This window comes from Phaenicophaeus curvirostris, chromosome 29, assembly GCF_032191515.1.
Source record: "Phaenicophaeus curvirostris isolate KB17595 chromosome 29, BPBGC_Pcur_1.0, whole genome shotgun sequence".
Lineage (NCBI taxonomy): Eukaryota > Metazoa > Chordata > Aves > Cuculiformes > Cuculidae > Phaenicophaeus > Phaenicophaeus curvirostris.
In genome coordinates, this window is record NC_091420.1 from 1,192,755 (window position 1) to 1,317,292 (window position 124,538).

The window sequence follows — 124,538 nt, forward strand, 5'->3', positions numbered from 1 at the left end:
ATTCCCAAAACATTGGGCCAATGGGGGATGAATGCTGGGGTTGTCCTGTGTAAGGACGGGAGCTGGACTCTATAATCCTTGAGGATCCCTTCCAACTCAGGATATTCGTTGTTTCTGTGATCTTTATTGCAGGCCCCAAGACATCATCGTCTTCATCATTGGAGGGGCGACATACGAAGAGGCACTGGCCGTCTACAACCTGAACCGCGCTAACCCCGGCGTCCGGATTGTCCTGGGTGGCACCACCATCCACAACACCAAAAGGTAACGACTGGATTCTTTACTGCAGATGCTGTGTGGATGGAACCACTGATGGGAACGTGGATTTGCGACGCCTGAGGGACCTTTATTGTGCAGTAAAACACAGAGCTGTGTGTAAATGGCCCGAGCCCAGCTCTGCTTGTGGTAACTGAGGGACTTATTGCCAAGCTGAGGGTCTTTTCCTGAATTCAAGGACAGGGAGTAGATATGTAGAGTTTTTCCTGCTTATAATTCACCACACGCTCTAAGATGAATATCCAGCTGTATCCTGGGCTGCATCCAAAGCCGTGGGACCAGCAGGTGAGGGAGGAGATTGTGCCCCTCTGCTCTTTTGGGACCTCACCTGGTATTCTGTGTCCAGTTCTGGAGTCCTCAAGGATTGGAATGGGTCCAGAGGAGGCCAGGAGGATGAACTGAGGGGAAACCTCTGGGCACTGAGCATTCCTTCGGTTGGATCTCAGTCCTGCACTGGAATCGGGGCGATCCCAGCACAAATCCAGGCTGGGCAGAGGATGGGAGCAGCCCTGAGGAGAAGGGCTTGAGGTGATGGGGGAGGAGAAGCTCCACAGGAGCCAGCAAAGCTGGCAGGACCTGGAGCTGTTGGAGCGAGGCCAGAGGAGGCCACGGAGATGATGTGAGAGCTGGAGAACCTCCTGGTGCTGCACGTGGGCTTGAGTGCAGCGAGCAGGGTAGAACACAGCTTGGTTTTCAGCTCATCCCCAGGCACGGCCGCTGCACCATCATCCAGTGTGGTAGTTATAAAAACCCCTGTGCTTTTCCTCTTCCTTTCCCTGCCTCTAAGGGATCTTCAGGTTTCAAAGCTGCCGGCACAGAAGCAGTGAGAATTCCCTCACATGGAAATCCAGTGGCTCCAAGCATCCCTTGCGTGGAAAAAATGCCCAAAGCCTCCAAATCCACAGTGCCCGCGTTGGAATTTGGCCCCTATTTAATGTCAGATGGTTGGAAAGCTCCTGAGCTGCTGCCAGCCCAGTAGTAAATTGCTTTTACGAACTGGGTTACGAAGGCAAGTCTGTATTAGCCCACATATCAACCAATTCCTGCCCAAATTACCCGGCTTCCCCAACCTTCTGCTTCACCAAGTGGCCTTTGAACTAAATCCTGTTTCAGCAAAGCCTGAAAACAGTAGGAAAAGGGGATCAGTGGACACACGAGCTGCTTTTGACTGATAAAAAGAGAAAAGTTAAGTAAATTGTCATCTCGAAGGATGCAAAAACCTCCGTTCATAACCAGCAGTGGTGGCTGCCCCATCCCTGGAGGGCTTCGAGGTTGGATGGGGCTTGGAGCCCCTGATGTGGTGGGAGATGTTCCAAGGGGTAGAATTGGATGGACTTTGTCCCTTCCAACCCAGCCCATTCCTTTATTTTATGAAGAAACACTATTTCTCTCACACCTTGTTAAACCTCTGGGTTTGTTCTGACCAGGGGAACCAACTCCACCAGTGCAGCCTGTTGATTCTTTACAGGGAATCCCTTAGATCCATGCCTCCTCCTGTATTTTCATACAATTCCTAGGATGGGAAAGGCCTTTGAGATCATCAACTCCAACCATCGCCCCTGTCCACTACAAAATCACATCCCCAAACTCTTCATCTCCCCATCTTTTAAAACCCTCTGGGAACAAGGACTCAACCACCTCCCTGGGCGGCCGTTCCAGTGCTTGAGAACCTTTCTGTGAAGTTTTTCCTAATGTCCGAGTCACTATCATTAGATGTTTGCCCCTATTTTCCATTCCTAATGTATAGAAATATGTAAGGATTCCCCAGGGAGCCCCAGCTCCAGCAGAGCGCGTGGGATCTCGGGTCTTCCAGCCAACACTTGGAGGTGTGTGATGGGAAGGAACCCAGATTTGATGGTGTTTAACCCCTCCACTAATCCACCAGCCTTCCCTTAATGAACCATCGCGTATTCCTGCGGGATTAGGGCTGATAGATCACAATAAACAAGGCGATTGTTGCATTAATGCGCCGAGCGGCCCCTGTAAGCGCACTAATCCCACGCTTTCATTGTTCATAGCAGCCCAACTTAATTTGTGACCAACATCTGTGTTCCTCGGAGCGGCTTAAGGGAAATCCATCCTGGTTTGTTTAGAAAGCAGGAGCCAAACGAGGCTTGGGGGCTGGTTGTGTCGTTAGAGGAAGCGGGTGCTCTTTTGGGGGGTGAAAAATCCCAACTTTCTGTGTTTTCAAAGAGGGTCTCAAAGTGGACACAGTAGGAACCGATTTAAACCATGGGAGCAGGCTGCTCAGGGAAGAGGTTGAGTCACCACCTGTGGAGGTGACTAAAAGACCAGGAGATGCCCAGAAACCAACCACATCTTGGGCTGCGTCAAAAGAATCATGGCTAGCAGGGCAAGGGAGGGGATTCTTCCCATCTGCTCCACTCTAAGGAGACCCCACCTGGAATTCTGTGTCCAGTTCTGGAGCCCCCAAGATAAGAACAATATCGAACTGTTGGGATGGGTCTAGGTGAGGCCACGGAGATGATGGGAAAGCTGGAGCACCTCTGCTCCTCAACTGGAGCCCAGCATCCAGTTCTGGAGTCCTCAGCCCAGGAAGGACCTGGAGCTGTTGGAGTGAGGCCAGAGGAGGCCACGGAGATGATGCGAGAGCTGGAGAACATCATGTAGGAGAACAAGCTGGGAGAGTTGAGGTTGTTAACCATGGAGAAGAGAAGGCTGTGGGGAGACCTTAGAGCCTCATCAGTCAGCCCTGAAACAGCAACAGCTTTGATTTTGTTTTCTTTTGCATTTTTACCCCCCCATCCCCTCATTCTTTGAAATGCAAATTTTGGTATGAAATCCCAGTTTTTCTGCAAATAATTTAAAGGCTGCATCAAGCATCGTGGTTGATGCCCGAACCAGGTGATGGCACCCAGTGCAGCACAAATCAAATCATAGAATCATAGAATCACCAGCTTGGAAAAGACCCATCAGATCATCGAGTCCAGCCATTCAAAGCTGTAGCTGCAAATCTTGTACTTATAAAGCAGAAGAAAGAGACACTCGGAGAACTCTGCTGCATGTAGACAGAGAGGAACGGTTCCCAGTGTCACCTGAGAGGTCACAGCAGAGCTGGGATGGGAACAAGAACTCAAACCACCTTCTCACACCACATTAATGCAAACACAGAATGATTTGGGTTGGAAGGGACCTCAAAGCCCATCCAGTCCCACCCCTGCCATGGGCAGGGACACCTCCCACTGGATCAGGGGCTCCAAGCCCCATCCAACCTGGCCTTGAACCCCTCCAGGGATGGAGCAACCTGGGCCAGGGCCTCCCCACCCTCCCAGCAAAACATTTCTCCCCAAGATCTCATCTCAGTCTCCCCTCTTGCAGCTCAAAACCATTCTCCGTCATCCCATCCCTGATCCAGAGCCCCTCCCCAGCTTTCCTGGAGCCCCTTTCAGCACTGGAAGCTGCTCTAAGGTCTCCCCACAGCCTTCTCTTCTCCAGGCTGAACAACCCCAACTCTCCCAGCCTGTCTTGTCCAGGAGGTTCTTCAGCTCTCGCATCATCTCTGTGGCCTCTCCTGGCCTCGCTCAAACAGCTCCAGGTCCTTCCCGTGCTGAGGACTCCAGAACTGGACACCGGGCTCCAGGTGGGGTCTCGGAGCGGAGCAGAGGGACAGAATCCCCTCTCTGGCCCTGCTGGCCCCACAGCTTTGGATGCAGCCCAGGACACGGGTGGTTTCTGGGCTCCAAGCACACGTTGCCGGCTCCTGTGGAGCTTCTCCTCTCCCAGCACCCCAAACCCTTCTCCTCAGGGCTGCTCCCAATCCATCCCCCACCCAGCCTGGGTTTGTGCTGGGATTGCTCTGACCCTGGTGCAGGACTGGGATGCAGCTGAATGAATTCTCCGTGCCCTGATGTTTCCCCACAGCTCATTTAGATCCCAGTGGGCTCTGAGCAGGTTGGCGCTAGGAGCGAGGTCTCAGCGTGGTCGGGAGCCCCGGGATGAGGCTGGGAAGCGAGACACAAGCCGTGCCCCCGTCTGCTCGAGGGGCTGCGTTCCAGCCAGCCCTGGCTGTGAAATGTCAAGGATGCCTCGGCAGAAGGTTTCCACCCTGCCTCTTCCTGCCTTATCAGCTGCACAGGAAGGCTGGGAGCGAGCAGAAAAACAACCCCCAACGCCGGCCTTCCTGGCTTTGTTAGTGGGAGCGAGCGGGGCTGCTCCGGCTCTGGGTGCCCGAGGAGCTACCACGGCTTTTTAGAAGGAACGGGGAGCAAGCGGAGACCTCTCGGGTGGGACAGAGCCTTTGGGGATGGGTGGCTGAGGTCTGTGCAGAGCTGTGACCTGGCAATCCATGCTGGCAGGTCCAGGTTTTGGTGCCTAGGGCAGGAAAATGCAATTCCAAAGCTTCAGCGCGTGCTCCCTGACTGAATTCACCCTGGCAGGTGGGAGGATCTGTTGCTGGGAAATTGGGGAGCGTTCTCCAAGGCTGCCAGCTGCTCTTTTCATCGCGGATTGCTGTCTCCTAACCGCAGCTGTCCCGCTCTGAGGTGATTCCCATTTCCCTGGGGAGGCAGGAATGTTGGTTCGTCCTCCTCGGCTGCGTGGGGAAGCGTTTCTCTCCAGTGCCAGCTCTCAGGATGCTTCTTTTACCCTGGAGACCGTCGTGATCCAAACATCTCAGGTTCAGGCTGGACATTAGGAAAAAAATTTTCACGGAAAGGGTCATTGTGCAGTGTCCAAGGCTGCCCAGGGAGGGGGTTGAGTCCCCTTCCCTGGAGGGGTTTAAGGGACGGGTGGACGAGGTGCTGAGGGACATGGGTTAGTGATTGATGGGAATGGTTGGACTCGATGATCCGGTGGGTCTCTTCCAACCTGGTGATTCCATGATTCTATGATCTCTGTCCTGTGCTCCTACATGGACCGTCAGGCCCCGACACTTCTCCCGCTCAGGGAGGGAGAAACTGGCTTTGGGCTGAGCCCGAGGATGGGAAGGAGCATCCTCATAGGGACTGGGATCCCTGCTCTCCGAGGGGATTGGGTTGGATCACAGCCTTGAATCCTGGGTTCCGTTCTGGGCCCCTCACTCCAAGGAAGACTTTGAGGGGCTGGAGCGCGTCCAGAGAAGGGAACAGAGCTGGGAAGGGGCTGGAGAACAGGGTTTGTGGGAGCAGTGAGGGACCTGGGGCTGTTTAGTCTGGAGAAGAGGAGGCTGAGGGGAGACCTCGTCACTCTGTGCAGCTCCTGGAAAGGAGGTTGGAACCAGGCAGGGGTCGGGCTCTTTTCCCAAGGAACAAGTGATGGGATGAGAAGAACCAGCCTCAAGTTGTGCCTGGAAGGTTTAAATTGGATCTTGGGAAAGATTCTTTCACTGACAGGATGGTGAAGCCCTGGCAGAGGCTGCCCAGGCCTTTGAGGTCGTCCCCATCCCTGGAGAGGTTCACAAACCATGTGGCTGTGGCACTTGGGGACAGAGTTCGCTCCCACGGTGGGTTGGACTGACAGGCTGGATGAGCTCAAAGGGCTTTTCCAACCTCAATGACTCCGTGATTCCATTTTTCTAACCTCTTGCGGGGAGGTCTTCTCCTCTTTGCCACCATCACCACGAGAGCGTCTCTGTGCTGAAATCCCGGTGACAGCACAGGAGAAAAACCTCTTTAGAGAGCGCTGAGGGCACGGAGCGCTCGCTGGCTTTGTTCGAAGACTCGAGGCCAGGCCCTGGGGTTCCTTTCTCTCCGTGTGAGTGAGAAATCATCTTGTGTCTCCGCTAACCTAAGTTTTGCTTGGCAGCTTCCTCGAGGAAGTCACAGCGTCAGGGTTCCGTGGCCGGAGCACCGAGAGCTCCCACGTCGCTCCGAGGTCAAGCAGCAGGCGGTGAATCGGGGAGAAAATCACCCATCTGGAGCTTTCCCAAACGGACTGTGCAGCTTCGGAGCAGAACTGGCCTTTCCCTCTTCCCCATCCGTGCCAGGAACCTTGAGGAGCAGCGATCGCTGGAGTTAACGCCTGCTCCGATGGACCAGGACGTGCCCTGAATGCACCTTCACACCCCCAGCTCGGATCTGCGATTGTCACCTGGAGGAGAGCGAGGAAAAAGGTCCCTGCGGCCCCGGAAAGCTCCGCTCTGAGCTGATTTGTCAGTGTGAGTCCCCTAACGAACACCTAACGATGCCAGGCGTCTGCGCGCATCCCTGAAAGGTGAAGCTGGGGGGTTCTAGAAACCCTTCGCTCTTCTCTGTATATTTGGAGTCCCATTAAATAACCCGTTTTGACCAAATCTCTCATCTAGTGAATGATTCCTGATAGCACTTTGCGATGCCGCTGAGGTATAATTACAGTCTGAATCTTCTTTATTAGCTCCTATTTACCCTAACGAGCAAACCCAGCTCCCTGCCTCTGCGTTTCCTCCCGTGTGGTGAGCTAGAAAAGCCATGTGGTTTCTTTTTAACATTCCAAATCAATCTAGCAGCAATAAAACGTGCGGAATTCAAAATGAAACGAGAGAACTGGGATGGGGAAGTGGACCTGGGAGCAGAGGAGGGGGGTTGCTGTTCTCGTGGGTGTGGGAACTCGCTCTTCTTCTCAAACCCTGGGACCTGGAGGCCGGCAGGGCGAGCGCGGTGATGCCTCCACGAAGCCAGGAGGGAAACGCTGGCTCCTACACCTCCAAGAGGAGGTTTTTTTTCCTGCTTTCCTTATATTTTAGGTATGAGAGCTGTGAAAAGCAGCACAAGTTGAGTCCAAACAGTCTTCAGCAGACTGGAGGCCTGGCCGATGTGCGTGTCCACCACCAAGGAGCAGGTTTTTCCTTTAGATCTTGCTTTCCCATAATTAAACAGGACTGGAGCCGCGGCTCCGCAGAGCTGCTGTGCGCGGAAAGTGCTTGGATTCACACTCACTTCTCTGGCTTAATTCCCTGAAGCAAGGTCACTCGGAGCCTGGGCGCCTGCCCATCCGCAGATCTCCTGGCGGTGCTGAAGGATTGATGGTCCGTGCGCTGCGGAGCTGCCTTCTCCTGCAGAAAAACAATGGGGTCAGGCTGTGGGGCAGAGTTCCCACGCCACATCCTTAGGGAGCGTTTCCCGTCGCACTCGGGAGCGTCAGGCATTGTTTTAGAAGAGATGGGGACTGGCAGGGGTTCCAGTCCATCGCCTTCATCCCAGGAAGGTGAGAACCTTGGCTCCTCTGCTCCCTCGGGGCTGGATCCATGGATGAAGGGCAGGAGGATCTGCAGAGGGATCCAGGCTGGATCCGTGGCTGGAGGGCAGGAGGATCTGCAGAGGGATCCAGGCTGGATCCGTGGCTGGAGGGCAGGAGGATCTGCAGGGGGATCCAGGCTGGATCCATGGCTGGAGGGCAGGAGGATCTGCAGGGGGATCCAGGCTGGATCCATGGCTGGAGGGCAGGAGGATCTGCAGAGGGATCCAGGCTGGATCCATGGCTGGAGGGTAGGAGGATCTGCAGAGGGATCCAGGCTGGATCCATGGCTGAAGGGCAGGAGGATCTGCAGAGGGATCCAGGCTGGATCCATGGCTGAAGGGCAGGAGGATCTGCAGGGGGATCCAGGCTGGATCCATGGCTGAAGGGCAGGAGGATCTGCAGGGGAGGACCAGGTTGGATGGGGCTTGGAGCCCCTGACGCAGTGGGAGGTGTCCCTGCCCATAGCAGAGGTGGGACTGGATGGGCTTTGAGGTCCCTTCCCACCCAAACAATCCCACAGTTCCATCCTAATATCACAGCTTTGGATTTTGTTACATGGGGCACAGAAATGTCAGTGTGTTTTTAAGAGGTTGAGGGTGCAAGGGCAGCCAGGACCTTGAAAATATTGGTGAACCAAGGAGAAAATCTCTCTCAGAAGTGATGCTGCTGCCCTTGCCCACCCCTCCACTCGGCCCCGATGCTGCGGTTTCGCTCCCTCCTCAGGGGCTGATTCCTAATCAGTTCCCAAACCCTCTCCCTGCTGCAGAATAAAACTCACGGTTTATTTATGTATTTAACACCCCCTCCCTGTGCAATTTCGCCTCTGGATACCAAGTGTGAAGCTGCTGAGGAGCTGAGTTGAGTCTCACTGGGACGTGCGCTCTGAGCCCAGAAACCACCCGCGTCCTGGGCTGCAACCAGAGTGGTGGGAGCAGCAGGTGAGGGAGGGGATTCTGCCCCTCTGCTCCGCTCTGGGAGACCCACCTGGAGTCCTGGGTCCAGTTCTGGAGTCCTCAGCACAGAAAGGACCTGGAGCTGTTGGAGCGAGGCCAGAGGGGGCCACGGAGATGATCCAAGAGCTGGAGAAACTCCTGTACGAGGCCAGGCTGGGAGAGTTGGGGTTGTTCAGCCTGCAGAAGAGAAGGCTGTGGGGAGACCTTAGAGCAGCTTCCAGTGCTGAAAGGGGCTCCAGGAAAGCTGGGGAGGGGCTCTGGATCAGGGAGAGGACGAGGGGAACGGTTTTGAGCTGGAAGAGGGGAGATTGAGATGAGATCTTGGGGCGAAATATTTTTCTGTGAGGGTGGGGAAGCCCTGAATCAGGCTGCCCCATCCCTGGAGGGGTTCAAGGCCAGGTTGGATGGGGCTTGGAGCCCCTGATCCCGTAGGAGGTGTCCCTGCCCGTGGTTGTAACTTGATGGACTTTGAGGTCCCTTCCAACCCAACCCATCCCGTGATTCCAGGAACACAAGGAGGGGGATGAAGCTGCAGCAGCAGCAGCGCGACGGTGACTCAGTCTGCGAAGGATGTGACCAGTGACTCAGAGCTGGAAACATCAACAATTGATGGGGAGGAAGGGAGATGGGGGGGGGGGTGTCCAGCTCTGGTTCCCGTGGGTGAAGCAGCCCTAGTTCCAGTGGTGGAACTGGCTCCAGGAGGTTGATCCCATGGAATTCATGGGGCTGGAGCCTCCCTGAGTCCCATTTGCGGCCGTCCGGCATGGGAAGGTGTCTGTCCGGCTGTGAGCTCCCTGATCCCGTCCTGATGCCATCCACATCCACAGCGCTGTTCTCAGCTCTGTCCCCATCCCAGTCCCAGTTCCATCCCAATCCTCATCTCCATTCCTGTATTTGTCCCCATCCCAGGCCATCCCTGCTCCCAGCCCTCTCCCCAGCCCTGGCTCCATCCCCATCTGCGTCCTGATCTCAAATCCCATCCCATCTCCATCCCATCCCATCCCATCTCCATCCCATCCCATCCCAATTCCATCCCAGGACACAGGCCAGGACAGTGGGAATGGGCTGCCCCACACACCTCCAGCCCCACTCTCCCGGCCCCACAGATCCAGCCCCGCATCCCCATCCCCACACCCCCATTCCCACATCCCCAGCCCCACTCTCCCATCCCCACACCCCTATCCGCACACCCCCAGCCCCGCATCCCCTGCCCCACAGCTCCAGCCCCACACATCCATCCTCACACCCCCAGCCCCACTCTCCCAGCCCCATATCCCCAGCCTCACGTCCCCATCCCTTCTCCCCCAGCCCCACATCCCCACAACCCCAGCCCCACAGCTCCATTCCCCCAGCTCCATCCCCACTCTCCCATCCCCACATCCCCAGCCCCACTCTCCCAGCCCCACATCCCCATCCCTTCTCCCCCAGCCCCACATCCCCATCCCCACATCCCCATCCCCTCTCCCCCAGCCCCACATCCCCATCCCCACATCCCATCCCCATCCCCACACCCCCATCCCCACATCCCCATCCCCACAGCCCCATCCCCTCACCCCCATCCCCACATCCCCATCCCCACTCTCCCATCCCCTCATCCCCATTCCCACTCTCCTCCAGCCCCACATCCCCATCCCCACAACCCCAGCCCCACATCCCCATCCCTTCTCCCCCATCCCCATCCCCACAACCCCAGCCCCACATCCCCATCTCTTCTCCCCCATCCTCTCTCCCCCATCCTCACTCTCCCATCCCCACATCCCCATCCCCACATCCCCATCCCCTCTCCCCCAGCCCCACATCCCCATCCCCACAACCCCATCCTCATAGCTCCATTCCCCCAGCTCCATCCCCTCTCCCCCAGCCCCACATCCCCTGCCCCACAGCTCCAGCCCCACACCCCCATTCCCACTCTCTCCCTCCCCGACTCTCCCATCCCCTCACCCCCATCCCCACACCCCCATCCCCACTCTCCCATCCCCACTTTCCCATCCCCTCACCCCCATCCCCACTTTCCCCCAGCCCCACATCCCCAGCCCCACTCTCCCATCTCCTCATCCCCATCCCCACATCCCCATCCCCTCACCCCCATCCCCATCCCCTCACCCCCATCCCCGCTCTCCCCCAGCCCCACATCCCCATCGGCCGGCGTCGCAGCGCGGCAGAGACAAAGCCGAACGCCCCTCGTGGGCCGCGCTTGGCCTCCGCCGTGCGCCCCACGTCATCGCGCCGCTATAGATGGAGCTGGGGCGCCCGGGGCCGCGCAGAGCGAGCCCCGCGATGCTGGGGGCTGCCGGGGGGCACCCGGGGGCCCCACAGCCCCACGGCCCGGGCTCCGCGTGACCCGCCGGCATCCTCGGGCTCCCAAGGGCCAAGCCAGCGCCAAGCGCCGGAGCATCCTTCTTCCTTGCCGAGCGGAGGCCGCCGGAGCCCCTTTCTCTCCCCCCCGCAACCCCCAGCCCCTCCGGAATGATGAAGAAAACCAACCCTGCCAAGAGGGTGAGCGGGACGGGGCGAGGGATTCGGGATGCTCAGGGCTGGGGGCTCGGCTCTCCATCCCCCCCTTCATCCCTTTCCCTTCGCTTCTCTCCCCCGGCCGGGTCAAAACAAACGCGACGCGGGCAGCGGGTTCACCCCCCGGCTGCTCCTTCCCTCCCACCGCCCCGAATCCACTGGGAATTCTGCTGGGAGCGCCGCGGGCAGCGGTTTTCATCCCCGAGCAAGAGGAAGCGATGAAACGGCGAGTCCCCATCGCTCCATCGCCGGAATCCCATCCCTGAGGAGCTGGAGCTGGAAACCCACCCGGCGATTCCACCTCTGGGATTCGCTGCGCATAAAAGACTCCAAAAAAAAGCAATTTTTTTACCTTTTTCTGCTTTAAATCCCCCCCCTTGCTCCTTTTCCCACGAGCGAATCCGCGTTGCGCGGGGCGAGCGGAGCGGAACCGCTTTATATAACGCCCGGGGTGAAACCCAACCGGCGATCCCGGCCTCGTCCCCAAGGTTTTATTGTTGTTCTTTCCCATCCACAGCAGGAAAACCCACGGCGAGCGACCGGAGCGAATCCCGGCGAGGGGGGCCGGAGGCGGGGAGGCGAAAGTTGAGCGAAGAGGGAGGAGAAGGAGAGGAAAACCGGGAATAATGTTGTTTCCCCACCCTGTTTTCTCCCCTCTCGCTTTGTGCCAGGGGCCGCAGGATGGGACCCAGCAGCCGGCGCAGCCGGAGAAGGTCGGTTGGGTGCGGAAATATTGCGGGAAAGGCATTTTCCGGGAGATCTGGAAGAACCGTTATGTGGTTTTGAAGGGAGACCAGCTCTACGTCTCGGAGAAGGAGGTAGGGTCGGGTTCCTTGCCCTCTCCCACCCCCTTTTCCTTCCCCCCAACGCACCCGCAGGATCCTGGGTTTCGAGCCCGGCTCTCCCAGACAATGCCGGGAGATGTTTTCCCAGCACTGGACGCACGGAAATATTCGCTTAGCGGGGGCTAAAGCCTCATCCTGCCCCGGTGCTGAGCTCCTGCTCCTTCCCAGGGGGTTGCTGCTCCGGTGGGGAATAACCGAGCTCTCCCAGCTGGGACTGAGCCATTTAGGGATCTTTTTCTTGTCCTTTATTCCTCCTGAGCCGAGGGGCAGTGGGGCAAGAGAACCACGGATCCAGCACCACGTTGGAATCCGTGTCCCGTCTCCTCCTGCTGGGGCTCGGAGGGGTGTTTATAGCAGAGCTGATGGGATGCGATGTTGAGGCTGGGGTCCGGCTTCCTTCCAAAACCTTCCCCTTTTGCTTTTTGTGTCTGGATAAATCCATCAGGAAGGAATCCCCAGCAGCAGCTCCTCCCTCGGAGCCTTTTAAACTCAAGAGGCAGCACTGGGAGGGGGGTTGGAGCTGGATTGGTGTCGGGATGGAGTGTTTGGGGTGAGAAACGTGGGTCTGGGTTGTTTCCTCCCCTGAGTGGAGGTTGGTCCGTGCCGGCATCGCGTGCCGCTCGGATGTGTGGTTACCTGCCCGGCTTGATCCGTTTAGAACCCGGAGAGACGATAATTTGATTGTGATGGTGACGGAGTCGCGGGGCAAAGGGCGGCTGGATCAGGGGGGTTAGGACGCAGAAATAGCCGAGAGCCCAGGTGACGCTGAGCTCCCACCAAGCTCCTGCTGGCTCCGAACCGGGGAGAGACGCAGGGGAGTGAATGTCGGCTGCGGGTTTGGGGAAGGAGTGAGGTTAGAGACGACAAACACCAAAACTCTGATGGGTCTGTGGATGCATCTGTAGAATCCTGGAGTGGTTTGGGTTGGAAGGGACCTCAAAGCCCATCCAGTCCCACCCCGGGACACCTCCCGCTGCATCAGGGGCTCCAAGCCCCATCCAACCTGGCCTGGAACCCCTCCAGGGTTGGGATAAATGATGATGGATGAGGAAAGTGAGACAGATATGTCTCACTTTGGTGGGAAGCCCTCTGGATCTTGCCTGGGAAAACAAAAGTTTTCCAGACTCCAGGTCACTCTGAAGTCCCCAGCTGGGTTGCCGATGGCCGCGGCACCACTGGGATGTCCCGGCTACCCGGATGCCTCTCCGGTACTTTTGAACTCCAGGGAATTAACTGAGAGCAAAGGCTTGGCCAAGAAGCAGGGAGTTCCACGCAGGAAAGGTTGGATTCATGCAGGAATCAGCCTCAGTGATGGTGTGGGGGGTGTCTGTCTGTCCCTCCCTCCCAATACATCCAGGTAGCTGGAATCTCTGTGTGTTTGGAGCCTGGGAGCCGGACAGGAGGCGATGGTGTTAGCTTCGGGGAGCACTCTTGTGTTTTTTCAGCTGGGAAAACCCCCGTGCGTGTGCGGCCGAGGCAGCGCTGGGGCTCTGGTGAGTGAAGGGCCAGAAATAACCCACGACGGCGGCTGCCGGTGTCTTTATATGGAAGAATCTGGGGCTGTGCAGAGCTGCGGCTGCAGAGCGAACATCTGGCCGCACGCGTGTGTGTGCGCTGGGGTGGCTCGATGCCCGCGGGAAGGAAGGATCCGGGGCCACCATCCCTGGGAATTGCAAAGCAGGAGGTGCCTGCACCCACTGGATCCTTCTTCCTCAGCAAAGCCAGGCTGCCCACGGGAGCTGGGATCTGCCCCGGGGGAATCTGGAGTCTGGATGCGTGTTTGAGCTCTGCTCCTGCGGTGTGAGCATCTCACAGGATGGGGATCCCGCAGGGTTGGGATCCCACAGCATCAGGATCGTGTAGTGCGAGCATCCCCCTGCACGAGGATCCCTCAGGATGAGGATCATGAAACATGAGCCTCCCTCAGCGCGAGGATCCCGCAGGATGAGCATCCCTCAGCACGAGGATCTCGTAGTATGGGGATCCTACAGTGTGAGCGTCCCACAGTGTGGGGATCCTTCAGGACAAGCATCCCTCAGCACGAGGATCTCGTAGTGTGAGGATCCTGCAGGACGAGAATCCCTCAGCACCAGGACCCTGCGAGATGAGCATCCCTCAGCACCAGGACCCTGCAGATGAGCATCTCTCAGCGTGAAGATCCCGCAGGATGAGCATCCCTCAGCACAAGGATCCCACAGGATGAGCATCTCTCAGCACGAGGATCCCACAGGATGAGCATCTCTCAGCATGAGGATCCCACAGGATGAGCATCTCCCAGCATGAGGATCCTACAGGATGAGCATCTCTCAGCACGAGGATCCCACAGGATGAGCATCTCTCAGCACGAGGATCCCACAGGATGAGCATCTCTCAGCGTGAAGATCCCGCAGGATGAGCATCCCTCAGCACGAGGATCCCACAGGATGAGCATCTCTCAGCACGAGGATCCTACAGGATGAGCATCTCTCAGCACGAGGATCCCACAGGATGAGCATCTCTCAGCGTGAAGATCCCGCAGGATGAGCATCCCTCAGCACGAGGATCCCACAGGATGAGCATCTCTCAGCACGAGGATCCCACAGGATGAGCATCTCCCAGCATGAGGATCCTACAGGATGAGCATCCCTCAGCATGAGGATCTCACAGGATGAGCATCTCTCAGTGTGAAGATTCCACAGGATGAGCATCCCTCAGCGTGAGGATCCCACAGGATGAGCATCCCTCAGCAGGAGGATCCTGCAGGATGAGAGGCTCCTCATGGCTCCGTATCTGAGCCGCTTCCGTGGGGCTGGTGGGAGAGGACACATGGTGGGGTGAGAGGAGATGGCCTCAGGTTGTGCCAGGGGAGGTTTAGAGCGGATATTGGGAAAAATTCACAGAAAAAGCGGCTGCTCAGGGCAGCGGGGGCATCCCCAGCCCTGGAGAGGTTCACAAACCGTGTGGCCGTGGCACTTGGGGACAGGGTTTGGCCACGTGCTGAGGTTGGGCTGGATAAGCTCGAGGGGCTTTTCCAACCTCAATAATTCCATGATGCTGTGATTCTGCGGATGCAGATTCAATAGTAGAGAGCCTGGGGACACGTGAATAGAAAACTCTGGTGGAAACGGCCACTGGAGAGGCTGCACCTCAACCCGGTTTCTGCAGCGATGGGAGAGGAGGCTCGGCTGCTCCAGCAAAGATCAAACCCCTCCTCTGCTATGAATTATTTTTGCTCCATCAAAGCTACTGGAGCAGCGTGGATTTGGAGGATGGAGCTCGGGAGGTAACTCTCGTATTAACCTCCGTGTTCCCTGTCAGCTCCTCTCAAGCTCAGTGGCTGCTCCAGGTTAGCAGGGACAGCCGGGCTCCTGGCTTCTCCCTGTCACCCCAGAGCGTGGCGGGGAAGGGGTTAATCCCCAGGGCTCCTGGACGCTCTCCTCAGTTCCTCCCTGTGAATTCAAACCAGGCTTTTCTTTACTTCTGCTTGAATTCCTCCATCTGGGGCTGATAAATCCCCGTCTTCCCTAAGGAGTCAGGGAAGGGGCAGCCTGGGCCAGAAACCAAGGAGAGAAAATGGATTTTATCCCATGAGCTGATGCACCTGGAAAAGAAAACCAGAGCTCAAGGGATGCTCCTTTATTGGGGCATCAACCCCACAGCCTTTTGCGCTGCCAGCCGGCACCAGACTGGTCGATGGGGCTCAGAGCTTGGGTCTGTCCTCCTGCTGCGAGCCCAGCTCCATGAGCTCCAGAGGGACCCAGCCAGGCTGGAGAAGGAGCTGTGTGACCCTCGAGAGGTTCAACAGAGCTGAGGGCAAAGTCCTGCACGGGGATCAGAGCAAACCCTGGCCCAGGTTGCCCAGGGAAGTGGTGGCTGCCCCATCCCTGGAGGGGTTCAAGGCCAGGTTGGATGGGGCTTGGAGCCCCTGATGCAGTGGGAGGTGTCCCTGCCTGTGGCAGGGGTGGAACTGATGGACTTCGAGGTCCCTTCCAACCCAAAACCATCTCAGGATTCTATGATCCTATGAACTAATGCAACTCCCCCTCTTATTTCGCCCTTGGTCATCAGCCAAACAAATCTTTCAGAGCAGGAACATGCGAGGCGAGAGGTGCTGAAGGGAGCTGATTTCAACACCTCCTGCTGAGGATCAGTTTTGCCCCCTCTCCCTGGCTCTCCTCACCGCTCCCCTCCTCCCCTGTGCAGTTTCTGGTCGTTGTTCTCTGGTTTCTCGCCCAGCGTTGTCGTTGCTTTGCTCAGGAACCGCAGTCGGAGAGCGCGGACGCAGCTGGGCTCCCACTACTTCCCTTCAGGAAGCTCAGGGCCGTCCAGAAAGCACGCACGGCGCTGCGATGACGAGATATTAATGAGGAAACGCTTCTCGGGGGCTTCCTTCAGCCCGATCTTGTTTGCTGCCAAAAGCATCAGCACAATTAGCTCAAGAGCACTTGACAAGCAGGCAGCGCTCGCTCCGTGTTGGTTCTGGCGCCATCAGACGCGGCGCAGAGCTCAGCCGGGAAGGTGGGGTGGGGGTGAGTGGGGGTGCAGAGGGTGTTTTGGGGTGTGATCCAATGCAGCATCCAGAGGGACATGGGGTGGCCAGCAGGAGCTGGGACGGCATCGTCCCCCTGCACTCGGTGAGGCTGCACCTCGAATCCTGGGGTCAGTTCTGGGCTCCTCACCACGAGAAGGATGTTGAGGCTCTGGAGCGAGTCCAGAGAAGAGCAACGAAGCTGGGGAGGGGGCTGGAGAAGAAGAGGAGCGGCTGAGAGAGCTGGGGGGGTTTAGCCTGGAGAAGGGGAGGCTGAGGGGAGACCTCATTGCTCTCTGCAACTCCCTGAGAGGAGGTTGTGGAGAGGAGGGAGCTGGGCTCTTCTCCCAAGGGCCAGGGGACAGGACGAGAGGGAATGGCCTCAAGCTCCACCAGGGGAGGGTCAGGATGGACATCAGGAAAATATTTTCCATGGCAAGGGTGATTGGGCAGTGTCCGAGGCTGCCCAGGGAGGGGGTTGAGTCCCCTTCCCTGGAGGGGTTTAAGGGCCGGGTGGACGAGGTGCTGAGGGACATGGGTTAGTGATTGATGGGGATGGTTGGACTCATGATCCAGTGGGTCCTTTCCAACCTGGTGATTCTGAGATTCTATGAGCTCCTGTTGTCGCAGCAGCCGGGTTTAGCTCAGCTCTGCAGAAGTTCCTGTCCCTCCTGGGCTCGTCGAACCACTCAGCTTGGGGAAGTGAAACTTCCCTCTTGTCTTGCGAGGGGAACACGGTGGCTGCTTCGAGCCGTGTGCTGCCCCTACTCAGATATTCAGCTTCCCCAAGAACCCAGCGGTGTCTGGTTACACCCCAAACCATGTCGTGACCTCTTGAACGTCTCGTGGATACGTTACACTCGGTGTCTTGTGATTTCTTCTACCTTCCGTGTTGGCTTGGAGCTTGGAACATCCCAGCAGGGAACTGCTGGGGCGAATCATCACCAAAACAGCTGGAGGAAAACCACAGGGCTTTGCAAACAGAGCAACCGCGCTTCTGCTTCGCTCCTAGTTCTGCCTTGAACACAGCCCTGGTCGGAACCAGGGAGGTTCGGAGCTGTTGCAGGCGATGTCTTGATGAGGGGGGATATTTTAACCCTCTGTCAGCAAGAGACCTGAGGGATGGTTAATTAAAACCAGAGAGAGATCCTCCCGTTGGCGGATGCTTCCAAGGAGCATTCGCACAGGAGAAATCGTCCTTCTGCTCCGCTTTGTGAGACCCACCTGGAGCCTGCGTCCAGCTCTGGAGTCCTCAGCACAGGGAGGACCTGGAGCTGGTGGAGCAAGCCCAGAGGAGGCCACGGGGATGATGTGAGGGCTGGAGAACCTCCTGTAGGAGAATGAGCTGGGAGAGTTGGGGTTGTTCAGCCTGGAGAAGAGAAGGCTGTGGGGAGACCTTAGAGCAGCTTCCAGTGCTGAAAGAGGCTCCAGGAGAGCTGGGGAGGGGCTCTGGGTGAGAGACTGCAGGGACAGGATGATGGAGAACGATTTTGAGCTGCAAGAGGGGCGATTGAGATGAGATCTTGGTTAGAAATGTTTTGCTGTGAGAGTGGGGAGGCCCTGGCTCAGGTTGCTCCATCCCTGGAGGGGTTCAAGGCCAGGCTGGATGGGGCTTGGAGCCCCTGATGCAGCGGGAGGTGTTCCAAAGGGTGGGACTGGATGGGCTTGGAGGTCCCTTCCGACCCAAACCCTTCCAGGATTCTATGATTCTACGAACTTAACGTTTCTACGATCCCGTGGTGAGAACGTCTCTCCAGGCACGCACGTTGGAGGACGTGATGTGCCATCCCCGCGCGGTGTCGTCGATCCGAGTGGGAAGGACCAGCTACCCCCATAGGGGTTTCTCTGACCCAGTTCCACCCACCCTCTCTGCATCCTCCTGCAGATGTTCCTCCAGGCGGGGTGTCCAAATCCTGGCTCCCAGGAGCTCGGAGCGCAGGCTCCGCGTGCCTCAGGGAGGAGGGAAGGGCTGGGGAAGCCCCAGTGACCTACATGAGCAAACATCTGGAGCAAGGACAGGAGCGGCTGCGTCACCGCTGGGGCTCGCGGGGTTCGGCTTTTCCTGCTGCAAATGAAAGGGCTGAGCTCAGCCAAGATTCCTGGAAAGAGGTGGGATTGCAGGATGGTGCTGGGAAGAGATCAAAGCCAATTAGAAATGCCCCGGGAGGGTACGGAGAGAGAGAATTTCTGTGCAAGACACCTCTGTGGCTGCTGTTAGGAGCAGAAATAAGCCATCAATTCCGGGGCTGCAAGAGTCGCTGTGCACAGCGTCCGCCTCTGGTTCCTCCAGAGAAACTCGGGGCAGGGAAGGGAAAAGGGAAGAGGGGGAACCGCAGCCGTTGCTCAAGGCCAACAGGTTGGTTTGTCCGTGTCTCTGGGTAGATTCGTGCTGTGGTTTGGCTGGGAAGGGACCTCCAAGTCCATCAGTCCCACCCCTTGGAACACCTCCCACGGGATCAGGGGCTCCAAGCCCCATCCAACCTGCCCTTGGACACCTCCAGGGATGGAGCAACCTGGGCCAAGGTCTCTCCGCCCTCCCAGCAAGACATTTCTCCCCAAGATCTCATCTCAATCTCCCCTCTTCCAGCTCAAAACCGCTCCCCTCGTCCTGTCCCTGCACTCCCTGTCAGGAGCGGTGCTTTCATCAGCATCTTTATGTAACCTCCGGTGCAGAAATCTAATGGAATGGAGGCCCTTCAAGAAATTCAGGAGCTAAGATTCCAGCACCATCTGCCTTTCCGGCACCTGGGGCACTCAGACTGCAGATCCCAGCCTGTAATGACCCCAACTGGAGTCGGATTAAGCGGATTGACGCGGATTTGAGTCTGCGGCAGCTCTGTCCTGAGCAGACGTGCAAAACCCAGGGCTCTGACACCCCAGTCACGTCCAGTCCTTGTGTTTAGTGTGGAAATAGAGCTGCCCTGCTGGAGGAGTGAGCTGGGAAGGTCACACGGAACCAAAGGGGCCAGGCAGGAGATGGGATGGGATCGTCCCCCTAGACTCAAATCCTTGAATCCTGGGTTCAGTTCTGGGCCCCTCACTCCAAGAAAGAACTTGAGGGGCTGGAGCGTGTCCAGAGAAGGGAACAGAGCTGGGAAGGGGCTGGAGAACAGGGGATGGAGGAGCAGTGAGGGACCTGGGGGTGTTTAGCCTAGAGAAGAGGAGGCTGAGGGGAGACCTCATTGCTCTCTGCAACTCCCTGAGAGGAGGTTGTGGAGAGGAGGGAGCTGGGCTCTTCTCCCAAGGGACAGGGGACAGGATGAAAGGGAATGGCCTCAAGTTGTGCCAGGGGAAGGTTCAAATTGGATCTTGGGAAAGATTCCCTCACTGACAGGGTGGGGAAGCCCTGGCAGAGGCTGCCCAGGGCTTTGGGAGCATCCTCATCCCTGGAGAGGTTCACAAACCTTGTGGCCGTGGCACTTGGGGACAGGGTTTGGTCCCACAGTGGGTTGGGCTGGTGGTTGGACTGGATGAGCCCGGAGGACTTTTCCAACCTCAGTGATTCCACAGTTCCCTAATTTGTATTTCTCTGTAGCTGTGTGCCTGTCGCAGAAAGTGTTGGGGAACAGACCTGGGAAAAGCAAGGTCTTGTAGAAGCTTCAGCCAAGAAGTTCTTCTACCCAATGAACTGCTGAAACGAACCCCACGATCGCGATGGGGGAGAGCAGCACACGCGTCGTGTCAGGAATCTGGGACGGGCTGTGCTCCATCCACCCCCCGGATCAGCTGCCAGCGCAGGCTGCGGCGATACCGACCGGGTTAAAAATAGGGAGGGCTAAGCTTTATCCCTCAAACTTTTGTTGGGCTCCAGAAAAGCAACAAGCGGTGATGCCTCTCCCAAGCAGCAGATTTTGCTGGGAGGGTGGGGAGCCCAGGTTGCTCCATCCCTGGAGGGGTTCAAGGCCAGGTTGGATGGGGCTTGGAGCCCCTGATGCAGTGGGAGGTGTCCCTGCCCATGGCTGGAATTTGATGGGCTTTGAGGTTGCTTCCAACCCAACCCATTCCATTATTCTACGATTCTCTGAGCAACCTGGGCAAGTGCCTCACCCCGTGGTCCAGAATACATCCCACCTCTTTCCAGTAGATGCTCCAGTCAAAACTGTCAAATTGAAAACCTCCCTGACATCTGCAAGGCTGCAATTTTACTTTTTGGTTTTTGGTTTTTTTTGGTTTTTTTTTTGCAGGTAAAAGATGAAAAAACCCTACAGGAAGCGTTTGACCTGAGCGATTATGAGAAATGCGAAGAGCTCAGGAAGTCTAAAAGCAGAAGCAAAAAGAACCACAGCAAATTCACCCTCGCCCACTCCAGGCAGCCAGGAAACACGGTACGTTCCACTCTCTGGTCATCCCAGAGAGCCACGAGCTTCTGTCTCATGGTTTGAAATGTGTTCAGTCTTGGGCCCCTCACTCCAAGAAACACCTTGAGGTCCTGGAGAACATCCAGAGGAGGGAACGGAGCTGGGAAGGGGCTGGAGAACAGGGGTTGTGGGAGCAGTGAGGGACCTGGGGTTGTTCAGCCTGGAGAAGAGGAGGCTGAGGGGAGACCTCATTGCTCTCCAGAACCACCTAAAAGGAGGTTGCAGAGAGGTGGGTGTTGGTCTCTTCTCCCAAGTGAGAGGTGATGGGATGAGTGGGAACAACCTCAAGCTGCATCAGGGGAGGTTTAGATTGGACATCAGGAAAAACTTCTTCACTGAAAGGGTTCTCAAGCCCTGGAACGGCTGCCAGGGAGGTGGTTGAGTCCCCATCCCTGGAGGAGATTAAAAGGCAGGGAGATGAGGTGCTTGGGAATATGACTTAGTAGTGGACAGGGATGGCTGGAGCAGATGGTCTCAAAGGTCTTTTCCAAGCTAATGATTCTATAAAGTGGCCCAGGACGACACAACCCACCGGAGGCTCCATCCAGCACATCCTGGACCTCCCAAGCCCTCGTGCCAACAGCGCTAAAGCTGCTTGTGCACGTGCGAATGGTCCAGGTGTGGCAGCATCAGCAGAACCATGAGGAGATTTGCCCCTCGAGTGCTTCATGGCCCAGGGAAAGCTAAAAGGCTCTAGATGGAGGCAGCGGTGGCTCGGAGGACGCCTTCCCACAGGGGCTCGGTTGGCATCGCAGACTGGGAGCTGCTCTCTGCCCGCAGGCTGGCGCGGGGGCAGTTGCTGCCACCCACGAGCTGGGTTTGCACCGTTCCTCTGCCTTGGTTCAGTAAATCGAGCTCGCCTGCGATTCCATAATGATTGTGTAACACCATGAAATGCAAAAAGGGGAGAGAAAGGGAGAACGGAAAGCGGCTGCGCTGTCCCCAGGCACCCGGAGTAAAATGCTGGGGAGGCTCAAACCCGTTTCTATTGAGCATCCGAACTTAGCCCCCACTCAAGGGTCCAGGATTCCCTGTCCAGGCTGTATTTTCAGACCCCTCCTGCCCTCAGGGTGCATCTGAGATATCGAAGTGTGGCAAATTCAGCTCCTTCCATGGGTACCAGACTCTGTCAAAGCCCAAGGTGATGATGGTAGGATGGTCCTACACCTGGGTCGGGGCAATCCCTGGTGTCAATCCAGGCTGGGGAGGATGTGATGTGAGCAGCCCCGAGGAGAAGGACTTGGGGGGGGTTGATGAGAAGCTCGACAGGAGCCGGCAACGTGCGCTCACAGCCCAGAAACCACCCGTGTCCTGGGCTGCACCAAGAGCAGCGTGAACAGCAGGGAGGGAGGGGATTCTGCCCCTCTGCTCCTCTCTGCTGAGACCTCGTCTGGAGGATTGTGTCCAGTTCTGTAATCCTCAACATGAGAAGGAGATGGAGCTGTTGGAATGGGTCCAGAGGAGGCTACAAGGATGATGCGAGGGCTGGAGAACCTCCCGTATGAGGACAGGCTGAGAGTTGGGGTTGTTCAGCCTGGAGAGGAAAAGGCTCCGGGGAGACCTTAGAGCAGCTTCCAGTGCTGAAAGGGGCTCCAGGAAAGCTGGGGAGGGGCTGTTTCCAAAGGTCTGGAGTGATAGGACCAGGGGCAATGGGTGTAAACTGGAGAGGGGCAGGTTTAGACTGGAAATAAGGAGAAAATTCTTCATGCTGAGGGTAAGGAGGTGTTTCTCTGGCCGCCCCATCCCTGGAGGGGTTCAAGGTCTGGTTGGATGGGGCTTGGGGCTCCCAATCCAGTGGGAAGTGCCCCTTGGAATTAGATGATCTTTAAGGTCCCTTCCAACCCAAACCATTCCATGACTCTGGATTATTTGCACGTGAGCGGCTGGTGCCCAGAACGGCTGCATCATCGCTCCAGGAGGGCAAAATCCAGGCTGGGGGTGGGAGGGCGGAGAGGGGGAAGGAGAAGCTGCAGCCACGAGGGACATAAATGTGGAACAAACTCAGCTTTGGGGTGAAAAGTTGGGTTCTGGGAGGACCCAGAGGCAGAGAGGATGGGAGGATCAGCTCTGCAGGGTGGCTGGAAGGGCCGTGCAGGATTTCCGCAGGCAAGGAACGCGTGAAAGCATCTCTGTGTGAGTTGAGTCCCTGGCACTGACCTGAATTCCCTCTTTTGTAGGCACCAAACCTGATCTTCCTGGCTGTGAGTCCAGAAGAGAAAGAGTCCTGGATTAACGCCCTCAACTCTGCCATCACCCGTGCTAAAAACCGCATCCTCGATGAGGTGAGCAGGACCGAGGGCAGGAGCTCAGCTCTGTCGTCTCAGATTTAACCTTGGGTGAAGGACTGGGGCTGCAGCCACCCCTCCTGCCTCTGCAGTTCAAAGGAGAGCGAAGACATCGGTGTTTTTAGGGGCTGCACTCAAAGCCGGCCACCAACGCCTACGGAGTGGGCTCTCTCGAGATCTGGGATAGTCGGATCCTCTCAGCCTTGGGATTAAGCGGTGGGAAGGGGTGGCAGCTCCCCTGTCCCACCCAGCCCTAGTGAGATGCCTTCCCAGCCTGTGCTCATGCAGGGATGGTGGGACCAGATGGTGGAATTCCAGCCTGGGAAGGACCTGGAGCTGTTGGAGTGAGGACAGAGCAGACCACGGAGATGATCCGAGGGCTGGAGCACCTGTAGGAGAACAGGCTGGGAGAGTTGGGGTTGTTCAGCCTGGAGAAGAGAAGGCTCCAGGGAGACCTTAGAGCAGCTTCCAGTGCTGAAAGGGGCTCCAGGAAAGCTGGGGAGGGGCTCTGGATCAGGGACAGGACTAGGGGAACGGTTTTGAGCTGCAAGAGGGGAGATTGAGATGAGATCTTGGGGAGAAATTCCTCATTGTGAGGGTGGGGAGTCCCTGGTTGCCCAGAGCAGGGGTGGCTGCCCCATCCCTGGAGGGGTTCAAGGCCAGGTTGGATGGGGCTTGGAGCCTCTGATGCAGTGGGAGGTGTCCCTGCCCATGGCAGGGGTGGCACTGGATGGGCTTTGAGGTCCCTTCTAATCCAACCCACTCCATGATTCTATGTTTCTACGACCATAGAGTGGTCTCCCAGGGCTCTGGAGAGCCTTGCCTCCCATCCACTGCTCCTGGGTGACCGAGCCCTGTGCTTCTGTTTGCTCCTGTTTGCAAAGGAGCTTTAAGCAGTGGAACTGAATTAAGGAATTAACTGAAAACCAATCTAGGCCCACGCTGTCTTCTGAGCACCCTAATAGCACGGCACCATCTGTCAGCCCTGCCCAGTCCCTCCTCATCCCACCCACCCCTCCCCTGAGCCACCATCTCCCAGAGACAGGCTCCTTCTTGCTGCTTCGCCTTGGAGGAAGGGGACTTAGCGGCATTTAAACCCTGCAGATCCTTTCCTGCTCTTCAGGGGTCAACCCAGGAGTGCCTAATCCCACCTTCTCAGCGCTGGGTGGGATATTTCTCTCTGTCAAGGTGAGCCAGGCTCTCTGTTTAGTGAAAAAAAGAAGGGATAATTGGAGAGATGCGGCATCATGTGGTGGGAGGACCCTGGGACGGTACCTGTTGACTGTTGGTCGTGTCCACACCACCAGCGCAGCTCCTGCCACTTCCAAAGTGCTGCAGGAAACTCCCAAACTAACTAGAATTACGGAATCACAAAGGTTGGAAAAGCCCTTCAAGCTCATCCAGTCCAACCATCCACCAACCCCACATGGGACTCACCCCTGTCCCCAAGTGCCACACGGTTTGTGAACCTCTCCAGGGATGGGGACGCCCCCCCTGGTCTGGGTGGTCTCTGCCAGGGCTTCACCACTCTTGTGGTCAAAAAAACCCACCACAATTGGGCAAAGCAGCTTCTACCAGGAAAAAAGAGCAAAGCAGCCTAAGTTCAGCCTCCTCCTGGAGACAAAGCACACGTAGAACCGTGGCTGAGCTGACAGAGACCGCGTTTAGATCCATCCGAGCGTTCCCACGTGGTTTATTCCCGCGTGGATGATGATCACCCTGAGCAGGCTGTGCCCCTCATCTCCAGAGCCGCGGTTAGAAGGAGCGTTTCATCGCTGTCTCACGTTAATGCTTCATGACAAGGGTTCTCCAGCTGAGATCCGTCTCCGCTCCATCTCATCCACGTCCAGCCCAGCACGGCACCCGCTGTTTGTGCTCTGGGGTGAACACAGAACCCTGGAGGGAAGGGAAGCGAAGGTCAGAGCAGAGGAAGAGCTGCAGAGCAGCAAGCAGCCCAGTAAATAACACTGCGGGTTGCTTCAAGGAGAGGAGGTCACTGGAACCTTCACAGACCCAACGGGTGATTGTCAGGAACGACTTAATCGGGTCTGATCTCATCACGGCACAGAGGGCAGAGACGTGGGACACGCTCTAAGACTCTTCTAAGGCTGGATTCCCACACCCCACTCCCTGCAAATCCCCTTCCAGGTGAAGGTCACCCTCTTGTGCATCTTCGTAAGCTCAGCTCAGCCAGTCCCACCCCCAGCCCCGCTCCGGCGATGGCCCTCGGTGGCTCAGGTGGGGATTGTGGTTCTTCTCCTGTTGAGCCCAGCAAAGATTTGCACTCCAGGACCACAAACTCTGTTTTGAGTTCATAGAATCATAGGATAGTTGGAAGGGACCTTAAAGATCATCTAATTCCACACCTCCTGCCATGGGCAGGGACACCTCCCACTGCATCAGGGGCTCCAAGCCCCATCCAACCTGGCCTTGAACCCCTCCAGGGATGGAGCAACCTGGGCCAGGGCCTCCCAACCCTCATCGTGAAGTTCAGGATCCACTGTTTGCCACCAAGGTTTCTGCCACTGAGCAGGACAGTTTTAAGCTGAAAGAGGGGAGATTTAGTGAGATCTTCTTCATTGGGAGGGTGGGGAGGCACTGGCACAGGCTGTCCAGAGAAGTGATGGCTGCCCCATCCCTGCAAGTATCATAATCATAGAATCTCTAGGTTGGAAAAGACCTTTGAGATCATCAAGTCCAACCGTACGAGGTGTTCAAGGCCAGGTTGGATGGGGCTTGGAGCCCCTGATGCAGCGGGAGGTGTCCCTGCCCATGGCAGGGGTGGGACTGGATGGGCTTTGAGGTCCCTTCCAACACAAACCGTTCCATGATTCTATCTGGCCGCTGGCAACTCCAGAAATTGGGAATGGCTCGTGTCTCCTAGGCTTCCAGCTGCTCACTGGCCTTCTTCCACCCCTTAGGTCACTGTCGAAGAGGACAGCTACCTCGCCCACCCAACGCGCGACAGGGCAAAGATACAGCACTCCCGACGCCCTCCAACACGGGGACACTTGATGGCTGTGGTAGGTGCAACCAACCCTAAACTCCTCCGGAGGTAAAATTCCCTTCTGACCATTCCATTTATAAGTAAAGGTGAGAGAACCTGGCGTCTGAGCTCCAGCCTGGCCTGAAAACGTTGAGAAGGCGAGAGCTGCCCTGGGCCATCAGACCCAGCCGTCTGTTCTTGTAAACCATTGCACTGGACAACCTCTTCTGCAGAGCGATGGCTTGCCCTCACTGACAGGCCTTCTCCTGATGCTGAGAGGGAAACGTTCCCTCAAGTTCCTGATGGGAATGGTCGTATGGCTGGGAAACTCAGCCCTGGGATAGCACGATGGCTTGTCCAAGGCTGCTCAGCTTATCTGCAGCTCAGCTAGAACCAGGAGCCCAGCGCACCTGGGCTCTGCTGCTTGCTCACAGTTGTAGAATCACAGAATCACCAGGTTGGAAATGACCCACCGGATCATCGAGTCCCACCATTCCCATCAATCACTAACCCATGGCCCTCAGCACCTCGTTCACCCGGCCCTTAAACCCCTCCAGGGAAGGGGACTCAACCCCCTCCCTGGGCAGCCTCGGACACTGCCCAATCACCCTTTCCATGAAATATTTTTTCCTGATGTCCAGCCTGACCCTCCCCTGGTGGAGCTTGAGGCCATTCCCTCTCGTCCTGTCCCCTGGCCCTTGGGAGAAGAGCCCAGCTCCCTCCTCTCCACAACCTCCTCTCAGGGAGTTGCAGAGAGCAATGAGGTCTCCCCTCAGCCTCCTCTTCTCCAGGCTAAACCCCCCCAGCTCTCTCAGCCGCTCCTCTTCTTCTCCAGCCCCCTCCCCAGCTTCGTTGCTCTTCTCTGGACTCGCTCCAGAGCCTCAACATCCTTCTTGTGGGGAGGGGCCCAGCACTGACCCCAGGATTCGAGGAGCGGTCTCCCCAGGGCCGAGGCCAGAGGGAGAAGAACCTCCCTGGCCCTGCTGGCCACGCCGTGTCTGATCCAAGCCAAGATGCCCTTGGCCTTCTTGGCCCCCTGGGCCCCTGCTGGCTCCTGTTCAACCAACCCCCCCAGGTCCTTCTCCTCCAGGCAGTTTCCAGCCAGGCTTCTCCTAGGCTGGAGCTGCTCAGGGTTGTTGTGCCCCAAGGGCAGGACCCGCCATTTGGCCTCGTTAACCCTCCTGCCGTTGGTCTCAGCCCAGCAGTTCCCTGGTCCCTCTTTGTGTCCTGGTGCAGGAGATGCACCGGGTGCTGTTGATTCCCAGTGTAAGAGACACTCAGAAGTGGAAGCCGTACCTGTTCCTCCGAGGACTCAGCTCTTCTTTGTCCTTCAGGCATCTACCTCAACCTCTGACGGCATGCTGACGCTCGACCTGATCCAGGAGGAGGACGCCTCTCCAGAGGATCACAGCACCTGCGAAGAGAGCTTCCGCGTGGACCTCGATAAGTCGGTGGCACATCTCGCTGCTGCTCGGCGCCGGTCGGACTCCGAGAACGTCAAGTCCACGGAGAAAGGCCGGACGGGGAGTCTCCCCCGGCGGGAGGTGACTTCATGGGACAGATCCGGGCAGCGCAATGACTCCTTTGATAAAGGGACCATGTACACCCCACAGGTTCCCAAAAAGCTCTCGCACTCGGAAAAGAACAAATGTGCCTCCATGGAAGAAATCCTGTCGCGCCGGGACTCTTCCGCGCACCGGGCGGTGCTGAGGAGGGGGCTGGAGACTCAGTTCGCCTCGGCGGAGCCGGAGCAGCTCTCCCGGCTACAAGAACTGGTTGCACTGAAACTGGAAAAAACTCAGGAACTGCTGACGGAGGTGAAGGGCTACGGGGAAGGCAAGAGGAAGGTCAAGGATTCCACCACCAGCACCACCACCACCACCTCTTCTTCCTCCTCATCGTCATCTTCCAAGTCGGACTCTGAAAGGATCCTGCAGGAATCGGAGAGGCTGCTGGGGGAGGCTTCCTCCACCTGGAGCCAAGCCAAGAGGGTGCTGCAGGAGATCAAGGAGTTGAGGGACCTGTACAAACAGTTGGAACTGCAGCAGTCGGACTCCAAACCCAGACAGAGCTCACAGTCCCAGTACAGGAAGAGCATGATGTGAAGGCAAGCTCGGGACGGGGAGGGAGGGGCAGGGGAGGCCGTTTGGGCTCGGCTTTTTTTTTAATTATTATTATTTCCAGTTTTCAAAAGAGTGAAAAGGTGCCTGTTCTCACCCAAGATTTCTTTCTCCAAGCTTGAACTTTTCCTTTTCTCCATCCCCTGATGAAACAACCCTGTGTTCCAATAAATCCTGTTCCGGTCGATACCTCCTTTTTTTTTAAAAGAGCCCCCTTTGCACCACAGGCCCCGGCTTCTGTCACGCTTGGAGGACAGAAGGAAGAGCCAGTTCCCAGCAAACGCCCCTGCATGCCCGGAGCAGCACGCGCACCACGGCGCCGACGGATGCTCTCGTGCTGTTCGAGCCCTGGCTTTGCTGCTCTCGCCTCCGAGCTCTGCCCTGCGTCGCAGCTCCTCAACTGAGCATCTCGCCTCGTTCCCTCTTGGAAATAAACCACAAAGGGAGGTGTGATGCCTGCAAGTCCCGGGATCCAGCAACTGCCTGGAAGATGCTTGGAAGCTGAGGTTGACCTCGAGCTTTAGGAGAGTCAACAGAGGCGCTCACTGGGCTGCATCTTGGGGGGTCTCTCCTGTGGCTCACAAAGCTCTCCTGTGGCTCACAAGGTTCTTCTGTGACTCATGGAGCTCTCCTGTGGCTCACAAGGCTCTCGTGGGGCTCACAAAGCTCTCCTGTGGCTCGTGGGGCTCTCCTATGGCTTGTGGGGCTCTCCTATGGCTCATGGGGCTCTCCTGTGGCTCACAAGGCTCTCCTGTGGCTTGGAGGGTCTCTCCTGTGGCTCGTGGGGCTCTCCTGTGGCTTGGAGGGTCTCTCCTGTGGCTTGGAGGGTCTCTCCTATGGCTCACAAGGTTCTCCTGTGGCTCACAAGGCTCTCCTGTGGCTCACAGGTCTCTCCTGTGGCTTGGAGGGGCTCTCCTGTGGCTCGTGGGGCTCTCCTGTGGCCGGTGGGGGCTGTCCTGGCTCGGGTCCCTCTCTGAACTCTGGGGTGGGCAGCTCTCCCTCTCAGAGCCCTCCAGGAGGGCAGCAGCGACACAATCCACACCCAAGCTCCTCTCGTCCATTCAACGATGCTTTACAAACCCCCTTGGCCCCGCGCGATGGGAGTTAGCAGCTCGATGTCTTCCTTCCGTGCAAACAGAGGAGCAAAGCCTTGAATCAAACAGTTATTTGTTTGGAGGGGGTTGGTTTCTGGCTTTTCCATTGTCATTTCATTATATTTTTTTTCCCCTTCCTCTTTTCTTTGAGCTGAGGGGAAATGGAAAAAGGGTTGGGTACAGGCGGCAGTGGGGAAGTCGGAGCCAAAAATCACTTTGGTGGGTTTGATTCTGCTTTCTCGTGCGTAGAATCGTGGAATGGGTTGGGTTGGAAGGGACTTCAAAGCCCATCCACTTCCAACCATGGGCAGGGACACCTCCCACGGGATCAGGGGGCTTCAAGCTCCATCCAACCCCACCTTGAACATCTCCAGGGTTGGAGCCCCCAAGCACAGGCTCGGTCTCTACTAGCCGGGCTGCAACACTTGCTGCTCCCCAAAGATCAGAATCAGGCCCTCCGAGATGAAAGCTGAGCCGGTGGGGAGCTCAGATGCCCTCGTCCCGGTGATGCCAAGCACTTTGCTAAATAGGAGGCTCAGTTTTCATGCCTTTGAGCAGAAAGACAAGACAGGAGGGCGCTGAGATGCCTCCCGGGGTTAAAGTGCACCAGGGCGGCAGCACCCAACCGTTACTGATTTTTGAAAAGGAAACCCAGTTCCCTTTCCTACGTTGCAAATAGTCCATGAAAACATTAAAACCAACAGAGTTTTCTCTCCTGGTTGCGGCTGGTGTGTCTGTTTTCTTGGAGCCCAAACCCTGGAGGCCGTTTCCCCGTTGGATGAGGTGGATGCGGCTCACGCTGTGCTGGGTTGGAGAAGCAGCTTTTCCACTCCCAGTGCTGCATCCTTGTCCTAGGAGATGCTCAGCTCTCCCGCTGCCACCCCAGACTCATCCCCTCTGCAAGGAACAGGCTGGCACAAGCGCCACGTGGGATCTGGGGCAATTTTCCAATCGAACGCCACCAGATCCCAGCACCGATCCGTACGTCGGCTTCTTCTGACCTTCTCCCCACCCGAGCTCCTCAGGATCCAGTGAGATTTGCTCTTTCCAAAACGGATTGGAAGCTTTCTTTCCGAATATGTTCTGAAATGTCATTTCTGATGGGAAAGGGATCGCTTAGGAACAAAAAACCAGGAGTTTTCAGAGTAGAAAAGGTATATTTTTCACTTGGGAATATTTTTGTATTACACAAAGTGAGCATTTTTCCTCTCCAAGCCACAATAACTCATCCTGGCTCACCAGCTGCCCCCCTTCAGGATGCCTGACGCTTTGTTCCACAGGGGATTTTTACCTTGTTTTCATTCAAAACCAACATTAAACTCGACTTGGGGAATTCTTCCTGAGGCAGAGATGCTGGGATCCAACCAGGTCTGGTTCCCAGGCTGGGAGAACCTCATGCTCCGTGCTGGGTGGTGGGGAACAGACCTGGTTGTGTCTGAGAGCTGGAGCGGAGGGGTCTGCGTTTCATCAGATGCTTCCCAAGAGCGTATCCATCAACCCTTCCAGAGCCTCTGACTCTGCCGCGACGCAAACCAAAAGGATTGAACTCTCCAACAGACAATTCCACGCTCTTTTTACTCTGGTTTTCTGGTTTTTTTTAAATGTATTTTGGATTTTGCAGAGTTCTTCCCACTCCCACCAGCCCCAGCGCTGGGACTGGAGACACAAACCCCATTAGGAGCGAGAATGACGTGTGTACGGAAAACGTGCCACTCACAGCAGCTCCGCGGCTCCTTCCCTCCCGCTTCCAGGGGGGAACGCGGGGACACAGCGGCGGGAACCCATCCCCGGGGCAAGGAGGGGTGGGATAAGCCTCTTTCCTCCCACCCAGCTCAAGAACAGCTCACAATTATCAATCATTTCTCCTCTGTTCAGCCATAGAAATGGATCAGGAGGGCACAGAACGCGCCACGATCCCCCCTCGGTTTTCTCCGACTGAGCCACATCCAAAGGACTGCGCACAAATTGTGCTTTTATATTTTTTTTCTTCCCCCCCCTTCCAAAAAAAAGCCCTGCAAACTGCAATAATAAAAACAATTCAGCTGCAATCGCAGTCATTCTCTCCTGTCTCTTCCCTCAACGCCTACGCCGAGGGAGCCGTGCACACCGGGAGGGTGGGATGCAGCAGGAACCTCCTCCATCCCAGTTCCCGGGGCGCCGTGCACCAGGGATGGGGAGGAATTCACGGTGCTGCCATCAAGAGGGCTCTTCCTTGGGGATGGGTTTGGTTTGTGGCACTGCTAGGAAGGGAATTGTCCTTGGAAGATGTCATCCAGGAGCTGGGCAACCTGGAGAAGTGGGGCTGTGGGAATCTCATGAGGTTCTACAAGGCCAAGGGCAAGGTCCTACACCTGGGTCGGGGCAATCCCTGGTGTCAATCCAGGCTGGGGAGGATGTGATGAGAGCAGCCCCGAGGAGAAGTTCTTGGGGGTGATTGATGAGAAGCTCGACAGGAGCCGGCAACGTGCACTCACAGCCCAGAAACCACCCGTGTCCTGGGCTGCATCAAGAGCAGCGTGAACAGCAGGGAGGGAGGGGATTCTGCCCCTCTGCTCCTCTCTGCTGAGACCTCATCTGGAGGATTGTGTCCAGTTCTGTAATCCTCAACATGAGAAGGAGATGGAGCTGTTGGAACGGGTCCAGAGGAGGCTACAAGGATGATGTGAGGGCTGGAGAACCTCCCATACGATGACAGGATAAGAGTTGGGGTTGTTCAGCCTGGAGAGGAGAAGGCTCCAAGGAGACCTTAGAGAGAGCTGGGGAGGGACTGTTTGTAAAGGTATGGAGCGATAGGATGAGGGGGAATGGCTTTAAATTAGAGAGGGGAAGATTTAGACTGGACATAAGGAGGAAATTCTTCATTGTGAGGGTGGGGAGGCCCTGGCCCTGGTTGCCCAGAGAAGCTGTGGCTGCCCCATCCCTGGAGGGGTTCAAGGCCAGGTTGGATGGGGCTTGGAGCCCCTGATGCAGTGGGAGGTGTCCCTGCCCATGGCAGGGGTGGGACTGGATGGCCTCTGAGGTCCTTTCCAACCAAAACCATTCTACGACTCTTAAAGCCCTTGGGACCTTTGGGAAGGCTTCCAGCAGATGTCATGAAAGGTTGTGAGGCCTCAGGAGCCTCCTTGAGCTTTAAAGAATCAAGGAATTAAAGGAAAAAAAACAAACCAGAAACTTGGGTTCAAAAAATCACTCTCCTAAAAATCAGATGGGAAACACAAACATTCCACAGATGGAAGAGGTGACCTGTAGGATTCCCACCCGACTGCTGCCTTTGTAAACCCTGCTCTTGATGGGTAAATCCGAGCCTGGTTTCTTCACCTCGCTGTGGATTTACAGATCCTTGCAGAGATTCACACATCTACCTGAAAGGAAAAGCCCCAATTTACAAACCTGCAGGTCCTGCGTGGGCACCAAGGCCGCATCGCGATAAATAACCTCCCTATAAACCCATCCCCACATGTTTTGTTCTCTCAGACCCGCTCACTCTGAGCCATCATGGTGATGCAGACCCTGAGGAAGAAGGAGGTCACCACAGGGAATTCTTCTGTCCAGATTAGTCCAGATACTGCAAAAATATTAGAATCATGGAAGCATGAAGGTTGCAAAAGCCCTGCAAGCTCATCCAGTCCAACTGTCAGACCGACCCCACTGTGGGATTAAACCCCGTCGCCAGGTGCCACATCCACATGGTTTGAACCTCTCCAGGGATGGGGACTCCCCCACTGCCCTGGGCAGCCTCGGCCAGCGCCGAACAACCCATTCCATGAAGAAACATGTTCCTATATCCAATCTAACCCCCTGCTGGTGTAACTTGAGGTCATTCCCTCTCGTCCCATCACTCGTTCTTTGGGAGCAGAGCCCTGCCTGGCTCTTCTTTGACAGGACAAGAGGGAATGGCCTCAAGCTCCACCAGGGGAGGGTCAGGCTGGACAGCAGGAAAAATATTTCATGGAAAGGGTCACTGGGCAGTGTCAGAGGCTGCCCAGGGAGGGGGTTGAGTCCCCTTCCCTGGAGGGGTTTAAGGGCCGGGTGGATGAGGTGCTGAGGGACATGGGTTAGTGATTGATGGGAATGGTTGGACTCGATGATCCAGTGGGTCCTTTCCAACCTGGTGATTCTGCGATTCTATGATTCCAATACTGGAAGGTATCTGGTCTTTCCTTCCAAGACAATCCCACCATTCCCATATCCGCTGCAGCTCCCCTCCATGCCCTCGTTCTTCCATCCCATCTTCTCTCCTCACCCCTCGCAAGCTTGTCATAGAATCACAGGATCATGGAATGGGTTGGGTGGGAAGAGACCCCAAAGCCCGAGTTCCAACCACGGGCAGGGACACCTCCCACTGGACCAGGGGCTCCAAGCCCCATCCAACCTGCCCTTGGACACCTCCAGGGAGGGGACATTTCCCATCTTTCTTTCTCTGCCCCCTCTCTGCCAGCTCTTTGGAGGGTCCCTCCCTATGCCGGCGTTGCCAAAGACGCTGGCACATCACAACGAGCCTTGCAGGAGCTCCAAAGCCAAAGAGAGCACAGAGAGAGCTTTGTGCACCGCACCGATTCTGTGGGAATCCATCCGGGAATCAGCCTGCACAAAGAGGGAACGCTTGGCCGACGGAGGAGGAACACGTCTGCCATGCCCAGAAAGAGCTGCCTCTATTGTCCAGCGCGGCAATTATGTCAGCTCTGGAGACAAAAACTGGGGTCATTATGGGAATAAAGAGCAGAGCAGCGCAGAAAAGAACAATTTTAAAGCTGCTAACGGCCAAGGAATCTTGTTCATGCACAACGACGCCTTGGAAACACGTGTGAGATGGGCAGAAGAGGGGTCGAGAAGAGGGATTTCTCTCGGGGAGATTGCATCGGGCCCCGGATTCTTCGTTAAGATGGAGTCAAAGCCTCTCCTGTAAAAAATAACTGCGACTCGCTTGGCAGCTGCCGCGGAGCGTGAGCGTTGTTTGGCTTTGTCAGCTGCCGCTCGGCAGGCAGCGAGCTCCTTCCCTTCGCCCTCCCTGCCTGCTTCTCCTTCTCCGGCTCCGCCGCCTGCTCACTCTCCACAGCCAATCCGGGGTCCGATCCTGCTCCCAGCCAAATAAGGAGACGCCGTGCGAGGAGCTCCTGCAGGAACCCAGCACCCACCTGGCCGAGCAGCCTTTCTGGGGTTATTTTAGGGAGGGCAGGGACGGGGCGAGGGGAATGGGTTTTGAGCTGGAAGAGTAGAGATTGAGATGAGATCTTAGGTGGAAATTCTTCAGGATGAGCGTGGGGAAGCCCTGGAACAGTGGTGGCTGCCCCATCTTGGACTTAAAGGTCCGGTGGGTCTCTTCCAACCTGGTTGTTCTATGATTCTATGATCTTGGTGTGGATCAGAAACGGCGTGGCCAGCAGGGCCAGGGAGGTTCTTCTCCCTCTGGACTCAGCCCTGGGGAGACCGCTCCTCGAATCCTGGGGTCAGTTGTGGGCCCCTCCCCACAAGAAGGATGTTGAGGCTCTGGACCGAGTGCAGAGAAGAGCAACAAAGCTGGGGAGGGGGCTGGAGAAGAAGAGGAGCGGCTGAGAGAGCTGGGAGGTTCAGCCTGGAGAAGAGGAGGCTGAGGGGAGACCTCATTGCTCTCTGCAACTCCCTGAGAGGAGGTTGTGGAGAGGAGGGAGCTGGGCTCTTCTCCCAAGGGACAGGGGACAGGACGAGAGGGAATGGCCTCAAGCTCCACCAGGGGAGGGTCAGGCTGGACATCAGGAAAAAAGTTATCATGGAAAGGGTGATTGGGCAGTGTCCGAGGCTGCCCAGGGAGGGGGTTGAGTCCCCTTCCCTGGAGGGGTTTAAGGGCCGGGTGGATGAGGTGCTGAGGGACATGGGTTAGTGATTGATGGGAATGGTTGGACACGATGATCTGGCGGGTCTCTTCCAACCTGGTTGTTCTATGATTCTATTCTATGATCCCTGGAGGTGTTCAAGGCCAGGTTGGATGGGGCTTGGAGCCCCTGATCCCGTGGAGGTTGTCCCTGCCCATGGTTGGAACTCGATGGGCTTTGAGGTCCCGTCCAACCCAACCCATTCCATGTTGGCAATCCCTGGCCACCGTCCTGATGACTCCGCTTTGTTTGACACTGATGATCAAACACGATCTCCACATGGAACAGCCCCTGTGGAGCCTGTGCTGCTCGGCTGGTGCTGTCCCAACCTCCACCTTGTGCAGAATCATCTCTCTCGGGTCAGTTTTCATCGGTGGTGAACGCCCTTCCAAGCACGTAACTTGAAGCGAGCGTAACAGCCTGGATAAAGAGCAGCTGCAACATTGCTGAGCTCCTTCAAGGCCTCTTTAGAGCAGAAGATGACCCTTAAGTGGCTTTTAGTAGCTTTAAATAGAATTTACACACACTTGGAGGCAACTTTTACACTGTTGGAGTGAGGCGAAGGTCTTTGGTATCACGAAATAGCCCTGTGGTGTTTAAATAGCTATGGTCTACAGCCTGAAAGCACATCTTACAAAGGCAGATTGCATTTATAAAATTTTAGTGGGTAAAATCACATTTTTCCAGTAGTTTTGAACCTTAGAGCATTAAAGGGAGGAAAAGGGGAAAGCTCCAGACCCCAGAGCAGAGCATAAACGATTGTGAGTGATGCCAGCAGGTTCTCAGCCCAGGGAGGTGGGTGGATAAATGCAGTTTTCTGCTACAGCCAATGGTTCCTGCTGCGCAGCAGGGTTTCTTGGAGTTGCTAATGAAGGAAACGGTAGAAGTTGGTGCTTTATTTTCTCTAATAAGGCAAATGCCTTAAAAAAGATGCCGTGAGCTCATTTCTAGGCATCTGCAGAGGGCGGAAAGCCAAACGCCTGCTGAAAGCCCAACTGCGAGGGTAAAATATAGTTGGGTAGCATGGTCAGGAGATGCTAAGAATGAAACCAATGGGATTCCGATGGATCCATGGTGTTATTGGAGCTGGGTGGATTATTCTCCAGACACTTGCAGCAGCAGCTGGAGATGAACGCCCGCTCCTTCAGGGCTAGGTCACTAACTTCAAGAGCCTTGCGAAGGTGTCCCTGAGTCGGAGTCCTCAGCACACAGAGGACCTGGAGCTGCTGGAGTGAGACCAGAGGAGATCACAGAGATGATGTGAGGGCTGGAGAACCTCCTGTACAAGGCCAGGCTGGGAGAGTTGGGTTTGTTCAGCCTGCAGAAGAGAAGGCTCTGAGGAGACCTTAATCTTTAATTTTTTAACAACACTTTTGCTCTGGTTTGAGCAGAAGGGAGGCAGTTCTTTACAAGGAACTGTGCAGCTGTTCTGAATGTTTGGGAGAGGTCAGGGAAGCCGGAGTTCAAAGCGCTGGAGACCAGCCCTTCACGACACCCATGGCTTGGGAGTTATGCATATCAATGATCACGGCTTCTTCCACAGCCCTTCCCTTCGGGTTGGCAGAAAGGAGACGTTTCATAGCTCCGTGGTGGGAATAAAGGGTCCATACATGCGAGAGGCAGACAGAGGGCATTATTCAGAGCTCTAAGAATCGGCGTGATAAGCAAAGGGCTGGCATTAATTGGAGCGACCCAGGGCTGCGGACATCATTATGTAAAGGACTGGCTCTCAACAGATGGACTCAGTCATGGCAAACGCGTGGCAGAACCATCTGAAGAGGAGAAATGCAAATTTCCTAGGAGGGAATCCTTACGCGGAAGGATGCAGGCAGCTTTGGGCTGTGCAGTGGCAGGATTTGCTTTCCCTCCAGTGCTGAAAGGGGCTCCAGGAAAGCTGGGGAGGGGTTCTGGATCAGGGAATGCAGGGACAGGATGAGGGGAATGGTTTTGAGCTGCAAGAGGGGAGATTGAGATGAGATCCTGGGGAGAAATTCCTCATTGTGAGGGTGGGGAGTTCCTGGTTGCCCAGAGCAGTGGCGGCTGCCCCATCCCTGGAGGGGTTCAAGGCCAGGCTGGATGGGGCTTGGAGCCCCTGATCCCATGGGAGGTGTCCCTGCCCTTGGCAGGGGTGGGACTGGATGGGCTTTGAGGTCCCTTCCAACACAACTCATTCCATGATTCTATGATAATGGTCCTCCTCTCCTTGAGAGCCACGTGATCATATGGCATCGCCCTAAAGAAATTCCCCTTGGCCATCAGATCAGACATCCTCCATCCAGTGGGATGGGAACATGCTGGGGGAAGAGAAACAGCAGAGAGACAGAGAATCCCTCAGCTGAGAGGTGCTTCAGGGGAAGGTGGTGGTCCAAGTTTCCCCAACCAGGAGTTCCAATCCATGAGCAGATGGTGTTGCTGGATCCTTCTGTGTTCCCAGTATTCATAAACGGGCTGAGGAAGTCACGATTTTAATTCAAAAGCTTTTCACCACCAGCTGAAGTCCTGGAGCTGGCGAGAAAAAGGAAGGACAGTTTCATAACCCAAGAATATCTTCCCTTCCTCATTAAGCTGCTGATCTTTGCACACACGCCTAGTTTTGTTTGCATCTAGTTCCCTAGCTCCATAATTTCTAGTGTTGAAGTGGGACACTCATGGCAAGACATTACTGCATGCTTAGAGGAGCTGCCTCTGGGCAGACCACGTGCCTCAGGATGGCTCCAGCCCTCCAGAACATGCAGGATCTTCCAATCATGGAATCACTGAGGTTGGAAAAGCCCTCTAAGCTCACCCAGTTCAACCCCACCGTGTCAACTGAACCATGTCCTGAAGTGCCACAGCCACACAGTTTTTGAAGCCCTCCAAGGACGAGGACTCTGCTCATCTTGGTGTGTTTGGAGAGTCGACTCGCTCCCTGAGGGTGGGATCTCTGTGTACGTGCAGGGAAGAAGGTGGAGCAGGGAGCCAGGGATCGGGAGGAGGTCATCAAACCCAACCCCAGGCCATGGCAGGGGATTCCCTTCATCTCCATCAGGTTCTCACCAGCGCTTCCTCAGTGCCTGTTGTTGTGAAACCCAAACCGTGAGGCTGGCAGGGAGGAAAACACCGACGGTGCTGTGTGTGGGGAGCCTGAACGCTGGGGATGGAGAAGCAGCATTGCCTAAAGGTTAGCTCCTGGTTTCATCGCTGTTTCTGCTGCAACCAAAGTCACTTGATTTCTCCAGAACAGCCTCCCACTTCCCGTGAGCCGAGTGCTGTTCCCCCCAGCCCACTCGCAGCTATAAATAATATCCTTGCACTGTCTGCCTTCTCTTGCAGCCCAGCCGGGGAGTCAGGCTTCCCAGAAATCAGGAGGTGGCATTCAGAACCACGGAGGTTCTTGGAGAAGCACGGTTTGAGTGCCGGCTCTGGGCCACCTGCTTTCCAAACCTCTGCAGCTCGCAGGGTGTGGAGATAGTGGGATTTTGGGTTTTTGAGGTTTGTGTCCATTGGCACGGCAGGGACAGGACAAGAGGGATGGTTCTGAGCTGGAAAAGTACAGATTGAGATGAGATCTTGAGAAGAAATGTTCTGTGGTGAGGGCGGGGAGGCCCTGGCCCAGGTTGCTCCATCCCTGGAGGGGTTCAAGGCCAGGTTGGATGGGGCTTGGAGCCCCTGATGCACTGGGAGGTGTCCCTGCCCATGGCAGGAGTGGGATTGGATGGGCTGTGAGGTCCCTTCCAACCCAAACCATCCCACAATCTAATGATAATGGTCCTCCTTGAGAGCCACGCGGTCATGTGGCATCGTCCTAAATAAACTCCCCTTGGCCATCAGATCACACATCCTAGATCCAGCAGGATGGGAACATGCCAGGAGGGAGGGAAAAATTCCTTTATTCCATGATCCTGTTCTACAATTCCAAGGAAGCCGAAGTGGCAGCCGTAAAACACAGGCGCTGGCTGCCTCGCACCTCATTCTGCCTCAGCCTACTAGAGATTTATATATAATTTATGATCTATTTATTAGGGTTCAGCTGAAGTGGCAAGAATTTCTGGATGATGAGAGTTTCATGTGACCAAATACCTTCTTTTCTTTGCCTCTGAATTCGTGACGATTGTTCTTAAAACCACACGATATTGTATTTAAAGCAGGCAATTTGCAATGGAATCTTTTCTGAATTGCTAAGCAGCAAGAAAAGGGCAGGAACCTGTGCGAAAGGGGAAGTTGTTTTTAAGGCGTTTTAAAATACAGAGTGACGTCTCTAACACTAAAGAACAAACAAGGTCACGAGTTGTCTGAGAGACTGAGGGAAGCTGCAGCAGCACAAAATTTGGGTCACTAAGAGGGTGACTGGGTTGTCAGGGGAAAAACGCTGAGCGATGGATGATTCTGATTTTTTTTTAGATTTTTAAATGCATCTGCCTGAGCTTTCCTTCATGTTTTGTGGAACAAGGTGTTACCAGCTCTGGTCCATGCAGGAGATGCTCCACGGTTTCAATCCAGGCTGGGGAGGATGTGATGAGAGCAGCCCAGAGGAGAAGGACTTGGGGGGAGTTGATGAGAAGCTCGACAGGAGCCGACGACGTGCGCTCACAGCCCAGAAACCCCCCGTGTCCTGGGCTGCATCAAGAGCAGCGTGAACAGCAGGGAGGGAGGGGATTCTGCCCCTCTGCTCCTCTCTGCTGAGACCTCATCTGGAGGATTGTGTCCAGTTCTGGAATCCTCAACATGAGAAGGAGATGGAGCTGTTGGAACGGGTCCAGAGGAGGCCACAGAGATGATGTGAGGGCTGGGGAACCTCCTGTACGAGGACAGGCTGAGAGTTGGGGTTGTTCAGCCTGGAGAGGAGAAGGCTCCGAGGAGACTTTAGAGCAGCTTCCAGTACCTGAAAGAGCTACAGGAGAACTGTGGAGGGGCAGTCTCTGAAGGCCTGGAGTGACAGGGCTACGGGCAAGGGCTTTGAACTGGGGAGGGGCAGGTTTAGACTGGACAAAGGAGGAATTTCTTCACTATGAGAGTGGGAAGGCCCTGGCCCAGGTTGCCCAGAGCAGGGGTGGCTGCCCTATCCCTGGAGGGGTTCAAGGCCAGGCTGGATGGGGCTTGGAGCCCCTGATGCAGTGGGAGGTGACCCTGCCCATGGCATGGGTGGGACTGGATGATCATTAAGGGCCCTTCCAACCCAAACCATTCCATGATTCAGTTTGCTGTGGGATGCTCTGGTTCTTGCTCTCCAATCCATTTGATTCCACCTCGTGTGTCCTGGAGTTCCTTTGGTTGTTTGAAAGAGCCCGGCTCTAATCCCTCCAGCAGGAGGAAGGATCAGGGCACCTTCAACACAAAGGTGAGTCGCAGCGAGGAGCCAAGGCAGGGAGAAAGGGGCCGGAATCATTCAAACACGGACTCTGCCAGTTCCCCGCGCGTGACTTGGGATGAGTCACCTCGTCCCGTGTGCCGTTTATGCCCATACAAAGGGCAAGCAAGAGATCTCCGTTCCCAGAACAGGAAGGAGCTGCTACACCCCTGTGATTCACCGCAGGTGATCTGGAGCTTCATATGCTCCAAGACAGCAATTCCCGGACAACGGGAGCTGATGTTTACACACAGGAATCGCTACAGGACAGGAGAGCACGTTATTAATGAATTGATGGTGGAAAGGATTATGAGGAAACTTTATCTGGCATATAATAGTCCCAAAGATCTTCCTATTTCACTTAAAGGGAAAATAAAAAACTAGAGGAGTTGGTTTAGATCCGGAGAGAAGGGAAACTCTGAATGGGAATGGACCAGGTGCTGGCTACGGGGTAGAGCAGTGAGGGGGCCAGATCGGAGGGAGCTGGATAAGAAGGATTGTGAACATATTTACAGCCATCTGGCACCTTCTAATTATCCAAAGGAGGAGGCTGCCTGAGCCCTCCCCAAAACGCAGAGAGGGAGGAAAGAAGGGATTTGTTTGGGTAGAGGAGCCAAAGCGCTTCCCAATTCCAACGTATGGTTCTTGGAAATGTTTTACTTCACTTACGGGATTGTTTCTGTTGCTGAAGATGAAGGGAAATGGTTCCAGAAGGAAAGGGAAGGGCTGGATCTTTCCTTCCAGGTTTCGAAAAATCAAGTCGTAGGAAAGAGTTTCTTGGGAGGCAGTGGCAGGGATGAGGAATGGCTCAGGAAAGCTGGGTTCCATCCCATCTGTGCCATGGAGATGGTGGTGGCCCTGGGAGTCCTGCAGGTTTAATGTGAAATCTGCTGGGATCACAGAATCACAGAATGGTTTGGATTGAAGAGACCTCAAAGCCCATCCAGTTCCACCCCTGGGCAGGGACACCTTCCACTGCATCAGGGGCTCCAAGATCCATCCAGCCTGGTCTTGAACACCTGCAGGGATGGGGCAGCCACCCCTGCTCTGGCCAACCTGGGCCAGGGCCTCCCCACCCTCACATCTGCCTAAGATCTCATCGCAATCTCCCCTCTTGCAGCTCAAAACCATTCCCCTCATCCTGTCCCTGCACCCCCTGATCCCTTTCAGCACTGGAATGGTTTGGGTTGGAAGAAAGCTTAAAGCCCACCCAGTTCCAACCCCCTGCCATGGGCAGAGGCGCCTTCCAGCAAAGCCAATGGTGCCTCCAGAACAAATGGACCAGCTAGGAAGAGAAGCTGGGAGATGCCCCGGAAGGGTAGGTAGAATCCTTCCAGCAGCAGCGCACACCCCATCATTTGTGACCAAACGAGCAGGAGCGAGGTGCCTGGAGAGTGTTCTGCAAGATAACAGAGAGATGAAGGCGAACCGACCTCCCTGTCAGTTCTGCCCTGCAGCGTGACCAAGTACGGAGTGCTCCCACCCGGCAGAGACACCGGAACGTTGGGATTGCTTTATTAGCCTAGGGCTCATCTGGTAGCCACAGCTTGGCCGGGTCAGGACCAGAGCTGAATCAACTTCCCATGTTGGATCATAGAATCACAGAATCACCAGGTTGGAAAAGACCCATCAAAAGATCATTGAGTCCAACCATTCCCATCAATCACTAACCCACGTCCCTCAGCACCTCGTCCACCCGGCCCTTAAACATCTCCAGGGAAGGGGACTCAACCCCCTCCCTGGGCAGCCTCGGACACTGCCCAATGATCCTTTATGTGAAAAGTTTTTTCCTGCTGTCCAGCCTGACCCTCCCCTGGTGGAGCTTGAGGCCATTCCCTCTCGTCCTGTCCCCTGTCCCTTGGGAGAAGAGCCCAGCTCCCTCCTCTCCACAACCTCCTCTCAGGGAGTTGCAGAGAGCAATGAGGTCTCCCCTCAGCCTCCTCTTCTCCAGGCTAAACTCCCCCAGCTCTCTCAGCCGCTCCTCTTCTTCTCCAGCCCCCTCCCCAGCTTTGTTGCTCTTCTCTGGACTCGCTCCAGAGCCTCAACATCCTTCTTGTGGTGAGGGGCTCAGAACTGAACACAGTATTCAAGGAGCGGTCTCATCCCAGCTCCTGGGTCCCACCACGTGTCCTCACCCTCCAAGAGATGCAGGATCAACAAAGGCAGCGTTTCATCCAGCTGGAAGCCCAAACTGCCCTGAGGAACCACATCCCTGGTGTGAGACACTTGGGGCTCTGGTGCTGAGTGACCTTTCTTTGGTCCTGCTGCTTGTGGAGCACATCGAGCAAACTCATTTCAGGCACAAATCCTGCTCCTCCTTCGCCTGCTGGGGGAGGCACACGCACATATTTCAGTGTGGAAACCAGCTTGACTTTCCTCCTTTCCTTCCCCACGTGGTTTGTTGGAAGGTGAATGAAATGTTGTCTTGCTCTGCCCTCTTATGATGGCAGCATGTTTTCAGCTGGTTTTATTAGGTTTCCCCTCTCTGCAGCACCGAGACAGGTTTTGAAGCTAAAACACATGACAGGAACACGGACTCCAGGGCCTAAGGGACCATATTTAACAGGATTTAATTCAATGATTAACACATGCATTTCTGTATCACTCATTTTTTTCTTCTTCTTTTTCAAATTCTATTTTTAATGAAGTTTTTCAATGTTTTACAACCATTCATTTATACCATAAAAACTGGGGTAAAACCATTCCTCTCATCCTCTCCCTGCAGTCCCTGATCCAGAGCCCCTCCCCAGCTTTCCTGGAGCCCCTTTCAGCACTGGAAGCTGCTTTAAGGTCTCCCCACAGCCTTCTTTTCTCCAGGATGAACAACTCCAACTCTCTCAGCCTGTCCTCGTACAGGAGGTTCTCCAGCTCTCTCATCATCTCCGTGGCCTCCTCTGGGCTCACTCCAACAGCTCCAGGTCCTCCCTGGGCTGAGGACTCCAGAACTGGACCCAGGGCTCCAGGTGAGTCTCCCAGAGCGGAGCACAGGGACAGAATCCCCTCCCTTCTTGCTGGTCCCACGGCTTTGGATGCAGCCCAGGACACGGGTGGTTTCTGGGCTCCAAGCACATGTTGCCAGCTCCTGTGGAGTTTCTCCTCTCCCAGCACCCCAAGTCCTTCTCCTCAGAGCTGCTCCCAATCCATTCTCTGCCCAGCCCAGGTTTGTGCTTGGGATTGCCCTGATCCCTGTGCAGGACCTTGCCCTTGGCATTGTTGACCTTCACGAGATTTGTACATGCCCACCCCTCAAGTCTGTCAAGATCCTTCTAGATGCCATCCCTCCCCTCTGGATGTCAACCCTCCCCTCTGGATACCATCCTTTCCCTCTGGATACCATCCCTTTCCCTCTGGATACCATCTCTTTCCCTCTGGATGCATCCTTTTCCCTCTGGATGAATCCCTTCCCTTTGGATGCCAACCCACAAGAAGGATGTTGAGGCTCTGGAGAGAGTCCAGAGAAGAGCAATGAAGCTGGGGAGGGGGCTGGAGAACAGGCCTTATGAGGAACATCTGAGAGAGCTGGGGGTGTTCAGCCTGGAGAAGAGGAGGCTGAGGGGAGACCTCATTGCTCTCTCCAGCTACCTGAAAGGAGGTTGTAGAGAGGAGGGTGATGGCCTCTTCTCCCAAGTGACAGGGGACAGGACAAGAGGGAATGGCCTCAAGCTCCGCCAGGGGAGATTTAGGCTGGACATTAGGAAAAAAATTTTCACAGAAAGGGTCATTGGGCAGTGGAACAGACTACCCAGGGAGTGGGTTGAGTCACCTTCCCTGGAGGGGTGTAAGGGACGGGTGGACGAGGTGCTAAGGGGCATGGATTAGTGTTTGATAGGAACAGTTGGACTCGATGATCCGTTGGGTCTCTTCCAACCTGGTTATTCTATGGTTATTCTATGATTCCTTCCCTCTGGATGCCATCCCTTCCCTCTGGATGCCATCCCTTCCCTCTGGATGCCATCCCCTCCAGCATGTCAACTGCACCACACTTTCTAATATTTACTGGGCTATCAAGAACGTGCTCCCCAATATACTGCGCCAGTGGCCTCAGTGCCGTGCGGGTCCTCAACACGACAGACCACAACCGACTCCTCTGGAATTCATCCAGACAAAAAGGCAAATTCACTTTCTGTTTTTGGTCAGAAATTTGGAGCACTCATGTCCCAAAGCAGCTGCACAGCAGACAATGCCGGACAGGCTCCTCCGGGCTGCTGGGTGAATAAGGGCTTTGAGGCGCCACACACTGCCCTGCTTGTTTCCAGAAGTGGAGAATTCTGGTGGCGAATCTCCTGGCCGGGGAGAGCAGAGGACACCGGACCAAGTGCTGTTTGTCTGCCGGATTGAAAAACACGGAATCATCTTTAGAGCTGTCTGGTTCCACACTTCAAGCACCTCTGTTGTATCTGACGCTGTAGATGAAGACAAACAGAGCGAAAGAATCTTGGAATCCCGGAATCATTTATGTTACAAGAGGTCTTTAAACTCATTTTGTCCAACCATAAACCCTATGTTGCCAACTCCATCCCAACCCTGCAGGTGTCCAAGGCCAGGTTGGATGGGGCTTGGAGTCCCTGATCCAGTGGGAGGTGTCCCTGCCCATGGCAGGGGTGGAACTGGCTGGGCTTTGTGGTCCCTTCCAACCCAAACCATTCCATGGTTCTATAGGATATTCTTTACAATTTAAAGCTCTCGACTCCAATGAGCTCAACTACCAGAACCCAGTCAGCCCTAACCAGCTCAGTATTCAAACCCATCTCACCCAATCTTTGTGAGCTAAAAATCACAAAGTGCTAAGAAGTCTCTGTAACTTCTCATCCCAAGCAAACACTCCTGAAATGGATCGGGAAGCAATAACTATTTTGAGAGGCAGCCTTCTGTCACGGTTCTCTAACGAAGTGAGTACAGAGGAGGCCACGGAGATGATGCAAGGGCTGGAGAACCTCCTGCATGAGGCCAGGCTGGGAGAGATGGAGTGTTCAGCCTGGAGAAGAGAAGGCTGCAGGGAGACCTTAAAGCAGCTTCCAGTGCTGAAAGGGGCTCCAGGAAAGCTGGGGAGGGGCTCTGGATGAGGGACTGCAGGGAGAGGACGAGGGGAACGGTTTTGAGCTGCAAGAGGAGAGATTGAGATGAGATCTTGGGAAGAAATGTTTTGCTGAATTTGGGAATTCTTTGATCACTGTTCCTCAGGCGCCGTCACACACAGAGGCTCAGGCTGCGAGCTTTGCTCTGTTCCCATCCTAACGATGTCAAGTTTAATGAAATGTGTGCACCTAAAGCATCCAGAGCCTCCCAGCTCCACCGGTTTGGGGCTATTTTGGCTCAGAGGGAGTGAAATTCCCACCTCCCCATCCTAGGTCCCTCCCTAGTGACGATCCAGGCAGGGACTGGTGAAGGATCCACAGGATCGTGGAGCCATGGAATGGTTTTGGTGAGAAGGGACCTCAAAGTCCATCAGTCCCACTTCAGCCTAAGTAGTGGATAGATGTATACAGTACAACTGAGCCATGTTGAGCCCCATCCTGTTCATCTGAACCTTGTCCTGATCCCCCTGCAGATCCTCCTGCCCTCCATCCACGGATCCAGCCTGGATCCCTCTGCAGATCCTCCTGCCCTCCATCCACGGATCCAGCCTGGATCCCTCTGCAGATCCTCCTGCCCTTCATCCATAGATCCAGCCTGGATCCCTCTGCAGATCCTCCTGCCCTCCATCCATGGATCCAGCCTGGATCCCTTTGCAGATCCTCCTGCCCTTCATCCATGGAACAGGCACAGGGTAAGGATGCTGTGCTGAGCAGGTCCAGGTAAAATCAGCCTGTGTACCTTCCACAATTCCAAATAACCCATCCAGAGACCTCACAGAAGCTGCTTGTGCGGCTTGGTTTTAACAGAGAGAACCACTGATGCTTCAGCCAGGAGGAGCTGAGGAACCTTCGCTGCTCCTCAGTCACCAGCGTGATAATTTTATTTGAATTAACTTTGTTGCAGAAGGAAACACATATCAAACAAACCATTTTCATATTATACTAATACAGGAAAAACATCTCTTTTTTTTTTCACAACAGAAAACCAAATAAGCAGTCTGCGGTCATTTTCTTCCTAGAACAGAATCCTTTTCCTCAGTGCCAAGGGTTCCCAACCTCTCCATACACCGTGGTTTTCTTTTGGTTTGTTGTGGCTCTACATTTATTTTTGGATTCTCCCTCGATTTTTGGTCATTAAATGAGGTAAAGGGTTTCCTCAGACACTTCTGGGACTGCGGGATTTTTTATGGTTTTGGGGCTTTTTAATGAGACACACTCAAAGCAGAAAGTGAAGCACACAATGAGCTCTGATTTTCAAGAGCAGAAGAGTGTTCCCCAGAAGATAAAGCTGTAACTCCTGTGAAAAAAACCTCCCAGCAGGAGCAGCACAGGACATTTCTCAGCCCCGGGTTGTGCTCTGAAGGACAAATTTTCTGCTATCCTGCTCAAAGCAATTGCTGTCACCGACTTCTCCTGCTCCCACCCTGTGGATTTTGCTCCCCCGGGGCCAGCTGCTCACCCTGCCTTGTTCGTTGTGCCGGGATGGACCTGGGGTTCTTCAGCCTGGAAAAGAGGAGGCTGAGGGGAGACCTTCTTGCTTTCCAGAACCACCTAAAAGGAGGTTGTAGAGAGGTGGGTGTTGGCCTCTTCTCCCAAGTGAGAGGTGATGGGATGAGTGGGAACGGCCTCAAGCTGCATCAGGAGAAGTTTAGACCGGACATCAGGAAAAATTTCTTCACTGAAGGGTTCTGAAGCCCTGGAATGGCCACTAGGGAGGTGGTTGAGTCTCCATCCCTGGAGGGGTTTAAAAGGCGGGGAGATGAGGTGCTTGGGGACGTGGTTGGATGGTTGTATTCAGAGAGTAGTTGTCAATGTCTTCAAGTCCAGATGGAGATCGGTGACAAGTGGTGTCCCTCAGGGGTCTATATTGGGACTAGTGCTGTTTAATATCTTCATTAGTGATATAGACACCGAGAGCAAGTGCACCCTCAGCAAGTTTGCAGATGACACCAAGTTGAGAGGTGCAGCTGCCATTCCAGAAGGACGGGGTGTCATCCAGAGGGACCTGACTGGCCAGAGAAGTGGGGCTGTGGGAATCTCATGAGGTTCTAAAAGGACAAGGGCAAGGTCCTACACCTGGATCGGGGCAATCCCTGGGGCTTGGGATGATGTGATGAGAGCAGCCCCGAGGAGAAGGACTTGGGGGTGACTGATGAGAAGCTCGACAGGAGCCGGCAACGTGCGCTCACAGCCCCGAAACCACCTGTGTCCTGGGCTGCATCAAGAGCAGCGTGAACAGCAGGGAGGGAGGGGATTCTGCCCCTCCGCTCCTCTCTGCTGAGACCTCATCTGGAGGATTGCGTCCAGTTCTGGAATCCTCCAAGTTAGAAAGATGAGCTGTTGGAACTGGTCCAGAGGAGGCTACAAGGATGATGTGAGGGCTGGAGAACCTCCCGTACGAGGACAGGCTGAGAGTTGGGGTTGTTCAACCTGGAGAAGAGAAAGCTCTGAGGAGACCTTAGAGCAGTTTCCAGTACCTGAAGGGGCTACAAGAAAGCTAGGGAGGGGCTGTTTCCAAAGGCTTGGAGTGATAGGACAAGGAGCAGTCTGGAGAGGGGCAGGTTTAGACTGGACATAAGGAGGAAATTCTTCATAATGAGGGTGGGGAGGCCCTGGCCCAGGTTGCCCAGAGCAGGGGTGGCTGCCCCATCCCTGGAGGGGTTCAAGGCCAGGTTGGATGGGGCTTGGAGCCCCTGATGCAGTGGGAGGTGTCCCTGCCCATGGCAGGGGCTTGTGGATGGGCTTTGAGGTCCCTTCCAATCTAAACCATTCCATGGTTCTGTGATTTAATAGTGGACGGGGTGGTTGGAGCTGATGATCTCATAGAATCATGGAATCATAGAATATTTTGGTTTGGAAGGGACCTTAAACATCATCCAGTTCCAATCCTTGTCAAAGGTCTTTTCCAACCTAATGATTCTGTCGTTCTAACAGAAACTATTTCTTGTATCCAGGGTGGGAAGGGGACACTGTGGGGACAGTGAGAGGACACTGAGGAGGGAATGAGAGGAAAATGAGGGGGAGTGAGGAGGAATGAGGGGAGACTGAGGGCGATTGAGAGGGGAATGAGGGGGGAATGGGGGGGAGACAGAGGGGAACTGAGGGGGGAATGAGGGGGGAATAAGTGGGGACTGAGGTGGGAATGAGGGGGGACTAACGGGGGAATGAGAAGGGAATGAGGGGGACTGAGGGGGGTAAGAGAAGGGAGTGAGGGGGGACTGAGGAAGGAATGAGGGGGGAGTGAGGGGGGACTGAAGGGAGAATGAAGGGAGGAGTGAGGGGACACTAAGAGGGAACTGAGGGGTCACTGAGGAGGGACTGAGAAGGGAGTGAGGGGAACTGAGGGGGCATGAGAAGGGAGTGAGGGGGGACTGAGGAAGGAATGAGGGGGGAGTGAGGGGGCACCGAGGATGGAAAGGGGGGACACTGAGGGGGGACTGAAGGGAGAATGAAGGGAGAAGTGAGGGGACACTGAGAGGGGACTGAGGGGTCACTGAGGGGGGACTGAGCAAGGAGTGAGGGGAACTGAGGGGGCATGAGAAGGGAGTGAGGGGGCACTGAGGGCAGAAAGGGGGGACACTGAGGGGACACTGAAGGGAGAATGAAGGGAGAAGTGAGGGGACACTGAGAGGGGACTGAGGGGTCACTGAGGGGGGACTGAGAAGGGAGTGAGGGGAACTGAGGGGGCATGAGAAGGGAGTGAGGGGGCACTGAGGGCAGAAAGGGGGGACACTGAGGGGGGACTGAAGGGAGAAGTGAGGGGACACTGAGAGGGGACTGAGGGGTCACTGAGGGGAGACTGAGCAAGGAGTGAGGGGAACTGAGGGGGCATGAGGGGGGATTGAAGAAGGAATGAGGGGGGAGTGAGGGGGCACCGAGGGTGGAAAGGGGGGACACTGAGGAGGGACTGAAGGGAGAAGTGAGGGGACACTGAGAGGGGACTGAGGGGGGACTGAGAAAAGGAGTGAGGTGAACTGAGGGGGCATGAGGGGGGACTGAGGAAGGAATGAGGGGGGAGTGAGGGGGCACCAAGGGCGGAAAGGGGGGACACTGAGGGGGGACTGAAGGGAGAAGTGAGGGGACACTGAGGGGGCACTGACGGGACACTGAACGAGGCGCTAGGAGACACTGAGGGGGCGCTGACGGCCACTCTCCTCTCCCCTCCCCGCCCGTGAGGGTCGAATGGCGGCGGGCGGGGCGGAGCGCGGGAAGCGCGTGAGAACTGCGGCAAATCGCAGCCAATCAGCGCGCGGGGCCGGGCAGCCCCCGCCCCTGCCGCGCGGGGCCGGGAAACCCCGTGGAGGGGGGGGGGGCGGTTTTCCCGCGCTCGGCGCCCCCTCAGTGTTGGAAGTGGAGGGGGGGGAGGAGGAGGTGCCTCGTGAGGCGACCCTGAGGCTGAGGAAGGAAAGGGAGGGGAGGCTGGGAGCGGGGAGATAAGGGCCCAGAGGGGGAGGAAAGGAGGCAATGAAAGACCAAAGCTCCGAGGAGGGGCGGCAGGGAGGAAGCTGCTCTCCAACTGGGCTTCCTTCAGTGCGACAAAATGGAGGAGAGCCGGGCCCCTGGCGCTCTGAGGGAGACGGCAGCCTGGGGTGCTCTTAGCCAGGCTTCCCTCTGATTGGGCTGGAGACAGCACTCTAGGGTGATTTTAGGCATTTTGGGGCACCTTTAGGCTTCAGCTTCCCTCTGCCTGGTCTGGAGGCAGCCTTCTGGGCTGCTTTTAGGCAGTTTGGGGTGCTTTTAGGCATTCTGGCTTGCTTTTAACCTTCAGCTTCCCTCTGCCTGGGCTGGAGACAGCAGTTTGGGGTGCTTTTAGCCTTCAGCTTTGCTCTGCTTGGGCTAGAGACAGCACTGTGGGCCACTTCTAGGCATCTTGGGGTGCCTAAAGGCTTCAGCTTCCCTCTGCCTGGTCTGGAGACAGCAGTTTGGGGTGCTTTTAGCCTTCAGCTTTGCTCTGCTTGGGCTAGAGACAGCACTGTGGGCCACTTCTAGGCATCTTGGGGTGCCTAAAGGCTTCAGCTTTGCTCTGCCTGGGCTGGAGACAGCAACGTGGGGCACTTTTAGGCATCCCGGGGTGCAATTAGGCTTTGGCTTCACTCTGCTTGGGCTGGAGACAACAGTTGGGGTGCTTTTAACCTTCAGCTTCCCTCTGTCTGGACTGGAGACAGCAGTCTGGGGTGATTTTAGGCAGTTTGGGGTGCTTTTAGCCTTCAGCTTCCCTCTGCCTGGGCTGGTGAGAGCAGTCTGAGGTGCCTTTAGGAAGTTTGGAGTGCTTTTAGGCACTCTGGGTTGCTTTTAACCTTCAGCTTCCCTCTGCCTGGGCTGGAGACAGCAGCCTGGGGTGATTTTAGGTAGTTTGGGGTGGTTTTAACCCTCAGCTTCCCTCTGGCTGGGCTAGAGACAGCAGTGTGGGGTGCTTTTAGGCTTCAGCTTCCCTCTAGTTGGGCTAGAGGCAGCACTCTGGGGCACTTCTAGGTATCCTGAGGTGCTTTGAGGCAGGCTCCTCCCCACCTAGGCTGGGGAAAGCAGTCTGGGACACTTCTAGGCACTGGGGTGGTTTTAGGGTTCAGCATCCCTCTGCCTGGGCTGGAGAAAGCAGTCTGTGGTGCTTTATAGGCTGCAGCTTCTCTCCATCCAGGCAGGGAGCAAGCACATTTTGCAGCCCCGTGGAGCATTTTTGAGAAGGCTTCAGCGGCAGAGCTGTGTGATAAAGCTTCCGCAGGGGCAGAGCTAAGCAATAAAACCCAGAGACTACCAGGCTGGGGCAGGAAGAGCGGTGGTTTATGGCAGGTCACGACAAGCCACGTTCCTCCAACAGAAAAAGCTCCAGCTCACCAGCCCACACCTCAGTTTTTTCCTGATTTTTGAAGCCGTGCCTACAGAGACATGCACTAAATTTCCTCTCTCCTTTGCCATGCATGCACTAGAATGGAACAGTTGGATTTTAAGCAAATATAAACCTACCAGGATCCCCCAAAAAGTAGCCTAAACTGCTGTTAAAAACAATCCTAAAGCTTGGGTTCCCCTCAGGGCTCACTCCAGTGGGCAAATAGGTGTCTGGGGAGCGAGGCTGCAGATGGAAAGGCAATTTCTCCCCACCCATTTCTTAGCTAATTACTGATCTAGTGGAAGAAAAGTCTGTTTAGTTACTGGCTTTCTCAAGTGCATCCAGGGAATTTTTGCCAGGAATGCTGAACTAATCCCAAAGTAAGAACAAGGCTTTTTCTGGCTGGTAGGAGAAGCAGGGGGTTAAAACGCTGTTGGTGAACATGGAGTTGTTACAGCTACTTTGAAGAGGCAACACCAGACTTGCAGTTCGGCTTACCAGGCACACCACGTCAGCATTTATGTACAGCAAAACAGAACCAAGCTCTTGCTTTTCATTTCTGTTTCTTAAGACTCAGCCAGACTTGCATAGCTCAGCGACACTCGAATAATATTTATTCATACAGTATGCTCCAACTCCTCTGGGAATTCTCTAAAGGAACAACCCAGACATCCCTGTGGGTTTTAGGATTACAGAAACACAGACTGGTTTGAGTTGGAAGGTTCCTCAAAGCCCATCCAGTCCCACCCCTGCCCTGGGCAGGGGCACCTCCCACTGCATCAGGGGCTCCAAGCCCCATCCAACCTGGCCTTGAACCCTCCAGGGATGGAGCAACCTGGGCCAGGGTCTGCCCACCCTCACAGCAAAACATTTCTCCCCAAGATCTCATCTCAATCTCCCCTCTTTCAGCTCAAAATTGTTCCCTTGGCCTCTCCCTGCTCCATCCCCGCCTCCCCAGCTTTCCAGGAGCCCCTTTCAGCACTGGAAGCTGCTCTAAGGTCTCCCTGGAGCCTTCTCTTCTCCAGGCTGAACAACCCCAATGCTCCCAGCCTGACCTCATACGGGAGGAGCTCCCGCCCTCGTATCATCTCCATGGCCTCTGGACTCGCCCCAACAGCTCTGTAACAGATTTTCCATAGCATCCTTCCTTGACCGTGACAATGTTACCACAAAATTTGAGTTCTGGTCTCCAAAATGATGCATAATTCCACACGAATCCCAGTAACAAGAAGACAACAGGCAAGAACAATCCCCTCCGACTCCATTCCTCAGGAAACATCGCATTCTCCGCAGCTGTACAAACCAAGCAAAGTAATCCAATACAATAGTCTCAATTTATTTGAAATAATTCGGTTTGAAAACTTTTTAATTTAAAATTTACAGCACACATGGGGAGGAAACAACGTTTTGTTACAACTAAAAATTATCCAAAGAGTGCTGCAGGGTTGTTTTCTTTAATTTAACACTGTCATGGCTTTATTCAAAACACAGTTGCACAAAATCAGTTACTCCAAAGTTGAAGGAAAGAGGTTGAGAAGGAACCAAAACCACACTATATACAGACTGCCATACAAAGAGCATTAAAATAGGACAAAACCTCTACAAAATATAAAACCCACCCTTACGTATTTGCATGAAAAGACCACCCACCAAGCAAAAAAGTTTCAAAAGTTCTCTTTTGGAGGCTCTGGTTTTAAAAAATGCGGTGCTGTTTACTTGCATGCCAAGCTGACAGATCTGAAACTCTTACCGAGGAGAAGACAGAGCTACTCAGGAAGGTTAAGTTCTGCGTGAGGCTCAGGTTTTTCGATGTAGTGGCGGATGCGCGACACTGCGAGGTGTTTTGGGAAGCGTGAAGCCTGCCTGGCCGAGGGAAAGGCTGCTGAGCCCTCCCCAGATTATCCTGCTTTGTCCAACAAGCTCATCCAACGTCAACGTTGGACGCGCTCACTGAAACAAGACCGGTATTCCATTATTTTTAATTCATCAAAATAGATTTTTTTTTTTGTTCCATTTAAAACTAATCTTAAATGCATCAGTAGAAGAGGGAAAACCCTGATGTGAGGTACCTGAAAGTACACATGTATAAATAATAGTTTTGAATCATTCACGGAGACTAAAAAAATAAGGGAATGGATGGGAAAAGACACTTTTCTATCTCGAAGCTGAGCACAAAGCAACTGCCTGGAACACAGAGCCTCCACGACAAGATGGGATGTGCACTTATCTAGGGCTTCAATTCGTTCTGTATCCGTAAACACGGGAACTCGGCTGTGGTTGTGAATGCCATTTCACCACTCCTGTTCTAGTGTCTTTACAGGTATTCGTTAAGAAACACAAACCCCATTCAGTCCGTTCATTTCCACCTCCCTGGATCCATTCCGATGCCTTTAACACCTGGTTGTGCTTCACCACTGCAGCAGAAACTATGATTTAAGGCTCTATCCAGGGGGGGAACCCGCACACGCGAGACTGGGCTTCACAAAATTTCAGCCCTGCAGTATCCAAACCTGATTTAAGAGTTAGAAGTTGTGTTAAAAGTCCGTGAGCGTGTGAAAAACTAGTAAGTACTCACTGCCTGACTCTTCCTCAGGTCCAGGGCATCTCCCTGCTCCCCACCCGCGCTGTCTCCCCGTTTAACGCCAGCCAGGACAGATACAAAAATAAGTCTCTTGAATAAAACTGCGTATGATATTTGGTTCAGTACCTACGTGAAACCATGGAAATTAGTTTTATAGCAACGCTATGGTTTTAAATGGAAGGAATGCTGTACGACTGAACTTGTTTTGCAGCGGCTCAAACAGAAAATATGAACTGGGGCAGAATTAAAGACCTGTTGGTGATATCGGGCTGCTAGAAAAAAACTCGTCTGCTGTGCTTGCCACCAAACAAGTTCAATATAAAACCCTCCCTAATAACGAGTATCATACAGGAACATGAGTTTCGCCTACAACCAGGTCTAAAAAGTTAAAAGGTAACCTGTAAAGAAAGATTTAATTGACATTTGTTTTTCTCCCTTCAATGATTGTAGGAAAGTGTTGGGGGGGGGGGAGGTTGCCTGAAAAACGTGTGCTTGAAGTAGTTACCCGTTAACTTCTGCATCAGGAACGCAGATATTTTATAGCCAAACACCCCGACTGCTGCAGAATTCCTGAAACAACGATGCAAGAGCAGAGGGAATCAAAGTTTAACAGAGATTTCTAGTGGAACGGTTTAAAACTACTCGTTATTTGCTATCGTTAATACCTGCGCTGGGGAGAATGGAAGGATTTAGAACCCTTTCAGTCTGCCAGGATGTGTTCCTGAAGGTATCCAGTGAACACTCCAGCAAACACCAAGTATTGGGACAAAAGATCATCTGAAACCCACTCCAGTTTCACAACGAAACACACAAAACAGGCAGAAGAATTCAAAATTGAATACTATGGGAGTCACCTTTTAAAAAGCTGCGATGAAGGTGTGATCTGGCTGTCGATTCAAACAGAATCCCTCGTCAACTCACACTACAGCCAACATCTCATTTCCAAAGCTGGGATTTGCCAAACAGCATTTCCGAGTTCAGCTTTTTAGGTATAAAAACTTTAAAATCTTGAAGGAAACACACAATATTAAACCCGGGTGAGAGGAGGGGTTTGAACTCCGGGCTAACGATGACCAACACAGCAAGCGTGTACGAAATTAAAGAGCTCCAAATCAAAGTCTAAGGGGGGGAAACTTGACAATGGCTTCAGTGATTATAGGGCTGGCAATTGTTTTCTACATAGAGGCTCACTACCAGGCTATTATATCTTATTTGGAATGATAAAAAGGGCAAGAATAGTAAAACCACACTTCTCCTATAAAAAGTTAACATATCTTCTGTAGGGACATCTATGGTACATGGAGACATACAGGTCTGCATAATCACTATTGCGTGTTCTGTTGCTGAAGAGTCTGGTCCTACTGTGTCTGTAACACGTTAATCATCCTCTTCCTCGCCTTCATCTTCAGGGTCTCGTTTCCTCTTCTCCCCTCGAACGCCCTCTGCTAAGGAAGAGAGGAACGCAGACATGTTATGCTCTGCTCGGGCATCACACGCCCAATGGTGCTTTTAGAAGAGGTGATCTCAGCAGATCGCTGTGTTTGTAGTTAATGCATCCCCCCAAGAACATCCGTGCTGCTTATGGCTCTCAAAAATGATCCATTTACATCACTGAATAATTCACGTGGGACGTATTGATCTAAGTTCAAACTGAGCATACAATGTTCCATACAGGAATGACCGATATAGAATCATAGAACAACCAGGTTGGAAGAGACCCACTGGATCCTAGTCCAACCATTCCTATCAATCACTAACCCATGTCCCTCAGCACCACATCCACCTGTCCCTTAAACCCCTCCAGGGAAGGGGACTCAATCCCCTCCCTGGGCAGCCTCGGACACTGCCCAATCACCCTTTCTGTGAAATATTTTTTCCTAATGCTCAGCCTGAACCTCCCCTGGTGAAGCTTGAGGCCATTCCCTCTCGTCCTGTCCCCTGGCCCTTGGGAGAAGAGCCCAGCTCCCTCCTCTCCACAACCTCCTCTCAGGGAGTTGCAGAGAGCAATGAGGTCTCCCCTCAGCCTCCTCTTCTCCAGGCTAAACCCCCCCAGCTCTCTCAGCCGCTCCTCTTCTTCTCCAGCCCCCTCCCCAGCTTCGTTGCTCTTCTCTGCACTCGCTCCAGAGCCTCAACATCCTTCTTGTGGTGAGGGGCCAGAACTGACCCCAGGATTCGAGGAGCGCTCTCCCCAGGGCCAAGGCCAGAGGGAGAAGAACCTCCCTGGCCCTGCTGGCCACGCCGGGTCTGATCCAAGCCAAGATGCCCTTGGCCTTCTTGGCCACCTGGGCCACTGCTGGCTCATGTTCAGTCGGCTGTCAACCACTGCTCTATGGAGCAGATGTATAGAAAAGCGGTTTAGTTCTCAAATGTATGCAAACAGAAATGGAAATGTTGTTTCTGAACCTCCCTGATTCCAGTTCCAGAAGTCACACACTCCCTGCCTGAACCGTGCAGACGCCAGGTGAACCACGCTCCATTCCCTCTCCAGTGACAACCTGATGCAAGCCTCTCACACAAACACCAGAGCGCTTATTCACAGAAATCCACTTCATTCAGCCAGGGGACTCCGCGCTCTTGTGGCGAAATCCAGAAATGCAATTTTGCCCGGTCTAAGAGACCGATTTTTCCAGCAGGCATTTCCCAGATAATTGGCCGCCCTGCCCACCCACTTTGCTGTCTCCGTAGACTCGGAGGCTGCGTTCGCAGAGAGGGAAGAAGGAACAGGACCGAGTTGGAATTCCACTTTTTCCACAAGTGCAGGGTGAGTCGAGCGCAAGGACAAGCCGGGGGGCACCGGCCGGGTGAGAACGCCTACAGTTTGTCTACAGTTTCTGCAGACTTCAGGCCTAACCCCAAGCCCTCGCTGCTGGGGACGGTTTAAAGGTTAGGACACATTCCCTAACCCTTAGAAAAGCAAAGTTCTAGAAGAGCCTCGTAGCAAGAAAAGCACAAAGTGGGGTAATTTTAACTCCAGCAGCCTGGAAATAATAGGAGACTCCTCATCTTCCTACTTGAAGGCAGAGGTGTCTACAGCCACATCACCCACCCACGAGTCAGAGCGCAGCGATAACTGCGAGAGTGAAGAAGACGCCTCCTGCCTGTACAGCGACCTCCCCTCTGGTGCCCCAGGACGGAGCAGGAGCATCGAACGTGAGGCTGGTCCCTACCCTGCACTCCTGGAAACCTCCAACGTGGGGCAAAAAGAAAGTAACTGATTGCGTTTGTGGTGTTTAAGTCCTCGCAGGTCCTTTTTAAAACAATAAAAAAAGTTATTTTATGAAAAAATACTCCGATGACCACTTCTTGCAAAGAGATCTTTACATTCTGCAAAAGGCCAAAGGTGGAGTTTCAAACTTTCCCCCATCTCGACAGGCGGCACCTTCTAAAGCTGCACGAACTACACGCAGGGGCGTTGTTTTTTGCAAGCTTTTGACCATTACACACGTGTCTCACATCAAAACTCTACGGAATTAAGAAGTTTCAACCTTTCCTAAAAAGACAAGATAGGAAAAAATACAACGAGGCTCCCTAGCGAAGCCGTTACAGGGCACAGGGCCGGGTTCGCTCCCAGCGGCTGCCTCCAAAGCAGAAAGGTTTTACTGGAAAAGCCGCTTTGAGCTCAATAAAGGGAAAGATCTGGCCACAACTGCTGCTTCCAGGGCATCCCCAGGGGAGCCTCCAAGGCATGAAACACTTCACATATATGTAAACATCACTGGCACATCCTACAGAACAACCCCTCTCCTCTCCAAGCTGGAAAACTGGAATTTCTGACTGCGTAGGGGATGCAGAACCTTACATTTTGGAAATTACTTCAACCAGAGACGCTGAAAACCATTGAGTCTTCCTTATCTTTATTGTACGAGCAAACAAAAAGGCAAATGCTGCCCAGCGAAGTCCCACTGCCTGCCTGAGCTCCTGCTTAAAACCATCCTAAAGCACTTCACACCTTCAGAAACAGACCCATCAAACAGTGATCTGTGCCGTTAAAGTGCATGTCCCAAATTTGCTAAGTTACAGAATTATAAAGAATTAATTGCCTAAGTCACAATTTAACAACTTGAGGACTTACCTTCTTCCTCCTCATCACCTCCTTCTTCAACGTAGTCGTCGTCGTCGTCTTCATCCTTTCCAAAAATTGAGATATTTTTAAAATCAGGGGTTATTTGGGTTTTACTCGCACACTGATCTGAGCAGAAGCTCACAAAACCCCACTCGCTCTGTTCGGAGGCTGCATTCCACGTGGACTTTGCAGCCCCTAGACACCAGCACGAGGACAGGCAACCCACAACAGCAAACAGACAAACAGCTTTAGGTTTCCTTTTACCCACTGCCAGTAAAGAACAAGGGAGAGGAGAGAGCACCACAGCTCATATCTTAAAGCGATTATTATTTCTATGTCAGAGTAATTCAGTTGTGGGTTTTTTTCCTTGTTTTTTTAGAGCCGATAGCTCAAAAATGTAAACTAATTAACAACCAGCAGCACCTGAAAATTAAACAGTGGTGCAAGATCCCTGCCCCATTGGCACCACGTCAGGCCTTGAGGACAAAGTCAGTCGTATTTTCATATCTAGCAGCTTTATCAGACTTTACACGCAGGGTAACGTAACAAGTACAGATGTGCAAACATCACAGAGCGTCTGCATCTGCCCTTAGACACGGGAATTAAAACCACTCTGCATTAATTCATCGCAATGAGATCGGTGCACGATTCTGCTGGAGAAGATAAAGGGAAAAGCAACCAGAACTCCTTCAAAAGCTCACATACCCCACCCTGACCCCTGCCTGCTCCCCACCCAAACGACCGCGAAACACCTCAGCGCCTGGTTTTGTGGCACCATCACCAGAAGCGCCGCGGTTCTCAACTCCTAACACCCTCACGGCTCCGCGTGGCAATTCCTGTTCACCTAACACACTGGGAATACACTAACGACCACACACCATTAATTCCCAATATCCTTCCTAGCCACATGCTGTTCACTTCCCAGAGAACTAGCCCTAAGGCTTCAGCACTGATTCACTTAAGAGTTTTGTTAACTTTAACAGCCACCACTTCAGAGCATCAAGGCAGGAGCCAGGTTACATCCACAAGCAAACCAGGTTGGAAAAGACCCACCGGATCATCGAGTCCAACCATTCCCATCGATCACTAACCCATGTCCCTCAGCACCTCGTCCACCCGGCCCTTAAACCCCTCCAGGGAAGGGGACTCAATCCCCTCCCTGGGCAGCCTCGGACACTGCCCAATCACCCTTGCCGTGAAAAACTTTTTCCTGATGTCCATCCTGACCCTCCCCTGGTGGAGCTTGAGGCCATTCCCTCTCGTCCTGTCCCCTGTCCCTTGGGAGAAGAGCCCAGCTCCCTCCTCTCCACAACCTCCTCTCAGGGAGTTGCAGAGAGCAATGAGGTCTCCCCTCAGCCTCCTCTTCTCCAGGCTAAACCCCCCCAGCTCTCTCAGCCGCTCCTCTTCTTCTCCAGCCCCATCCCCAGCTTCGTTGCTCTTCTCTGGACTCGCTCCAGAGCCTCAACATCCTTCTTGTGGGGAGGGGCCCACAACTGACCCCAGGATTCGAGGAGCGGTCTCCCCAGGGCCAAGGCCAGAGGGAGAAGAACCTCCCTGGCCCTGCTGGCCACGCCGGGTCTGATCCAAGCCAAGATGCCCTTGGCCTTCTTGGCCACCTGGGCCCCTGCTGGCTCCTGTTCAACCACCACCCCCAGGTCCTTCTCCTCCAGGCAGTTTCCAGCCAGACTTCTCCTAGGCTGGAGCTGCTCATGGTGGTTGCTCCCCAAAAATCACATGAGCATCAGGGACAAGAGCAAAATGACAAACAACAAAGAGCCGAGGTTGAGATTTTATGCACATCCATGTGAAATGCTGCCAAGAGGAAATTCTTAGTGAAAGTCACAGTCATGGAAGTGACGGCCACAGTGAGGGTTTGGTCCAAAAGGTGTGAACTGCTTGCAAAACCCATGCCAGACATTCTCCCTCCAAAACCCCAGTGGCTGCCAAAGGAGAGCACTACATGGAATCCTGGAATGGTTTGTGTTGGAAGGGACCTCAAAGCACACCCAGTCCCACCCCTGCCACAGGCAGGGACACCTCCCACTGCACCAGGGGCTGAAGCCCCATCCAACCTGACCTTGAACACCTTGAACACATCAGAACTCAGGGCTTTTACTTCTATCCAATAACCATCTGGGCATGACGTGTTCGTATTTACAAGAATCTATTCAGAACCTTGTAAAACAGGTTTATTTTCCTATCCTTACACTCCTCCAGTTGCTTTCTAGCGCCATAATCCTCAGAAGATCCTCTGAGCCATTTTTCCATAACCACTAAAACCATTTTCAAGTGAGCACATGGTACAAAACCAGCATTACAGCAAAAACCAGACTCTTTCTTTGTTTCATTCTACCTCAAGCTCTGGTTACTTGCTGCTACTTCATTCCCTTCTCTCAAGTCCAAGGTATTTGGTTTGTTTTTTCAAAAGATATTAATTTATTCTCCTCAACAAGCACTTCTGTCCCAACAGTTTACCTGGTAGCAGCGCACAGTTGGGAGAGAGCGGCTTCCTTAGCTCAGAGAACAGAGGCTCTGCCATCCCACAGCGCCGAGGGGGGGCATAAGAGCGATCCAACTACAACCCTGGCTCTTGAATTAACACCGACACTTGCCAGCAGCGTTGCCACATTTCTTTGACACAGCAGGTTTTACAAACCTTACCTGGATCTCTTCTTTCATCAGGTACGACAGACCCACTTCCTCCTCCTCTTCGCCTTCCCCCAAATCGGAGCCTCCGTCGTCTTCATCATCTTCCTCCTCGTATTCTCCTGGAGGACCAGCTTCACCCTCATCTTCATCATCGTCGTCTTCATCACCTTCTGAAATGAAGGTTGCACTTATATGATAAAAGTTAAGGTCCGTTAACTCGTCTCTAAGCCGGTTTGGCTACATCAGTCCAAGCCAGTTGTAATGTTTTTGGTTTTTATTCTTTTCTCCAGAAGGGTTTGGGTTATTTTTGTCTTTTAAAATGCAGGCCACATGTGGGAAACAAGTGGAATTTAATGAAGTTAATCTTTATGCCTCCCCTCAAGAAAGGCCAAAGATATTTCATCATTGCAAGCTGCAGGCGGACTTCTCAATGCGACTCCTGCACAGGAGCTGGGAACCTGCCAGGGGAAGGGAGATTCTCTACAGAATCAAACTCTGAAATACGTAAAAGCAAACCCAGCTTAACTTATTACATTTATATGTTATTTAATCACTCCCTAGCAACTCTGAAACACCTACAGTTTGGGAGACGAGCTCTCATTTCATTTCCACCTCTGGAGCAGATCATCACTTTCACACTTCCAGTTAAGCAAATCTCACAAAATGACAAGGTGATTTAACACAGAAATTCATTTTCACGTTAATAACCTATTAATCCCACTTCAAATATTGGGTTTCTGGCTTTGACTGAGCTCTTACACGCAGCCTTCCAGACTCAGCAGCCGCTCCCAGCCCAGGGCGTGAAACCCTGAGAAATCTCTATGAAACAAACACAGCCCAAAATTCACGAGTTCTTTGCACGGATATTTAGAACAGAGACGTGTGTAAGACGCAGCAGCCCATGAGAACCGCTAACAGCACCCAAACACACGCTGGACGCTCTTTTCTGTGCGGCTTAGCCTGTGTCAGTCGCTCATTAAGCAAAAAACACTTAAGAAGAGCTCGTGTGCTGCTGCAATCGCAGCGAAGTTGGATTTGTAGCCACAGACCTGTCCCTACAGGCATCCTCGCAGCCAGGTAACAACGCAGAGAGGCAGGAACAGCCTCATTAGTGACTGCGACTGAGGGCAGGGCAGAAGGAACTACGCACATCTTTGAACAAGAACTTGGTTTCCACTCGAGCACGGGACAGGAGGCGTTACAAAACCAGTGAAATTGTAATTTTTCATACAAAATAATGTGTTTGTTGCCTTGCTTTGTATCATTCAGCAGTGCCAAAGTGCTGTACGGCTGGCAACAACTTATTTTGACAGTATTTATATCTTTGTATCAACTTCTTTAGCCAAATTCCCTTAAATGCAGAAGGTTTCTGCAATAACACTCAAAGCCCGTGCCAGGAGTTTCCTCCTGTATCACAGCGTGTTAATTCACGCCAGTATAGAACTTTGTGCTTCAAAAACAAGAGCACAGCACGGTGCCGGCCCATTCCAGGGAAGTTACCCTCATCATCGTCATCCTCAGAGTCTGGCGCTTCGTTATCTTCCTGATCAAATCCATCCAGGTACGTGATTTGCTGAAGCAGCTCAAAAATGCTGTCTCTGTAGTCCTCGAGGTTTGTGATCTCACATTTGAACAGGTCCAGGCTCTTCAAGTTTTTAAGATTTTGCTGAAAAGAAACAAAAAGGGTTTTTTTTCCACACCTTCTTCTTGACAGAACTGCGCTGCTTCACGTTACAGTGCGGTCACAGCCCAGACACGTTAACCACACAGGCAGCCGCAGGATTTACTGTGTCCCTGGCCCTTCTGTTCAGTATTTTGCTCCCTGCTAAACACCAACTTCATTTCAAAACATTATTTGCAGCAGTGACAACTCCTAATGGAAGCGCTTAGAATCACGGGATGCGGTGGGTTGGAAGGGACCTCAAAGCCCATCCAGTTCCACCCCTTGGAACATCTCCCACTGCATCAGGAGCTCCAAGCCCCATCCAACCTGGCCTTGAACCCCTCCAGGGATGGAGCAACCTGGGCCAGGGCCTCCCCACCCTCAGAGCAGAACATTTCTAACCAAGATCTCATCTCAATCTCCCCTCTTGCAGCTCAAAACCGTTCCCCTCGTCCTCCCTGATCCAGAGCCCCTCCCCAGCTTTCCTGGAGCCCCTTTCAGCACTGGAAGCTGCTCTAAGGCCTCCCTGCAGCCTTCTCTTTGCCTGCAAACTGTCCCTTCCATGATCTCATGTGCTCTATTTCTGTGGGGTGACATGTTATTACATCAGGCTTGTTCAGCTGACCTATACAATTCTGAGAACAGAGTTCTGCACTACTCTTTGGATTTAAAATACATGTAAAATCTTGCTTTTCCTTCACTTTTTCACACCCAGACAGATCCTACCAGAACTGGTTGGACTCGATGATCCAGTGGGTCCTTTCCAACCTAGTGATTCTGTGAGCAGACCACGGATGGGGGGTTTCTCGCCTCTCAGGGTCTGCGCACACACAGAACAAGCCACCCGCAAGCCTCCGAGATCCAAACAGAAGCGATTCTTCTCCTGAGCACGAGAACTGCTTAACTCTCTCTACACACGGCAAGGCTAAAGCAGCACTAAAGCAGGCGAAGGATCTTTATGAGCAGTTTTAACAACATGCAGGCTATACCAAAGCCCTAAAACCATCCTCAGGTAAAGGAACAGGCAGACAGAGCCCACAGCGACAGGCACCAGAGCTTCCCCTGCATTTCAGCGTCCTCCTCCCAGTGCTTTCCAGGTTTGCTCCTACCTGACCACCTCACTTCTGCGTCCTAATCACCTCACGGTTTAATGAGAGCTTAAGGCAGTTGCTTATGAGACAAACCACACCTTAACAAATGAGCACAAGAGGATTAGTGAGACATCACTGGCTGCTTCTCTTACAAAGACAAAACGGAAGCTCAATAAGTCCCTCATTCTGCACATCCCACTGCAGGGGACGGCGGTAAATTGGAAGGGGGAAGATTTAGATTAGACATCAGGAAGAAACTGTTCACGATGAGGGTGGGGAGGCCCTGGAACAGGTTGCTCCATCCCTGGAACAGGTTGCTCCATCCCTGGAGGTGTCCAAGGCCAGCTTGGATGGGGCTTAGAGCCCCTGATGCAGCTGGAGGTGTCTCTGCCCACAGGAGGGGTGGGACTGGATGGGCTTTGAGGTCTCTTCCAACCCAAACCATCTCATAGTTCCTTAAGCAGCCAGAACATCTCATGCTCTGCCTGGCTCTTGCTGCTTTCTTACCCTGCACCAGTTAAAGCGTCTCTTTGCTGCTGTGCTCGACAAAACTGTTCGTGTGCAGCCCTTATGGCCACGTTTGTACCATTCAATTGCAAAAACCCCATTTATTCTTGATAAAAAAGATCATTTATTAGATCAGCCCTCATTTGCACCCCTCACTTCGTACTTACAAGAGCTTCCACAGTGCCAAGATCTTTGATTTTGTTGCCACTTAGGTTTAGATATGTGAGATTGGGACATCTCTCTGCAAGGACCTCCAGGCCTCCTGAAATGATGTTGTCGCTCAACTCCAACTGTGATACAGAAGAAATTTAAGTTAAACCATCAGATTTTCACCATCAGATTCATTTTTAACCATTCTCTCTCTCCCCGAACAGTCAAATCCCAATGCTGTTTGAGAACTCCTACAAGTTCATACGCATCAGTTGTGTTAACGCTTTGGATGTTGGAGTTCCTTGAAGTTTACTTTGAGAACTATAAAGCTCTCCTTAAAATCCCAAGGCTGTGGATACCTAAACCTTAAATTAGCAGAATATAGAACGCTGGAATGCTCTGCAAACCTTCATTCTGCCAGCAACGCTTCACCGGCTGGGTGATTTGAAGGTCTCCCACCAACCCAGCTCCATGAAGAATGAAGCCAACCTTTACAGCTCTAACAGACTAGAACTAACTGCCTGAGAGTCATTGGCCAAGCCCAATTTGGCCATAATTACCTGGAGATCAAAGAATCATGGAATGGTTTGGGTTGGAAGGGACCATGAAGGTGAGCCAGTCCAAACCCCCTGCCACGGGCAGGGACATCTCCAACCAGATCAAGTTGCTCAAAGCCGCATCCAACCCAACTTTGAACGTTTCCAGGCATGTGGCATCTACCACCTGCTCTGGGCAACCTCTGCCAGGGCCTCACCACCCTCACAGCAAAACATTTCTCCCTAAGGTCTAATCTAAACCTAAACCAAACCCAAACCCATCTCGGATCTTCTCACAAAGCACCACAGAAGCTCATCTGCAAGTGCCAAAAGACCCAGCCCTGGGTCACCACCCACGACCAGCACTTTCCATCAGGCGATGGACGTACCTTTCGGAGCTTACTCAACGTGGGAAGCTTGGCCAGCGACGTCAGCTCTACATTGGCCATGCTAAGAAACTTGAGCTCTTTAAAGGAGTCGTTCAAGCCTTCGATCTCGCCGTTGCTGGACCGGCAGTTATCGAGCACCAACTCCGTCACCTTCAAACAGGACAGCAGGTCACTCATCAGGCCAGCGAGCATCGAAACCCACCCGCTTCATCTCAACCGTGACCTGAAGAGCGTTAAACCTCTGCTGGTTTGGCCTCCGGTTTAGATTTAGACCAGATACATAGTTCAAAATCCCCAACACTGAAAGAAAAAGCATGCAAAAAGCATCCCAAACTCTGCTAAACTGCGGTTTAACCCCAAACTCCGCTGACGGACACCTCGATAGCTTCTCACGGCACCGCTGGGGTGGGAGCTGCTTGCGGGTCCAACTGCCGTTTGTTTCTAAAGTCCAATGATTTAATTGTGCACATTCGAACCTACAAACCCATTCCATTTCCTGAACCCCAAACCTGGCTCCAGATCATTTCAGCAGTGAGTCCCGCACGTTATTTAAAGCCCAATTAAGTAACTTTCTTCATGCCAAAGCAACTAAAACAACTCGATACTTGATACGGGTCCGTTCCTGAACCCCAAACCCGGCTCCAGATTATTTCAGCAGTGAGTTCTGCGCATTAATTAACCCCAATTAAATAATTTCCTCTTGCCAAACCCACTAAAACAACCCAATAATCGATCCAGGTCGCGTAGTTTGCGGAGTGGGAATGAGGAGCAGCCGATTAATGTTAAATTCTTTCCCCTACAGCAGGACATGCAGGGAAAAGAGCTTCTCAAGACTGGGGGGTCCTGGGTTGGAGGGTCCCAGATTTGGAGGGGGGAGCGGGGGGGAAGCTGTGGGGGTCACAGAGTTGGGAATCAAGGGGAGCTCCCTGAGACTGGGGGGGTCCCACACACCAGTGCCTGGGTTTGAGGGGAGGTCTGGGTTGGAGGCTCCAGAGTTGGGGGTCCCGGACTAGGGGCAGGGGTGCGTGTCAGGAGTCCTGGTCCTGGGTTGGGGCGGGGGGAAGAGCTGGGGGGTCCTGGTGCCTGGATTACTGGGGGGGAGGGGGGCTGTGTCTGGTTTATGGGAGGGGGTCCCTGTGCCTGGATTACAGGGGGGGATCCCGGTGCCTGGATTATGGGGAGGGGGGGATGTCTCAGTGCCTGGATTACAGGGTGGGGGGGTCCCCATGCCTGGATTATGGGGTGGGGTGGTGTCCCCATGTCTGGATTATAGGGAGGTCCCGGTGCCTGGATTACAGGGGAGTCCCCATGCCTAGATTACGGGGGAAGGGTGGGTCCGGTGCCTGGATTACGGGAGGGATCCCGGTGCCTGGATTACGGGGAGGGTCCCCGTGTCTGGATTATGGGGGTCCCCGTGCCTGGATTACGGGGGGGGGATCCTGGTGCCTGAATTATGGGGGGGGTCTCGGTGCCTGGATTACAGGGTTGGGGGGGGGTCTCGGTCGATTACTGGGTGCCTGGATTACTGGAGGGAGTAACCCCGTGTCTAGATTATGGGGGTCCCCGTGCCTGGATTACCGGGAGGGGTCTCGGTGCCTGGATTACTCGGAGGGGGGGATCCCGGTACCTGGATTAGGGGGGGAGGGGGGGATCCCGGTGCCTGGATTACCGGGGGGGGGGGATCCCGGTGCCTGGATTACGGGGGGGGGTCTCGGTGCCTGGATTACAGGGGGGAGGGTGTATCCCGGTGCCTGGATTACCGGGGGGGGGGGATCCCGGTGCCTGGATTACCGGGGCAGGGACGGATCCCGGTGCCTGGATTACAGCGGGGAGGGGGTCTCGGTGCCTGGATTAAGAAGGGGGTGGCGATGCGTGGATTAAGGGGAGGCGGAGGGTTCCCGGGCCCGGTGCCCAGCGCTGACCCCGATGGCCGCCCCCCCTCCCCTCCCCTCCCCTCCCCTCCGCACCTTCTCCGGGGCGCGGTTCCGCAGCTCCAGGTTGATGCGCTTCTTCATCTCCATCGCCGCCCGGCGGCCCGCGGGCCGCTCCGCACGCCGCCCGCAATGGCCGCCCCGCCGCCCACCGCCCCGAGCCGCCCCGCCGCCCGCCGCCCATTGGCCGCGGCCGCAGCCGCCGCGTCGCTCATTGGCCGCGGCGCCCCGGGGGCCGACCGGTCATTGGCCGCGCCGCTCGGGGCCGCGGCGCTGACTGGCTGAGGCTCCCGCCGGCCCCGCCCATCCGGCGGCCGCCCATTCATAGACCGCCCCGGGCACGGGGAGCGCGGCCACTGGCTGCCGCGGTCAGGGCCGCGCCGCTCATTGGCTGCGCCCTTCATGGGCCGCGCCATTCATAGGCCGCCCCGCGCATTGGCCGCGCCGCTCACTGCCTGAGGTCTGATTGGCTGCGGAGCTAGGGGGAGGGAGCATGGAGCGGCCGGTGATTGGCTGAGACCCCGCCGAGTGCCGCGTCCTGCACCTGGGGCAAAACAACCCTGAGCGGGTACAGAGCAGGAGGAGTCCGGCTGGGAAGTGCCTGGAGGAGAAGGACCTGGGGGGGTTGGTGGAACAGGAGCCAGCAGGGGCCCAGGGGGCCAAGAAGGCCAAGGGCATCTTGGCTTGGATCAGACCCGGCGTGGCCAGCAGGGCCAGGGAGGTTCTTCTCCCTCTGGCCTCGGCCCTGGGGAGACCGCTCCTCGAATCCTGGGGTCAGTTGTGGGCCCCTCCCCACAAGAAGGATGTTGAGGCTCTGGAGCGAGTGCAGAGAAGAGCAACGAAGCTGGGGAGGGGGCTGGAGAAGAAGAGGAGCGGCTGAGAGAGCTGGGGGGGTTTAGCCTGGAGAAGAGGAGGCTGAGGGGAGACCTCATTGCTCTCTGCAACTCCCTGAGAGGAGGTTGTGGAGAGGAGGGAGCTGGGCTCTTCTCCCAAGGGACAGGGGACAGGACGAGAGGGAATGGCCTCAAGCTCCACCAGGGGAGGGTCAGGCTGAACATCAGGAAAAAATATTTCCCGGAAAGGGTCACTGGGCAGTGTCCAAGGCTGCCCAGGGAGGGGTTGAGTCCCCTTCCCTGGAGGGGTTTAAGGGCCGGGTGGACGAGGTGCTGAGGGACATGGGTTAGTGATTGATGGGAATGGTTGGACTCGATGATCCGGTGGGTCTTTTCCAACCTGGTTTGCTTGTGGATGTAACCTGGCTCCTGCCTTGATGCTCTGAAGTGGTGGCTGTTAAAGTTAACAAAACTCTAAGTGAATCAGTGCTGAAGCCTTAGGGCTAGTTCTCTGGGAAGTGAACAGCATGTGGCTAGGAAGGATATTGGGAATTAATGGTGTGTGGTCATTAGTGTATTCCCAGCGTGTTAGGTGAACAGGAATTGCCACGCGGAGCCGTGAGGGTGTTAGGAGTTGAGAACCGCGGTGCTTCTGGTGATGGTGCCACGAAACCAGGCGCTGAGGTGTTTCGCGCTCGTTTGGGTGGGGAGCAGGCAGGGGTCAGGGTGGGGTGTGTGAGCTTTTGAAGGAGTTCTGGTTGCTTTTCCCTTTATCTTCTCCAGCAGAATCATGCACCGATCTCATTGCGATGAATTAATGCAGAATGGTTTTAATTCCCGTGTCTAAGGGCAGATGCAGACGCTCTGTGATGTTTGCACATCTGTACTTGTTACGTTACCCTGCGTGTAAAGTCTGATAAAGCTGCTAGATATGAAAATACGACTGACTTTGTCCTCAAGGCCTGACGTGGTGCCAATGGGGCAGGGATCTTGCACCACCGTTTAATTTTCAGGTGCTGCTGGTTGTTAATTAGTTTACATTTTTGAGCTATCGGCTCTAAAAAAACAAGGAAAAAAAACCACAACTGAATTACTCTGACATAGAAATAATAATCACTTTAATATACGAGCTGTGGTGCTCTCTCCTCTCCCTTGTTCTTTAATGGCAGTGGGTAAAAGGAAACCTAAATATCCAGCGGGTCTTTTCCAACCTGGTGATTCTGTGATGCACTCAGGGGCCACGAGGCACATCAGCTGCACCGCTCGTTGGCTGCACCATTCATGGGCTGTATATTCATTGGCCGAGATGGTCACTAGCTGCCCCATTCATGGGCTGCAGCGCTCAGGGGCCGTGACATCCAAGGACCGCCCTATTCATTGGCCGCCTCACTCATTGACCACGACAGTCACTGACCACACAACTCATTGGACATGAGGCTCATTAGCTGCGCCATTCGTTGACCACCTCATTCGTTGGCCACGTCATTCATAGACCACATCGCTCATTGGCCACATTGTTCGTTGGCTGCTGCACTCAGGGGCCACTCAAGGACCGTCCCGTTCATTGACCACGAGGCTCATTGGCCACAACGCTCATGGACTGCCCCGTTCGTTGGCCACACCATTCATGGACCCCACCGCTCATTAGCTGAACGATTCCAATGATCTGGGGGCTCATGGAGTCAGTCATGGAGTGGTTTGAGTTGGAAGGGACCCCAAAGCCCATCCAGTCCCATGGGCAGGGACACCTCCTGCTGCATCAGGGGCTCCAAGCCCCATCCAACCTGGCCTTGAACCCCTCCTGGGACGGGGCAGCCACCAACATAGAAGCTGGTGCATGAGCAAACAGCTATGTGAGAGCTTAATTGCTTAATTCCCTAATTCTGAGACACCTCTGAGTGGATACGTGCAGTTTTTATACATCTGGAAGCATAGAAAACTTCATAATTAAGGAAGATTTCTATATTTAAAGCTTCAATCCTGGAAGTTGCTGGTTTCCAGCCACGCTGCAGCCACTGAATCGTGTCCCAAAGCCACCAGCATCCTTTGCTGAGCTCAGGCAGGAGGGCTGTGCCAGGCTGGAAGTGTGAGTCAGTCCTAGACAAGCAATTCCAAATATTTATGTGACGATTCTTTTAACTCGGAGACACAAAGAGCCTGAAATGTTTTTGCAACTCCGTAGCAGAACAGGAAAAAAGAGAAAAATAAACCAAACCAACATGGGAATCTCTGCTGCTCGACTCAGCTTTGTGTAAACTGAGCGCAGCGAATATCGCCTGTGTCAGGATCAAATAAGGAGAGTTGAGCCAGCCGGTTTCTTTGGGGGTTTGACAAGGGTTTAAAAGTGGGGTCAAAACGACTGAATCTCTCCAGTTGTGTTGTCCTGTTTGGTCTGGAAGAGGTTTTAGGGGATCTGGAATACAAAGTCGCCCAGGGGGGTCCAGGCTGGATCCATGGCTGGAGGGCAGGAGGATCTGCAGGGGGATCCAGGCTGGATCCATGGCTGGAGGGCAGGAGGATCTGCAGAGGGATCCAGGCTGGATCCATGGCTGGAGGGCAGGAGGATCTGCAGAGGGATCCAGGCTGGATCCATGTATGGAGGGCAGGAGGATCTGCAGGGGGATCCAGGCTGGATCCATGGCTGGAGGGCAGGAGGATCTGCAGAGGGATCCATGGCTGGAGGGCAGGAGGATCTGCAGAGGGATCCAGGCTGGATCCATGGCTGGAGGGCAGGAGGATCTGCAGAGGGATCCAGGCTGGATCCATGGATGAAGGGCAGGAGGATCTGCAGAGGGATCCAGGCTGGATCCATGTATGGAGGGCAGGAGGATCTGCAGGGGGATCCAGGCTGGATCCATGGCTGGAGGGCATTGGGGGATCAGTCCCAGGCCTCAGTTTGGTTCTGAAAGGGTTTGATACTGTGCTGCTCAAAACCACCAAAGTCCTTGGAGACCTCCTGCTCGCTGCGTGCCTTTAGACACCCAGGAGTGCTTTTCCAACCCAGAGGGAAATCCTCTTTGTGCTAAAGCCTCTTATCCCGGGTCGGTGGTTTTTCACAGAGCCAAGGGCTGGGCAGGCAGCGCACGAGAGGTGGAAAAAGGGTAAATCTGGGAAAGCATCTTGGGAAGGAGCCGGCTGAGGACGACTTCAGCTCCAGACTGAGGAAGAGCTTCTGGCTTTGCCATCAGAAAAGACTCTGGGTGAGACTTTGGTTTTCATAGAATCATGGAATGGTTCAGAAGGGACCTCAAAGCCCATCCAGTCCCACCCCTGCCATGGGCTGGGACACCTCCCGCTGCATCAGGGGCTCCAAGCCCCATCCAGCCTGGCCTGGAACCCTCCAGGGATGGGGCAGCCACATCTTCTCTGGGACCTTTCTTCTGGTCTTGAAGTGAGAGTTAAAACTAAGGTGGATTTTTACTATAAACTGGGTTTATTGTTGGCGTCTGCATGTATTTAATTCCTCTGTGCGGTTGGGTTAATCTTGTTCTTTTGGAAAGGCCTCGTGGTTTTCTGTCCCTCAGTGTCAGGAACATTTTTTTATTAGATTTTTTTATTAATGAGTTTAGAATCATGGAGTCATTGAGGCTCCCACTGCATATTCAGAAATGATTTTCCCAACTCTCCTAGGCAAAAAGCAGCATTTTTATCCACTTTTGTAGCAGCGAGGAGCCAGGAGGTGGCACTGGCTGGCAGCATATTTGGGTCTTGCTCCCCTCAGCACCTCCTGTCTGTTTCTGAGCCTCTTGGCTTCTCTAGAAAATAAAATACTTCTCCTTTTCAAGGTTGGGAACTGAGATAACCCCAAAAGCCGGGACGAGGGACAGCAGGACTGGCTGGTGGTGGCACCGCTTCTCTGTGGGTGTAGAGGGGATGGGTAGGTTTGAGTTGTACCTGCTCCAGCAGGAGGGGAATTTCTACCTCGGGTTTGGAAGGTGAGCTTGAGGGAGCTTGGAGCTCTGCAACCCTGGAGGCCTCGCAAACATGTCCACCGTGAGCTCTGCCGCTTATGTTGAGTCAACCTTCATTGGGTTGAGTCAATCTCCATTGGGTTAACTCAATCTCCATTGGGTTGACTCAATCTCCATTGGGTTGACTCAATCTCCGTTGACTTGTGGGCACTCCAGGACCATGGGGGAGTTCCAAGACCGTGCAGGAGCTCCGAGATCACGACTGATCCAATTTGCTGCTTCTCCTGCCCCATAAATCCTCCAAAGGAAAGCAATGTAGACACCTGGAGAGCAGAATTCCATTTTTTTTTTCCCCAGCTGGGCCAGAACAAACCTCACACACTCAGATTCCTTGACCCCAGCCCCCCATTTCTGGCCCAGTTCACTCTGCGTGGGGAACTGGTGTGGGTTGTATTGGTTGGAGGGACTTTTTGTGGTCCAACTTCTCTTTGCTTTCCAGAAAATAAACAGAATTAAGAGCAGTTCTGGTAAAACCTACGTGGAAACCTTCTGCCTGCTTTTCTTAACTGACTGTTACCTTATAGCTTATGGGTTTAGATGCTTGAGAAGATCCTTTTGATGGGACAAGCGCTGTGCAAGTTCCTTGCGTTTGTTATTCCTGTTCTGCTGGTGTTTAGGGATTATTTACCAAGTGGCTGCAAATGAAACCACATCACCAGGGACCAAAAACTCCGCGGCAGGTGGTCACCAGCATGGAGGGTTTGTCCTCAAACCAACCTCTATTTAACGTGGTGGTTTGGAAAGGTGGAGCATTGCAAAATCTCATCTGGTCCTCGAGGGGCTGAGGTTTCCCAGGAGAAACGGGGTGGGAATTGGGGCAGGAGGAGCAGATCGAGCCCAGCTCAGTGATGGGTGGGACTGGCATTTCTCCTGCTTTTCCAGCAGATGTTGGTGGCTTCGTGCTAGGGGCGGAACGCTGATTGTTAGTAATTTTATTGGCAAGAGTTCATATTTACAACAGAATCATAGGAAATAGGAAAGAACCTCATCATTACAAAGCTCTTTGGTGTTTGCACAACCGTTACGGCTCGGCACGGCATCGTCCATCTGTAGAAAACAGACTTTGTTTGTGAAGTCCCAACTGTGCTGAAGCCAGAGGGGCCGCGTCGTTTGGAGGATGTCGTTTCCAACGCGGTGACGAGGACCTGGCCTTCATCGAAGCCGTCACAACTGAAACGAGGGGAAAAGGTGCGGAAGTGGTGGCCACGTCCTCCTATTGTGTTTCCAGCCACGTGTGCGGCGGGACGCGGGGGTTTTGTTTGCACCTGGGACGGCAGCAAGTTCAGCGTCTGGAACAAAGGGGATCGGGGCGGTGGAGCCACACAGGGGCTGGGGCTGAGACCCGCTTTGGGCCACGGTTGCCAGCGGGTTCATGCCACATGAGGTCCCGCTGAAGGCTGGATGCAAAGAGGTCACTTGGAGAATGGGTTTTCAGGTCATTAGTAGCAATTAAAGCGGTTTTGGTGGCCCTACCGTTGCAGCCGGACGGCTAAAAGGTTTAATTACTTATTAATTATATTGGAAAGTTGCTGCAAAAAAGGAATTGGGGAAAGAACTTGAGGTTTGTTGGCTGAATGATGTGGTTTGAGTGCTGAAATCCCATGGGATTGCGTACCTTCTGCTGGGGTCATAGCAGGAAAGCCAGGAGGCTGAGGAGGACAACGAGGGGCAGGTGGCATTGGAGGGGCGATCCCACCGACTCCTGGAAATCCTGGAGAGTCAAGGAAAACAAATCAGTCAAAATCTGCTTGGTTTAGTCAGCTGAAAGTAAATAATGGCTCGTTTTAATGTGCTAAAAATCAAAAGTCTCTTGCTTTAACGTGCCCAAAGCCAATGGCAGCGTTCACACCCTGAAACCCTCCTCTGCCTTCCTAGATCTCCTTGATTGATCCTGGAAGGAGGAATCCCATTGTTGCCTTGGAGCATCCTCATCTTTCATGGGATGAAGGGAGGTTTCGCTGGAACCCGGGGGTGGCATCTCCTTTTGTCCCTCCCTTTCCCAAAGCCCTGATGGGGCTTGGATGGATGTGTAGGAAGAGGAATCACCTGTGATGGAACAACCTGCATCCCGAGGCTGCTCTTTGCCCAAATCCATTTGAGGGAGTGATTTAAAATCAACATTATATGTGCATTTATTGCCTCTTGCGACAGCGCTTTGGGCAGGAAAGGCACCCTTTTATTAGGAAGAGAAAGTCACACTCACCTCGTAGATATACATCATGGGTGTCAACGTGGTGTTATCATAGTAATATTCTACCGTTTGGTATAAGTAATCACCTGGAACGAAAGCGTCGCCCTGATGAGTCTGTGCTCATATTTAATATAAGCAGGCAGGCATCTCATGCACTTCAGACACCACCACAACCACCGAGCATTGAGTCCATGGGTTGGAAACTCAATTTTTGGGGCTGCGGGCGTTGGGGCAGCGTGCGGGGCTCTGTTCCTGCTGCAGCAGCCAAGGGCATCCCTGCCAGGAGCAGCTCCTGGGGTTCTCTCTGCTCTCAGCCCACCTCAATAACCTTTTGGCTCAGCAAGGAGTGATTTCAGATGGGAATGGGATCGTCAGCTCCAGAAAAATGCTTTTTAAGCTCTGCTTTTAATCCTATTTTCTGTTTTATACCAAAGCCTTGCTTCATTTATAGCGGTCGGACCCATTCGGTGTTAGGGCGTGGATTTCCTTCAGGTTATTCACATCTGTATCAGGGGGTCCTGATGGGGTTTGGACATAAATTCTTTCATCTGGGAGGCTCCTTTAAAAGGCAGAAGGGATATCAGGTAGTGGTTTCTCTCCGCTGATGCTAAAGGGGTTTGGGGCACCTTAATTTCCCTCTTCCTTGTGTAGCAGCCTTTTAATTAACAATAACGACACTGGGGTTTGCTGGTGGCCACACAAGGAGGTGGAATGGGCTCCATGTCCCTCAGGTTTATTTGTGATCGCAGAGGACTCGATTCTCAGTGCCTTGTGGTGTTTTTTCTGAGCAAGGCTCCCTGCTGGCTGGAGGTGCCCTAGCGTTCTTTCCAACCCCCATTATTCCAACTCATAGAGTCGTAGAATCATTAGGTTGGCAAAGACCTTTGAGATCATCAGCTCCAACCGTCCCCGTCCACTACTAAATCACATCCCCAAGCACCTCATCTCCCTGCCTTTTAAACCCCTCCAGGGATGGGGACTCAACCTCCACCCTGGCAGCCGTTCCAGGGCTTTAGAACCCTTTCTGTGAAGAAGTTTTTCTTGATGTCCAATCTAAACTTCCCCTGACGCAGCTTGAGGCCGTTCCCTCTCATCCCATCACCTCTCGCTTGGGAGAAGAGACCAACACCCACCTCTCTGCAACCTCCTTTGAGGTGGTTCTGGAGAGCAATGAGGTCTCCTCTCAGCCTCCTCCTCTCCAGGCTGAACAACCCCAGGTCCCTCACTGCTCCTCACAACCCCTGATCTCCATTCCCTTCTCTGGACGCGCTCCAGGACCTCAAGGTCTTTCTTGGAGGGAGGGGCTCAAAACTGCACCCAGGATTCGAGACGCAGCCTCACCAGCACTGAGAATGGGGCAGAATCCCTTCCCTGCTGCTGCTGGCCACGCTGTCTCTGATCCAAGCCAAGATGCTGGTGGCTTTCTTGGCCACCTGGGTCACTGCTGGCTCATGTTTAGCTGCTGTCGACCAACACCCCCAGTTTTTTCTCCTCCAGGCACCTTTCCACGACTCTTCCCCAAGCCTGGAGCTGCTTGGGCTTGTGTCCCAAGGGTGGGACTCCGTCCTTGACCTTGTTGAACCTCATCCCGTTGGCCTCAGCCCATGGATCCAGCCTGTCCAGATCCCTCTGCAGAGCCTCCCTGCGCTCCAGCAGATCCACACCTCCTCCCAGCTTAGTGTCATCTGCAAACTTGCTGAGAGTGCACTCGATCCCCTCATCCGGGTTATGGATAAAGATATTGAACAGGACCGGACCCATAAAATGAGCAAAGGAAAGCAAGATATTCTCACTGAAATTAGATGCGTAGTCATATAAAAACTTGGGTATCTCTACTTCTTCTTCTTCTTCTATCTCAGCATTCCCTAAAAACAAACAAAAAACAAACAGGTCATCGTCCAGCACCACCAGCAGAGACCCCGAGGAGCTGGCTGGCTGCTGTTCCGCATGGATACGTTCATGGATTTATTGGTGCTTTGGGGAAAACTCATTCCCACGTGGGAGGAATGGATTCGTAACCCAGCCCATAATTAAATCAGAGACCCCACAACAAAGGAATCGCAGCAGAGCCTGGACCAGAGCTCGTCCCAGGTGGGATCACTCCTTTATTTTGGGGGTGGATGTGCTGGAAAAGGGAGAGGAGCCATGGGGTTGCAGCCCCCACTCGCATTCCTGCACCCCAAACCTCACGTTTATTTTGGGGTGGAGCTCAAAGCTTTGCATCGTGCGTTTTGAGCTGCTCCTTGGCCACTGTCCCAGCTGTTTATTCCATGTGGTTTTTTTGCTGTGGAATCATTGAAGGCTCAGCCTTGCATTTCCTTAGGCTGGGTCGCTATAAATAGATTTCTTAATCGTGTGGCGTTTTCAGAGTCATATCAAGCTGCTCATTTCCCTTTTCCCAATGCAAGTTTAAATGTTTTCTGGTTTTCGGAGTCTTATAAAGCAGAATAATTGGCAATATTCACATTATAATGCTCAGATACTCACATACTCATGCAATAATGTGATAGAACAATCACACAATAATATAATATGATGTAATATTAATATTTTAATTCTTCTATAATGGTTGGACTCGGTGATCCAGTGGGTCTTTTCCAAGGTGGTAATTCTGTGAGAAGTATAATAAGGAGGGATGGAACAAAATGTTTAGTGTCCCTTCCAACCTAAACCATTCTATGATTCTGTGAAGATAATATTAATTATAATCAAATTTCTGCCACTGATGAGACCATCAGCTGTGCCCAGTGCAGCCGTGGCGCTGGGTACCCCTCTCTCATCAACTTTCCCACCTTATCCCACCGTAGCCCCGAGTTTCTCCGTGCTGGGCTGAGCGAGAAGCCCAGATCCTACACGTCTCCTCGTTGGGAAGCGAGCTGAAAGCAGCGACCCGGGGCTCGGGGCTGCGGGTCGCGATGCGACCTGGCTGCGTAAAACACCTCTCCCATCCTCTCCCCATCCCGAAACTGAAATTGGGGCTGGGGGGCTGCCACCCACCCTACGCGCCCCCCTGTGCTCGCCCTTCCGAAATCCTCCATCCTTTTGGCTCCGGCAGCGTCAACTCTGGCTCTCAGGGCGCATTATCCCACGCACCAAGCTCTCTGAGAAAGTTATTCCAAGCTGGCTGTCATATTTACACTGGAGCCACGCTAAGAGCAACAGAGGAGCTGGATCCCACCAAGAGCTTCCATCTGGAAACCTCCCTCCGCGCCTGTTTTTAACCCTTCACGGGATGTGTTGCTCTTGCCACCCCCCCTTTGGCGCAGAGGAGGAGGAGGACGAGGAGGAAGGCTCTGCAGCTGGCACGCACGGCAGAGCCTGTTCCCACTCGTCCGCTCTTGGCTGGCGTTGTCTCACCTTCCTGAGAACATGAGTTCATAGCCTGTGGGTTCTCCCCTAATTACCAGCAGGTTCCTCTTTCTCTCCGGGGAGCTGGCAGTGCTGGGGTTTTCCTCCCCAGTTATCCCCAGCTTCGTCCCCTTCACAGCCACCTCATCCTTCAGGATATCCTGCTGGGATTCCCCCCCTTGCCTGCATCGCTCTGTGAGAATCGATCCCAGCTGCGTAGCGCAAATCATTTTGGATGCAATATGGAAAACCCAAATTATCAGCCTCTGTTCTCCAGGAAAACTATATTCCACAAGCACGGAATCCAAGCATCCACTATATTCCAGGAGCAGGGACTGGATTCTCCCAGCACCCACTATATTCCAGGAGCTGGAATTCTCCCAGCACCCACTATATTCCAGGAGCTGGAATTATCCCAGTACCCACTATATTCCAGGAGCTGGAATTCTCCCAGCACCCACTATATTCCAGGAGCTGGAATTCTCCCAGCACCCACTATATTCCAGGAGCTGGAATTCTCCCAGCACCCACTATACTCCAGGAGCTGGAATTATCCCAGTACCCACTATATTCCAGAAGCTGGAATTATCCCAGTACCCACTATACTCCAGGAGCTGGAATTATCTCAGCACCCACTATACTCCAGGAGCTGGAATTCTCTCAGCATCCACTATATTCCAGGAGCTGGAATTCTCCCAGCACCCACTATATTCCAGGAGCTGGAATTCTCCCAGCACCCACTATATTCCAGGAGCTGGAGTTCTCCCAGCACCCACTATACTCCAGGAGCTGGAATTATCCCAGTACCCACTATATTCCAGGAGCTGGAGTTCTCCCAGCACCCACTATACTCCAGGAGCTGGAATTCTCTCAGCACCCACTATATTCCAGGAGCTGGAATTCTCCCAGCACCCACTATACTCCAGAAGCACAGACTGGTTTCTCCCAGCACCCACTATATTCCAGGAGCACAGACTCTTCTCCCAGCACCCACTGTATTCCACAAGCACAGATCAGACTGTCCCAGCACCCACTGTATTCCGTAGGCAGGGACTGGATTCTCCCAGTACCCACTATACTCCACGAGCTGGAATTCTCCCAGCACCCACTTTACTCCAGGAGCTGGAATTCTCCCAGCACCCACTATACTCCAGAAGCACGGACTATTTCTTTCCAGCACCCACTATATTCCAAGTACACAGACTGGATTCTCCCAGCACCCCGTTTATTCCACAAGCAGGGTCTGGTTCCTCCCAGCACCCACTGAATTCCACGAGCACAAACTCTACTCTCCCAGCACCCGCTTCCCCATAAATTTAATCACAGAATCCCGTTTCCCCATAAATTTAATCACAGAATCCCGTTTCCCCATAAATTTAATCCCAGCATCCCGTTTCCCCTGGTTTCTCTTTGCTCCCGTTCCCAAGCCGACCCCTCAGACCCTTTCAGCCCGGAGCCCAGCCGGGTACCGCGCAGCATCCCCGGGGCGCAGACATCCCTCAGCAGCACCATGCGATGAAAAAAAAAGCCGAAACAAAAGCTAAGGAAGGTTATTTACCCAGCGAACAACGAAGAACCAGGAGTGCCGCAATTAACAAGTTCCTCATCCTACGTCGCGGTGCGCTTTGCCGATGCGGCTGGACGCTGCTCCTCAAGAATTTCTTGAGGCGTCCCAGAGGAGGCAGGAAATGACTCTTGCGAGGGCTGGACCGAGACGAGCCCCGTTGCTCGGCGCGTTGGGCTCCAGGTTGACCCGTCTTGGCTAGGAGGCGGGCGATACCCCGGGCGATGCTCCCGCGACGGAAGCTTTTCCCTTCGTAAGGTCTTTTCCAACGGCTGAGTTGGAAATCGTGGGACCTTGTGCCCCCGAGGGAGGGTTTAGCGCCGCGGGATGAGCTCGCAAACACAAGGAGGATGGTTTTGATTATGTTTTAGCCAGTTATTAATAGCAAGTCCGTCGTGTGGAGAAGGCAGAGGTGACCTCAGCACATTCACTTCCAGTAAATCTTGGGAAGTTGTTCCCTCGAGGGAGGGTTTAGCGCCGCTGGGTGAGCTCGCAAACAGAGGATGGTTTTAATTATGTTTTAGCAAGAGTTATTAATAGCAAGTCCTTCATGCGGAGAAGGCAGAGGTGACCTCACCACATTCACTTCCCTTAAATCTTGGCTTCGTTTCACCTTCCCGTGCCTCAGTTTCTCCATCAGTGAGAAGAAACGTGAACTGTTGTGATGTCGTTTTACAGCGGATGCTTTAGGAGCCACGTTCAATGTTTGTGGTCGGTTCCGGTTCCTGCGCCCACAGGGTTTGGTGCCTTGGTGCACATTGATATCAGCAGCTTCTTGATATCGTCTCTTCTCAGAAATAAAACAGGAAAACATTTGTTGGGAGAGAAACAGGAAGGAAAAGAGAAATGTGGCTCCTCTGATGTGTGGGGAAAAATGATCCTGGTGTAGAAGGACTTCTCTGAGGAGAGGGCGTGATGATGGAGGAAACCGGTGTTAACTGGAGTGGGAAGCAAATGCGGAGCGGAGGGATCAGGAGGTAAATGTGGTGGGTTTGCTGCTGGAGGGTGCAGAGATCATAGAATCATGGGATGGGGTGGGTTGGAAGGGACCTCAAAGCCCATCCATCCCACCCCTGCCATGGGCAGGGACACCTCCCACGGGATCAGGGGCTCCAAGCCCCATCCAACCTGGCCTTGAACCCCTCCAGGGATGGGGCAGCCACCCCTGCTCTGGGCAACCTGGGCTGGAGCCTCCCCACCCTCACAGCAAAACATTTGTCATCAAGATCTCATCTCAATCTCCCCTCTTGCAGCTCAAAATCATTCCTTCATCCTCTCCCTGCCCTGCCTGATCCAAAGCCCCTCCCCAGCTTTCCTGGAGCCCCTTTCAGCACTGGAAGCTGCTCTAAGGTCTCCCTGCAGCCTTCTCTTCTCCAGGATGAACAACCCCAACTGTCCTCATACAGGAGGTTCTCCAGCCCTTGCTTCATCTCCGTGGCCTCCTCTGGCCTTGCTCCTACAGCTCCAGGTCCTCCCTGCGCTGAGGACTCCAGAGCTGGACCCAGGGCTCCAGGTGGGTCTCCCAGAGTGGAGCAGAGGGGCAGAATCCCCTCCCTCCCTGCTGGTCCCACGGCTTTGGATGCAGCCCAGGACATGGTTGTGTGAGCCCACATTGCTGTCTTATGTGAAGCTTCTCACACCAGCACCCCAAGTCCTTCTCCTCAGATCGCAATGACTTTACTGTTTACACAGCAATCAAAATTGGCTTTTTTATGGGCAAACCCACACCTTCACCCCAGACCGTTTCCTCTCCCACCTGGTCTCCTGTGGGGTGGTGGTGGGTCTGGGGGCTCTTGCATGTGGTGTGGGAGATGGATGGCAGCAAACTAAGAGCAAGATAAGTCTTGGAAAGCAGGAGAAGGGCTGTGTTTGGAGATACCACACAAAGAAATTCCTAACTAGGAATGGTTGGACTCGATGATCCAGTGGGTCCTTTCCAACCTAGTGATTCGATGAGTCTAAGATTCACCTGGAAAGAGAACCTTTCCCAGCCAGGAGGGTGGTTGAACATGGTCGAGGAAGGTTGTTAACCCCGGGAGGAGATGCAGACCACCTTGTCTTCATCCCCTGTCCCTCCAAGCACCTTCTCATCATCCTAACGATCTTCTCCCAGCCCCTTCTTCCAGTTTTCTCCAGCAGAACATCCTGAGAGCGATGCCCCCCGCCTCCGCAGACCCTTCGGTGGGTGTCTGCTCCCCGCAGGGATGCGGCTCCATCGTTTCCTCTCACCGATGAGAAAACGGAAGCGAGCTTTCAGCGGAACGAGGGATTTTAATGGAAACCAACTGTGCTGAGCCCGGGGAAAAACCAGCGGCTGCGGGGGGACGGGTGCGGGGACCCACGGGACCTCAGCCGGGAGAGCAGCGGCCGTCGATGTTGACTGGAAGCCAAACATCACTATCAATTTTAATCCAAGCATTCCTGTCGATTTTAAGCTGAGGGTTCCTATAGATTTTAATCCAAGCTTTCCTATTGATTTTAAGCTGAGGGTTCCTATAGATTTTAATCCAAGCAATCCTACTGATTTTATTCCAAGCATTGCCATTGATTTTAAGCCAATTATTCCTATGAATTTTAAACTGAGTGTTCCTATCAATTTTAATCCAAGCTTTCCTACTGATTTTAATCCGAGCTTTCCTATCGATTTTAAGCTGAGGGTTCCTATAGATTTTAATCCAAGCAATCCTGCTGATTTTAATCCGAACATTGCCATTGCTTTTAAGCCAATTATTCCTTTCAATTTTAATCCAAGCATTCCTATAGATTTTAAGACGAGGTTTCCTATTGATTTTAAGCCAAGCATTCCTATCAATTTTAAGCTGAGGGTTCCTATCAATTTTAATCCAAGCATTCCTATTGATTTTAATCCAATCTTTCCTATCAATTTTAAGATTAGGCTTCTTATAGATTTTAAGCCAAGCATTCCTATTGATTTTAATCCAAGCTTTCCTATCACTTTTAAGATGAGGGCTCCTATCAATTTTAATCCAAGCAATCCTACTGATTTTAAGCCAAGCATTCCTGTTGATTTTAATCCAAGCTTTCCTATCAATTTTAAGCCGAGGGTTCCTATCGATTTTAATCCAAGCATTCCTATCGATTTGAAGCTGAGGCTTCTTATAGATTTTAAGCCAAGCAATCCTATCAATTTCAAGTTGAGGGGTCCTATTGATTTTAAGCTGAGGCTCCCTATTGATTTTAATCCAAGCATTCCTACTGAATTCAATCCAAGCATTCCTATTGTTCTCAAGCCAGCGATTCCTATCGATTTTACGCCAGGATTCCCAAAGGAATGTTTTTCCGACTCAGCTGCCGACCTCCTCAAGCACGTCCTGAATAGTTTGCAGCCTCCCGGGTCCATCCGTGCTTTGCCAAAGGGGCTTTTCCCATCCGGAGGGGCTTTTCCCATCTGTAGGGAGAGGTTTAGCGAAGGGTTGGGCGCAGAGGAATGCGGAGCAGGCAGGAAGCGAATATCTCCAAACCTTGACCCCTAGAAGTCACATCAAACCTCAAAACATCGATTTAAGCAGAAATCCGACCTCTCTGGGGTGAATCCCACCAGGGGCGGAGCTGCTGGTGCAGGGGGATGAAAGAATTAAAAGAATTAAGTGATGGGAAGGGAAGGTTGAAGGGGGGGTGGTGGCTTCAGTGATAAACACTGGGGTTGGACGGAGAAACTTCTTGGTGCGCAAGCTTGGAGTCAAAATTCAAAGGGATTTGCTGGCTGGGGGCTGCAGAAAGCTCCGGGAAAAACCTTGGGAATAAAGAAATGTGGAACGTGCAGCGTGGAGCTGCCGCACAGGGACTGGGTGAGGTGCGAGGGGACCCAGGGGGGCAGCAAACCCATCACCCCGAACTCTCCTGCCTGTGAGGGTTCCAGCCGGAGCATCCCCAGCAGCTCTTCCAGGCAACGGATCCTCTGGGGAAAGGCGGGTGTGGAATTGGAATTGTGTTTCTGGCCTGAAAAACTCTATTGCTGTCCCTTTTTCTCCTTTTACATCTGTTTTTATTCACTTTTTGTATCTCGCAATGCAGAGCAAAACCAAAGAGCAGCCAGGAAAAGCAGCCAGACTTGGCATCTTTTCCATCTCCAGCCCCATGCTCCTCTCTGCAAAATCTTTATTTTGCACAATCTCTGCAAAATCCCTGTTTTGCACAATCTCTGCCCTTTTGTGCAGTTTACGTGCCAAAGTCAAACTACAAAAAGTCCCGCAGCGAGGCAGAAGTGTGGGAGCCGTCCCTTTCACATGGGAAAATGCAGCAGGCGAGCCGAAACAAATGGCTTTTCCAGAACAGGACAGCAAAGCTGGTGCTTGTTCCTGACGATGGCAGGGGTGCTGCATCCCAGCGATGCTGAGGGTGCTGCATCCCAGCGATGCTGAGGGTGCTGCATCCCAGCGATGCTGAGGATTCTGCATCCCAGTGATGCTGAGGGTGCTGCATCCCAGCGATGCTGAGGATTCTGCATCCCAGCGATGCTGAGGGTGCTGCATCCCAGTGATGCTGAGGATTCTGCATCCCAGCGATGCTGAGGGTGCTGCATCCCAGCGATGCTGAGGATTCTGCATCCCAGCGATGCTGAGGGTTCTGCATCCCAGCGATGCTGAGGATTCTGCATCCCAGCGATGCTGAGGGTGCTGCATCCCAGCGATGCTGAGGGTGCTGCATCCCAGCGATGCTGAGGATTCTGCATCCCAGCGAAGTCGAGGGTTCTGCATCCTGGGATGCTGAGGGTGCTGCATTTCAGGGATTCTCTGGAGCCTGGCAAGCTCCAAGGGAGGGTCACCACGGTCGTGAGGTTGATGCTGAAGCGAAGGTGCTAATGAGACCAGCGCCATCCTGGCTCTTGGATGCATCGCTGCCTTGGCTCTCGGATGCATCACTGTTCCCGGCTCTCGCATGCATCTCTGTCACTGCTCTCAGATTCATTGGCTCTCGGATGCATCGCTGTCCCTGCTCTCAAATGAATCACTGTCCTGGCTCTTGGATGCATCACTGTTCCCAACTCTTGGATGCATCACTGTCACTGCTCTCAGATTCATCAGCTCTCAGATGCATCGTTGTCCTGCTTTCAAATGAATCGCTGTCCTGGCTCTTGGATGCATCACCATCCTGGCTCTTGGATGCATCGCTGCCCCTGCTCTCAGATGCATCACCATCCTGGCTCTTGAATGCATCACCATCGTGGCTCTCAGATGCATCACCATCCTGGCTCTTGAATGCATCACCATCCTGGCTCTTGGATGCATCACCATCCTGGCTTTCAAATGCATCGCTGTCCTGGTTCTTGGGTGCATCGCTGCCCCTGCTCTCGAAAGCATCGCTGCCCCTGCTCTCAGATGCATCACCATCCCCGGCTCTGGGATGTGTTGCCATCCTAGCTCTGGGATGTGTTGCCATCCTAGCTCTGGGATGCTTCGCTGTCCCCGCTCTCCGCTGCGTCGCCACCCTGGCTCTATCAGACTCATCACCATCCCGCCTTCCGGATGCACCATGTCATTTCCCAGCTTTCACAGACGGAAGCAAAACCTAGAGGGAAATTAAACGCAGCTGGTAAATAAGCTTCTTCCCTTAACAATGCCTCGTGCCCAGGGAGGTGACATTAGCTGGATTCCTGCGGAAGCCGCCGGATGTGACATTGTTCAGTGGTTTTGCTGCCACAGATGAGGAATGGATGAAGGAAACCCAACAAATCCACTCCCTCATGGCACCGGCTGCGTGGGGTTCCCACTGCTCCCCAAGGAGCGGCTGTGCTGAAGGAGGTGCCCAAGACAGTGGATTTAGAAGGACACAGAAATGGACTTCAGCTTTTGAAAGTTGTTACCTCTGGCTTATCAACTCACAGTTTTCACAAGGCATCCTCTCCTGCATCAGGCTGCGAGATTTTTCTTTTCCATCCCTCCCACACTGAGTACCTCCTGGTGGTCAATGGAGTTAACTCCAGCTGGAGGCCAGTGACAAGTGGTGTCCCCAGGGCTCAGGGCTGGGTCCAGCCCTGTTCAATGTCTTTATCACTGACCTGGATGAAGGCATCGATGCACCCTGAGCGAGTTTGTGGGTGACACTGAGCTGGGTGGAAGCTGGATCTGCTGGAGGGTCGGGAGGCTCCAAAGGGATCTGAACAGGCTGGATCCATGGGCTGAGACCAACGGCAGGAGGGTTAACGAGGCCAAATGGCGGGTCCTGCCCTTGGGGCACAACAACCCTGAGCAGCTCCAGCCTAGGAGAAGTCTGGCTGGAAACTGCCTGGAGGAGAAGGACCTGGGGGGGTTGGTTGAACAGGAGCCAGCAGGGGCCCAGGTGGCCACGAAGGCCAAGGGCATCTTGGCTTGGATCAGAGCCGGCGTGGCCAGCAGGGCCAGGGAGGTTCTTCTCCCTTGGGACTCGGCCCCGGGGAGACCGCTCCTCGAATCCTGGGGTCAGTTGTGGGCCCCTCCCCACAAGAAGGATGTTGAGGCTCTGGAGCGAGTCCAGAGAAGAGCAACGGAGCTGGGGAGGGGGCTGGAGAAGAAGAGGAGCGGCTGAGAGAGCTGGGGGGGTTTAGCCTGGAGAAGAGGAGGCTGAGGGGAGACCTCATTGCTCTCTCCAACTCGATGATCTGGTGGGTCCTTTCCAACCTGGTGATTCTATGATTCTATTTAGTGATGCTGTTACTGAGAGTATTTAAGACCAGGAGCATCACGTTAATTTTATTAACTATTGATGTTGATTATGATCCATTGAGTATTAGTATTTATGATTATTTATTGACATTATTTAAAATTCATTAATAAACAAAAAATAGCCTATGAACAAACAAGTGCTCACAACACAATTAATAGGCAACGATGGCTGTGCCGCCCCAGTCAAATAACTGGAACCAGCTGCCCAGGGTGGTGGTTGAGTCCCCATCCCTGGAGGTGTTTAAAATACAGGCAGATGAAGAGCTTAGGGTTATGATTCTATGATTCTATGATTTAGTGGTGGACAGGTACGGTTGGGCTTGATGGTCTCAGAGGTCTTTTCCAACCTAGTGATTCTACGATTCTGTGATTAGAATTAATTATAGCCTGCGATGATTATTATCGTTAATCGCAGGAAGTATCTGTAGTTCATAACAGCATCACAGCATTCATCATGTTCACTTATTATTAATACTTATTACCAATGTCTATTAAATCCATATTGAAGCACTGTCGACCAGAGGGATGGATGTTAGAAATTACTCAATAGCTACTACTAATTACAGCTATTATTAATTAAGGTCTAAACCCAGCTCAAGTTCCCTATTAGTGGGTGAACAATCCAACCCTTGGTGAATTCTGCTTCACGATGATAGCAAGAGCCAGCATGGAAGGATCAAAAAGCGACGTTGCTATGAACACTTGGCCAGCACCGGTTGTCCCTGTGGTAACTTTTCTAACACCTCCTGCTTAAAAACCAAAAAGACACGTTGTGTTTTGTAATTATTACGAGAATCTGTATACTGTTTACCAAAATCCAAATTAAAATTTTATTGAATGAATATGAATAGCACAGTAATGGGAAGAAAACAGTCGTTCACGCAATGTACGTGACCTACCAGCAAAAAATATGGACCTTATCAACAAAAGAAAAGAATGCCACGTTGATAAACATTTGATAAACTTGCCTTGTTGATAAACACGTAGCATTTTTCTTGTCGGGATCAGGAAAATCCCACTTCCAATAATACCTCAAAATTACCTGTGTGCCATTTTCCACGTGCACCTAGGGGCAAGGCAACAAATTTAATCGATGACGTGTTTGTTAATTCACAGATTTGTTCTTTTAAAGTTTATATTTTTTAATGTTTTCATTAGCCACTTCCTTTAGAGATGTTATTTTACTCTCATACCTGATGGTTCCATCTTGTTAAAGGATTTTTACCAGACAGTGGGTAATTTGCTTTATTTACAACTCAGAGTTGGGTTGTCACCTCTCTGACTGGCAAAGGCCCCCACAAAATCATCAGGTATTTATAGATCGTTATACAGTAGGTATTTTCTTTGTAAAGTTGGTGTTTTTCCCTGTGCTCCTAGTTCTTTATTCTTCATTAACTCGAAAGTCCACAGAAGTCCACCTTCATAATTCATTTCTGCTGTTTCATTTCAGTTCTCCCTCAGAACTGAAGCTTCAACAGGTCATGTTCCACCTCTTGTCATAAAAATCTGGTACCCACGTCTAACATTTCTTAAACAACCTGTTGATTCAGCTGGACTAGGGCTGTACATGGGACAACTGAACAGTATTCTTGTAGTTGTCATAAAGATTGATTTCCAACACCTATTCTTATGATATTCTTAATACAATACTCTATCACAAACAACGATCAATAATATCTAAGTCCTACGTGAATGTATTTGTCATGTTTTCTCATTTCCATTAACACATCTATAATAACTGCAGCATCTCCTTTAACTATTATCAAATTCAATTTATTCAATTCACTTCTACTGTCTCTTATGGATGGATCTGCAAGTATCATCCAATCTTTCTCTTTGGCTTCGTTACCTGAGATTTCAGAAATTAGTTTATGCCTATTAATCCTTGCATCCTGTACCATAGGACAATATCCTATTATATTGGCACAGGACTCTGTGTCAGCCAGGCAGAGCCTGCAAGATTTTAGATGGATTCCCTGTCTACTCCTAGATAAAAACTGTCTTGTGGAGTAGATGTTCGCCCATAATTGTAGGGCTGTTATGAGCTTTCGGTGAGGAGTGCCCCATAATCCAATGATTACTGATTTTATCATTCTCAAAGTTGTTCATGCCTCAGCCTTGAGCTTAGCCCAGTTTCTCAATTACCTTCTTCTTCAGTTACAAGATCTTGGAAAGATGGTTTTCATAGAATCACAGAATCACCAGGTTGGAAAAGACCCACCGGATCATCGAGTCCAACCGTTCCCATCAATCACTAACCCATGTCCCTCAGCACCTCGTCCACCCGGCCCTTAAACCCCTCCAGGGAAGGGGACTCAACCCCCTCCCTGGGCAGCCTCGGACACTGCCCAATCACCCTTTCCATGAAAAATTTTTTCCTGCTGTCCAGCCTGACCCTCCCCTGGTGGAGCTTGAGGCCATTCCCTCTCGTCCTGTCCCCTGGCCCTTGGGAGAAGAGCCCAGCTCCCTCCTCTCCACAACCTCCTCTCAGGGAGTTGCAGAGAGCAATGAGGTCTCCCCTCAGCCTCCTCTTCTCCAGGCTAAACCCCCCCAGCTCTCTCAGCCGCTCCTCTTCTTCTCCAGCCCCCTCCCCAGCTTCGTTGCTCTTCTCTGCACTCGCTCCAGAGCCTCAACATCCTTCTGGTGGGGAGGGGCCCACAACTGACCCCAGGATTCGAGGAGCGCTCTCCCCAGGGCCGAGGCCAGAGGGAGAAGAACCTCCCTGGCCCTGCTGGCCACGCCGGGTCTGATCCAAGCCAAGATGCCCTTGGCCTTCGTGGCCCCCTGGGCCCCTGCTGGCTCCTGTTCAACCAACCCCCTCCGGTCCTTCTCCTCCAGGCAGTTTCCAGCCAGACTTCTCCTAGGCTGGAGCTGCTCAGGGTTGTTGTGCCCCAAGTGCAGGACCCGCCATGTGGCCTCGTTAACCCTCCTGCCGTTGGTCTCAGCCCATGGATCCAGCCTGTTCAGATCCCTTTGGAGCCTCCCGACCCTCCAGCAGATCCAGCTTCCACCCAGCTTAGTGTCATCTGCAAATTTGCTCTGGGTGCATCGATGCCTTCACCCAGGTCATTGATAAAGACATTGAACAGGGCTGGACCCAGCACTGAGCCCTGGGGACACCACTTGTCACTGGCCTCCAGCTGGAGTTAACTCCATCTCCCACCACTCTCTGGGTCCTCCAGCCAACCAGTTTTCCACCCAGGAGATTGTGCACCTCTCCAGGCCAGAGGTGGCAGTTTCCGAAGCAGAACACTGTGAGAAACTGTGTCCAAGGCTTTACTGAAGTCCAGGAAGATCCATCCACAGCCCTTCCCTCATCCAGAAGTTGAGTTGCTTTATCACAGAAGGCGATCAGGTTTGTTTGGCTATACCTGCCTTTCAAACAAACATTTAGAAATGAACTTCTCCCATTCTGCGATTGGGCAGTGGGAGCACTTCAGGACATGGTCTACTAGACACCGTGGTGTTGTGTTGATGGTTGGACTGGATAAGCTTAGAGGTCTTTTCCAACCTTAGTGATTCTATGATTCTATGATCCTCATGGCTGGATCAGAGCAGCCCGAGCATCCTTCCATGGGCAGCATCCTCTGTTCCACATGGCCTGGAGCTCGCGTTCGAGCAGTGCATCGAGCCTGGAATTTCAATATTCCGATCTATGTGGAAGTGTTTTGCCACGAGAGGGTTCTAATTATTTCTGCGTACACAGATTGAAGATTCCAGTTAAATTCAGACACCAGAGTAAAGGGCTAAACTTATTTTACTGTTAAGACTCAAAAGATAAAATTGAACAAAACAGGAAATAAGCAATGAGAAGTACACAGTGTGATGTGACAACACTGTAAGGTAATACATCTAAACATGATGGAATAATGCTTAGAAAAAATAGATCACTGCTTGCCCTAATCAGTACTTTGCCATGGTCCAGATCCACAATCACCAGTGGGTTCCAGGATATGGTTGGGATTTAGTGATTCTTCCCCAAGAAGGAAAAAGCCTGCCCAGAGCATCCAGAGAAGAGCAACGAAGCTGGGGAGGGGGCTGGAGAAGAAGAGGAGCGGCTGAGAGAGCTGGGGGGGTTTAGCCTGGAGAAGAGGAGGCTGAGGGGAGACCTCATTGCTCTCTGCAACTCCCTGAGAGGAGGTTGTGGAGAGGAGGGAGCTGGGCTCTTCTCCCAAGGGACAGGGGACAGGACGAGAGGGAATGGCCTCAAGCTCCACCAGGGGAGGGTCAGGCTGGACATCAGGACAAAATATTTCACGGAAAGGGTGATTGGGCAGTGTCCGAGGCTGCCCAGGGAGGGGGTTGAGTCCCCTTCCCTGGAGGGGTTTGAGGGACGGGTGGACGAGGTGCTGAGGGACATGGGTTAGTGATTGATGGGAATGGTTGGACTTGGTGATCCGATGGGTCTTTTCCAACCTGGTGATTCTGTGATTCTATGATTCTATGATCCCTTGTCAGGCAAAATATCCAAAGACCACAGACCCTGGGGTCCAGGCTTCCCATTACCAATCAGCAAGTCAGGATTACTTACATTTCTTTTTGCAGAAAAATCTCGTGATGCACCCTCCACCCAGCTGGATCTGGGGCTTGGCCAGACCCCAGGACATGCCCGGTATTTCCTAAAATACTTTTTCTAGACATTTTGTCAGCAGGGTATTTCAACAGTTAGTTGCTACCAGTAAAAATATCTCTAAAGTGTGAGGAGTTGAGATGTTGTGTTAGTTCTTAAAGTGTCAGCAAAGAGTGTATTAAGTCCTTAAATTATCAGCAGCATTTGATACCACGGTGCACTGGCTAAGTGGGCCAATATTCATCTCATAAGTCAATCTCAGCCTGGGCTCTATCCAGGGCTTTGGATCTTCAGGAAGGAGTGAGAACTACCCTGCAAACCCCCTCATTTTTACCTTTCTTGCTGCTGACACCAAGTATTTGCCATGTAGGACTCCGCTGCCTCTGGGTGCTGCACTTATTATCGGAGAAACTCCTCAGGGCTGGGTGGTGGTGCCCGGCTGCTCCTGTGCCCACCTGCATGTTTCAAATGCTGGTTTGGAACCCGAGAGCCATTAATGACAACCCTGGTGAGACAGGCAATCTCCTCTGATAGCCATCTCCTCTGATAGCCATCTCCTCTGATAGCCATCTCCTGAGGGTGTCTTTAGTGGCTCTGTCAGATGATTCTGCATTCCTACCTGGAGCAATTACTTGGCCCGTGTAATTTGCCCGTGTAATTTGCCCATGTAATTTAGTCGAGGAGCTCTTCCACGAGACGTGACACTCAAATCAATCACATTCCATGGCTCTTGGTGCTGCTGTTTGGTATTCAGTGGTCTCCAGTCTCACAGGGATCTCTGGAGGGGACCCTGAGTTCCAAAAAGCTTCTCTCCAACCGTCTCTGTTGTTCCCGTGGAGGGGTTGGGGCAGCTGAATCCAATTCCAACCCCTCTGGTGCCTTTGCAATGTTGGTACCTGCCATGGGGTTTGGGAATTCCTTGGTGGGGACGGCTCGTAGCTGCTGCTCGAGCACTGAGCTGCCCCAAATCCCAAATTCCTCATTCCCATAGGCTGACTCTGCCTGTATGGAGATAAAACCCGAGGGGCAGCAGGCACGTCTTGACTTTGTAAAAGCTGCTTCAACAAGGGCACCGATTGTATTGATCGAGGCACCCATTTCTGTCCTGCTGCCTTTTCCATCTCTTTGGGAGATCTTACCAGCTCCTCTGCTGGTGTTGGCACTGCTGGAGCCCCTTCTGTCCTGTCATGAGCACTGGATCCCAGTTCACCATCCTTAGGAGCTCCGAACATCTCCATTATGGGTAGGGGCAACTCTGAGCCTGCGTTTCTGAGCTGAAGGCAGAGACACCACGTCTTCAGTTAGGTCCTCATAAGAAGACGTGCATTCTGTCAGGGTCTAGACTTCAAAGGCGCCTTTGGTGGCCTCCATATGTCCAGACCTCGTAATTCCTGGGAGGCTGCTGGTGAGGCCGATTATCTTGCTGGGCTTCTCATCCCTGCAGTGGAATTTGCAGTCACCGCACATTTTGATGGCAGAACTTGTGTATGGGGATGGCTTTAATGACATGGGTCCTGGGCAATGGGCACCTCCAGAGTGGGAAGGAATCCCACTGGAAATCGGCAAAGCCCCAGGATCAGATACCGGCGGTTGCATTTGAGGAAAAGACCTGCATGGAGCAGCAGATCTTCCCTCCAGATTGGAGGTTGCAAGGTGGAAACAAACCACAGCGCTGGTCCAGCACCTCCCAAACGCTTGGGAGCGATGGCTCCTCCCTTGGCAGCTTGCCTTCTCCCCCCACCCCTTGGTCTTGGATATAAGGCCCCCTTGGAGCAGCCTCAGCACAACCCAACCTGCTCCAGCGAGGCCAACAGCGAGCGGCACCTCCAGTTCCATCATCTCTGCTTGTGAGGAGAAGACCCAGAAGGCTCCAGCATGGGTAAGAGAAGCTCTGCAGCCTCTCCTACCTTGAGAGCTGAGACGGGAGTAGGTCTGTTGGGTGGGACAGGGTCTTCTCAACAGGCACCTCTGAAGGACGTGGGCATTTCTCACTTTATTCTTCTCTTCTTCCCAACCAGAGAGATGCCGAGTTCAGCGCTGTGAGTATCCCACCTGCCCAGAGGCTCTGAAAGGCAAGTCGTCTTGAGCGTGTTTGGGAATGGGGGGATTTGGAATGAGGTCCTTGTTGGTGGAGCCCACCAATAATGGACTGGGTCTGCCAAAGCCTTTCTCCAAAGGGAGAAAAATGTTACCAAGGGAAGTGTCACTACCCGGAGATCCGCTCCTGTTGTTCTCTCGCCTCTGGGTCAGTAACAGGAGCAGAGTCGGACAGTTGACAGTGACCAAGGAGGGAGGTCACAGCCTCCTGAAAAATCAGTTCCATGCTAGCCAAGACTGTGTTGAAGCTTTTCTTTCTCTTCCTTCCTGGCCTGTCTTAACCCAAGCTTTCTGCATCCCCAGTTCCCAGGGAGGAGATTGCCTACGTGACCTGTACCTACAGGGGAACGTGCTTCGACCACCCTGACTTCTTGGCCACCATCGATCTCAACCCCAGATCTTCATGTTATGGCCAGGTACCAGTGGGTTGGACTGGGTTGGTGACCGACTGCTGGCTCCGTGCTTCACGGTGCCCCAGATCCAGGCCATTCACTCTCTTTGTTGGGCTGGATCCGCTCTGCCGTGCTGGCTCTACGCTTGTGCCTTGCACCTCCTTGTGTTCTTGCCCCTTCCCATCTCACCCTCCCGGCCCTGCCACTTGCCCCCTGCTTCTTCTCTCCTGCCAGGACCTGTCTGAAACTCCCTGGTGCATTTCTCATGGCAGGTGACTCCTTGCTTTTCTTCTGGTGTCATGCTTGGGATGGTTTCCACTCGGAATCTCCCCTTTCTGCTCCCTTTACTCCAGGAGCTTAGAAGGAAATGCACTTAAAAGCCAATATTGGCTCCTGGAAGATTTTAACTCATTCTGGACTCCAGCCCTAGGTGGAGATTGCAGAGCAACCCACTGATTCCATCAAAATGATCATCACAATTCTTTCTTATCCAATGTTTCATGGTCATGGCACGAGGAATTGTTGCTGGAATCTCCCCAGGGTTCTGCTCCCTGTGTGGAGGCACCAGAGGCAGCGTTAGGGCCCCTTTCCCCCTGCTCCCCAAGCCCCCTTAACTCTGCCTTGGCTCCCTAGGTGATCCACCGCCTGTTCATGCCCAACCTCAAGGACGAGCTGCACGCCTCGGGGTTCAGCACTGCCTGCGCCTGCCCCGACAGTGCCACGAGGAGAAGGAACAAGCTGATTCTGCCCTGTCTGATCTCCTCCCGCATCTACGTGGTGGATGTGGGCTCAGAGTGCCGGGCTCCCAAGCTCTGCAAGGTGAGCCTGAGTTGGTTCAATGTGTGGAATGAAAGCTCCTACATGGGTCAAGAGATCCTCAAGGGTCTCCACTGGCCAAAGGCTCCGAGATGGAGCCCCTCCCCACAAGAAGGATGTTGAGGCTCTGGAGCGAATCCAGAGAAGAGTAACGAAGCTGAGGAGGGGGCTGGAGAAGAAGAGGAGCGGCTGAGGGAGTTGGGGGTGTGTAGCCTGGAGAAGAGGAGGCTGAGGGGAGACCTCATTGCTCTCTGCAACTCCCTGAGAGGAGGTTGTGGAGAGGAGGGAGCTGGGCTCTTCTCCCAAGGGACAGGGGACAGGACGAGAGGGAATGGCCTCAAGCTCCACCAGGGGAGGGTCAGGATGGACATCAGGAAAAAATATTTCATGGAAAGGGTGATTGGGCAGTGTCCGAGGCTGCCCAGGGAGGGGGTTGAGTCCCCTTCCCTGGAGGGGTTTGAGGGACGGGTGGACGAGGTGCTGAGGGACATGGGTTAGTGATTGATGGGAATGGTTGGACTCGAGGATCCAGTGGGTCCTTTCTAACCTGGTGATTCAGTGATTCTATGATCCTATGAGACGAGCTGAGAGGTCAGAGGCTGAAGTGTGTGTATGTGTCAATATGTTCCAGATGATTGAGCCAGTGGATGTCTTCTGGACATGCGACAAGGGCTACCTGAATGTGCCGCGCAGCCTGCCCAACGGCGATGTCCTGATTGCCAACCTGGGAGATCCAGCCGGCAATGGAAAAGGTACTTTTCCTCAAATAGCACCATGAACACACAGTCCAGTTTGGAAGTGGGGTGTGTGATGTGTCTTGACCTCTCCTGTATCAAGGTGGATTTATCGTGCTGGAAAAGGAGACCTTCGAACTGAAGGGGAATTGGGAATACCCGTGTGATGTCCCCCAAAGTGGCTACGACTTCTGGATCCAGCCGTGCCAGAACGTCCTGGTCAGCACTGATGGAGATGTCCCAAGAATTGCAGGACCCAGATTTGATCCCAACGACTTCAATAAGGGTGAGGGAGTAGGGATGGCAGTGCCGAGCCCGTACTCGCTCGGGTGAAGTTGTCCCTGCCCAGCCCCGTTCCCCAGCGCTGCTGCAGGACGTGCAGCCGCTGTCCCTAAGCCAGGCTGGCCATGTCTTCTCCTGCTGCTCCCACCATCCTGCAGTTTCTCTGCTGCTTCTGGCTCCCCACTGCCCTGGGTGCCCCTAGATGGGAGCACTTTGCGGGGAGGTGAGCGTCCCTGGAGACTCCCTCCTTCTCACTTGGTCTCCTTTATCCTCAGGGGTCTTTGGACGCCACCTGTATGTGTGGAACTTGTCCTGCCACACCCTGAAGCAGACCTTTGACCTGGGAGAGGATTCTCTGCCCCTGTCTGTGAAGTTCCTACACAACCCCGATGCTGCTGAGGGATACGTCGCCTGTGCCCTGAGTGGTGTCGTCTACCGCATCTTCAAGTGTGAGGCAAGAATTGCAGCCACAGGCAGGGGAGACGTGGCCGTGGGAGCTGCAGGAGGTTGGGAAACGGGGGGTAGCTGAGAGCAGGAGCCCCGGCTTCAACCACGGGTGCTGGAATGAGAGGATGCTGCTCCTGCTCTGTGTGAGGGGAACCCATCGAGAGCAGCTGGGACGAGCTCTGGGGGATCCGTTTGGGGGATGAATCCCAGCCTGGCTGCTGGTGGGTGCAGGGAGGCTCACGCTGTGCCGCTGGTGTTTCTTGTGCAGGGAGAGAGCTGGGCAGTAGAAGAGGTGATTCGGATCCCACCCAAGGAAGTGACAGGATGGATCATGTGCAAGATGCCAGGTTTGTGTGCCATGAGCTTGTAGTTCTTTTTCCTCCCAGCGCTGTGCATACAGACTAGTAAATTCCCAACACTGTCCCTCAAAGCCGTGCTGTGCTCCCACAGCGGGAGGCTTGTTGGAGGAGCTCAGGGGCTTTGCAGACCCTGATAAAATCCTGCTGTGCCCAACGGAGCCGGTGCATGCGGGCAGGTCCCTTTTGCTGAGGTGCAGCACAGGGATGGCAGAGAGGGGCGCACGGTGACACGATGCCCAGTGCGTTGTCTGTTGATGCTGCTTCTCTGGAGCTCTGTGTTTCTGTGCCGCAGCCTTCATCGCCGACATCGTCATCTCCCCGGATGACAAGTACCTGTACCTCTGCAACTGGCTGCACGGAGACATCCGCCAGTACAAGCTCTCCAGAAACTGCAAGCCCCAGATGCTGGGACAGGTGAGGCGGGTGCAGAAGGGCTTGTGGGGATGGGTTTCCCCACAGGATCCAGTGGTTGGATGCCAGGGCAACGTGTCTTGCCCTGCCTTGCCTGCAGGTGTTTGTGGGAGGCAGCATCCTCTGCGGGGGCCCCGTGACCGTGTGTCGGGATGAAGAGCTGAAATGCCAGCCGGAGCCCTTGGTGGTCAAGGTGAGTTTGCAGCCTCTTTGCCCTCCGGTGTCCTTTGGGTTTGGCTCTGCTCGGCTCATTCTCTGCCGAAGGTTCGCAGGTTCCTTTGTGTCTGCAGCCTCTTGTAGCTTGTGAGGCTGGGAGGGAGGCAGCTACTCAGCTTGGCTCTGCTCCTCTGCTCCTGGTCATGTCGGGCTGCCGAGAGAAAGAACCTGGTCACATCTCTGCTCTTGGTTGTGCCCTCAGTGCAAGAGACTGCGCGGCGGCCCGAGTCGAATGCAGCTCAGCTTGGATGGCAAGAGGCTGTACGTCACCGACTCCTTCTACAGCACTTGGGACAGGCAGTTCTACCCAGATATGGTGAAGTAAGGAACATTTGAAAGTACTCTGGGGGCTCTGGGGGCCCCTCTGGGGGCTTTAGGGTACACTTGGCGATTGCCAGGGGACAGAAGGTGCTTCCCTCCATCGTCCCCGCAGCTCCCTCCTGTTGAATTCCCATGCAGCAGCCTCTCCGACGCCTCTGGCTGGGCAAGGGGCAGCTGCTGCCCGTGCGGAGCTGCAGTGCGAGGGTTAAGGAGAAAGCCCCATCCTTGATACAGAACAGGAGGTGAAGGGCAGAACCTCTCAGACAGGGTGTGACTTGCTTGTCGGCAACCGCTGCGCTCTTGTCCCTCGCAGGGAAGGCTCTGCCATGCTGCTGATTGATGTGGACACGGAGAACGGAGGCCTGAACGTCAACAAGAACTTCCTGGTGGACTTTGGGAAGGAGCCCAACGGGGCTTGCCTTGCCCATGCCATCCACTTCCCCTCCGGGGACGCCACCACCGAGAACTATGCCTAGGCGCGTGGACAAGGCTCCCTTCTTCTCTCTCTTCTGTAGCGCAACCATTAACAAAGAGCGTGGGGCAATTGGGTCTGGGGTCCCCATTTCTTGCTAGAGTCTCAATTTCTGCCGTGGGAGCTCTGCTTGCTGTGAGGGTTTGCTCCAAGCAGATCAGCGAACGACGCATCAGTGAACTGTTTTCAGTCTTGTTTTCTGTGCAGAGCAGCCCCTGGGTGTGAGTCCAGGACGTGGCTTCCATGTCCCCAGCCTGTTGCTGTCAAGTCCAAGGGCCAGGATTAAGGTGTTGAACTCAGTTACAATTCTGAGCTTCTTCACCCTTGAAAACTGAGGCAAAAGGAAGCAAAGTGCCCGGTTTGTCTGAGTTTCCATCCTTCTGCCAGGCCACTCCTGCATGGTTTTCTCTTGGCACAAGAGCCCTCTTGGCTCCCTCCTCACGTGTCTGGGGCTCTGTAGTCACAGCTGAAGGATGCAAAGTGCTTTATTTTGAAGAGAGTTCCCTGTTTCTGACACTGGTTTGCTTATTCTGCTTTAAACATGAATAAAACTGCTCATTGCATCAGCCAGAGCTCCACGAGTCTCATTCCACTGAGGCCTTTTAGGTTTATTTCAGGAGAAAACTAACACCCGCAGTGGTTCATGATAATATCAGGGCTTGAAAATCCCTGGATTGCCTGTGTCTCCCTGGATGTTTCTATAGCAGAAATTGTCCCTGTTTGTCCTCTGGTTTTCGCCTTCTTGCAGGCATGTGGTTTGCAGAATCATAGAATCACTAGTTTAGAAAGGACCCACCGGATCATCGAGTCCAACCATTCCCATCAATCACTAACCCATGTCCCTCAGCACCTCGTCCACCTGGCCCTTAAACCCCTCCAGGGAAGGGGACTCAACCCCCTCCCTGGGCAGCCTCGGACACTGCCCAATCACCCTTTCCAGGAAAAGTTTTTTCCTGATGTCCAGCCTGACCCTCCCCTGGAGGAGCTTGAGGCCATTCCCTCTCGTCCTGTCCCCTGTCCCTTGGGAGAAGAGCCCAGCTCCCTCCTCTCCACAACCTCCTCTCAGGGAGTTGCAGAGAGCAATGAGGGAAACTTCACATCCTTCTGTTCTCTTTCTGCTTCAAACAAACGTCCCTGGTCACAGCGATGTGGATCTGCCATCACCCGAACCCGTCCTTTGGCTTTAGTAGGGCTCCCCTGAAGTTGTGTGTGTGTCAATCTTGAGCGGCTGCCTCACTGCTAGGAAGAACATTGAGTTCTGCTCAATGGTTTATGGACTGCCTGGAGGAGAAGGACCTGGGGGGGTTGGTTGAACAGGAGCCAGCAGGGGCCCAGGGGGCCAAGAAGGCCAAGGGCATCTTGGCTTGGATCAGACCCGGCGTGGCCAGCAGGGCCAGGGAGGTTCTTCTCCCTCTGGCCTCGGCCCTGGGGAGACCGCTCCTCGAATCCTGGGGTCAGTTGTGGGCCCCTCCCCACAAGAAGGACGTTGAGGCTCTGGAGCGAGTCCAGAGAAGAGCAACGAAGCTGGGGAGGGGGCTGGAGAAGAAGAGGAGCGGCTGAGAGAGCTGGGGGGGTTTATCCTGGAGAAGAGGAGGCTGAGGGGAGACCTCATTGCTATGATTCTCTTCTATGATTCTATGACAGCACAGCTGCAACCCGGGTGAGGCAGAGTGAGGGGGTTTCACTCACAGTGCTCTGTCTGCACTTCACACAAGCTTGGCAGAACAACCTCCGTCTCTTCAGAATCCTCCACGGACCATCCTCTTCCACTCTGCGTTTCTCACAGATGCAGACGTGGACACATTTCTGCTGGTACAAGCGAAGTCTTTCATCCTTCCAAGTCCTATTCCAGGTCTGTGAGTCCAGGTTTCCAAGCTTCAGGGAGTGTGGGCCTTTCCTTCCACTTACGGATGAGGCGGTGAGAGCCATGGGTTAGTGATTGATGGGAATGGTTGGACTCGATGATCCAGTGGGTCTCTTCCAACCTGATTGTTCTATGATTCTATGAAAACCAACTGTGGCTGCTTCTAATCAGGTCCTGCAGGGCAGGGTCATTAGGCAGTAAACACAGATGTGAAGAGTGCTGGAGGCTCTGCTCTTATGCTCCCAGAACCACATTCTGAAGAAGTTAGCAGTGAACTTCAAGCTTCCAGTACCACGTCAACAGCTTCTGAATGAACCGCCAATCCTGCCCTCTGCTGCTCGAGGGGGTAAATTGTGCCTGGCTCCACACAAGGGTTGGATACCATGGTTCTCCTTCTTTTCCTAAAGGGAGGGCTGGATGGGAACAGAGTGAAATCCTTGGGAAGCCTGGGAAGGTCTGGGACAAGGCACTTCTGCTGGCAGTTTTGCTGGGACACTGGCACTGACTGCAGCCTTTCCAAACTGTGCTGCTTGTGGTGCCGAGCCCCTTCCTTCGCTCTCTGAATGTGGCCAAAGGCTGTAGAGAGAGTATGGAGACCAGGACAAAAATATGGAAAAGGGGGATTTAAGAGTGCAAGATCATTAAATACCCTGGGGCACCTCTAGGGCTTTATGGCAGGGGCAGGTGGGAAGCAGGAGAACGTCATTCCTGGAGAAGAGGGGAAGGATGGAGACTGGCCCCATAGCCAGCTGGGTGTTCAGAGCAGACCTAGTGTCCTTGATGCAGCGAGGTCTTCTCCAGCATGGTCAGTGCGCTGAGCTGCTCTGTGCCAGTCACACCACCTGGTCTTGCCCACTCTCCAAACTGGAGCGTGCTCTTCCCTGCCCAGGCTAGCAGATGGACTCGATGATCCGGTGGGTCTTTTCCAACCTGGTGATTCTATGATTCTATGTGGTAGGAAAGAGGGGAGCAGCTGCAGCCTTTGTGTGGGCTTGCAGGGCAGTCCCTGCCTCCTTTTCCACGCTGAGGTTTCCCACCTCCGCAGGCCAGAGAAGCTTTTCTTGGGCTGCAATCAGGCCACATGGATTGTGTTCTCCACTAACCATCGCTTGCTCGCTCGTTGGTGCTGCTGCGTCGGCTCTTATCCTCCCTCTGATAAGTTTAATTAGCAAACTACGCCCTACAGCTCAGTTTTGTGAGGGATGCCAAAGACGTCACCAGAGACATCCGAATGAGATGGCCAGCAACCTTTGGTAATGCGTGCAAGGCTAATGAGCTTCTTAATTAGCAGGTGTATAGATGCAAGGGGCAGGCACAGCGAGACACGCATAACGTGACACAGCAGGATCGCATCAGCTGAGTGACTGGTGTTGCCTCAGATGGAGCAGGAGAAGCTCGTGGTCCCTGGGCCTGGCTGTGTGTCCTGCCTTTGGGAACTGAGGATGGATTCCTTACTTCCACTCGTTCAAGTGAGGCCCCAAACTCATGGCATGTTGTGAAAAGTCCCACAAAGCAGAGCCACGACTCCTGTTCAGAAGCACAAGCTTATTAAACAAGCTCCTTTCAGAGTTACTGTATAAGGGCTGTGATTGTTGATAACCCAGAAGGAGAAATCCAGCAATAACCTGCTGGGCTCAGCCCCAGGAGCTTCTCGGTGTCCTTCACCTCTGGAACGCCGCTGGCTTCACACACTGGAATGGGAGTGTTTAACTTTCACACAGCCGTGAGGGGGGACAGAGCCAAGGTGTCATGCGCTTAGTCTGATGGCTTTGGCCAGTCAGTCTGTCTTGTCTCCAGTGTGGATGTGCAATGGTCTTCACTGAGTGTCCTTACCCCTTGGAGATGGTCACATCATGTACACATTAAACCTGGCACCCCCTGAGGTCCCGTGTGGAGCCCGGTGCCTTAACCCAGCGTGGCCTGGGACAGCTGAACGACTCCCTGTGCAGTGTAGCTCTTTGGTGCCTCTTTCTTCTGGCCCTTTACATCCTTTCCTCCTTTAGTTTGCTGGTTTTCCTCGCATCCAAGAGAGGTTCCTCTGCAGGAGTCTTCCAGGTCCCAGGTGGGTGCTCTGGGATGCTTCAATGCTATGGAAAAGCCATCCAAAAAAGCATCCATTACCCGGGTGATTTGATATCACGACAGAAATCCTTTCTGTGTGGTCCCTCTTTCCCAGTCTCGCAACTTTTTCACAGTCAATAACGTAAGGCTTTGGGTTGTTTCTTTGCAGACTTTCTCCTTTCATCCATATTAAACAATTTCTCCTTGCCTTGTAGAAAAACGTGCTGTACCTGGGACGCAGTGTGTCAATGAAAACGCATCGGCTGGTGGCACAGAGGTGTTTGGCCATGGTGGGGAATGATCCTTGTCCTGGTTGCCCTTCCCCTTCCACTGAAACTACTTGGATGGATTTCTGCTGAACAACTCCCGAGTTCTGCTGATTTCAGTGGGATGATGCTCCTTGCTTAGGGAAAAGACCAGGCATTTGGCTGATGCCATGAACACCTCTTGCGTGTTTCAAGTGCCGCTCTGGAATCAGTTTAATTAGACGCCTGAGATGGGCTCTGCTGTCCTCCGTTCCGATAGAGATCAGAGGGTGTCTTTAGTGGCTCTGTCAGATGATTCTGCATTCCTGCCTAGAGCAATTACTTGGCCCGTGTAATTTGCCCGTGTAATTTGCCCATGTAATTTAGTTGAGGAGCCCTTCCACGAGACGTGACACTCAAATCAATCACATTCCATGGCTCTTGGTGTTTGCTCTTTGCTGCTGTTTGGCACCCGGTGGCAACCAGGCTCCCAGGGATCTCTGGAGGGGACCCTGAGTTCCAAAAAGCTTCTCTCCAACCCTCTCTGTTGTTCCCGTGAAGGGGTTGGGGCAGCTGAATCCAATTCCAACCCCTCTGGTGCCTTCGCACTGTTGGTACCTGCCATGGGGTTTGGGAATTCCTTGGCCAGGCTGGTGGGGATGGCTCGTAGCTACTGCTTGGGCACTGAGCTGCCCCAAATCCCAAATTCCTCGTTCCCAGAGGATGAATTTCCTGTACAGAGATAAAACCTGAGGGGCAGCAGGCACGTCTTGACTTTGTAAAAGCTGCTTCAACAAGCGCACCGATTGTATTGATTGAGGCACCCATTTCTGTCCTGCTGCCTTTTCCATCTCTTTGGGAGATCTTTCCAGCTCCTCTGCTGGTGTTGGCACTGCTGGAGCCCCTTCATAGAATCATAGAATTATAGAACCATAGAATCATAGAATCACCAGGTTGGAAAAGACCCACCGGATCATCGAGTCCAACCATTCCCATCAATCACTAACCCATGTCCCTCAGCACCTCGTCCACCCGGCCCTTAAACCCCTCCAGGGAAGGGGACTCAACCCCCTCCCTGGGCAGCCTCTGACACTGCCCAATCACCCTTGCCATGAAAAAGCTTTTCCTAATGTTCAGCCTGAACCTTCCCTGGTGGAGCTTGAGGCCATTCCCTCTCGTTCTGTCCCCTGTCCCTTGGGAGAAGAGCCCAGCTCCCTCCTCTCCACAACCTCCTCTCAGGGAGTTGCAGAGAGCAATGAGGTCTCCCCTCAGCCTCCTCTTCTCCAGGCTAAACAACCCTTTCTCTCCTGCCGTGAGCTCTGGATCCCAGTTCACTGTCCTCAGGAGCTCCAAATGTCTCCGTTATGGGTAGGGGCAATTCTGAGCCTGCCTTTCTGGCTGAAGGCAGGGACTCCACGTCTTCAGCTCGGTCCTCAGGCAGAGACATGGAGGGTCCAGGTTTCAAAGGTGCCTTTGGGGGCCCCCATGTCTCCAGACTTCATAATTCCTGGGAGGCTGCTGGTGAGGCCGATTATCTTGCTGGGTTTCTCATCCCTACAGTGGAATTTGCAGTCACTGCAATCTGATCCCAGGATCAGGTACCGGCGGTTGCATTTGAGGAAAAGACCTGCATGGAGCAGCAGATCTTCCCTCCAGATTGGAGGTTGCAAGGTGGAAACAAACCACAGCGCTGGTCCAGCACCTCCCAAATGCTTGGGAGTGATGGCTCCTCCCTTGGCAGCTTGCCTTCTCCCCCCACCCCTTGGTCTTGGATATAAGGCCCCCTTGGAGCAGCCTCGGCACCACCCAACCTGCTCCAGCGAGGCCAACAGCGAGCGGCACCTCCAGTTCCATCATCTCTGCTTGTGAGGAGAGGACCCAGAAGGCTCCAGCATGGGTAAGAGAAGCTCTGCAGCCTCTCCTACCTTGAGAGCTGAGACGGGAGTAGGTCTGTTGGGTGGGACAGGGTCTTCTCAACAGGCACCTCTGAAGGACGTGGGCATTTCTCACTTTATTCTTCTCTTCTTCCCAACCAGAGAGATGCCGAGTTCAGCGCTGTGAGTATCCCACCTGCCCAGAGGCTCTGAAAGGCAAGTCGTCTTGAGCGTGTTTGGGAATGGGGGGATTTGGAATGAGGTCCTTGTTGGTGGAGCCCACCAGTAATGGACTGGGTCTGCCAAAGCCTTTCTCCAAAGAGAGAAAAATGTTACCAAGGGAAGAAAAGTGTCACTACCTGGAGATCTGCTCCTGTTGTTCTCTCGCCTCTGGGTCAGTAACAGGAGCAGGGTCAGACAGTTGACAGTGACCAAGGAGGGAGGTCACAGCCTCCTGAAAAATCAGCTCCATGCTAGCCAAGACTGTGTTGAAGCTTTTCTTTCTCTTCCTTCCTGGCCTGTCTAAACCCAAGCTTTCTGCTTCCCCAGTTCCCAGGGAGGAGGTTGCCTACGTGACCTGTACCTACAGGGGAACGTGCTTCGACCACCCTGACTTCTTGGCCACCATCGATCTCAACCCCGAATCTCCATGTTATGGCCAGGTACCAGTGGCTTTGCCCATGCAGTGAAAGGCCCTGTTGGTGCCTCCTCAACATGGAAAATGCATCCAGGGCCCTGGGTGGTTCAGGGCATCCTGTCAGGTTTTGCTGTGCTGCAGAGTCAGAGCTGTTCTCTGCTCCTGTACTAACACATCCGCTGCATCCCACACGGAGATCGGCATTCCCTGTCCCGAAATGCTGCAAGGGCAAGTTCTCTGCATCTCCAGGGAGGTTCTTCTCCCTCTGGACTCGGCCCTGGGGAGACCGCTCCTCGAATCCTGGGGTCAGTTGTGGGCCCCTCCCCACAAGAAGGATGTTGAGGCTCTGGAGCGAGTGCAGAGAAGAGCAACGAAGCTGGGGAGGGGGCTGGAGAAGAAGAGGAGCGGCTGAGAGAGCTGGGGGGGTTTAGGCTGGAGAAGAGGAGGCTGAGGGGAGACCTCATTGCTCTCTGCAACTCCCTGAGAGGAGGTTGTGGAGAGGAGGGAGCTGGGCTCTTCTCCCAAGGGCCAGGGGACAGGACGAGAGGGAATGGCCTCAAGCTCCACCAGGGGAGGGTCAGGATGGACATCAGGAAAAAATTTTTCCTGGAAAGGGTGATTGGGCAGCGTCCGAGGCTGCCCAGGGAGGGGGTTGAGTCCCCTTCCCTGGAGGGGTTTAAGGGCCGGGTGGACGAGGTGCTGAGGGACATGGGTTAGTGATTGATGGGAATGTTTGGACTCGAAGATCCAGTGGGTCTTTTCGAAACTGGTGATTCTGTGATACTATGAGTCCATTGCTCAAGCAGTTTAGAAGGAAATGCACTTAAAAGCCAATATTGGCTTCTGCAAGATTTTAACTCATTCTGGATTCCAGCCCTAGGTGGAGTTTGCAGAGCAACCCATTGATTCCATCAAAATGATCATCACAATTCTTTCTTATCCAACATTTTATGAGTTTCATGGTCATGGTGCGAGGAATTGTTGCTGGAATCTCCCCAGGGTTCTGCTCCCTGTGTCTCCGCAGGCGTCACAGCTCCAGCCAAGTGGAGGCACCAGAGGCAGCGTTAGGGCCCCTTTCCCCCTGCTCCCCAAGCCCCCTTAACTCTGCCTTGGCTCCCTAGGTGATCCACCGCCTGTTCATGCCCAACCTCAAGGACGAGCTGCACGCCTCGGGGTTCAGCACTGCCTGCGCCTGCCCCGACAGTGCCACGAGGAGAAGGAACAAGCTGATTCTGCCCTGTCTGATCTCCTCCCGCATCTACGTGGTGGATGTGGGCTCAGAGTGCCGGGCTCCCAAGCTCTGCAAGGTGAGCCTGAGTTGGTTCAATGTGTGGAATGAAAGCTCCTGCATGGGTCAAGAGATCCTCAAGGGTCTCCGCTGGCCAAAGGCTCTGAGATGGAGCCCCTCCCCACAAGAGGGATGTTGAGGCTCTGGAGTGAGTGCAGAGAAGAGCAACAAAGCTGGTGAGGGGGCTGGAGAAGAAGAGGAGCAGCTGAGAGAGCTGGGGGGGTTTAGCCTGGAGAAGAGGAGGCTGAGGGGAGACCTCATTGCTCTCTGCAACTCCCTGAGAGGAGGTTGTGGAGAGGAGGGAGCTGGGCTCTTCTCCCAAGGGACAGGGGACAGGACGAGAGGGAATGGCCTCAAGCTCCACCAGGGGAGGGTCAGGCTGGACAGCAGGAAAAAATTTTTCATGGAAAGGGTGATTGGGCAGTGTCCGAGGCTGCCCAGGGAGGGGGTTGAGTCCCCTTCCCTGGAGGGGTTTGAGGGATGGGTGGACGAGGTGCTGAGGGACATGGGTTAGTGACTGATGGGAATGGTTGGACTCGAGGATCCAGTGGGTCCTTTCTAACCTGGTGATTCAGTGATTCTATGATTCTATGAGACGAGCTGAGAGGTCAGAGGCTGAAGTGTGTGTATGTGTCAATATGTTCCAGATGATTGAGCCAGTGGATGTCTTCTGGACATGCGACAAGGGCTACCTGAACGTGCCGCGCAGCCTGCCCAACGGCGATGTCCTGATTGCCAACCTGGGAGATCCAGCCGGCAATGGAAAAGGTACTTTTCCTCAAATAGCACCATGAACAGACAGTCCAGTTTGGAAGTGGGGTGTGTGATGTGTCTTGACCTCTCCTCTATCAAGGTGGATTTATCGTGCTGGAAAAGGAGACCTTCGAACTGAAGGGGAATTGGGAATACCCGTGTGATGTCCCCCCAAGAGGCTGCGACTTCTGGATCCAGCCATGCCAGAACGTCCTGGTCAGCACTGGTGGAATTGTCCCAAGAATTGCAGGACGCAGATTTGATCCCAACGACTTGAATAAGGGTGAGGGAGTAGGGATGGCAGTGCCGAGCCCGTACTCATTCGGGTGAAGTTGTCCCTGCCCAGCCCCGTTCCCCAGCGCTGCTGCAGGACGTGCAGCCGCTGTCCCTAAGCCAGGCTGGCCATGTCTTCTCCTGCTGCTCCCACCATCCTGCAGTTTCTTTGCTGCTTCTGGCTCCCCACTGCCCTGGGTGCCCCTAGATGGGAGCACTTTGCGGGGAGGTGAGCGTCCCTGGAGACTCCCTCCTTCTCACTTGGTCTCCTTTATCCTCAGGGGTCTTTGGACGCCACCTGTATGTGTGGAACTTGTCCTGCCACACCCTGAAGCAGACCTTTGACCTGGGAGAGGATTCTATGCCCCTGTCTGTGAAGTTCCTGCACAACCCCGATGCTGCTGAGGGATATGTCGCCTGTGCCCTGAGTGGTGTCGTCTACCGCATCTTCAAGTGTGAGGCAAGAATTGCAGCCACAGGCAGGGGAGACGTGGCCGTGGGAGCTGCAGGAGGTTGGGAAACGGGGGCTAGCTGAGAGCAGGAGCCCCGGCTTCGACCACGGGTGCTGGAATGAGAGGATGCTGCTCCTGCTCTGTGTGAGGGGAACCCATCGAGAGCAGCTGGGACGAGCTCTGGGGGATCCGTTTGGGGGATGAATCCCAGCCTGGCTGCTGGTGGGTGCAGGGAGGCTCACGCTGTGCCGCTGGTGTTTCTTGTGCAGGGAGAGAGCTGGGCAGTAGAAGAGGTGATTCGGATCCCACCCAAGGAAGTGACAGGATGGATCATGTGCAAGATGCCAGGTTTGTGTGCCATGAGCTTGTAGTTCTTTTTCCTCCCAGCGCTGTGCATACAGACTAGTAAATTCCCAACACTGTCCCTCAAAGCCGTGCTGTGCTCCCACAGCGGGAGGCTTGTTGGAGGAGCTCAGGGGCTTTGCAGACCCTGATAAAATCCTGCTGTGCCCAACGGAGCCGGTGCATGCGGGCAGGTCCCTTTTGCTGAGGTGCAGCACAGGGATGGCAGAGAGGGGCGCACGGTGACACGATGCCCAGTGCGTTGTCTGTTGATGCTGCTTCTCTGGAGCTCTGTGTTTCTGTGCCGCAGCCTTCGTCGCCGACATCATCATCTCCCTGGATGACAAGTATCTGTACCTCTGCAACTGGCTGCACGGAGACATCCGCCAGTACGAGCTCTCCAGAAACTGCAAGCCCCGGATGGTGGGACAGGTGAGGCGGGTGCAGAAGGGCTTGTGGGGATGGGTTTCCCCACAGGATCCAGTGGTTGGATGCCAGGGCAACGCGTCTTGCCCTGCCTTGCCTGCAGGTGTTTGTGGGAGGCAGCATCTTCCGCGGGGGCCCCGTGACCGTGTGTCGGGATGAAGAGCTGAAATGCCAGCCGGAGCCCTTGGTGGTCAAGGTGAGTTTGCAGCCTCTTTGCCCTCCGGTGTCCTTTGGGTTTGGCTCTGCTCGGCTCATTCTCTGCCGAAGGTTCGCAGGTTCCTCCGTGTCTGAAGCCTCTTGTAGCTTGTGATGCTGGGAGGGAGGCAGCTACTCAGCTTGGCTCTGCTCCTCTGCTCCTGGTCATGCCGGGCTGCCGAGAGAAAGAACCTGGTCACATCTCTGCTCTTGGTTGTGCCCTCAGTGCAAGAGACTGCGCGGCGGCCCGAGTCGAATGCAGCTCAGCTTGGATGGCAAGAGGCTGTACGTCACCGACTCCTTCTACAGCACTTGGGACAGGCAGTTCTACCCAGATATGGTGAGGTAAGGAACAACTGGGAGGACCAGGGGCCTCTTTCGCCCGGCCTCTCCACTGGAAATGGGAAGGCACCTCATCTGGGGGCTGTAGAGTCCGTGTTAGGACCGTAGATTCATGGGATCATCAAGGTTGGAAAAGCTCATCCACTCCAACCATCAGCCCAACGCCTTCCTTGACACAGAGCAGGGGGTGAAGGGCAGGACTTCTCAACCAGGGCCATGGTTTGCTCGTTGGTAACGGCTGCCCTCTTGTCCCTGGCAGGGAAGGCTCTGCCATGCTGCTGATTGATGTGGACACCGAGAACGGAGGCCTGACCGTCAACAAGAACTTCCTGGTGGACTTTGGGAAGGAGCCCAACGGGGCTTGCCTTGCCCATGCCATCCACTTCCCCTCCGGGGACGCCACCACCGAGAACTATGCCTAGGCGCGTGGACAAGGTGCCCTTCTTCTCTCTCTTCTGTAGCGCAGCCGTTAGCAAAGAGCGTGGGGCAATTGGGTCTGGGGTCCCCATTCCTTGCTCGAGTCTCAATTTCTGCTGTGGGAGCTCTGCTTGCTGTGAGGGGTTGCTCCCAGCAGATCAGTGAACGACGCACGGCCTGGTTTCAGTCTTGTTTTCTGTGAAGAGCAGCCGCTGAGCCCCAGAAGAGAGCCCAGGGTGGTTGCTCCAACACAGGGATGTGTGTATGCACGGTGCCTTTCAGAAAAAAAGTGAAATACCCGGTTCATCTGAGTTCCCTTCTTTCTGCTAGGCCACTTCTGTCCTGTCTTCCTTGGTACAAGAGCCCTCTTGGCTCCTCCCTCGTGTCCCTGGGTCACTGTGGTCACAGCTGAAGGATGTAAAGTGCTTTTTATTGAACAGAGGCCCCTGTTTCTGCCACTGGCTTGCTTATTGTGCTTTAAACATGAATAAAACTGCTTGTCACACCAGCCAGATCTCCACGTGTCTCATTCCACTGAGGCCTTTCAGCTGCGGTTAATGTTTAGGTGAGGATTTTAGAAATCCCCGAGTGGTTGGGAATGTCTGCCAGGCCTCCTGAAAAGCTTGCAAAAATCCATAATCTGGATCCTTATAAATGTTAGTGTTTTATATATTTATTTTATATATCCTGCTGTCTTCCTTCCTGTGGCCAAACATACCACTCTGGCTCCCTTGTGCGGCCTAAACGCTCCCAGGAGAAAAACAACCCCTTGTGCAGAACAGCTCCACGCTTGGATGAAGTGTCCAAGGGGTCTGGGAGACAAGGCCACAGAGATGATGTGAGGGCTGGAGAACCTCCTGTACGAGGCCAGGCTGGGAGAGCTGGGGTTGTTCGGCCTGGAGAAGAGAAGGCTCCAGGGAGACCTTAGAGCAGCTTCCAGGGCTGAAAGGGGCTCCAGGAGAGCTGGGGAGGGGCTCTGGATCAGGGAGTGGAGGGATGGGGTGAGGGGGAATAGTTTTGAGCTGCAAGAGGGGAGATTGAGGTGAGATCTTAGAATAGAATCATAGAATTACAGAATCACCAGGTTGGAAAGGACCCACTGGATCCTCGAGTCCAACCGTTCCCATCAATCACTAACCCATGTCCCTCAGCACCTCGTCCACCCACCCCTTAAACCCCTCCAGGGAAGGGGACTCAACCCCCTCCCTGGGCAGCCTCTGACACTGCCCAATCACCCTTTCTGTGAAATATTTTTTCCTGGTGTTCAGCCTGACCCTCCCCTGGTGGAGCTTGAGGCCATTCCCTCTCGTCCTGTCCCCTGGCCCTTGGGAGAAGAGCCCAGCTCCCTCCTCTCCACAACCTCCTCTCAGGGAGTTGCAGAGAGCAATGAGGTCTCCCCTCAGCCTCCTCTTCTCCAGGCTAAACAACCTGAGGGAGAAATGTTTTCTGTGAGGGTGGGGAGGCCCTGGCCCAGGTTGCCCAGAGCAGGGGTGGCTGCCCCATCCCTGGAGGGGTTCAAGGCCAGGTTGGATGGGGCTTGGAGCCCCTGATGCAGTGGGAGGTGTCCCTGCCCATGGCAGAGGGGGGACTGGGTGATCCTTGGTGTTCCTTCCTACCCAACTCATTCCCTGATTCCATGATTCCCTGTGCCAGTGCCAGCCGAGCACCCCTGTGCAGCCCTTTACAAGCTGGCACTTGGCTTGGGCTGCAAGCACTGACTCAGTCAAGTTTGTCATGGGGGATAATGGTTACACGGCTCCTGCCCTTCTCCCAGCCAGCAAATTAACATCCCACAAGTAAACACTCATCCTGCAATTAAAAGAAACCCAGTCTTCACTTTTCATTTTCACTTGCGATTAACATCTGCAGCCTCACACAATTACTGCTGTGGTTGAGAGCGCGGCGCTCGCCCATCCCTCACCAGGGGCTCCCACCCGCCCCAAGGGGCAAGTCCAGACACTGCTTGTGGCCAGGAGGTGGAGAGGAGCTGCCTGTCCACTGGTTCTGGCTGAAGCCCTCGGTTTGCCAGTTTGCAAGGCTGGATGCCCTGTGCAGGGCAGTCATGGCCAGGTTCCCTCGCCTCTGGGAGGGGAGGAGGTTCTGCAGTGCTCACACAGCTTCCCTGCACCTTTCCAGTGCCGTAAGAGACTAAAGGCTGCCCTGGTACCTCCCACAGCCCAGGGCGTGTGGATCCTCTCCTTGCATCCTTTTCCCAAACCCTCCTCTCTCCATCCCTCTCCCTTTATAGCTGAACCCCTGAAGAGCCGCACCTTCTCTCCCAACTTGCTCGGAGCAGCAGAATGCAGGTGGAATCCTCTCCCTCCACCATTCCCCAGACGATGGGCTCCAGCCAAGGTAGGAGAACTCACCGCTACCCGCAGCTCACTCCCAAGAGGAGAAGCTTGGAGCTGTTGGTGCCTTGCTGCCTTGTGGCCACGGGCTCTGCTCCAGAGTCCTCACCTCATTTAGAGCTGGTTCTTGTGGTTCTGCGTACTGTGACACCCAGAAAACATGAAGGAAAAAGAAATGTGGGGATGAAAATGGTGTTTTCCGGGGCCAGGAAAGGGTTTCTATTCTCCAGCTACTGAGAGTGCCAGGTGGTTTAGGTAGAGTGATAATCAAAATCTTTCTCATTCATTCGGCTGCGCTCGCAACAGTCAGGGTGTCAGCACAGAGCTTGGTTTTGCAGGAGTGAGCTAAGGAGAAGGCAGAGTGGGCTGGAGGGGCTGTTTCCTGGTGCTTTGAGGGGGAAGCAGGGAGAGGAGTGATAAATTAATAAGAATTAAAATGAATAAAAATGAAAGCAAATAAGAAGCTGACGCAGCAAAGCCGAGTCTTTAAAATTCAGCTGGGGTTTTCCTCCCTCTCAGCCACTGGGAATGGGGACCAGGGCTCCTTTCGGTCGTGGTTGTTCCCTAACAAGCACTGGTTCAACCACACTCAGAGCATTTTCTTGGTAGTTATTAAAAGATTGAGGCTGTGGGGATCCCAGCATCCTGGGGACCAACAAGCAGGGGACCTCCAGGATGGGGTGGTGCCTTAAGCGTTGAATGACCGGGGTGGAAACGAGCCTTTTGGTGTGAAAGCTTTGTATTAATGCTCTCAGCAGAGAGCAGCCAAACCAGAGAAGGACAGGAGAAGCCCAGAATGGAACCTGGGGCTCAACTCATTTCTCCTCACCCCACAGTGAGGAGATGTTCTCTCCCCGCTTGGCTCCAAGGAGAAGTTTCTACACCCAGCACCCATGGAGGCTCCTCCAGAGGAGCAGCCCAGCCACACTGCCCTTCTTCTTGACTTTCTCCCCTCCTCCTCCGGGCAGAAGAATGCGTTGAGCCACCCTCCGTCTCCCCAACAGCAACACCGGGAAGCCAAGCGGCTCTGAGCCTCACACCTTGCTGCACCAGGAACAGATCCCCAGCCTTTTTGGCTGCCCAGAGCCTTTCTGGGGTCACTTGGATGCACGTGGGCATCCTGCTCCGCCTTGGATATTGCTGTAGAGCAGTAGTATGCACAGCCACTCCAGCAAAAAATTCTTTCAAAGCAGGGGATTAAAGGAAGAGTCTGATGTCTAACTTTTTTGGACTTTAGGAAATATTTCTTCACAGAAAGAGTTCTCACGCACTGGCTGCCTAGGGAGGAGGTTGAGACCCCATCCCTGGAGATATTTAAAAAGCAGGGAGATTAGGTGCTTGGGGATATGATTTAGTAGTGGACACGTATGATTGGATTTGATGATCTCAAAGGTCTTTTCCAACCCAATGATTCTATGATTCTATTTGTTTCTGTTCTTCTCCATGTAGAGAAATGTGGAGGATGCGGTCCTGGCTTTGCTTCACCGCTGGATGCGATGAAAGGCAAGTGGGAATCTCAGGCAGGCAGGGAAAAGCCCTGTGCTGCCTGCAGTTTGGGTGAGGGTTAAAACTAGGCTTTAAAGGGGGCATTGTAGCTGAACTCTGCTCTCCAAGATGTTCCTAGCAAGCGTTAGGGAAGCAGAGGGTTTGCTCCTTGTCTGTCCTGAGGCTGAGCATCAACTGCATAATGAGAGCTTGGTGTAAAACAAACCTTTTTGGGTTTCATAGTAGCTTGGGGTGGGTCACAGCCTGCAGCAAAGTCTCTTGTGGCTTCCCTGTGTGAAACCCAAAGCATTTTTTAGGTTTCTGAGAGGCAGCAGCATTGCTGTAACCCTGTGACACTGGCACCGAGCTGAACCTGCTGAGGGAGAGGGAACCATCCTGAGTTTTCATTGTGCTCTGCTCCTGATGACTCCTTGTGTAAAACCACCTCACGGGCTGGTTCGTTACATGTCTGGACACTTTGCCTGGGAATCCTTATTGCATTGCTGAAACGCTGGTGATGGATGAATGCATCATTTACTGCTCTCCCTTCCTTAATCCTGTTCTCTCGGGCTTAGCAAATCCATCCTTGAAATCCTGCAGAGCTCTGACGCTTGCTCATGGTCTGATTCCTATGCCTGAAACACTTTTGATCCAAGAAGACAATGAGGAGATGAGTCTCTAAAACATCCCTTCATGCTGGCAGGACTGGAGAGGGATTTAAATCAAAAGCACATTGCACAAATCCCATTGACTCTGGCAAATTCCCTTGGGAATTCCCTGGTTTTTTTTCAGTGGTGCCAAGCAGATCCAGCACCCAAAATCTCTTCCATGCAGATGCCGACAGGTCAGGCTCCCGTGCAGGTGAGGGGATGCTGGGGTGTCCTCTGGGAAGGAGGTCCATGAGGATGGGAGCTCTGGAGTTGTGTCAGTACCCTGGTTTTTGGTCCTGCTGCAGCTGTGGGGATGGGATCCCTCAGCATTTGAGATCCCTCAGCATTTGGGATCACTCAGCATTTGAGATCCCTCAGCATTTGGGCTCCCTCAGCATTTGTGATCCCTCAGCATATGAGATCCCTCAGCATTTGGGATCCCTCAGCATTTGGGATCCCTCAACATTTGGGATCCCTCAGCGTTTGGGATCCCTCAGCGTTTGATATCCCTCAGCTTTTCATATCCCTCAGCATTTGAGATCCCTCAGCATTTGGCACCTACACTCAAACCTCAGACCCACACAGGCACAGATCTTATCTGCTTTGGATTGAACCCAAGGATCCCACATCTCCTGTCTCTGTTCCCCACCGCTCCCTCTTCCTCAGCATTTCCCAACCCAGCTCTTCCCCACCAGCCCTCGCTTGGACAGAACTTTTTCCTGACACAGCCGAGCGTGCGTGGCTCCTCTGCCGTGATGAGGATGCTCTGTGGGATCTGGTGACCTTCCCCAAGGGCTGCACTCCAGACATGGAGCAAAGCCATTTCCCAGCTGCTGTGGGAGCAGCGTGTGCCCCCGGGCAGCAGCTCCTGGGTGGGGAGCAGGGAGCACAGGAGAGATGCTGTTGCCAGGACATCCCTGGGACAGAGCCTTCTCCGTTCCCAGCGGGATGCCCTGCAGGTTGGGATCTTCATTGCTTGGGAAGAATATTGGGCTGCAGAGGGGCCTAGGGACTTCTTGCCTTTGTCTTCATCCTGGCAAGTGCTTCTCGCGTACTTTTAAGTCTTCTCCTATGTAGACATGATGGAAATTATGAGCTGGCAATAAGCGCTCGCAGCCCAGAAAGCCAACAGTATCCTGGGCTGCATCAAAAGTGTGACCAGCAGGGGAGGGAGGGGATTCTGCTCCTCTGTTCTTCTCTTGTGAGACTTCATCTGGAGGATTGTGTCCAGTTCTGAAATCCTCAACATGAGAAGGAGATGGAGCTGTTGGAACGGGTCCAGAGGTGGCTACAAGGATGATCAGAGGGCTGGAGAACCTCCCATACGAGGACAGGCTGAGAGAGTTGGGGATGTTCAGCCTGGAGAAAATAAGGTTCTGGGGAGACCTTAAAGAAGCTTCCAGTACCTGAAGGGGCTGCAAGAAAGCTGGGGAGGGACTTTTTATAAAGGCATGGAGTGATAGGACAAGGGGTAGTGGATTTAAATTGAAGAGGGGAAGATTTACACCAGACATAAGGATGATTTTCTTCACAATAAAGGTGGGGAGGCCCTGGCCCAGGCTGCCCAGAGCAGGGTGGCTGCCCCATCCCTGGAGGGGTTCAAGGCCAGGTTGGATGGGGCTTGGAGCCCCTGATCCAGTGTGAGGTGTCCCTGCTCATGGCAGGGGGATTGGAATTAGATGATCTTTAAGGTCCCTTAACTCAAAGCATTCTATGATGCTATGAATATTTGATAGGAATTAGCCTTTGATAGGAACGGTTGGACTCGATGATCCGGTGGGTCTCTTCCAACCTGGTTATTCTATGATTCTGTGATTCTAAATGAGATGCAATGTGGTTTGAGCTGCCACATCCCTGCAGGCACAGGACGATCCCAAGGGCAGGGGCTTCCTTAGGGACCCTGAAGTCCAGAAATGCCCTTGCAGGGCAAGGGATCCAAACAAGTCCATCTCCCCACAGGGCAGCCCCCTTCAGATAGAGCCCCTCTGGGTGCTCTGGTACAACAGGGACACCGAGATCCCATACGCAAAGGGGAACAAAGCAGCTCCTGGGAGGGAGATCCAGGCTGGCCAGGGACTCCTGCAAGTTTTCTACTCTGTTAAATCTGGTTTCTGCTGATGCTGATGCTCCTGCAATGTTTCTACTGAAAGGTCCCCGGGAGGAGATTGTGTACGTGCCCTGCATCTACAGGAACACTGGGAGGAACAAACCTGACTTCCTGGCCACTGTGGACGTCGACCCCAAATCTCCGCACTATTGCCAGGTACCAAATGCTTTCTCTGGGTTCCTAAGTGGCCTGGAAAGCAGCTCAGGGCTTGTCGCTCACACTACCCAAGGCTGCTGACTGAGCACTAAAAGCTGATCCCTGCCTCCTGCTTCTGAAGACTCCAAGTCTTCCTGTGCTACCAGTACTGAAAGGGGCTCCAGGAAAGCTGGGGAGGGGGCTCTTGATCAGAGAGGGCAGGGAGAGGATGAGGGAAATGGGTTTGAGCTGCAAGAGGGGAGATTGAGATGAGATCTTAGGGAGAAAATCTTCATTGGGAGGTTTGGGAGGCCCTGGCCCAGGTTGCTCCATCCCTGGATTCAAGGCCAGGTTGGATGGGGCTTGGAGCCCCTGATGCAGCGGGAGGTGTCCCTGCCCATGGCAGGGGTGGGACTGGATGGGCTTTGAGGTCCCTTCCAACCCAAACTATTCTGTTATTCTATGAAATCGAGTCCTTACCCCATCCTTACCACACACGATCACCCCATCGCTTCCCACTGCAGGGCAAAGCTTGCTCAATGCACCCTGACCCTGTGGAGGGGTCAGCACAGCCCTGAGCTCCCATCTGCCCACGAGCCCACCCTTGGCAGAGGGAATGGCCTCAAGCTCCACCAGGGGAGGGTCAGGCTGGACATCAGGATGAAATTTTTCATAGAAAGGGTGATTGGGCAGTGGCAGAGGCTGCCCAGGGAGGGGGTTGAGTCCCCTTCCCTGGAGGGGTTTAAGGGCCGGGTGGACGAGGTGCTGAGGGACGTGGTTTAGTCCATGATTTAGTCCATGATTTGACCTGATGATCCGGTGGGTCTCTTCCAACCTGGTGATTCTATGATTCCATGAGCATCATGAGCAGAGCTGAGGTGTTACAGGTGATCCACCGCCTGCCCATGCCCAATGTCGGGGATGAGCTGCACCACTCGGGCTGGAACACCTGCAGCAGCTGCTTTGGGGACCCCTCCAAGAAGCGCAACCGCCTGATCCTCCCCAGCTTCATCTCCTCCCGCATCTACGTGGTGGATGTGGGAACTGATCCGCGAGCGCCCAGGCTTTTCAAGGTATGGTGGAGGTGTTAAAGACTAAACGACTGAGATTGTGGCTTCTGGCATGGTTACAGCTCTGTAAAAAAGGGTTTGGGGTGTTTTTCAGAGCTTAGCAGGACCTGGGTGGCTGGGTGACAGTGCAGGAGGGCTGTGGATGGTAGTCCTTCTACTGCTGATGAGCAAAAATCAACAAGGAGAACTGGAGGCCGAGGGGAGACCTCATCACTCTCTACAGGTCCCTGAAAGGAGGTTGTGGGGAGGTGGGTGCTGGTCTCTTCTCCCAAGCAACAAGTGATGAGATGAGAGGCGATGGCCTCAGGTTGCACCAGGGGAGGTTTAGATTGGATGTTGGGAAAAATTCCTTTACTGAAAGAGTGGTGAAACCCTGTCAGAGGCTGGAGTCCCCATCCCTGGAGGGGTTTAAAAGCCAGGTGGTTGAGGTGCTCAGGGATGGTTCAGCACTGGACAGGTGTGGTGGAACTCAATGATCTCAAAGGTCTTTTCCAAGCAAACACTTCTCGGAATTTCCCACCTAGATCCACACAGGAGGGGAGCAGGGCACGCTGCCTGCATGCAGGTGCCTCACCACAGCCTCTCGGGGTGCACCACAGCCTCCCCATGTGCCGGCACGTGGGGTGGGACGTGGGGCTGTTGTCCCCCAGTCCCTCTGGTTGCTCAGTGTCTCCTGAGCTCCAGCAGGAGCTGCAGAGCCGCACCACGGGGTAGCCCCAGGCTGCAAGCTGGTGCTCAGCGCCGCAGCCAGCACCCTGCTCGCCCAGCACGGATGATGTTACGGTGCCTGTGGTCTCCCGGCAGGTTGTCAACTCAGAAGACATCTTCTGGAAGTGCAACCTAGGCTTCCCCCACACCTCCCACTGCCTGGGCAGCGGAGAAGTCATGATCAGCACCCTGGGAGACCCAGCCGGCAGCGGGAAAGGTACCAAAGTCCCCTCCAGTTCTCCAGGGAGTGGGTGCTGGGGCAGCAGGAAGCATCCCCACATCCCGAGCTGCCCTGGAGGATCTGTCCAGGTCTCCCTGCCCGTTCCACTGCCTGGTCTCAGCAGGTTCATCTGCTACTGCTTCTTTTATATCACTTAAACTGCTAACTGGGACGATCTTTTCACTACCCATGGGGTTTTGTCTCTGCATCAGGTGGTTTCATCCTGCTGGACGGGGAGACATTTGAGATCAAGGGGAACTGGGAGAAAGGAGACAAGGTCCCCACGATGGGCTATGACTTCTGGTACCAGCCACGCCATAACGTCCTGATCAGCACAGAATGGGGGATCCCGAGGTGTCTGGGGTACGGGTTTGACCCCAAGGATCTGAAGAAAGGTGAGAAAAACATTGCTGAAGTGCTCCAGGAGAGCGATGCTTAGTGGGACTGTGAGAAGGATGAATTTCAGCTCAATTCTGTTGGTGGTGAGAGCTGACATCTAACAGGCATAGATGAGATCTTAGGAAGAAATGTTTTCCTGTGAGGGTGGAGGCCCTGACCCAGGTTGCCCAGAGCAGTGGTGGCTGCCCCATCCCTGGAGGGTTTCAAAACCAGGTTGGATGGGGTTTTGAGCAACCAGATCCAGTGGGAGGTATCCCTGCCCATGGCAGGGGGTGGAACTGGGTGGGCTTCCAACACAAGCCATTCCCCGATTCCACGGTTCTAAATCTGTCCAAGAAAATTTATTTGTAAAAAAAGTTCCACACCAGTTCCCAGAGATCTCATGTGTTTATAAAAGAGAAGCTCAGCCCTTTTACTGCAAACGCACGTTAGATGCAAACACCAGAAGTTTAACTGAAGAAAGACCACAGAAGCTCTGCTGAGCTGTGTGTGGGGTTGAATCATAGAATCATAGAATCACCGGGTTGGGAAAGACCCACTGCATCGTTGAGTCCAACCATTCCCATCAATCAACTAACCCATGTCCCTCAGCACCTCGTCCACCCATCCCTTAAACCCCTCCAGGGAAGGGGACACAACCCCCTCCCTGGGCAGCCTCGGACACTGCCCAGTGACCCTTTCTGGGAAAATTTTTTTCCTGATGTCCAGCCTGACCTTCCCCTGGTGGAGCTTGAGGCCATTCCCTCTCGCCCTGTCCCCTGTCCCTTGAGAGAAGAGTCCAGCTCCCTCCTCTCCACAACCTCCATTCAGGGAGTTGTAGAGAGCAATGAGGTCTCCCCTTGGATTCTGGCCATTGGGATGAAGGGTGAAGCTCCATCTCAGCCCAGCTCCTCAAAGGTCTCACCGCCCTTCCCAGCCCGGTCCTGGCAAGACGGTCCCTGCTGGATGCTGGGCACCTTTTCCCAAGATCCAATGCAGCCAGCACGTGCTGGGGAGGGATTGTGGCGTTGTCCCTCACCTGTGACTCACCTGAAGGCGTAGCAGATCTGCTTGAGCCCCTGCTCCCCACAGCATCCCCTCCTATTCCCCTTGCCAGGGCGTTACGGCCGCCACCTCAACGTATGGGACTGGACCACCCACACCTACATCCAGGCCATTGATGTGGGCGAGGACGCGGCGCCCTTGGAGATCCGCTTCCTCCACAACCCCGACGCCGCCGAGGGCTTCGTGGGCTGCACCATCAGCAGCGCCATCCACCGCTTCTACAAGACCCAGGTATTCTATCATTCTGTTCCACGATTCTGTGATCCTACCTCCCCTCTGTCCTCCCTGCAGGGGGAAAGGTCTCTCTGGATGGGCCTCTAATGACCTCCAGGGCAGAGGGAAAGGTGGGAACTGCTGCTTGGCAGGTGCCAACCTGGTCATCCAGAATAGGTGCCTGTACTTTCTCTCCACGACTGTCACCTCAGCTCCTCCCAGGCCAGCTTGGATAGCCAGATGGCCCATGACAAGGAGGATCAGGGTAAAATGAGATCATAGAATCATAGAATCACCAGGTTGGAAAAGACCCACTGGATCATCGAGCAATGAGGTCTCCCCTCAGCCTCCTCTTCTCCAGGCTAAACCCCCCCAGCTCTCTCAGCCGCTCCTCTTCTTCTCCAGCCCCCTCCCCAGCTTCGTTGCTCTTCTCTGCACTCGCTCCAGAGCCTCAACATCCTTCTTGTGGGGAGGGGCCCACAACTGACCCCAGGATTCGAGGAGCGGTCTCCCCAGGGCCGAGGCCAGAGGGAGAAGAACCTCCCTGGCCCTGCTGGCCACACCGGGTCTGATCCAAGCCAAGATGCCCTTGGCCTTCTTGGCCCCCTGGGCCCCTGCTGGCTCCTGTTCAACCAACCCCGCCAGGTCCTTCTCCTCCAGGCAATTTCCAGCCAGATACAGGGATCCTGAACAAGTCCCGGAGCCTGTTTATTACATTCCCCCTTTTTTTACTGTATGTGATTCCCTGCCCCAATCACTCTCATCAAAGAAAATTTCAAATCACTACTCAAAATAGTTTTGTGGGTTTCAATATGGCCTATAACACACACAATTAAACCTCTCCAAATTTTTTCAAGGCAAGTAAATGTGGCCCATAAACTGCAAGCACATCAAATTTAGGCACCATATTTTGGAGCAAGGGAAAGGGAATCTAGGAGGTGATGGGTTGGGAAGTGAGTAAGTACGGGGTGGAGCACTAAGAGTGGTGCTTTGACTAAGGATGGGATTTTCCCAGGGAAGGGCTTTGTTTTAATTTGCTGGACTGTACACTTGGAAACAAGAAGTGTGTGTAATAGCTAAGCGACTGTCCAGCCGTACTCCCACCACTCGAATTCCTCCTACCTGGCACTAGTAGCTCACACCCTTGTGTCATATGTGAAAAGCCCTTCGTAGAAACAGCCGCATCGAGGATCTGGTGGATTCCTCGTGCATTGCAGCCGTCAAGAACCAGGGACAAATTGAGACCATCCTTGCAGCCGGAGATGGTCAGAAAGAGTCTGCAAAGGTTGAGAACACAAACACAATGCACTGGGGCAGAGAACAGGCGTGTCCATAACTCTTTGTCTTAGACACTTTGACTCCATAATGCAGTTTAAAGCCATAAAAAGGTATGTGCTCCCAGGGCTGGTCCTGGGCTCACCAAGCCGCATGGCACTTGCAGCATCCCTCCTTCCAGCATCCCTCCTTCCAGCATCCCTCCTCGCAGCATCCCTCCTAGCAGCATCCCTTCTTCCAGCATCCCTCCTCGCATCCCTCCTCGCATCCCTCCTTGCTGCATCCCTCCTTGTAGCATCCCTCCTCGTAGCATCCCTCCTCACTGCATCCCTCCTCGCTGCATCCCTCCTTGTAGCATCCCTCCTCGTAGCATCCCTCCTCACTGCATCCCTCCTTGTAGCATCCCTCCTCGCTGCATCCCTCCTTCCAGCATCCCTCCTCGCAGCATCCCTCCTCGCAGCATCCCTCCTCGCAGCATCCCTCCTCACAGCATCCCTCCTTGCAGCATCCCTCCTTGCAGCATCCCTCCTTGCAGCATCCCTCCTTCCAGCCGCTGCTCCTCATCCACACGAGCGTCTTGGGGTTTAACCTCAGCAACAGACTTGTTCCGACTGGCAGCGTTGAGGCTGAAATGACTTCATTTTAAAGGAGATTTATTTACCCCTTTGTTGTGGATTTACAACAGCTCAAGCAATGTTCTTGGTGGCTGTTGTGTGTAATGATGAACTGGGTGAGGAGAGAGAACGTCTTTCACCAAACCAGCTCATCTAGATCTTAAATTATACACGGTTTTGGCCCCGGAGCCCTCCCTCCCATCCCAGAGCCCAACTTCCCATGGTGCTGCAGAGCCAGAGATGCCTGGAAAAGCAGCCAAACTACAGCCCTAGAGGCTGGAGTGGGGAGCATGGGGAGCTTTAAATTGGATCTTAGGGAAATTTTCTTCACTGACAGGGTGGTGAAGCCCTGGCAGAGGCTGCCCAGGGCCATGGGGGAGTCCCCATCCCTGGGGAGGTTCACAAACCATGTAGATGTAGCACTTCTGGACAAGGTTCAGTCAGCACGGTGGGGTTGATGGTTGCACTTGATGATCTTGGAAGTCTTTTGCAACCTTAATGACCCCACAATTCTATGATTGGGATTCATCCTGCTCCTGCCATGCATGCTGAGCCCCTCAGGCTGTGCTCTGTCCTGCCTCCCCGCCTTGCAGCAAGGTGACTGGGCAGCCGAGAAGGTGATCCAGGTTCCCAGCAAGAAGGTGGAGGGATGGCTCCTACCAGACATGCCAGGTCAGTGCCAACCCTGGATCGGGTGCCGAGGGGTCCCTCAGCTTCTCCGCATGCTGTGGTGCTGCTGCAGGCTGGTGCAGCTCTGCTGTCCCCTCCCAAGGCTTCATCACGGACATTCTCATCTCGCTGGATGACCGGTTCCTCTACTTCAGTAACTGGTTGCATGGAGACATCCGCCAGTACGACATCTCCAACACCCGCAAGCCCCGGCTGGTGGGGCAGGTGAGGCGGAAGCAGGGTCCAGGCACATCCCGGTGCTTTCCTTCCATCTCCCGAGGATGGTCGGGATCAGCCACATCCTCACCTTCTCAGCCACCCATGTCTTTGGTTTCCTCCAGGTCTTTGTGGGTGGCAGCATCTCCAAGGGTGGCCCCGTCACTGTCTGCAGAGACGAGGAGCTGCAGAGCCAGCCAGAGCCATTCTCCATCAAGGTGAGCTTAGCGGTCTCCAGGGAATCCCAGCCTGGGCGGCAGTGGGAACGCGGTGGAGCGCGTTCTGCTCCATCGCATCCCCTGGGATGGAGATGGCACCTGCACTGTGGGTCTGAGGGATGCGGAGGCGTCCCCGGTCCCGCACCCTCCAGCAGCGCGGCTGCTCCTGCTCTCAGGGGAAGAGGGTGCCGGGGGGACCCCAGATGATCCAGCTCAGCTTGGATGGGAAGCGGCTCTACGTCACCACCTCGCTCTACAGCGCATGGGACCGGCAGTTCTACCCCGATCTCATCAGGTATGGACACCTGGATAACGAGGATGATGATGGTGGGATCCCAGAGCTCAGCAACGGGATTCCAGCAGCTCCTGGAGGCAGGATCCCCGCTACCTCAGCCTCCCACTCTCGCTGCTCCGCAGGGATGGCTCCGTCATGCTGCAGCTGGACGTGGACACGGAGCGGGGCGGCCTGGCCGTTAACGAGCGATTCCTGGTGGATTTTGGGAAGGAGCCGGATGGGCCCTGCCTGGCACACGAGATACGGTACCCAGGCGGGGACTGCACCTCTGACATCTGGGTCTAGGTCCTTCGGCCGCTCCGTGACCCAGCATCCCCGCACCCCAACATCCCAGTACACCAGCACCCAAAAATCCTGGCACTCCAGTATCCCAGCATCCCAGCTCCCCAGCATCCCAGCACCCAAAAATCCTAGCATCCAGAAATCCTAGCACCTCAGCATCCCAGCAACCCAACATCCCAGCACCCAGAAATGCTGGCACCCCAGTATCCCAGCACCCCAGCATCCCAGATGCCCAACATCCCAGCACCCAAAATCATAGCACCCCAGCATCCCAGATCCCCAACATCCCAGCACCCAAAAATCCTAGCACCCATAAAGCCTAGCACCTCAGCATCCCAGCACCCAGAAATGCTGGCACCCCAGTATCCCAGCACCCCAGATCCCCAACATCCCAGCACCCAAAAATGCTAGCACCCCAGCATCCCAGCACTCCAGCATCCCAGCTCCCCAGCATCTCAGCAACCCAAAATCGTAGCACCCCAGCATCCCAGAGCCACAAAACCCCAGTGCCTATAAATCCCAGCACCCCAACAACCCAGAGCCCCAAACCCCCAGTGCCTATAAATCCCAGCACCCCAACATCCCGGCACCCAAAATCGTAGCACCCCAGCATCCCAGCACTCTAGCATCCCAGCTCCCCAACATCCCAGCAACCCAAAATCGTAGCACCCCAGCATCCCAGAGCCACAAAACCCCAGTGCCTATAAATCCCAGCACCCCAACATCCCAGTGCCCCAAAATCCTAGCACCCCAGCATCCCAACACCCAAAAATCCCAGCACTCAAAAAATCCCAGTGCCCCAGCATCCCAGCACCTCAACATCCCAGTGCCCCAGCATCCCAACGCTTCAACATGCCAGCACCCCAGCATCCCAGCGCCCCAAAACCCCAGTGCCTATAAATCCCAGCATCCCAACATCCCAGTGCCCAAAAATCCTAGCACCCCAGCATCCCAACATCCAAAAATCCCAGCACCCCAGCATCCCAGCACCTCAACATCCCAGCACCCCAGCATCCCAGCACCTCAACATCCCAGTGCCCCCGCATCCCAACGCTTCAACATGCCAGCACCCCCGTGCCTATAAATCCCAGCTCCCCAACATCCTAGCAACCCAAAATCGTAGCACCCCAGCATCCCAGAGCCCCAAACCCCCAGTGCCCTATAAATCCCAGCACCCCAACATCCCAGTGCCCCCAGTTTGCCACTGGTGACCCGTGCCCCCCCCAGCATGTGCTGGAATAAACAGGAGAGGCTGCCGCCCTCTGCAGCTCCTGCGCCTCGAATCCTGCTTTTTGAGCGTTTCCAGAGGCTCCTGGGCACTGCAGGCACGCTGAATGTGCACTGTGGGCCCATTGCACACACGCTGCACGCACACCTGTTGCACGCGCACACACCCATTGCGCACACGCCGCATGCACGTTTCACACACCTCGCACACACCCCCTGCATGCACACACCTTGCACACGCCTCTTGAATGCACACACCTTGCATGCACGTGCTGTGCACACTCTCGTTGCACACACACCTGGCATACAAACTTGCACACACACCTTGCACGCGCACACACCTGCTGCACGCACCTCTTGCATGCACGCACACACCTTGCACACACACCTGCACACACACCTCTTGCATGCACACACATTGCACACTCACCTTGTACACACACCTATTGCACACACACATGTTGTACATGCCTCTTGCATGCACAGACCTTGCACGCACACACCTTGCACATACACCTGTTGCACAAACCTCTGGCACGCACGCACACCCCTTGCACACACCCCTGTTGCACAAATACCTTGCACACACACCCGTTGCACACGCCTCTTGCATGCACATACCTTGCACACACACGTTCCACACACCCCTGCTGCACACGCCTCTTGCATGCACTTACCTTGCACACACACCTGTTGCACACACACCTATTGCATGCACATATCTTGCACACACACCTGTTGCACACGCCTCTTCCATGTACACCCATTGCACACACCTTTTGCACACGCCTCTTGCATGCACATACTTTGCACACACACCTCTTGCACACACCTGTTGCATGCACATACCTTGCACACACACCTGTTGCACACACACCTGTTGCATGCACATACACTGCACACACCCCTGTTGCACACACACCTGTTGCACACACCCCTGTTGCACACGCTTCTTGCATGCACACCCATTGCACACGCCTCTTGCATGCACATACCTTGCACACACACCTGTTGCACACATACCTATTGCATGCACATATCTTGCACACACACCTGTTGCACACGCCTCTTCCATGCACACACCATGCACATACCTTGCACACACACCTGTTGCACACACCTTGCATGCACATACCTTGCACGCACATACCTTGCACACACACCTGTTGTGCACACACACCTGTTGCACACACCCCTTGCATGCACATACCTTGCACACACACCTGTTGCACACACCCCTTGCATGCACATACCTTGCACACACACCTGTTGTGCACACACACCCGTTGCACACACACCTATTGCATGCACATACCTTGCACACACACCCGTTGCACATACCTGTTGCATGCACATACCTTGCACACACACCTGTTGCATGCACATACCTTGCACACACACCTGTTGTGCACACACACCCGTTGCACACACACCTATTGCATGCACATACCTTGCACACACACCCGTTGCACATACCTGTTGCATGCACATACCTTGCACACACACCTGTTGCATGCACATACCTTGCACACACACCTGTTGTGCACACACACCTGTTGCACACACACCTATTGCATGCACATACCTTGCACACACCCGTGTTGCACACACCTCTTGCATGCACACACCTTGCATGCACATACCTTGCATGCACACCCATTGCACACACCTCTTGCATGCACATACCTTGCACACACACCTGTTGCACACACCTTGCATGCACATACCTTGCACACACACCTGTTGCACACACATACCTTGCACACACACCTGTTGCATGCACA

General features: G+C 53.9%; 6 protein-coding genes and 1 long non-coding RNA gene across 14 annotated transcripts in view; 5 read left to right on the top strand and 2 right to left on the bottom strand.

The window, feature by feature from the left end:
- The window catches only part of LOC138732216 (uncharacterized), a 10,235-nt gene extending 820 nt beyond the window's left edge, over positions 1 to 9,415 (bottom strand). Inside the window, exons 1-2 of the long non-coding RNA XR_011339262.1 lie at positions 8,413 to 9,415; positions 1 to 7,243 (exon numbers count right to left, since the gene is read on the bottom strand). The exon at positions 1 to 7,243 is cut by the window's left edge and continues 820 nt beyond it. This is a non-coding gene — a long non-coding RNA (uncharacterized lncRNA). The remainder of the gene's footprint in view (positions 7,244 to 8,412) is intronic.
- VPS45 (vacuolar protein sorting 45 homolog) overlaps positions 1 to 17,439 on the top strand; it is a 36,336-nt gene extending 18,897 nt beyond the window's left edge. The window contains exons 14-16 of one of the 3 annotated variants that reach the window (XM_069878655.1): positions 133 to 264; positions 6,019 to 6,109; positions 17,429 to 17,439. In XM_069878655.1, the coding sequence (XP_069734756.1) occupies positions 133 to 264; positions 6,019 to 6,106 (220 nt within the window). In that variant the 3' untranslated portion in view covers positions 6,107 to 6,109; positions 17,429 to 17,439. Of the gene's footprint in view, positions 1 to 132; positions 265 to 1,063; positions 1,244 to 6,018; positions 6,506 to 17,428 lie in introns of those variants that run through there. The other 2 variants (XM_069878654.1, XM_069878656.1) reach the window with 2 other exon arrangements.
- On the top strand, positions 10,629 to 31,140 carry PLEKHO1 (pleckstrin homology domain containing O1). Of its 4 annotated transcripts, XR_011339258.1 has the most exons (8): positions 10,629 to 10,877; positions 11,564 to 11,710; positions 20,429 to 20,569; positions 22,780 to 22,884; positions 25,809 to 25,910; positions 27,208 to 27,980; positions 28,221 to 28,758; positions 28,842 to 31,140. XR_011339258.1 is itself a non-coding variant. In XM_069878660.1 (7 exons), exons 1-6 carry the CDS (start codon positions 10,848 to 10,850, stop codon positions 27,976 to 27,978), a joined length of 1,296 nt encoding a protein of 431 aa, XP_069734761.1. In that variant the 5' UTR covers positions 10,629 to 10,847; the 3' UTR covers positions 27,979 to 27,980; positions 28,221 to 31,140. The 4 variants fall into 4 exon arrangements, 3 of the variants coding, with proteins under 3 accessions (XP_069734761.1, XP_069734762.1, XP_069734763.1); XM_069878660.1 differs by having other exon boundaries at positions 28,221 to 31,140; XM_069878661.1 differs by lacking the exon at positions 28,221 to 28,758 and having other exon boundaries at positions 30,963 to 31,140.
- Positions 31,141 to 52,509: 21,369 nt separating this feature from the next.
- ANP32E (acidic nuclear phosphoprotein 32 family member E) lies at positions 52,510 to 66,872 on the bottom strand. Of its 2 annotated transcripts, none has more exons than XM_069878675.1 (7): positions 66,758 to 66,872; positions 64,791 to 64,940; positions 63,883 to 64,005; positions 61,955 to 62,120; positions 60,467 to 60,624; positions 57,815 to 57,869; positions 52,510 to 55,184 (listed from the first exon to the last, which is right to left on the bottom strand). In XM_069878675.1, exons 1-7 carry the CDS (start codon positions 66,809 to 66,811, stop codon positions 55,120 to 55,122), a joined length of 771 nt encoding a protein of 256 aa, XP_069734776.1. In that variant the 5' UTR covers positions 66,812 to 66,872; the 3' UTR covers positions 52,510 to 55,119. The 2 variants fall into 2 exon arrangements, with proteins under 2 accessions (XP_069734776.1, XP_069734775.1); XM_069878674.1 differs by having other exon boundaries at positions 52,510 to 55,187.
- A 24,737-nt stretch (positions 66,873 to 91,609) lies between these two features.
- On the top strand, positions 91,610 to 96,595 carry LOC138732161 (methanethiol oxidase-like). Its single transcript, XM_069878572.1, has 12 exons — positions 91,610 to 91,739; positions 91,879 to 91,932; positions 92,261 to 92,373; positions 92,983 to 93,168; positions 93,797 to 93,917; positions 94,003 to 94,185; positions 94,457 to 94,635; positions 94,897 to 94,975; positions 95,280 to 95,401; positions 95,499 to 95,591; positions 95,817 to 95,935; positions 96,249 to 96,595. The coding sequence occupies exons 1-12, from the start codon at positions 91,736 to 91,738 to the stop codon at positions 96,409 to 96,411; spliced, it is 1,416 nt and encodes a 471-aa protein (XP_069734673.1). The 5' UTR covers positions 91,610 to 91,735; the 3' UTR covers positions 96,412 to 96,595.
- Positions 96,596 to 102,324: 5,729 nt separating this feature from the next.
- On the top strand, positions 102,325 to 107,806 carry LOC138732133 (methanethiol oxidase-like). Its single transcript, XM_069878523.1, has 12 exons — positions 102,325 to 102,474; positions 102,614 to 102,667; positions 103,001 to 103,113; positions 104,210 to 104,395; positions 105,024 to 105,144; positions 105,230 to 105,412; positions 105,684 to 105,862; positions 106,124 to 106,202; positions 106,507 to 106,628; positions 106,726 to 106,818; positions 107,044 to 107,162; positions 107,419 to 107,806. The coding sequence occupies exons 1-12, from the start codon at positions 102,471 to 102,473 to the stop codon at positions 107,579 to 107,581; spliced, it is 1,416 nt and encodes a 471-aa protein (XP_069734624.1). The 5' UTR covers positions 102,325 to 102,470; the 3' UTR covers positions 107,582 to 107,806.
- A 3,602-nt stretch (positions 107,807 to 111,408) lies between these two features.
- On the top strand, positions 111,409 to 121,589 carry LOC138732132 (methanethiol oxidase-like). 2 transcript variants are annotated; one of them, XM_069878522.1, is made up of 11 exons: positions 111,409 to 111,430; positions 114,213 to 114,325; positions 115,192 to 115,377; positions 116,179 to 116,299; positions 116,515 to 116,697; positions 117,798 to 117,976; positions 120,441 to 120,519; positions 120,620 to 120,741; positions 120,858 to 120,950; positions 121,127 to 121,245; positions 121,368 to 121,589. In XM_069878522.1, exons 1-11 carry the CDS (start codon positions 111,424 to 111,426, stop codon positions 121,528 to 121,530), a joined length of 1,365 nt encoding a protein of 454 aa, XP_069734623.1. In that variant the 5' UTR covers positions 111,409 to 111,423; the 3' UTR covers positions 121,531 to 121,589. The 2 variants fall into 2 exon arrangements, with proteins under 2 accessions (XP_069734623.1, XP_069734621.1); XM_069878520.1 differs by lacking the exon at positions 111,409 to 111,430 and having other exon boundaries at positions 114,169 to 114,325.
- The last annotated feature ends 2,949 nt before the right edge of the window (positions 121,590 to 124,538 follow it).

Bases quoted from the DNA above. Each gene is read 5' to 3' on its own strand.
- PLEKHO1 (XM_069878660.1), top strand. From the start codon at position 10,848: ATGATGAAGAAAACCAACCCTGCCAAGAGG. The intron at 10,878-11,563 runs GTGAGCGGGACG...GCTTTGTGCCAG, and splicing joins AAACCAACCCTGCCAAGAGG to GGGCCGCAGGATGGGACCCA. The intron at 25,911-27,207 runs GTAGGTGCAACC...TTTGTCCTTCAG, and splicing joins GGGGACACTTGATGGCTGTG to GCATCTACCTCAACCTCTGA.
- ANP32E (XM_069878674.1), bottom strand. From the start codon at position 66,811: ATGGAGATGAAGAAGCGCATCAACCTGGAGCTGCGGAACCGCGCCCCG. The intron at 64,006-64,790 runs GTACGTCCATCG...TCTGTATCACAG, and splicing joins CGTTGAGTAAGCTCCGAAAG to TTGGAGTTGAGCGACAACAT. The intron at 62,121-63,882 runs GTAAGTACGAAG...GTTTCTTTTCAG, and splicing joins TTGGCACTGTGGAAGCTCTT to CAAAATCTTAAAAACTTGAA.
- LOC138732161 (XM_069878572.1), top strand. The intron at 94,636-94,896 runs GCAAGAATTGCA...TTTCTTGTGCAG, and splicing joins ACCGCATCTTCAAGTGTGAG to GGAGAGAGCTGGGCAGTAGA. The intron at 95,936-96,248 runs GTAAGGAACATT...TGTCCCTCGCAG, and splicing joins TTCTACCCAGATATGGTGAA to GGAAGGCTCTGCCATGCTGC.
- LOC138732133 (XM_069878523.1), top strand. The intron at 102,668-103,000 runs GCAAGTCGTCTT...CTGCTTCCCCAG, and splicing joins CTGCCCAGAGGCTCTGAAAG to TTCCCAGGGAGGAGGTTGCC. The intron at 104,396-105,023 runs GTGAGCCTGAGT...AATATGTTCCAG, and splicing joins GGGCTCCCAAGCTCTGCAAG to ATGATTGAGCCAGTGGATGT.
- LOC138732132 (XM_069878520.1), top strand. From the start codon at position 114,197: ATGTTTCTACTGAAAGGTCCCCGGGAGGAGATTGTGTACGTGCCCTGC. The intron at 115,378-116,178 runs GTATGGTGGAGG...GTCTCCCGGCAG, and splicing joins GAGCGCCCAGGCTTTTCAAG to GTTGTCAACTCAGAAGACAT. The intron at 120,520-120,619 runs GTCAGTGCCAAC...TCCCCTCCCAAG, and splicing joins GCTCCTACCAGACATGCCAG to GCTTCATCACGGACATTCTC.